This window comes from Macrotis lagotis, chromosome 1 (assembly GCF_037893015.1).
Source record: "Macrotis lagotis isolate mMagLag1 chromosome 1, bilby.v1.9.chrom.fasta, whole genome shotgun sequence".
Classification (NCBI taxonomy): domain Eukaryota; kingdom Metazoa; phylum Chordata; class Mammalia; order Peramelemorphia; family Peramelidae; genus Macrotis; species Macrotis lagotis.
Window position 1 is genome coordinate 132,781,445 of NC_133658.1, and position 144,179 is coordinate 132,925,623.

The window sequence follows — 144,179 nt, forward strand, 5'->3', positions numbered from 1 at the left end:
AAATTTTTTCTTTTCAGTGCAGAATATGTACCAAGTGAAATTATGCTTTACATCATGTGAATACTGTTTGCATTGTGTGCAGTCAGCTGCTTTAAATAGTAAAGATGTACACAATAAGATTATAATGTGAATACTCCTGTATATATTTGTATAATGTTTAAACTCATGAAAAATGTGAAGCATATGTAAAATTTTCATGCTGTACAGCAAAAAATAAAATGTAAATATGAAGTAATTTAGTTTTTGTGTTTTTTTCTGATCTAATCAGCATAACTTCAAAATCACTGTTATTTAGGTACAGAGAAATTTTGAGTTTCAAGGAATTCAATGAGTTGAGAAGGATCTAGTCTAACAACAATTACCTCCTCCCCAACTTCTTCAACAAGAAGTCAAAAAATCTCTAAATACATTTGCTAAAAGACTTCTAATGATGAGACTTACATTCAACTAGATAGGTAATTCTTTAATTCTGAAGCTCTACCTTTAGTGATGAAGATTGCCCATCCTTGCTTTTAACTTTCATATTTTCTACAACAGGTTTCCATAGGAGGTTGACCTCCTCATGATCCTCATGGAGGATACTAACAAAACACTTGATTGTTACCAGACTGTTTTCCCATATTACAATTCCTTGATGGCATCCTTTTCTTTAGAACCCTTCATTTAGTCTAATTGCAATCACTATTTCCTTCTGTTTGATACTCCTCTTTAATTTTTCAGAGACAAAGATGTGTCATGCCTTGCTGCTATATAGCAGCACCAGTAAAATGTTAATATTGAAAAGATGTTTTTATTGGAAACTTTGGGACAGTAAAAGAACTTTACAAGTGCTTTAAAACAATTCAACCTCTTATTTCCAACTCTGGATCTAGCTCAGTGTATCTTTACTCTCTATTCTAGATCTGTACTCTTAGACAAGCTTTATAGGGCTGTACATTCAAATGTATGTTGAAATTTACAATGGATTTATTCATCTGCTTGGTCTTTCCAGTGTGGATGATTGGCCCTTACTTCTTTGAGGCTTCCAGGGTGTTCTGTATAATATCTTAGTCTTTTACAATAAGTACAACATCATCTGAAAACAGGAAAATATGGAGGACCTTACCATCCCAAGTAATTTTTCTTGGACTTGGATTCTGCTGGATCTCAACTGTGGTTAGTACCCATGGAGAGGCATACATTGATGTGCTTCTGTATTTTTTACTTAAGTATTTATTATCAGAGTTGTTAAGCAATTATTTCTATTGTTACTTTTGAAGTCCTCTAATTTCCATTGCTTCCAGTTTCATTCTTGTGGACCAGCCAAACAAAGCTAATCCTTTCACATGATAAGTCCCTCAGGTTCTTCTTAGTCTTTTTCAACTTAATTCCACTTTACTGAGTTGATCTATTTAATGTCATGATTTTCAGTCCTTTTGCTATCCTGGACTCTACCATCTGGACATGGTTATTCTGCTCATACCCTTTTAAAATATTACAGCCAGACCTGAATGCTGCCTTATATAGATTTTCTAATCCAAACAGAACCACACTAATGTAACCTAAATTTAGATTATGTATTTTGACAGTCATTTCAAACTTCATAATCCTAAAGTCTATACTATAAAACCTTTAAGGCTTTTTACATTGTTAACTAGCTAAATTTCTTTAAATGAATCAAAATTTCCAGAGAACTCATAGTGGTTTAACCAGAGTGTATTTTGGCTATAAATAACAATCTAGGACCTTTTTGGTTGGGTGTTTTTTTTTTCAGAAGGTGATCAGTGATCAGTAGATTGTCTTCACTTTACCTTTCACTTTACAGCTTCTAATAGATAACTTTTTTTGTTGTTTTTGAGTTCTTGAAATAGGGTATGTATGCTTTATCAGGGAATCTAATTGTTTTTTTTTTAAGCTTTGCAAGGCAATGGGGTTAAGTGGCTTCCCCAAGGCCACACGGCTAGGTAATTATTAAATGTCTGAGGCCGGATTTGAACTCAGGTACTCCTGACTCCAGGGCCAGTGCTCTATCCACTGCACCACCTAGCCGCCTTGAATCTAATTGTTTTTAAAGTATCTCACAACCTGCTTTCCAAGTAACTTGTCTTTGATTAAAAAAAAATCTTATATTTTGTTCAATTTTTTCCCCCAATCTTTTTGTTTAGATATTTCTCTGCCTCTGCTTGCTTTTTGTTTTGCTTTTTCTTACTTTCCTTGTAGACTGGGATTTTGGGGCATCTCTGAATCAACAAATATTTATATTGGTTGATGTCTTCAGTTTTTCTCCTTAATTTTCATTCCTGAACCTGGCACTCTTTATTCTAGGACCAGGCTCTGCTCCCTCCCCCCATCCCACATGCTTTTTGGTGGGGTGGTATGCCTTTCAGTCTTGACTTGGGTCATTTGAGTCCCTTTGTTGATTTCCAGTTATCAGAATTAGATCCCTCTGGTTACTTGAACCTTTGTGCCAATCACTAGATCTCTGGATGCTATTAGAACAAAATAACAGGTGTCAGAGCCCAGTGGTTCTGTGGTCTGTACATTGCTACATCAACCCTGGTCTCTACCTCAACAGTTTTCAGGGTCTATGCTGTTCATTTCTGACCACAGGAGCTTTATGAGAGAAACCCATTGTTCTTGCTTGAGATTCTTATCACTAATCTAGGGAAGGAGGCCTCTGGCTAGTTTGCCTGTGCTGTGTTGGCTCTGGCTTTGCTGCAGGCCCTCTTTTCTCTTTTGCCTATGTGCTTCTAGCAGACTTCTTATGTGGTTCTGAGGTAGATAACCTAAGTTTTTCTCTGTGTTTTATCATTTAGTCTGTTATTTTTATATTTTTTGCAGGAGGAGGTATGTGAAATCTGGGCTTTTTGTTCTCCATTCAGGCAGTCATCTTGACTTGAAGTTCACTTTTCTCATATGCCATTATTTTTTACCAGTAGCAGGTCAGCAGCCAAATCTACCAGTTATTTTAGTACCATGGAATACAATTTGCCCAAACCTGGATACTTCTACATATGCTGGTTCCATCTCTACCTCCACCTGCCTATAACAAAGCCTCTTATCCCACTACATCATCTGCCCCCAGTTGCTTATTTCTTAAGACTTCTTTATTGCTGTCACTTGGTCTCACCATTATTTTTCTAATAATATAAATATTTTAAAAGACTCATAAAATATATTTAAGTATGAAGTTAGCCACAATTTTAGTAGGTAAATTTCATGAGTTTCTGTGGCCACCTTTTTGGTGTTAAATTTATTCAGTTAGGTTGGTCTTTGGATAAGTCCTTTGTTGGGCAGTGCAAAGTAGTTTAAAGAGCCCTGAACTTGGAGTCAGAAATAAAGTGAGTTTGAATTATTCCTTCAGTAACCAGGTAACTATGAACAATTCACATAAATTCTCTTAAATTTCATCTTCCTTATGTGTAAATTGGATAAATTAGGTAAATACTAACTTTACGTAACTCTTGGCTCTTCATGAGGAAAAATCTTTGCAAACAGATAAGAGCTATATAAATATACATTGCTATTTCTATAGGACTTTACAGTTTGGGTAAGGCTTGCCCTAAACTAATGGCTATTGATGAAGAAGATTAAAAGAGCTCAGAAGTTTAAAATTTTTTGTTCTTCCCTTTCCCTTGCTCCTATATTCAATCACTTTGTACATCCTGGAATCATTATCTGTTAGGGAAGGGACCTTGGAAATCATTTAGTTCATTTCATGTTTGCAGATGAGGAAGTTGATCAGAGATCTGAGATCAGATCTGAGCTGTGCTTTTCTGACTCCCCAGTTCAGTGTTCTTTCCTATATACTTTCTTCATGGTCATCCTACTTCATGCTCATGTTCCTGTTATTCGTGTTATGCTCAGGTTATTGGCAGTAACTTCCTTATTATTCTCCCTTGTCTCCAATCAGATTGTTTTCTTAAGGCATGAGTTGCATCATATCCTCTCAAAAGAATATTAATGGATTTTTTTATTGGTCCCTACAAGAAAAAGTTAAAATTTCTGGCCTTTATCAACTTTATTTTCAACTATTCAGTTGTCTAAATCTTCCAAGATGAAATTACTGTAATCTCTTAGAACATATTTTTTTGCTTTTCTGTTTGTGCTTATACCCAACCCTCTTACATGCAGAATGCCCTGTCTAACTTAAATTTATACTCATCCTTCAAAGCCTAATTCATAGACATAACTATTTTTCAAGAGTTGGAAGAGACATATAAAAAAATCCCATGAGAAACCACATTAAATGACTTTATCATCCCAGAATTGCATAAGAAATCCATCCAGAAAGACATGGGTTTCTCTAGTCTAACCCTTAAGATAAACAATCCCCATATCATGATGTGCTAAATAAATGGTTAACTGGCCTCTGTTTAAAATCTCTAATAAGGGAAGACCCTTAATTCTCAAAGGCTACCCTTGCCACTTGTAGAAAACTAATATTTGAAATATTTTTCCTTCTATCAGTAAATTTGCCCCTTTGACATATATCTACCCATTGCTCCAGGTTCTGACCTCTAAGTGTCAGATATAGTAAGTACTTCTTGTTTTAATATAATGGTCTTTCAGATACTCAGACAACTGTTGTCTCCTGAGTCTCTCTTCAGATTAACCATCTCTGAACATGTTAAGACTATCAGTTGTCTTTTTTTAACTGTGTTGCCCCAAATTGAGAGTCCAGATGTGGTCTGCCTAGTCACTTGATACCTTCTTATTCTTGGACTCGTACATCTACTAAATGTAGCTTGAGATAGCAGTTTTGGTGATACATGTTTACTCATACTTTGCTTTGAAAGTCCACTAAAAACTGATTCTTTAAACACATCTTGTACTCATGAAGTTGAATTTTTTGAACCTGAAAGTAGAACTTCACATTTATGCCTTAAAAGTAGAAATTATTTTGTTTTTGCATTTATGTCTCCAGTGTCTGGCACATAATTTACACTTATGCAATATGATCACCTGATACTTCACTAAACTCTTGAATTTTATCTTCCTGGATTTACCAGTGGCCTAATAAGGAAGCATTTGGTAGAATAGAAAAAGCACTGTTATTAGCATCAGAAAATCTAGGCTCAATTTTTTTTTTCTGTGTGGTTCTTTCGGTTTACATTATTGTATGTAACCATTGTGCAGTGCAAATTGCTTTCTTATTATTTCACTATGCACCACATGTTTATGTGTATCTTTCCATATTTTCTAAGTTCATTATTTTTTTAGCATCATAGTATTCCATTACATTTATGTGCTACAATTTAAACCTTTCCTCATGGACAATTATTTTGTTTCCAATTCTTTATTATCACAAAAAAATGCTGTGTGGGGAACTTTATTTACATCAATGACTTACTTGAGGAGTATATGAGAAGGTATAAACATTTTAATTGCATAGTTCTAAATTGCTTTCCAAAATGATTGGACCAATTCACAACTTCCCTCCAAAACTTATTGGTTGGTTGGTTCTTGTCTTTTCATTATCAAAGAAGACCAAAGTGACATCACTAAATTTGAGACAAACTGCAGTATGTCCTACTGTGGCTGATAAGACCAATACTGTACCAGAATACTCAGAACACTCTACCATGGGTTGAGCACAAATAGTCCAGGTGAACACCTGGGAGTAGGTACTCGAAACTTATGAATGTCACATTTCCTTTGAGCTGCTTCAATTCTGCCGCCTTCATGGAGTGCAGCACCTTCACTGATGAGGGCACAATATGTTGGGTAGTCCTGTACCAGGGTTCCCCATGCTGTACAGTCATTTCTAAAGATCTTCAATGAGATCTTCAGGGTGTCCCAGTATCACTTCTTCAGACACCCTTGTGAGTGCTTGCCCTGTGTGAATTCTCCATAAAATAGTTTTTTTGGCAAGCATATGTCTGACATTTTAACGTGTCCAGCCTATCATAGTTGCACTCTCTGTAGTAATGTTGAAATGCTTCACAGTTTAGCTCAAGAAAGGACCTTAGTGTCTGGTTTCTTCTCCTGTCAGGTGATCTTCAGAATCTTCCTAAGACAATTTAAAAAGAATCAATTGTTTCTTGATGTGCTGGTAGATTGAGATCACTACAATGACTCTGTAGACCTTCAGTTTGGTAGACTAATACCTCTTCTCTCCCACATTTTCTTTTGGAGCCTCCCAAATACTGAGCTAGCTCTGGCAGTTCATGTGCTGATCTCATTGTCAATATCTACTTCCTTGGAAAGGACACTGCCAAGGTAAGTGAACTTCTCCATCGTACTCAACTTGTCCATTTGCTGTTATCATTGGTTCCATATATGGATGGTGTGGTGCTGGCTGATGGAGCTACCTGTGTTTTCTTGTTTTAATACAATGGTCTTTCAGATACTCAGACAACTGTTGTAGCACAAACATCAGAGAGTTGATCCATGTTTTGTTGCATCTCAGTTTGAGAGGCTGCCTTGAGTGCACAATCATCTGCAAGCAGAAGATCATACATCAGCAGTCCCTCTACTCTGGTCTTTGTGTTCTTTTCAAGTTGAAGAATTTGCCATCAGTGCAGTATCTGACCTTGATACCATGTTCATTCTCAGTGAAGGCCTTTGATAACATGGCTGAAAACATGCTAAAAAGCATGGGAACAAGGACACATCCTTGTTTCAATCCATTGGTAACTGGGAAATCTTGAGAACATTGTCCACTATCCAGAACCCCGGCATGTATGCCATCATGGGGATTGATGCACAATACTGGTGAACTTCTCCTGGCCACCAAATTTTGACATAATTTTCCATAAGCCCTCATGACAGTATCAAAGGCCTTCATCAGATCTACAAATGTCTGTTTCTGTCATTTTTTCGGGAGTTGCTGGGCAGCAAACACCATATCAACCATTTCTTGACCCTTTTTGAAGCCACACTGGCTCTCAGGGAGGTAAAGGATCAGCCTATTGAGAGGGACTCTGGCAAGAGTCCTTACCACCTTACTATTTTACCACCTTTCCACCAATGACTAAAAGGGAAATGCCCCTGTGATTGTCACAGGACAATCTATTCCCTTTATAGAGATGGATGATGGAGGTATCCTTGTATTCTTGGGGATAACCTCTGCATATTATATAACGTGGAAGATTTCAGTCAGTTTTTGGATGAGTAATGGACACCCCCCCATACACACACTTTCCAGCTGGAATAAAACAGCACCAGGTGCATTATCACTTGAAAAAAGCCTACTGGCATTCAAAATCATTGGTTGGAATTTCAGCTAGGCATTGATTGACTTCAACTTGAGGTACATGGTCAATGCATTGGTTGATGATGATCGTTTGCAAAGTGTGCCAGTCATAAAACCTTAAGAATTGGAAGAAATCAGTCATCTAGCCTAAACTCTGTGAAGAAAATCTCCTTTAGGACATCCTAAAAAAATAGCTGTCGACCATTCCCCACATGATAAATGATAAAAGAAATGAACAGTTTTCAGATGAGGTAATCAAAGCTATCTGTAGTCTTATAAGAAAAATGTTCTAGTTCACAACTGATTGGAGAAATACAAATTGAAACAATTCTGAGGCAGTACCCATTGGATTGACTAATAGGACAGAAAAAGAAAATTACAAATGTGGAGGGGATGTGGGAAAAGTGAGATATTAATGCACTGTTCGTGGAGTTGTGACCTGATTCAACCATTCTGTAGACTAGTTTGGAAGTATGTCCAAAGGGCTGTGATGCCATGCATACCCTTTTATCTACCAATACCATTACTAGGTCTGTATCCCAAGAGATTAAAAGAAAAAAAAGAAGGAAATGGATCTATATGAACAAGAATATATTTTTCTTTTCTTGTGGCAGGGAGTTTGAAATTGAAAGGATGCTTATCAATTGGGGAAATGGCTGAACAAATTGCCATATGTAATTATGATGGAATACTGTTTGGCCATGGAAAATGATGGTCAGTATTCTTTAGAAAAATCTGGAAAGACTTATATGAACAGATGCAAAGTGAAATGTCCTGTGAATAAAATAATAGCCATATAGTAGAATGATCAACTGAACATGACTTGAATATTCTCAGCAATACAATGATCTAAAACAACTGAACAACTTAATGAAAAACACTATCCATCCCTAGAGGAAGAACTGATGGTGTTTGAATAAAGACTGAAACATACTTTTTAACTTTATTTTTATTGTTTTTTTAAAATCTGTTTTCTTTCACAACATGATTATTATATAAATGTTTTGTTTGACTACATGTATATGGGGATGCTGGGAAGGAGGTAAGGAAAGAATTTGGAATTCAAGCTTTAAAAATGTACGTTAAAAATTGTTTTCACATGTAACTAGGAAAAAATAATGTTCTGAATTTTAAAAAAGGAAAAATAAAAGCTGTCCAACGTCAGGTCTTTCTGAAAGGATGGCCTACAATTAACCATTGCATTTTTAGACATTTGTGAAGTTCTATTGTAAATAATTATTTATGGAATGCTCTTAGGGAGACAGTTATGTGGGATAGCAGTGGACAGAACACTGGCCTTGGAGTCAAGGAGATAGGGTTCAAATCCAACTTCAAGAACTTAGTAGCTTTTGTGACCATGGGGAACTCATTTAAACTTTTGTTTACCTTTGTTAACTGCTATCATGAATTCAAAATTGAAAGGAACCTTAGAAATCCTTTGTTCCAACTGTAATTTTACAGATGAGGATCAAAGAGGTTAAGAAGCTTGTACAAGGTCACACAGTAAGTAGAATGAAAACCTTTTCTCTAATGTTTCATCATGGTTTGGAGGTGCCTGGGTTCTTGATAACTGCTTTAATTCAAGTGACCCCTGTGACAGAGGATTTACCAAGCTAAGAAAGTCTCCAAGCCTGTGATGCTATTCCTGTGCATGGTGCTCAAAGACTAGGCCAGCCAAGTTCAGAACCTTGTCACCAGGTAGGCTGCAAAATGTCCAAGAAGTTTCAATATGAAGTCTTCAACTTGGAAGTTTTCATAAAAAGATCAAAAAGCCTCTTTACCTTATTTATTTTTTGTACACTCTATCTCCCTCAACTAAGTAATAAGCTGCAGAAACTGTTGTATCAGAGAATACAGATACATAAATTAATGCTTAAGTAATGAGTTTTCGGTAAATACTGATGACTCACAAATTCTTTGCAAGGCTCAAGTAGTGTAGAAAGGCTTTATAAGTGTGAAAGGAAATTCATACCAAATTTTATTTCGTTAGAAGAAAAGAAATTGAATTTTCTTTGTCATATCTTTTTATTTTCATTCAATATAAAATTCAAATGATTAAACTAGCAATCTATGAACCATGAAAAATATGACTAGCTTCTAATTTTTGTAAAAATGGAATCTTCAGAACATTGAAAAGGATGTGCCTGAGATTCCATTACTTTAGTATTCATGATAAATGTCAGTTACAACCCACTTCTTGTCTTCTCATAGTGTGCAAATCTTGTTCACATCCTTAGCCCAAAGCTTTAAGTAGGGAACTCTACCCAACAAGCTAGAGGATTTCTCCTACATAAGACAAATATCTCAAAAGTACCAATGTTTCACTCACAATTCTCATGACTGTCTGTTGTGATCTCATATCCCTGTAATGAAGATGTGAGCTAATTTTTTAAAATGTTATTTTATGGGGCGGCTAGGTGTCACAGTGGATAGAGCACCAGCCTTGGAGTCAGGAGTGCCTGGGTTCAAATCCGACCTCAGACACTAATAATTACCTAGCCATGTGGCCTTGGGCAAGCCACTTAGCCCTATTCCCTTGAAAAATCTAAAGAAAAAATGTTATTTTATTTTTTCCTAATGACATGTAAAGTTTTCAGCATTCATTTTTGCGTTAGCTTTTGAATTCCACATTTTCCTACCTCCTTTCCTTCCCTTCTCCCCTTCCTTCAACAAGTAATCTGTTATAGATTGTTCATGTTTGACCATATTGACCTATTTCCATATTAGTTATGTTAATAAGAATTAAAGGGGGGAAATCATGAGAAAGAAAAAAAACATAAAACAAGTTTTAAAAAGTGAAATTACGATGCTTTGCTCTGCATTCAGACTCCAGAGTTTTATCTCTAGATGTGGATAGCATTTTCCATGAAAGGACTTTGGAATTGCTCTTGATCTTTAAACCGCTGAGAGAAGCCAAAGTCCATTATAGTTGATCCTCACACAATGTTACTGTTTAGTGTGCACACAGTTTTAACCTGGTTCTGAGAATCAGTTCATGCAAATCTTTGGAGGCTTTTCTGAAGTCAGCAGGCTCATGATTTCTTACAGAACAATAGTATCCCCCATTACATTCCCCAATTAATGGGTATGCCTCAATTTCCAATTTTTTTGCCACTACTAAAAGAGCTGCTATAAATATTTTGCACATATGGGTCTTTTCCCCTTTTTTATGATCTCTTTGGGATACAGACTTAGTATTGCTTGATCAAAGGGTTTGCAGTTTTATTGCCCTTTGGGCATAGTTCCAAATTGCTTTCCAGAATGGTTGGGTCAGTTCACAACTCCATCAGGGTGAGCCATAGTTTTTATTTGTTTATGGAGTGTAATTTGTAAAGTTTGGGTAGAGGAAGGTATACTTCAGAGGCAGATATCATTGGTGTGGGTATTGGGTACAGCTGAACTTAATTCAGGAAACAGTTGTAAGCAAAATTTAGATAAAATAGCCCTCTCCTCCTGGGAACTTAAAAGTTGCCTTGGGAAGTAAAATATACACAAAATAATAATATATGAAAGCATAAGATTGCAAGCAGTGTTATGTGAATTCTAAGAAGAATCTGTGTGTGTGTTTGTGTGTTGTGTGTGTGCATAAATTACTTTTTGGGAAAAAAGATTTGTTAAACCTTAAATAATATACTAAAATTCAAAATGGACTGGGAAGTGGGGTTTGGTAGTGAAAGATATTCTAGACATAGCAAATAGCCTTTTAAGAAAGGCTGGCAAATAGTTTGGGAAAAAAGAAAGGAACAAAATGACAGTTTGTTGCTAACTAGTCAATTCTACCTTGGCAATATATTTTGTATCAGTCTTGTTCTTTCCACTTACTTGATCACTAGCTCGGTTCAGGTCATCATCACCTTTCTAAAATATTGCAAGAGTCCAGACTTTCCAATTCATATTCCCCTTAGCTGTCAAATTCATAGTCCTAAAGCATGGGTCTGACCATGTCACAGAACTGCTCTTCACTAATTTTTTTCCTGTTCTTTATCTTTATTTCTTCACTTTTCTTTGCTTTTAAAGCCTTTCACAATATAATTGCAATAAGCTGATCTTTCCAGGTTTATCATGCATTAATTACTCTCCTTCATGCATTTTACATTACAGCATAGTCTGCTAGCTGATCCTCATATACCTTCCTCCCCTTTCCCTCTCAGAGGCCTTCAAAATCCTGTTGAAGTGTCAGCTCCTATAGGAAGCCTATTCTGATTTCCTCTCAATGGCTAATGCACTCCATTCCAGAAATAACTTTGAATAAATTTTCTTTATACCATCCACAGTACACCTTGAATTATTTAGTTCATAGGATCATAAATCTGGAGCTTGAAGGAATCTTGGAGGTTGTTATATTTAAACTTTCATTTTGTTGCATTTATTAAGGGTTAGGTGGGATTGAAGTATGATAGGATCATGGATCTAATTAGATCCAGAGAAGGAATTTTGAATTTAGGCACACTGAACTTAGATGACTTCCCTGGAGTTGGCTGTGGCTGAGTCTGAGGCTGAATTTCAATTTAGGTCTCCTGGACTCTAAGGTCAGAGTTCTTCCGGCTTACACTGTGTTATTAAGATCCCAGACTTTTTCATTTTTTTGTTTGCTTTTTTATTCCCTAGTTCCTGGCACCCAGTAGGTGCCAATGGTTGAATCTTGGAGAAGGGAGAAAGAAAATAAAAGATTAATTGGAGAAGAGGTGTAGGGTGGAAAGATAAAGGAGTGGGCTTGGAAGAGAGGGAGAGATGGAAGACGTTCAGAAGGAGGCTTGGAAGAAAGGGAGAGGTGAATGTAAGGGGCGGGGGAGGGGGGGGCGGGACTGAAAGCCTTCAGAGCCAGAGGAGAGAAAGGGCAGGGAATGGGAAGGTTTGTAAGGAAGGGAGAGAGAGGCTGGAAACGTGCTGGAGGGAAAAAGCGAGAAGTGCGAGGCTTGCAACACAAGGGAGCTTTGCTAAGCAGGAGGCTTAGAAAAGGATGAGGGAGACTTCCTAGAGACAGAGAAAGAAGCGGGAGGTTGGGGAGAAAGAGACAGGCAGGAGTCGTGTGGGAAGGAGGAAGGGTAGAGGTGGGAGGCGTGCAGCAGGGAGGAAAGGGAGAAGGGAGTGGGCTTGGAAAAGGGGGTGAGACAGGGAGTCTGCGGGAGGGAGGAGGAGAGAAGCGGGAGGTGCCGGGAAGGAGAGCCGTGTAGGAGGGGAGCCAGGGAGAGGCGGGCAGGAGGGAGGGAGCAGGGAGAGGAGAAGGGAGGGAGCAGGGAGAGGAGAAGGGAGGGTGCAGGGAGAGGAGGAGGGAGGGTGCAGGGAGAGGAGGGTTGGGAGCAGGGGAGAGGAGGGAGGGTGCAAGGAGGAGGGTTGGGAGCAGGGAGAGGAGGGAGGGTGCAAGGAGGAGGGTTGGGAGCAGGGAGAGGAAGGAGGGTGCAGGGAGGAGGGTTGGGAGCAGGGGGGAGAGGAGGGTGCAGGGAGAGGCGGCAGAAAGGAGGGAGCAGGGAGAAGCGGGAGGTGTGCAGGAGGGAAGGAGGCCTGGGCCAACATCCCAGACGGCCGAGGGGCTTGTGGGTAGCAGCCGCCGGGCTCGGGAAAGGCCGGGTCGCCGCGTGAGGGGCGCGGGCACCGGGCGGCGGCTGGCGGGCACCGGGCGGGGGCCGGTGGCATGAGCGGGGCGCGCGCGAGGTCTCGGGGAGGAGCCCCCGAGGCCGGGCCCAAGACCCGGCCCCGAGCAGGGCCCGCGCGCCCGGATCCCCGCGGCTCTGCCGGGGCCCGGGGCGAAGAGAGCGAGAGCGTCCTGGTGAGTGGGGAGGGGGCCTGGGAGGGGAGGAGGCGGGAGACGAGGCTTTGTCCCCTCTGCCCGTCCTCTAGTCCAACCCTTCATTTTACAGATGAGGAAACTGAGGTCCAGGCGGGGGGAACTGCCTTGTTCGGCTCTCCCGAGCAGTCCGGGCTGGATCCAGTATTTGCACCCAGGGCCTTGGGCTTCGAAATCCACGAACCGTCTGGGATTTCGGGGAGGGACAGAGGGCTTCCCTCGCTCTAGGAACCTTCCTTGAACAGCATAGTCGGGAAAATTGATTGATTGGGTAAAGAGCAGCGAACCCGGAATGATCGGGTCATTCCTTCTTCCCGAGCCTCAGTTTCCTCCTCTATAAAACCGTAGGGTCCTAAGGCCTGGCCTCTAAATCTGTTTAAGCCCCAAGAAGACCCTCTCCTGCCCTGGGCGGTGGATTCCAGCCGTGATTTTATCCGACACAGAGTCGGTCTGTCAATCACTGATATTGCATTTCGGAGCCCTCGGCCCGCCCGGCCCGATGCAGTGACTTGGTTTCGAACAGCCCCGGCCAGGCTTCCGCGCTTCCTTTTGCGGGCGCTGCCCCAGCGGGGGCCTTGACTGTCCTGACCCACTCCCGCTGTGCGGAGCAGGGCTTCGAGGGGAAGAAAGTGAAATTATTTGAAAGGTGAAGGTGACACTACTAATGCGGATTTCCATTGCTTCAGTCAAAGTTGGGGCTTTCCAGGATGCTGGGAGGGTGTGGTTACGGGCATTATCTCTCTACCATTTTTTAAAAACAAATAAGCAGTTCATCTAGAATAACAAATTATTTTTTCAAAGAAGTTGTTAAGGAAAAATTCCTCTTAATCATTCATACTTAGGTTTGCAATATTTTAACAAATCTCTTATCTAGACTCCATACCATATATAGTTTAAACGGGTCATTATCTCATTTAAAGGGAAAGTTCAGGATCTGTGCTGCTGAATAGAGAATAAGAGAAGTTGGTTTTAAATCTGCATCTACCTCCCTGAGTTTCTGTTTTATCATAAGTAAATTATTTTTGCAAACGTTAGTGCATTATAAGTGCTGGCTATTATTATTGTTGATATGTAAAATAAGGACTAAATTATCTCTAAAGTTCCTAAAAGGCTAAATCCTATGCTTAAGACAAATTGGAGGGAGGAATTTTTATCAGTCAATAGACATTTCATTTCCTAAGTGCCTATTTTGGGCTAAGTGCTAGGGATACAAAAAGACAGTTCCTTTTCTCAAGGAACCCACAGTCTAATGGTGGAAACAACAAATAAACAGCTATCTACAAATAAATATATTAAGATAAATTGGAAGTAATGAAGTAGAAATAAGAAAGGCACTATAATTAAGAGGGATTAAGAGGCTTCCAGTACTAGGTGAGCTTTTTACTGGGACTTGAAGGTGGTCAGGAGGTGGAAATGCAGAGGGAGGGCATCCTAGGTTTGAGGGACAACCATTCATTCATTCAATAAAAATTCAGGCCAGGTACTGAAAATGCTCATTGAAAGGTGGAGTATCTTTTTTTTTTTAATAAAGATTTTATTTATTTATTTATTTTGAGTTCTACATTTTTTCCTCTGATCCTACTTCCCTCCCCCATCCCCCCCCCCCAAAGCAATTTGCCAGTCTTTACATTGTTTCCATGGTATACATTGATCCAAAATGAATGTGTTGAGAGAGAAATCACATCCTTAAGGAAGAAACAAAGTATAAGAGATAGCAAGATCAGACAATATGATATCAGATTCCCCCCCCCCCCAAATTAAAGGTAATAGTCCTTGGTCTTTGTTCTATCTCCACAGTTGAAAGGTGGAGTATCTTGTTTAAGGAACACCAGTGGCACTGAATCAAAAAAATACACTGGGGGGGAGGAGAGGGTTATAAATTATAATATGCCTATAAGGTATATGGATGGGGGTGGGTTATTAAGGACTTTGAACAGCAAACAGAATTTCCATTTTGATCCTGGAGGTAATAGAAAGTCACTGAAAATTTTTTTTGTTTTTTTTTTGCTTTTTGATGTTTTTTTTTGGGGGGGTAGTGATCTTCAACTTAGAAAGATCACTTTGACAGTTTAGTGGAAGAATGGTCTCTAGTGGGGAAAGACTTGCAGAAGGGAGACATCCAGCAAGCTTATTACAAGTAGTCCAAGTGAGGCTAGGGTTCACTGGGGAATAGGGAACTAAATGGCTTTATGAAGGAGCTTGCGGGTTCGGGAGAGGAAGTAAATTGTGAAATTCAAAGATATTTCTTTTCAGTTTTGCCCAGAACAAAGGTAGCATTAGAATGTATCTACAAATTATCTAACCTATTCCTTTTGGGATGTATACTGATAATACCTAATGCCTAATACAGTATGAATTAATCCTTCCAGTTCAGAATAGCCTCTCCAGTTCGATCTAATGTCACTTTAATTAATTACATCCACTCCCCAGTATGGGGCAGGTATAAATAGAAAAGTAAAAAATAGAAGGTAACCCCTTTGAAGGCAAGGACTGTTATTTTTTATCTTTATATTCTTAGCTCCTAGCTCAGAGCAGGTACATATTAAATGTTCACTTAATGAATTAATTAATGATTGAATGAAATGAGCCTGCTAGGTAGATTTTATTTTTATTTTTGTAATTTGATATTTTATTTTCCCCCATTAATGTAAAAAACAATTTTTGACACTCATTAAAAACAAATTGTGTTCCAAAGTCTCTTTCTCCTTCTTCTCCCCCATTGACAAGGCAAGCAGTTATAGGTTATACATGTGCAGTCATTTAAAACATATTTCTTTTAAAAATTATTTATTTATTTTGAATTTTACAGTTTTTCTCCCTAATCTTGCTTCCCACCCTCATGCTCCACAGAAGGCAGTCTGTTAGTCTTTATATTGTTTCCATAGTATACATTGATCTAAGTTGAATGTTATGAGAGAGAAATCATATCCTTAAGGAAAAAAATAAAATATGAGAGAGCAAAATTAAAAAATTAAAAAAATTAAAAATTAAATAAAAAATTAAAGGTAATGATCTTTGGTCTTTGTTCAAACTCCACAATTCTTTCTCTGGATACAGATGGTATCCTCCATTGCAGATACCCCAAAATTGTGCCTGATTGTTTCACTGATGGAATGAGCAAGTCCATTAAAGTTGCTCATCACCCCCATGTTGCTGTCAAAACATATTTCTAAGTTAGTCATGTTGTGAAAGAAAAGAGACCAAAAAACTCAAGAAAAATAAAAACGTAAAGAAAAAGTATATTTTGATCTGTATTCAGAGTCCATAAATTCTTTCTCTGGAGATGAATAGCATATTTTACCATAAAACCTTCAGAATTGTCTTTGGATCATTGTATTGCTGAGAAAAGTTAAGTCATTCACAGGTGATCATCATATAATATTGCTGTTACTATATACAATGTTCTCTTGATGTTGCTCATTTCACTTTGCAGCAGTTCATGTAAGTTATTCTAAGGTTTTTTTTTGAGAGCATCTTGCTCATCATAGCACATAATATTCCATCACAATCATATGCATTGTTTAGCCATTCCCCTATTATTGGACATCTCCTCAATTTCCAATTCTTTACCACTATTAAGAGTTGTTATAAATACTTTTGTACATATAAGTCCTTTCCCTTTTTATTAATGTCTCTTTGAGATAGATTGTAGTTATATTGCTTGGTCAAAGGGTATGCATTCATGGTTTTATAGTCCCTTAGGCATGGTTCCAGATTGCTCTCCAGAATGGTTGGTTCAATCGGTATACCACTTGACAAGGTAGAATTTAGAAAAAGGGAGACTGGAGGCAGAGACTAGCAAAGAGGTTTTTAAGTAATCTATGAGAAAAGTGATTAGTGTATTGGCTATTTCAAGAGGTGGTAAGCTCCCTCTCTTTAGGAGATCTTCAGGCAGACTATGGAGAACCAAATTTTTTTGTGTATATTATTTTGAGAACTCCTTTTGTTTGTTACTTGGACTAGATGGCTGCTGAAGTCTCTTCTATCTCTAAAATCTTGATTCTATGATCTTTAAAGTGTCAGCTGACAGTTGTGAATGCTTAAACTTCTGTGAATAATCTTGGAATAATCATGAAAAAGGAAGAGGTGACATAGGAGTTCAGATTCACAAACATTTTCATTTTGGAAACTGGAAGACAGGAGGACCAAACTATAGGCTGCTGCTGAACTTGACCTTGATCTTGACAAAATTCTAGAATGAATCAATTTAAGTGATGGTTTATGAACTTTGAAAAGGAAAGCACTGAGGACTAAGAGATAGCTTGGTTTCACTGAGAACAGATCAGTCTGCTACCTACATTTCCTTCCTGACAGGATACCTAAGCTAGTAGATTAGGGGAGTTTGAAAATAATTTATCTCGGTTTTAGCAAAATAACTGTCTCGTGTTGTTCTTGTAGACAAGGTAGAGAAATAAAGGATAGTTTATAGGTTATGTAGATAGATGGATTTAGAATTGGTTGAAGTAATGGACTAAAAAGTAGTTACCAATGTACTATCTACCAATCATGGAGGGAAGTCTCTAATGATGTTCCCTAGGGTATCTTTGACCCCTAACTGAGCAGTATTTGATCTGTGATTTGGATGAAGCCATGGAATTATACTTGCCAAATTTGTGGATGCTATGAAGTTAAGAGAATAATAACTTACATATTAAATGACATAGTCAAGCTTCAAATAGATCTTGGTATACCAAAAAAGATGAAATGAGTAGAAATTTAAATTCTATACTTGAGTTAAAAATAGCAGTTCGCTCCTTCAATTGGCGGAATAACATTTAAAAAACTGAGGATTTTAGGGTATTGGAAGCTTACTATAAACCAGTAACATCATGACAAACAAAAATGTGAATGCTAGTTAGCCTAGGCAATATTAAGAAGTCACAGTGGCCAAAGGAAAGGACATGGTACTTCTGATAAATTTACTCTAAGGTATTGTGTTCAGTGCTGAGAGCCATGTTTTAAGTAAACCAGTGACAAGTTGATCTGTGTCCAGAGGAGTAGTAGAGACCAATGATTGACTGAAGTTATTGGAGATATTGATACTAAAGAATGGGAAACTTAGGAAGAACATGATAGCCAATGTCATTTATATTAAGGATTATCTTGTGGAAGGATGTATCTAGGAGCAGGGGATAGATAGTAATTGTAAGTAAGAACTTTTTGGCTCAATATAAGGGTAAACTTCCTTTAATTATAATTAAAGATGACCTGATTTGGAATGACCTTGGAATAGTTGGCTTGAATTTTTCAAATGGAAAATAATCAATCTGAAGGATCTCCCCCCCCCAACTGTGATTCTTGTATTTACCTTTTACCTTCATTTTAGCTGTCACTAACAGTCAAAAAATTGGAAAATTAGGATCTCAAGACATGGAAGATACCCCAGGGTTCATCTGTTACAATCTCTACTCGACCAAATAGTATTTACTTTGGATGGAATTTGTTTTTGTTTATGAGTCCATGTACTCTTCCCCTCCCCTCCTCCTTCCCCACCTCCCTATCCCCAGTAGACTTTAGGGTAAGGGCTGTTTTCTTGTTCTTTTTCTTTTTCTTTTTTTTTTTTTTTTTAGTGAGTTAGCACTCCCTCTGTGAGGGAGACTCTACTACTTCCAGGCACATTTTACCTAAACTCACCCTGGGTCTTTCTATAACTTAGAAAACATATTTATATGAATTTCATAGTGATGCCAAGTACATGTGTCAATATATTAAGTTCCTGGTAGGTCAAAATTGCTATGTAAAGATATCCTTTAAGTGAAAAGAGATTCAAGATTTGAGAAAGAAACTTAAACCCTGGAGATATAGACTTAGAAGTTATTTACATGTTAAATCCAACAGTACATACCAAAGTAATGAAATGGTTCTGTAAAAGAAAATTTTCAAGGACCAGAAAAGGACTTATTTTCTGCAGGATTAGTACAGGAAAAGCATCGACACAGTCTAAGTATCATTAAATTAGGTCTTGTATATACAGGATGAAAAACTATAGACCAAAGACCCCAAACCTAGGAAATATTTGCAGTCAGGAAAGTGAAGGCTTGGAAGGCACCATGCTAGGTAACAAATAATGAAGTCTAATTACTGATTTCCTGTCCATAAGCAGTTTACAGTTTGGCTGGGGAGGTGGAACATGTACATGTAAAAATATAATTAATCTTGCCATTCAATCATGTCCGACTCTTCACCTCTGCATTGATGATAGCCCATTGGACCCTTCTCTCATCACTCTCCCAAAGTCTGTCCAAATTCATGTTTCTTGGTTTTCATGCCATTATCCATATACCTCATCTTCTGTCTTACCAAGGGATAAATAAGTGTCTAATAAATAGTAAAGCAAAAATGTGTTATGTTATAGAACTTCAAAGAAATAGAATTATTTCCAACTGGTATTATAAGGGAAGAAGAATGTGAGTTTATTCTCTTCTTCCTCTCAAAACTACACCATCAGACACAAACCTTTTAGCCTCTTTCAGGATCAGGGACAGTTCTCAGTCGTGTCATTTCTCCTAATTTTCTGACAAGCTCAAGCCAACTCCCTGGTTTTTTCTTTCCATCCAAAGATAAATGGAGACGAATAATGTTGTTTTCTAGAAAGACTCCATTTTTTTCATTTTTTCCTTTTTCATTATGAATTTAACAAATATTAACAAACATGAACATATCAATATAAAATTATTTCAAATTTATCTTATATATAGTTTTACATCATTGTTTGCATATTGCCTCTTCTCATAGACTGAATTTTTCAAGGTTTTTTGGCCTCATTTTGCATCCCTAGTGTCTGGTACATGGTACACTCAAAATGTTTATTGACTGATTGAACAAAAAAAGAGGGAATCATCTATAAAAGGAGGGAAAAGGGGAGGGAGTAAGCTTTATGTAGTACCTTCTATATGTTACTGTGCTTAGCACTTTTACAAATATCTCATTCTGTTAGTAGTTTGTTTTTACTTAAAGTATATATTAATAAAATTTAAATCATCAGTAATGAATAAATAAATCTTAAATCATAATAAGTAAAAATAAATCAGCAGCTTATTGTCTGTGACCCATTCTAAATTTCTCTTTCCTCATTTCTGTTTGTTTTTTAAAATGTTTCATTGATGCCCTTTTTCATTTTATGAACCTTATTACTCCCCCCAGCTAAAACAGAAATCCTCTTTTTTAAAAATAAATTTTGTTAAACAAAACAAATCATCATAGTGGTCGTGTCTCAGTATGCATCTCTAGACCATGACATCTTTGCCAAGAAGTAGGAAACATTTCTGACAGTCCACTGGTTTTAAGGAGGTAAGGGGAAAGCCCAACCAATATCTGCTTCCTTTGTTCTGACTTAGGAGGAAAAGGAAGAAGTAGTTTAGCATTTTTACCATTTCAAATCTACAAGAAAGGTGTGAACACAACAAACTAAAAATTAAAAACATGCATATAGGTATATATGTGTCTGGAAAATAAAATAAGCCTCCACAAGATTATTCTTCAGAAAATAAAACAAGAAGACCATCTCACTGAACATTTGATCCTAGAAAGAGACTAAGGAAGGGATGGAATTAAAACATTTCAGAGAAAGAGGTGCTACAAATTCGTGACACTGAAATTAAAGAATAAGTAAGGGAGAGAAATTCATTAATATCTGAGATGGAAAGGGTTAAAAAAGAGAGACAAGTGAATAACAATAAACACGAACTCAAGAACTTGGTATTGGATTATATGACCAGAGGCAAGGAGAGAATGGAAAGAAATGGGAATGAGATTGATGTAAGCAAAACAATTATGGAGACTTAATTGTAAAAAAAAAAATATAAAGTTTAGTGGAAGAGAACACATATTTAACAATTACATATCAAATATCAATTGATTAAAATTTCAAATAAAAGAAATGAGAATTATTAAGAAAACAAAAGCAAAAGAATATGAATAGTTTCCAGAAGAAGCATTATAAACTATCAACATCTTATGAAAAAAATCCTTCTAATCACTAATAAAAATAGAAATTAAAAATTAGAATGACTTTAAGGCCTCATTTCACAACAAACAAATTGGCAAAGATAACGAGCAATGTCACCAGTCAATGTAGGAGATAAGAAGGCACACTAACATCCTATTAATAGAACTGTAAATTGGTCTTATTAATCTGAAAAATTTAGAATTATATGAGAAAAATCAATCATTACCAGGAAAGTCAAAGATCCTATATATGTCAAAAAAATAATAATATGATTCTTTGAGGTAGTAAAGAACTGAAGTGGGTACCCACTAATTGGAAAACAATTATTAATAAAATGACAGAAATAGACAATTCCTTTATATATATATATATATATATATATATATATATATATATATATATATAAAATAAAATCCAAGTTAACTACAAAGAATCTATGAAGGTAAATGCTATCTACATTCAGAGAAAGAACTAATAAATAGAAGCATGTATAAACAGTTTTCCATACACACTCCATTTAAATACATATTTGTGTCTAATGGTAGCCATTTCTAATGTGGGAGGGAGGGAGAAAAAAGAAAGTTACATGATAATTATATATTTAAAGGGAATGGCAAGCTATAGAAACTAGTTCTGTAGTTTCATGTGCAATCATCATTTTATGAAAATGCTTATTTTATTTAAGTAGAATAAAATTTAAAAATTGACTAAAATGAGGAATTCAGAGAAAAATGAAAAGGCATATGAATTCCTACAGAATGAAGTAGATAAAAAGAGGAAATATACACTATAATTACAATAATATAAGTGAAAAGAACAATAAAAGGAAACCAGAGTATGAGTAATTGTACCAAGTCTGGACAAAGAAAACAGAATGAAATATACCTCTCTCTCTTATCTTGGAATGTTGAATATCCTGTCAGCTCTTATCACTGGTAGCAATTGTTTTGGTTTTGATTTTTAAATTAACAAACATATAATTGCTTTTCTTTGCTATAAGGGAAAATTTGATGTTATATATATGTGGAAATGTATGTCTATGATCCTTCCAAAGTCATATAATACCACATGCTTTCAGAGGAGAGTAGAAGGAATTGGATTTAATGCTGAAAACATATATTGGTTGAAGTGACAAAACCTTGCCAGGACCAGTTTGTCACCTTAGAGGATAAAAAAAACCCACTGAAATACTTTTTACTTATCTTTTATAATTTATCAACTAGATGCAATCTGACATATTCCTTTTTTTTAAGCTGCCAGAAATAAAAAATAACTTAGAAGAACACATTCCGAGGAAAAGTAAGTGAAATATTGCATTTTTATATTGTATAATTTAATTTTTATGTAGTTAAATATATATTCAGGTTTTTTCTATGCATATTCAGTTTTTAAAAATATGAATAAATCTCTTGGAGGAAGCTAGAGATATGGTAAAGAATGCTATTTCTATGACAACAGATATGTTTCTGGCAAAGCTCCTAAGGCTATTGCCATGTTATAGGCTAAGTAATTTGCTTAGCATTATTTAGAAAGTCGATTATTTCAGTATAGAGAATTTCATGATATCTGGAGAGAGATACAATTTGTTTATTGAGAGTGCTTTGCAAAAACTTAGCGGATCATGTTTCATTCTTTTTCTGTCTTAATCCCAATTACTAACAAATTACATTTACTTTGTTTGATACCTTGCTATCAATTGCTTTTATTCTCCACATCATCTGCAGCACCACTGCGGGAAATGATCAGGCATACTGAAGCTAGGAGATATGTTATTTTATTCTTTATGAGAGAGAAAAATACCTATGCTAGTGTCTTGCTTTAAATTTTGTTTGGGTCAGGGTCAACTATATCAATATATAGTTGGCAAGATGGGGAACTATAGATTTGGAAAATTTTAGGGGGTATTGGACTTCATTGATATGTTGATTAGTTTTACTGAAGTGCTTTTTAAAATACTTTTGTTCCATGTTACAAGAGGTGTGGTTCCCTACAAATGAGAAAGGTGAGGATATAACTGAAAATGAAAATGATATGAGAATAAAAAAAAGATCAATTAACATTTTAAAAGTATAGCCTTCAGATGCAACAATAGTTGTTTAGTTGCAGTGAATAGAGTTTATTTTTGTGCAAAGAAGCCTTTAAATTATACATGTTAAAAGAATTAAAGAATCACAATCATTGTGTATTAGGTACCTAATATCCAAGATATTTTTGTAGTCTTGCTTCATAAAAAGAGAGAAAAGAACATCATGAGTGTATGTCAGACAAATAAATACTTTAAAAAACATGAGAGATGAGAAGCAGGGTAGTATAATATAAAGAACAGTATGCTGGGTAATCAGGAGACCTATATCCAAATTCTGCTTCTCCACTTACTAACTCACTAACTATGAATGGACCATTTAAATTTCCACAGCTTTGGTTTCATTATTTGTAAAGTGGGCATATTAGTACCTATATTAATAATTTCCATGCTGACAACCTACCTTACACAGTTGATGTGAGGAAAGCATTTTGTAAATCTGAAAACTCTATATAGTAACATAATTGGAAGGAAGTAGTGAGGAAAAAACTGGATTTGGAGCCTCAGAGCACCTAGGTTGAAATTCTGGGCCTTCTACTTATTAACTGTGTGAGCTTCAGCAAGTCACTTAACCTTTATAAATCTCAGTTCCTCATCTGTAAATTGAGGAGGTTGAAATAAGTTATGTCAGCTGTATTTCCTTTCTATACTAAATCTATGACCCTTAGAGACCATTTGGTCCAAATGATATCCAAAATAGACTCTTCTCTACATCATACCTCATTTCCCTTTACTTAAAGACCTCTAGTGAAGGATTATCCCTAGTTCCCAAGGCAGCATATTCCACTTTTGGAAGTGTTTCCTTACAATACATTATATTATGTAACATTACATTATATTATATCAAGCTGAAATGTGCTTCTTAGTAGTTACCATTCGTTACCCCTAGTTTTGTTTTGGGACTAAGTAAAAATAGAAGTGATAATGATTGTGATGATACTGTTACTGTATTAAAGGCTAATTAAGGCTGGAATATTAAAGTACAGGGCAAATCTGATGTCAGAAATCACTGGAATTTTAATCATGATATAAGGATTTTGGTGCAGTAGGTTTATCAATAGAAGAGGATGATGGATCTTTTCAGTTATAGCAATTCAAAAAATGTGTGGGTGGTAATAGTAAGGATCTTTGCTGTTGCCTGTGATCATTCTATTAAAACCTAGTTTTTGAGTTGGAAGAGACCTTAGAGATCTACTCCCATCCTTTCCTAAAATATGAATTCCTGAAAAGTAGTCATCCACCCTCCAGTTACTCATAATCTCAAGTAATGGAGTATTTGCTATTTCCCAAGGTCTATTCCACTATTCCACTTTGGGGCCATTCAAATAGAAAGTCTTCTTTTTATTTAAACTAAAGACTGCCTTCCTATAACAGATTCTTAATCTCTTCTCTGGAACAAGGCAGAATAAGTCTTAATTCTTCTTTTACAGCCAGTGAGGCAGCTCACTAGATAAAATACTGAACTTAGATTCAAGAAGATGACTTCAAATTCTGTATCAGACATTTATTCATTATATGACCCTGGGCAAGTCTCCCAGATTCTTTCAGACTCAGTTTCCTCCTTTGTAAAATAAGGGAGCCGAATTCAGTAGCATCTAATGACCCTTGTAAGATCCAAATCTGTGATCCTATAATCTGTTTGGAAAACAAAAGCATGCTCCCAATTCTTCTCTAGTTCCCTTCCATTAGTACCATTTTTGTTTGTTTGTTTTTTGCAAGACAGTGGGTTTAAGGGACTACCTAAAGCTAGGTAAGTATTAAGTGATTGAGGCTGGATTTGAACTCAGGTTCTCCTGACTTCAGGGTTGGTGCTCTTTCTATTGCACCACCTAGCTGCCCCTCAATTAGTACTGTTATATAATACTGAGTCACCTAAAAACTCTGGACACCTTATCAGTACCTCCTGAAGTTTGCCTTTCAAAAATCTGATGACCAGAACTTAACATAAAATCTTGGAAGAGTTCTGAAAAGGCTGAAGTTTAAAGGGTCTTGCTTTTTCTAGATACTGTAGATACTTCTTCTAGATACTGTACTTCTGTTAATTTAGCTTAATAATCACAACTTTTTGACCTATTTTTCATACTATTGTCAGGTTCATATTAAGCATCAGGTGTTTTTCATATGACTTATTACCTACCTACATTTCTCCCAAACTATAATGTTGCAGTTGCTTTTTTGTAACCCTATGTACAATTTAATTTAATAAATTATATTTTATCTTATGTAAATTTGAGTTAGAAGAAGAGAATTAAATTTCATGCTATTAGATTTTCCTTATTGTTAAAACTTGTAGAGAACTTTTTGGATCTCATTTCTGTTAAATAAAATATTAACTGTCCCTCCTAGCTTCTCATCCTTTACAAATCTGACAAATGTGACTGCCTTCATTCTGTACAGCTTAGTTAGATATGTTTAGTAGAAAAGGGATAAAAATGGAGACTTAAAGTACAGCCTTAGGGACCTTCTATATGTATTTAGTAGTAAGGAAGATATTTTGATACTTTGAAAAATCCATGATGTCACGGATATCAATATCTTTTTTCAGTGATAACCTTATCACCCATTACTATTACCACCCACACATTTTTTGAGTTGTTCTAACTGAAAAGATCCATCATCCTCTTGCTCCACACTTAATCAAGCTAGACAAATAATTCATTTTCTAGATCTAAAGTCTTTCCAATCTGGAAAACAGTGCTGATATAAATTCTGAGAATTCCAAATTACTTCCATATCACATTGAAAAATCAGGCTAGGACTTCTGTGAAAGTATAAAGAAGAAAGATTGAATTTTGACTCTTGCTTATAATTGTGTAATGTGGGCAGGTCCTTTAATTTGTGCTTCATTTTTGAAGTGAATGGGGTAAGATTAGATGACTGCTAACATCTCTTCCAGCTTTAAACCTCATAATCTTTATAAAAATTTTGATGGTCAAGTAATGTGCTTGAATATTATTTAAATTGTACTAATGCACTGTTTTTACTGCTTTCACAGAAGTGTCAAAATCTCGTTATAATGCATCTCTGTGTTATTACACTCGAAAATTTATGGACCTTCTCAAATCTGCACCTGGTGGTGTTCTTCATTTAAAAGAGGTTGCTGCAGTTTTAGGAGTAGGAAAACGAAGAGTATATGACATTACCAATGTGTTACATGGAATCGAACTCATTCAGAAAAGGTCTAAGAACTGTATTCAGTGGATGTGAGTTGACTTTAAATTTATTATGGATTCTTAGTTGTACAGGTATATGACTTATTCAAAAAACCTGGATTGTGTAATTTAAAAGTATAAAACATAAATTAGGTGTTAGTATGAACTTCAGTATTCTGTTATATAGTGTTCTATTGAGTAGGAAAACCTAAACTAAGTATTAGGAGCCATTGTCAATGAATAGTTATAATCAAACATGGTGTCTTACATGTAGGAGACCTTAAATAAAACTTTATTAAATTAGTTTTAAAGAAAGCTCAATGAAAAATATGATTTGATGATTTGATTTGCAGAAATTCAGTTTTTTATGAGTATAAAACAAGGTATGTGTGTATGGATGACTAATCCATTAAAAGTTTTGATGTTGTTATATTTAAGGTATTGTACTTTTGTGAAGATCTTTACCTTCAAAGAGATTACAATTGATTTATGGACAAAAGACATAAACACAAATAGGAATCCGATAGAATGAAAAAGAGAGATCATTATGTGCTAGAGTAATCTAGGAGGACTTTGTGAAGGAGGAAGAATTTGATTTGAGACTTAAAGAATTATTAGATCAAGATGGTTTTCCTGTATTTGAATTGATTTGTAAGGACGGGAAGGAATTAAATGAGACTCTAAATCACATGATTCTACTTAAGAGCCTAGGGTTGTGAGTGGGACTTATATGTGGATTCCCTTATTACTCTAAAATTCTGTGATTTGGAGAAAGAATCAGCAAGATAAAGAGAGAACTCCTCAGGAAAGCCTCAAGAGGTAATAGAGGACAAGACAGCTCATTTTTCTTTACAGAAACAGGACAATATTGTGCAGTGAATAGTGGGGAAAATAATAATGACAAGATAGAGTCCTTATAAAAACTTGCAATGAGAATTTTTAAAAGCAGACATTGTATAAATGATAATTATAAGAGTAATGAATTTTGAGCCTGAGTACCTGGGCTCCAATATGTCCTCTCTGACTTAAGACTTCTATGACCTTGGGAAAAATCATTTAATATCTCTGGGGTTTTAGTTTCCTTAATTGTAAAGTGAGGAAAATTGACGAGGTAAACTCTAAGGTTCTTTCAAATTTGTGATCACATATTATTTGTTACAACTTCACTGGGGGTCAGTTTTCTCAGTTGTAAAATGATCAAAAATCATAGAACCATAGATCACTTTGGGGATCTCATTTAGATCTAAGTACCATGATCTCATGAACACAAAGATGTATCATGAATAAGTATATCAAAGATCAGTCATTTCATTAATATGGGAGATCAAAGCAGATCAAAGCCTATGCTAACTTAGAAGAGTAATCTTTTTTTTGTGGGTTTTTTTTTTTGCAAGGCAATGGGGCTAAGTGGCTTATCCAAGGCCACACAGCTAGGTAATTATAAAGTGTCTGAGGCAGGATTTGAACTCAGGTACTCCTGACTCCAAGGCCAGTACTCTATCCACTGTGCTACCTAGCCACCCCAGTAGAAGAAAAATCTTAAGAGTTTTTGAGAAATCTTGGAGTTACCTTTGACTTAAAGAGATTAAGCAACTTGTCAATGGTCACATAGAATAACTAGTAAAGGTCAGAGGCACTGTGAATCCACATTTTCCTAATGCTAATTACTTCAATCTTTATATAAAATGCTACACTGTATATTTTTATAAATTGAATATTGACTATTGAATATCAGTTCAATTTCAATTCATTTAGCAATTTTAGGAAATATATAAGTTCAACATGTACTGTTTGCTTTTATTTGTATTTTTTTTGGTTATTAAAAAGAAAACTCCAGGAATTTTGATTCTTAGTGATGTGGAAAATAGTGCTTGATTTAGATTCAGAGGACCTGAGTTCAAACTTGACTTTTTTCAATGACTATCTATGTGATTCAAGGTAAATAAATTTCCTTCTCTGGACTTCAGTTTCTGTTTTTGAAGAATGGCTAAATGACTAAATGACCTCTAAGTCTCTTTTAGCTATGAATCTATGATTCTATGATTCTAAATTAAAATTCAGCATATTAATGTGGTTTACTGTAGATCTGACTTGAGTGGTTGGAGAACAGGTTTGAAAGACAAAAAGGCAGAATGGAAATGCAGGCAGCCAGGGATAAAGAAGTAACAAATAAGGTTTTTTTTAGAAGTTTTGTCAAGAGAATAGTAGAAGTCCTGGCTCTATTACTAGGTGTGATTATAGATAAATTACATAATCTTTTAGGATCCCTTGTCTATAAAATGAGAGAATGATTAATCATCCTGTGGCATATTTGATAAAAAATAATAAAAAAAACCCTCTGTGGTTCCTTATTGCCAGGTCTTTATCTTGGCATTAAATGCCCCTAACAGTCAATCTGCATGCTTCCCATATTTAATAGCACTTAAAAGCACTTTTCTCACAACTCTGTGAGATAAGTGCTCCAAGACTTGTTATACCTCTCTTAGAGATGAAGATATTGAACCTCAGAGTTAAAATGGCTTGCAAATTTTGAACTCAGATGTTATGATTCCTAAGCCATTCCACTGAATCATAGTCTTTCATTTTATCCTGATCTTCTTGACATATTCTGTACTCCTAACAAATTGTACCTCAACTGAGGTTTCTATTCTGAGGTCTATGCATTTGTTAAAAAATATTTTGATACATGTATGTCGACACAATTTAGTTTCCTAGTAATTCTATGTATTTTATCTTATATTGTTAAAAACATTATTCTGAGAAGTTGTACATAGGCTCTAGCAGACTGCCAGAGAGGTCTATGATGCAAAAAATGTTAAGAACCCTGTACTAGATCCAAATCAAATGTTTTATCTTTCATGAAGTATTTCTTAAACCCAATCAAAAATATTTATTTATCAAAAATTTTATAGCATTTTGTACCTCTCTTATGAACTTGTTATGTTTTATTATAATTTTGGGGCACCTTTTTTTGTTTACATCCTTGGGGTCAGGGATTGTACTGCTTGTATCCTTGCACCTATTTTATCTCGATCTTTCCAACATGTCCCATAGTGTAGATATTAAAAATAATTTAATTCACAGAACCTCAGAATTGGAAGTGACTTTAGAAGCCATCTTCTCTACTGATAACTACAATATACTCAACAAATTGCCATCTAGTCTTTAGGTGAAGACTCTTAGTAAAAGGGGAAACCTCTATAAGTTTAGTCTACATGTTGGCATTTGGAACTCCTAGTGGAACTGATTTCAAATTTTCCCATAGAGAAATGGGATGTTATAGTATTATCATTATCATAATTTATGCATATTCTGAATCAAATATACTTCTGTGGTTCGTGGTTCAATACTGTAAACATTTATCTTTGTTGTTTTCCTCAGATTCTAGCAGTGATATATCCACTTAGAACTTACAAAATATTTGCATGGTGGCCAGATAATTTCTCTCTAAAACCCTTTCCATTTCTCAGAAATAAAATCCTAAGGATTATCACCATCATTATGTAATGAACATGGTTGGAAGGAGGAGCCAATATATCTAAATGGCCATCTCAGTATGATTAGCAAATTTAGGATGTGATATCCTTATGTATGTCCTCTGCCAAATTTTAGTTCTGAAAGTTTAATCCTCTAATATAAAAATTTCAACTCAGTTTATTGAGAGATATTTTTCTGAAAAGATATAATGCATTTTATTTGGTAAATCAGTGGAAAAATTCACTATGAACCAAATTTGTTTTGGCAGACAAATGATAGATGCCTATATTTTGTATATGAAACTTTAAAATACTCAGTTGCTTTGATATTGACTGCTATGTCATTTTTTACACACACACAAACATACAAATACATACATACACATACACACCTATACTATTCTGGATGAAAAGCAAAAACAGAAAAGTCATGGTGAAAATGTTCATTTCTTTTATTGTAAATGTTGTATAATAACCTAGATTAAAAGTTTTACTCTTTCATACTCTGTATGTTATTGTGTTCTGTTTTTCATATTCAACTTATTTAAAGAGGATCTGACCTCAGCACTATTGATGGAAAGTTAGCACAGCAAAAGAAGCTAAGGGATGAACTTTCTAATTTATCAGCAATGGAAGACACTTTGGATGAACTAAATAAAATCTGTGCTCAGCAATTATTTGAATTAGTAGATGACAAAGAAAATGCCAAATATCCTTTACTATTAAATTTTATACTTGCTTCTAAATCCATTTATTTTGGGTATTAAGGTCAACATTTGGAGTTATTTTTGTTCAATAATAATAGTTTCATTATTTTGACAGTGAAATAAGTAAAACTTCATATTGATCTCAGTGAGTCAAAAGGTTTTACTTTTTTGTACTTTTTTAGAGCTTTTCCCAACCTTAGCATCTCACTCACATAGTTGTGTAACTTTAGAATTAAAAATTAATGCAAATGGATACAACATATTTTAGTTCAATATTAAAGGGCAATTTAAAAATTTCCCAAAATGAAACTTATTATTGAAATCTCTTACTGCTGAAGATATTTAAGAAAAAGTTAAATCAGGTTCTCTGGAATGTTGTTGAGGGAATAGAGAAGGAGATTAAAATCCATAGGTACCCTCAAAGATCTTCTCCACTAAGATTTCTTTGATTTGATTTTAGGTGTCTTATTTTATTTAAGTGATATATTTAAAATTAATGCATCTAATTGCTGATATTACCAAATCATTTAAAAATTCTGCCAAGAAAGAAAATTGAGTTTACTCTGGCCTGACCAGTTCTTGATGGAGCTATGCCAGGTCTTTGTTATCACTACTTTCCTTTCTAGATCTTCATTGAACATGTATTTAATGTTCTGTTCTAGAATTTTTCCAGTCATCAAAGTCAAGTTCACTAGCCTATAGTTTACAAGCTCTATTCTCTTTCCTTTATCGAAAATCAGGACAGCAATTACCATTCTCCAGTTTTGTGGTGCCACTCTTCTTTTCCACATTTTTTCAGTTTACCTGAGAGTGAGTGACTAATGAAATCTTTCAGAATCTCAGGATGTTATTCATCTGGACCAGATAACTTGACTTCATTAAGGGTAACTTGGTGTTACAGTTACCAAAGGCAGTAACTCTATGGAGTCATTGTTGCTGTCGTTTCTATTGTAAAGATCCTTTCCCTTCCCAGACAACAAACAAAGTAATAATTGAACAGTTCTCTCTTCTTTGTGTGTCAGTTATCACTGACAACATCCTTTCCAAGCAATGATCCTATCCCTTTTTTAATTCTTCTTTTTCTCTTTATATAGATAAAAAATAAACCAAAACCAAATCAAAATCCTTATTGTCCTAAGCTTCCTTTGATAGCCTCAGTTCTCTGACTGAGATTTTTACTTCCATACTTTAACTTTTCCATACTATGTGTTCTCATATTCATTTTTTTTCTATCAGCTGATATTTTTTTCCTCTTGTACATTTCTTTTTAAAAATACAATTTGAGGGGCAGCTAAGTGGCGTAGTGGATAAAGCACCAGCCCTGGAGTCAGGAGTACCTGGGTTCAAATCCGGTCTCAGACACTTAATAATTACTTAGCTATGTTGCCTTGGGCAAGCCACTTAACCCCAATTTGCCTTGCAAAAATTAAAAAAAAATACAATTTGGTTGATTATAGAACTTGTGCATTCACATTGTTCCCTTCAAACAAATTCATTTTTTCTTTATTGAACATTTTCTCTCTCCTTGGCAGTCTTTTTGGCATGGAATCTCTGAACCCTTTAGAACATGCTTTCCCCAAATTTAGAGTGCATATCAAGTCCATGCATAGATTTTCTTTCTTTCTCTATCATAATCTCTAGGATTAGTGGTAACTTCTCCTTTAGTTTCTCATCATTTCCACCCCAGCAATCAGTTTTTCCTTGTTAGTGAGAATCTGATCTAGAATAGTTTTTCTTTGTTGATTACTCTAACTTTTGAGGAATGAAATGATCATTAAAACAGGTCAGGAAGTTATAAACTGCTCCACTTTTGATTGTGAGAGAGTTCCAATACATATTTGAACAATCAATGTTGCCCCATCCATCCCTGCTGTGTTAAATCCCTCTGCCAGGCTTGTGATTTGCCGCTCATCCATTTCCTCCTCCTGTCCAGATAATCTGTAGTATGCTCCAATGACAAAATCATTTTTTTACTCTTCCATTTGACTTTAATCTAAATACTCTCTAATCATCTGGGAGAGGCTAGGTTTAGTCTAAACTCCTACACTATCCAGAATCCCATTCACAAATGATCATCCAATCCATTCCCCAAAATATGCAAGCAAGAGTTGACTATTTGGTAAGGAAGCTTTTTATAATTTTGAGCAGCTATAATTGTAAAGGAAAATTTCTTCTTATGTAGTAAGGATACAATAGTCATTGGTTCTAATTTTCCTCTGGGAACTATGTGAAATCTATTCCTTTTTTGAAATGACAACTCTTGAAATATTTGAAAATTACTATCATGTCCCTACCCATTGGCTTCTCTTTTTTTGGCCAAATATCACCAATTTCTTTCTGTTCATCTCAAAACCAGATTCAGAGTTTCCCTGCTATCCTTGGTCCACTCTTTGTTGCTCCAATTCTTAATTTAGCTCTTCTTCTGGAGTATTCCCCTGATTTTGTTTTGCAGTTTGGGACTCTGAAGTCAAGTGTTACTTTACATTCTAGGAGTAACCCTGTAGATCTGTCCTAACATTAAACCTCACAAGTGCTCACTTGTTTACTTCTTTTAAAACTCAGTAGATAACAGATAACTTGCAGCAATAGCATTTACTGAGAATGTATAGAAATAATATCTACAGAACATCCTCCTAAAACATTCCCCTCATAACCCTGGGGTGTATTCCAGAAATATGCAGCATCCATGGCAAGAGTGTACTCAACCCTTAGGGTATGAAATGATCATTAAGGCAAATGAGAAAGCTAATGGCTCTTTTCCAATTGTGGCAGAGCTTTGTTGTGGTCTGAGGCATGTGTGTGTGTAGAATACACATGCAGCAAAAATAACCCAGCTCTGGTACTTCAGGGCTTGAAGTCCTTTGTCTCTTTGTAGTTTCCTTGTTCAGCTCCCTCTTGTACAGCATCTTTGCTGGGGGGGGGGGGCAGGGAAGGTAAGTCACTAAGCTGAGTTCTTAGTCTGCCCTTCTTCACAGTCTATTTCTTATCCAGAATCCACACTTTGTGAATATTCTTCCTTCCTTAAGAAATTTCTCTCTGGATTTATGTCTTTCTGGAGTGTGTCTCTGTTTTTCACTAGATGCCCTTTCACAGTTACACGGTCAATGGGGTTGAAAAGGGAGAGATCTCCAACATGGGCAGCTCTTGGGTCGAAATCTTTTCCACTATCAAACCATGAAAATCATACAGAGCTTAAATATGTAAATTCTCAAAGGTGTGGGCTATTTATTTTCTCAACTAATCATATTGTTTCCTTTTTGACTCATGCAAAGAAATATTAGATATTTCATAAAGGATTCACATTTTTTTTTAGAACTAAAGACTTTATTAACACCTCATGTTTATATTCTGGACTTTCTATTGCTACATCAGCCAAGGAATGTTTGTGAGTAGCTCCCTCCCCTATATTTATGTATAGCACTTGAATTGAGAATAATATTCCAGGTTGGTGTAACCATCACAGAGTACTTCTCATGCTTGAATGATTATGCAATATTTAATATTACTTGCTTTTTTTGACAGTTATCCTCCTGACTTGTATTTAATTTGAAGTCAACTCAAGCCCATAACTCTAGTATTTCACATGAATCACTGGTATACTACATTTCCCCAATTTGGGACTTTTTCAAATTAATTTTTGAACCTAAGTGTAGTTATTTTATATTTACTTTTATTAAATTTGCCTCTGAACAGTACAGCCTTTTGAATAACTCTTTGAGTTTTTTGTCATTCAGTCTGTTCCCAACTTTGTATTATTTGCCATTTGGGAAGAATGCTATCAGTGTTTTTACCCAGTCAGTACTAAAAATGTTGAAAAGAGGGGGTTGAGGATAAGCACATTAAACTTTAAAGACATTCATCTATGAATTTATGTAATGTTATAATCATCCAATCCACATATATTCATCTTTTTCATAAGTATATCATAATTTTTCTCAAATATGACATTTTTCCTGATTAACCAGTTCAGTAACCCTCAATTAAAAACAAAGAAAATGAAGTTACTTTGGCTCAAAATGTTAGAGAACTTTTACCAGTTTTCTCAGTGATCACGCCCTAATTCATGCCAGAATTTTGCCATGGCTGGATTCACATCAATTAATATTTGTGTTAATAAACATTTATTAAGTGCCTACTGGGTACCAAGATGATGCTAAATACTGGATATCAGAATCACTGGTCAATAAGCATCAAAATCTAGTTTTTCCCTTTGAAAATATGAAGGGCATTTTCCTACTTGTAGATCACAGGAGTTAAAGCTTCAAGGAATCCAAGAGATAGATCATCTTTTCTGATGCTAGCAAGTCCGAGGTAATCAATAGTTGATTCCACATCCAGTGCTATTTTAATCAGTGTTAGCTCCTCATATTCTCTGTAATTCCTCAAAACTTCCTGGAAGTTGTGTTCTTTCAGTACCCTGGGATTAAATTTATGTAGACCTCAAGCTTTGAACTTATTTATTGCTTTGTTTTTAAAATGCTTATTGAAACATGTAATCATCAAAAAAGACAACCTGATCAATCAACAAGATAAGTCACAGATTCTTATTACACAAATTGGCTGCATAGACAGTGGAAAGTCATTCAACCTCTCAGCTCTTTAAACAACTGTAAGCCTACAAGTTCTAAAAGAGTTGCTATTCTGATTTGTTAGAATGATTTTTCCATTGAGAGTTCATGACAATTAAATCACAAACCTAGACTAGAAAATCAAACAAACCCCAACCTATTAATTACTTATTAGAGTAGAACCAAACAAATTGACTTGAAATTAACAAAAATATTGTCCCTTTGGATTTAAAAAAAATAATAATTTAAATTCTTTAGACAAACTATCCCCTCCCCACTTCTCACATCCTTTCCCTTCCTCACTTGAACAACAAGATTAAGAAAACCCTTATAACAAATATTCCTAATCTAGGAGTTTCTGGGTTTTTTGTTTGTTGTTGTTGTTGCTGTTGTTGTTTTACTTTGGTGAAGAAGCAGGGTGGGGGATAGGGAAGTACATGTTTGTTAATTGAGGAAAATTTGAATAAATATATGTATAATTCAAGTGAAACAAATTCTCTCCTTAGCCATGCCCACATACATGTCTCATTCTGTGTTTTGAGTCTATTGCCTTAAGGCAATAGTGTGCTTCATCTTCAACCCATTGGAATCCTGCTTTGTCATTGCAGTGATAAAAGTTGTAAAGTCTTTTTAAAAAATGCAACTTTAGTCAATATATATACAATTCTGCTGGAGCTAATTTTACTTTGCAATACTTCATATGGATCTTACCATATTCCTTACCATATTTATCTTCTTATGGTATTATATCTCCTTACAGTAATATGCCATAATTTACTTTCCAGTCATTGCATTTCAATTTATTTATAGTTCCTTGATTTTACAAATAAACAAACTAAATGAACAGACATTCAATAAACATTTATTTAGTGTTTGTCATGTGTCAGATTCTAGGCCAGGTGTTGACTATTCAGAGACAAAAAGAAAACAGTTTTTGTGGGGGGGGGTGAAGGAGAGGGGGGGAGGTAGGGTTTAACATTTTTTTCTATTACAGAAAATCATGAACATATGCTCTATACAAACACTGATTCTATTCAAAGTTAAATCTATGCTTGGTTACCATTCTTAGTGACTTCTGAAGTGTATTCCATCCCTTGAGGTCCTAATTCTCTGATTTGGAATTAGAAAGGATGAGGTAAAAAACAAACAAACAAACAAAAAAAAAATCACAGCACAGAAAGAATCAGTAGCACTTGAAACTGATTAACCTTTATTTAAAAAAAATCAAATTAAGGGAAGAATCAATATCCCAAGGCAGTCCATTGGAAATGTGGATATCTTTAATCACAATTCAAAGAATTTTACCATTACGTATAGCCAAAAATCTTCCTACTGGCAATTTTTATCCTTTGGTCCTAATTCTGCATTCTAGGACCAAAGAGGAGAAAAAGTCTTATTCCCTTTCTATAGACAATTCTTAATGTAATTGAAATTAACTCTCATATTCCCCCCAAGTCTCCATTTTTCAGCATCAACATCTTCATTTTCTTCATTGGTCTCCAGTGTTCTTACCATCCTGGTTTTGTCCCACTGAATTTTTTTTTTTTTTGTTGGCATCCAGCTCCGTATTCATTTTCTCTTGTGGTTATTTTCTTGTATATGAATGTGTGTGTTGGCATTTCTTCTATTCAATATTTTTTTGTTTGTTTTTTGAGTTAATGTTTCCCTGTAAATCCTCAACTCATCATCTTTCATTCTTTATATTCTTTTAGACTGACAACTGCTCCCAGTCCCTTGCCAACTTAAGTTTCTGTTGCCATTTAATCACGTTCTATTATTTCATTCCTTTTATTCCTAAGACATTCTTCTTGATTGAGAAAATATAAAAAATAAGTAGTTCTACTTTCTCCTGCCATCTCTATTGTAAACATCTTATCCTTTTGCCCCATGCAGCATGAAATCACTTGTGGAGTTTAAAGTATAAGATATTTTGATAGCCTGATTTTTCTTCTATCTCAATATTTGGTGCACTTTTCCTTTCCCTTTACTTACTTTAACATTTTTAGTTAAGCAATAACAAAATAAGATTAAATAAAATTAATGACATAGAGCATGTGTAGCTGGAGTAATTAAAAATGCACCTATCTGTAATACTGTTCCCATTCAGAGAATAACGGCTTAATTGAGTAATTTCCTAGTCTAGGCTATTTAGTTTGTGTAAATGAAAAAGTGCTTTGTACCATGAAGCATATTTCTTCTGAATTTATAGAGTCCTTGACTAAGAATGTATGCTAGCTTATGTGACCTGTGAAGATATCCATAACCTTCAGGACTTCAATGAGCAGATTGTTATTGCAGTCAAAGCTCCAGAAGAAACTAAATTGAACGTACCACCTCCCAAAGAAGTAGGTATTCATTTATATTTGTTTATAATTTTAATGTTAAAAATACCAGCCTGTAAGAGAATTCTCAGCACATTCTCCAGTCTAAATGGGTTCCAGGCATGATTGTTATTTTTTACTTAATGAATAAGTGTACAGGAAAGTTTAATTGAATGTCCACTTATGCCTACCAACTAAGTCAATTAAACTCATTTTTTAAAGTATCATTGATGCAGTTTGGGGCCCATACAGTGAGCAAGAATTTGAATAGAGAAAGAATTTCATGAAGACACATGACTCAGAATGATAAGGGACAGATACATTTTATTCCATAGGAACAAGGTTATTGCATGTGAGTTTTATCCCTAGCAGATAAGCAACTAGCAGGGGAAAAAGCTAGAACTTATTTAGGGGTAGAGGGGATAGCCTAGGTACTGTGAAAGGTGTAGGGGTTGGTAAATGTGTAGTGTAATGGATTGTGTCAGGATATTCAGGGATAACAAAAAAGGGTAGCAAACTAACAGTTATCATGTTGAAATTCTGCCTCTGTTGGGTCCTTTCTAGTTGGCAGAATAGGTACATAGATGGCTGTTGTCAATTCAAGGTTTGGTAGAGGGAAGAAGTTTTTCAGAGAGGAAAGAAAGATTTTCCCATGTAGGTGACATCATTTTTCTATAATTTGCTTTCTATGAAGTCCACATAGCTCATAATACAGGCACAGAATTTAACTTTTGCTTTCTGCCTTACATCTCTTCGACATAAAAAACAAAACAAAACTGAACCTAGGGGAGATGAATCATCATGAGTTCATTTTTTCAGACTTGCTCTGAGGATTGATTATCATGCTGTTTTCTTATTTCTTCAGAAAGTAATTCATTTCATAGGGTTATAATGACATGACATAGCCAGTTTGTAAATTGTGAAAAGAGCCTTTTCTCTGGTTGTAAAGTTTTCAAACTTGAGTGAAAAAAGGGTATTCTTCTCTGACTCTTTATTGTGAGGTGGATCCTAAATTATCAAAGGTTACACACAGACTCTGACAGGTCTTATCAAGCTTTCAACTATAGGCTCAGGGATGGACTGTACACCTTTCATATGAAAATCAGCCCTAGTAATTACTAGAAGATTGGCCACAGAGTGATCAATTCTTTGGTCACAGCAATTCACGGAGATTGTCTATTGAGTCATAAGGGGGTTGTGATCTGTGTAAGCAGAGAAAGTATAATAGATCAATGAAATCATGGATTTTTAAAGTAAGTTAGAGAGGTAACCTGTCCATATGAATGATCCAAAATGCCTTAATCACCTGAACAATATACTATTTTATTGTATTTTTTTGTGAGATGTGTGAATTTATTTGTGTAATGAACTTTCTCTACCAGTGCAGATCAGCATCTTTTCACAATTTTAAATTTTAGAGAATTTCCTAGGGCACAGAGAGATTAGAGTTTTGCCTTTGTTTATACAGCCAATATATGTCAGAAGTGGAACTTTAACCCTGATCTTCCCAAGACTTCCCATACTATCCCTTTTAACATTTTATAATGTCATAAAAATCTATTTTCGATTTTTTAGTGCTTTTTTCCAAAGCATTTTCCTCCTTAAGAAAAGCATTTTATTCATATCTACCTTTAGGTGATGTCATAATCATTTAATTTTAATTAATTTTATTTTGTTTTGAGACTGGGTTTCCCTATTTCACTTAGGGTGGAAATAAAATGGCCACTTGGTCCTATTGCAAACTAGCATTGAAACTCTGACTTGCTCCTTTTGGAACTGGGCTACTCTCAGGGTCTCCATATTAGTCCCAGACTTAGATAAGACACCCAATTATCTCTAGCTCTGTTTCACCTAAAATTCCCAAGTCCAAGTAATCATCAGCCTCAGGCTCCCTAAATAACAAGAATTAACAAGAGTTTGCCAACATGCTTGGCCATATTTTAATATCACTTTACATTTTTAAGTAGTGCTTTTTAGCTTTCAAAGTAACTGCTATCAAATCAATTAACACATTAATTATCATAAAACATTTATTTAGGACTTTAATGCTTAGAAAGCATTTCCGGGGTGGCTAGGTGGTGCAGTGGATAAAGCACCGACCCTGGAGTCAGGAGTACCTGGGTTCAAATCCGGTCTCAGACACTTAATCATTACCTAGCTGTGTGGCCTTGGGCAAGCCACTTAACCCCATTTGCCTTGCAAAAAAAAAAACCCTAAAAAAAAAAAGAAGAAAGTACTTTCCTCAAAAATAAAGGAGATAAATGGTGGCAGCCCTTGTCATCTCCATTTTAATAATAACATCTGATATTTGCATAGTGCTTTCCTATTTTCAAAAAAAGGATACTATCATATTGTCTCACATCATAATCATCAAATTTAATAATTTTATAAATTTGTATGGTTTGATAAGTACTTCACAACTGCATAAGATAGGACTGTTGTTTTCAATCTCCATTTTAATATCTTACTTTTATAAGATCTATCAGAACATTTTTCAGTGCTGATGATAAAATATATTTATTATTTATGATGTATCCATGTTTGTAAAGTATATTTATCAGACCAACTGATCACCTGAGAATTATTCAGAGCAAGTAAAGTTTTTACATAGTTATACTGGCTCCAACTCCTTACCTTTCTGCCTCATATAACCTAACATACTAGTATAGCTGTATTATTTGATATAAAATAGCTGGTTATTTTTCAACTTATGTTGTTTTTTTTTTTCATAAAATTGAGTGTCTGATACAATGGGAAGAATGAAAATAAAAACACTGGTAAAAATAGTTGTAAATATTTCCCACAAAGATTGTCATAGTTAATGAAATAAATACAATTAACAGAACTCTCATCAATCTTTAATTTTATATCTCTTTATAGGACTCTATAACAGTACATATAAAAAGCACAAAAGGACCCATTGATGTGTTTTTATGTGAAATGAAGCAAGACAGTACAACTGACAACTTGTATGAAGACATGGAACATTAATTTTCTGAAAACAATGGTACAATACATATTGATAAAGGTAAATAGAAGAAGAATTGAAAGAATAAGTAACTTTGAATACCAATTAGGTTCAAAATACCCTGAGGATGTTGACTTTATAACTTTACAAATCAAGAAGGAATGCGAATTTACACACACACACACACACACACACACACACACACACACACACACACACAATTTATTTTAACCAATTCTAAAGGCAAACAGAATCAAGCAGCATTACATTCTGAAAATATGAAGAACTCTTTTTTAAAAGTTATTTTTTTGTTTTTTACAATTACATGCAAAGATAGTTTTCAACTTTAATCTTTTTGTAAAGCTTTTAAGTTCTGCATTTTTTCTACCTTCCTCCCTTCCTTCCCTCTATGACAATGAGTAATTCTATTTGTTATACATATATAACCATGTTTAACATATTTCCATATTAGAGAGTCATGAATTCTTATAATTCTGGCACTAAAAATGGTGTATCCTAATCCACCTAAAGGCACAGGGAGTTCAAGATAATTGGTTGAGATTAGGGAACTGGATGCTTCTAAGAGGAGCTACACTCTGTCATGGTAATTTTTAAAAAATGATATTTGTAAGCCAAGTTTGGCCCATTGTCTGTTCCTTGTTCATTTGGACTTCTTTCTTATCTTCAGAAAACAGACTAGTTTTGTAGTAGAGCAGAACTATGTTCTTGAGGATAATTTGAACTCATTTTGGTTCTCTCCCTTTAATAACAGTTAATAGTGACTTGAGACAGAAGTACATAGTGTTCTTCATGTGATTACCCAATTGAACCGAGAGGGGAATCCTTCTCCCATGAGTTCTTGGATGTTTTCTATCTTTCTGTTATCTTTTTTGAGCATGCCAGAAACTTGAGACCTAATTGATAGTGGATTTTTCCAACTCAAGACATAGTAATATCTGCTGTGGTGATAAGAGTTTCTGCAAAGTGCATGACCAAGGTAGATACATTTATGTTCACTTGTTCTAAAAGAATAGTTCATCTGTTTGTCAGCTTTAATTCCTTTGTGGAGAAGGGCAAATTTTTAATTCCTTAGGCATTGTGACTGTGGCATTTAGCCTTCTAGCCAAGAAGAGTAGCATCAGCGTTTGGAGTTGTTGAACATGTAACCCCAAATTCAAAAATTCCCAAGATCAAGAGTTTAGAGATTGGATCACTTTAAGAAAAAAGATGTTTTTTGGTTTTGCCTGATTCTGATATATCATGTTTTTTGGAGAAAGAAGAGTATTATTTGCATAATTCTGAGTCTCCTATTTGGAGTTATTCAGATATTACAGATCCACAAGAAGGGGATTGCTTGTTTAATATCCCCCCAAATGAAACCCTATGGATTATTACTATCTCCAGGACTATTATTACACATTAACTCCATCACAAATGGGAACCCTTTACAATTGGGAGCTCCTTTCGACATAAATTTAATAACCACCAGCAAACAAACATTCAAAATGACAATTGAGAATGGCATCTGGGGCAGTTAGGAGGCTCAGTGGATAGAGCATGGAATCTCGAATCAGGCTGAGTTCAAACCCAGCCTCAGATATACACTACTTACCTAGCTATATGACCTTAGGCAAGTCACTTAGCACCATTGCTTTGCAAAAACTGAGAGAGAGAGAGAGAGAGAGAGAGAGAGAGAGAGAGAGAGAGAGAATGGCATCTAGCATCTGACATCTAGAGATAGCCTTAGAGTCAAGAAAACTTGCTTCCCAGGTTTGTGTCTGACAAGTACTGACTATGTGATTATGGGCTAGTCACTTAACCTTTTAGTGCCCCCCCAAGCACCCTCAGAGATAAGAGTTCTTAATCTCTGGTGTGTCATAGACTCCTTTGGCAACCTGATAGTCTATAGACCTCTTCTCAGTTAAAAAGCCATAGCCTTACAAAGAAAAGCAATTGTGTTTGACATACAGTTTTCAAGTTTTTATTTTTTTTAAATATTTATTTAACTATTTTAAACAATCAAGCAAGTTCATGAAACTCAGTTTATGAGCCCTTGCTAAAAACTTTTATGTTGCATGGGTATAGGAAGTTTCTTTGCTGAAATTATAGATGCTGACCTTTCCTCAAATACATTTTTCAATTCTGGAATCATAATCAAATCAATACAACCATTGCTACTGAAAAGCTGTGTCAGTCCCAGTAACTTCACTTCTTGTAACTTTCTAAACTAAAATACCATGCTCTTGCTGCCACTCCCCTATATGTTTTGTCTCCTTTTAGAATATAATTTCCTGGAATACAGGAACTATCTTCGCTTTATATTTGTAGCTACAGAAGTCAGCTTGGCACATGGTAAATGCTTAATAATTTTTTCATTCAACAAAATTTCTTTGTATTATATGTAATTTCTTAGGCATAATAATATTTCATTACTTTAATATGCTAATTTAATATTCTTTGGTCATTATACATATGGATGGTTCTAATTTGTTGTTATTAAAATAAAACTTCTAGGAAAGTCTTGACATAGAAGAAAGTACTCATAAGAATGGGGTCCAGTTCCTTCCTCTTACATTTACTAAAATCGGGTAACTTATGGTAAATCACTTAAATTCCTTGGGTCTCAGTTTCTTCATCTATAAAAATGGGATAAGTGATGCCTGGTATATAACTCTCACAGGGTTGTAAGGTTTAAATCTGGCAGTACAACTTAAGCACTTTGTAAACTTTACAGTAAAAAAAATGACAGCTATTATTATTAGTAACTCTTTTTAATGTGGGATTGTTTTTTTTATTTCAACAATATCTTCAGTATATAGTTGAAACATTAGGAAATCTTGGACATACAAACATGTGCCTATGAACATTTATAACTACCAAATCATTTTTCCACATCAGTGTTATAGAATGCTTTTTTTTTTCTACAGCTCTGATGGCATTGAATTTTTAACTCTCCATTTCAATATAATAAATGCAAAAGTGATTTCTCAAAGATGTTTTAATTTTTATTTCTTCAATTAGAGATTATACAATTTTTCAAATGATTATTGATAATTTACATTTTTGCATTTGAGAATTGCTTTATTCATATCTTTTATTCACTGGGGAGTTGATCTTACCTATGTAAGTTTATCATTTCCATATAACTTTTGGACATCAGAAATAATGATTGTCAAGATAGTTTTCCTAATCTCTTTCCTTTTTGTTCTGGATGCATCATAATTTCCTATCTCTTCCATGATGTCTTTCCTGATCCTCTGCTGGTAGTGCCTTTCCTAAAATTATGTTTTATTTATATTGTGTATATTTTGTATTTGCTTATGTGTATGTTATTTCCCTTATAGAATAAAGGATTGATTTAGTGTTCTAAAGTTATCTATTTTTAGATAAACAAATACATTTATTTTGTTCCCTATGATTTTTTAACCGCATAGATTTTAAGAACTTTTTGATATTACTGTTTTTGAAGAGTAGTAAAATTTTCCATAGTCTGATAGTGCTAGGCCTGGAGTCAGGAAAACTGGAGTTCAAAACTGACCTCAGACACTTATAGTTGTATGACTCTGTAGCAGTCCCTTAACTTCATCTATAAAATGAGCTAGAGAAGGAAATGGCAAGAAGACCCAAAATATGGTCACAAAGTATCAGGCACACCTGAACAACAACATTTATATAGTTCATCATTGATTGCATCCAATTTTAAAATTTAAAGAGCAGCACTAAAGGTATTTTGCTATCTTGTCCTCAAAATTTAGCTTTTTTGTAAAGGACCTCCAATTATTTTACTTTTTTCAAAGGTGAAATTGTTTACCCTCCTTCTTTCTCATCACTTTCTGCTTCTTCTTTTAGAAAAATTATCTATTTTGAGATTCAATTATTTGTTCATTGTTTTTCAGAAGGAAGTTTTGTGCAACATTTGAGTGAAGAAGGAAAACACTTGAACAATCTTGAACAGGTAAACTCCAGGAACATTTGAATGGATTCACTTGGCAAGTTTGTTTGAACACAAGAAATTGTTAAATTCATGATTCCATTTTCAAATTTGGAAAAATAATTTGCCCATGGTGGATTCCTATGCCTAACTGATAAGGTCAAGTTATGTCTTAAGTAGATCACTTGTATGCTATATCATCAGACTATTGATTTTTTTCTTATGAAAAATAGCCCAGTTTGTATATACCAGTGAAAATTCAGTGTAACAGTGAAACAGTTTAGCAATTTAGCATCATCTTTCCTACCAAAATAAATTAATATAAACAGTATCTTTCAGAAAACAGATTTGTAATGACCTTTAAAGCATAAGCATAAATCTGAAATTTAAGGAATTGTTTTTGTGAACTTCCTTTGCTATGAAGTAATGTGTAAAAGACCTTAGTTGAAATGATACATTACAAAATTGATTTGTTTGTAGTCAGCTGTTAAATAAAGGTATGTACAGCAATAGCAGGTACCTCTGTATGTATTTATATAATGTTGAAATAAAAAAATGTGAAATATTCATAAAATTTTCATCTTGTACAGCAAAAAATAAAATGTAAATATGAAAAATGATTTCTGTGTTGCATTTAATTTCCAAAGCATTTCAAATTTTATTTATTTATTTATTTTGTTTTTGCTGGGAAATAAGTTAAGTGACTTGCCCAAGGTCACCCAGCTAAGCAATTATTAAGTGTCTGAGGTCAAATTTGAATTCGGGTCCTCCAGAATCCAGGAAGTGCTTTATCCATTACATCACCTAGCTGCCCCTCATTTAAAATTTATTAATACTATATTCAACATATTTTAATGTTTGAGTGAAAAATCGTTTAGTAAACATTTAGTATAAGTTAAGCACTGGGCTTAAAGTACAAACATGAAGAAGTCTTTGCACTAGAGAGGCTTGTATTTCCAGTAAGACAACACATAGAGGGAAGCAGTGACCAAGGAGGGGTAATTTGACTGTAAAAGTTATTGGGATCATGATTCTAGAACTGGAAAGGGAAAGGAGGGTGGGTGGTATGGTAGTGGACAATATACATGTAGCAAAGTAGCTGAGGAGAAGATGTCAAGGAGTTTAGTGACACATGGAAGGAGCCCTCTTACATATCATTCAAGCAAGAAGCATCTATTAAGTGCTTTCTGTGTACCAGGAACTATTCTAGGTACTGAAGATACAAATACAAAGGATGATCTCTGGGACAGGAGGACCCCAGGGTGAGAGTTCCTTCTGGCCATGGTCTTACTTCAGGTGACAAGGTGAGTAGGTCCTCTTAGAATAGAGAAAACCCTTATTAATCAAGTTGGGGGGGCACCAAGGCAGCTATTTTCTTTACCCTAAATCCTGGGCATTGATTTGATGGACTACTGCAAAAACTGTGTATGATGTAGAAATGATGAAAATGGTTAACATTTTAGCTGCCCTTAGGGGTTTACATCAAGTTTTTCTAACAGCTATTTGCTATATAGTATTATTATCTTCATTTTACAGATGAGGAAAATGAAACTCTTAAAAACCAAATGACTTTTGACTGGTCCTACAGCTAATGTCAGGATTGGCTTGGGTTTCCTAAAGATTCTAAAGGTTTGTTCTACTTTGCCATATTGTGACTAATCCCCTATTAGTCCTAAACTGATTGATTTGTATCCAGTTTATTACACTGTTTGGTTCCATGGCAACATCTTGTGATATTTTTGATTTATGTCCCTTGGGATCATTGGTGCTATTGTAGAATGTTTTTTCCTATAGTTATAGTAAAAATATTAAACCTGAAATGTTACTAAGATTTGAAAGAAAAATTATTTCTATCAATTTGTGATGTTTTTCAAATATGAACTTTTGCAAAGGTCAAAAGGAAAAAAATTATATGTATGTATATATATATATATATTGTATACAGTGAAAATAAGGTAGAACATGTAATCCTGATTTTATTCTTGGCTTCTAACTTTAAAATTTAAATTAATGAGATCCAATTGCAATTTGACAGCACACTGTGCTAGGAGGTGGGAGAAACACAATGCCAAATAGGATACAAAAGCCTTCCTTTGATTAAACTTGACAGTTTGGAAGTGACTGAAGGTTCTTGAAGGTCATACCAGTGAAATATTTACAACTCCAGTAGGTTCGGTCAGTTCAGTTTAATGAATGTTAAGTATGATGAACTGTATTGTAAAAAACCCACCAAAGAAAAATGAAACAATTCTGCTGTTGAGATATTTACATTTTAATGTGGATTATATAACATTCTATATAAGTAGACTATAATATAATATAATTTGAGGATGGAGAGAACACATAGACACATACACACAAATGGAAGAAGTCAAGGAAGACTACTTGAGAGAGCTGTGATGAAAACTGAGTTTTGGAACAAGTTAAAGACTGAGAGGCAAATTGAAGAGTAAGTATGTTCCAAGTGTAACCCTCCCTCTGGGGTTCCTTCCATTCACACTGAGGAATCAAGTTCCCCATAGGGCTTGTGGCTAGCTATATCTCCCTCCTCAAGTCTCTTCAGAATTCAAAACTCATCCAAAAAGAGGATTGTGCTCAGTTAAAAACTAAAAGAAAAAGAGATCCAAAACAAGTTTTAAAAGAGTTCCAAAACAAGAATGAGACTCTTGGATTGGGTACTTAGAATTGATTACCTCGAGCCAAGAAAACTTTATCTTTATGGATTTGTAGTTCTTAAGGTATCTCACAATAAAGCAAACTGTTAGTTTAGGTCTATTTAGAAGCAAATCAATGTTTGTTAGTGAGGCACCAGCATTTTAAGGATGTAAAATCCATACTTGTCACATCAACTCCAATATCAATATGTGTAAAGGATTAAGCATTTAATTGTGCAAAACTCAACTTAAAAGGAATGGATATAACTATGGTAAAACTGATTATATAATTATAATAACATTTTTAAAATGAGTTTTTTCCTCCTAGATATTAAAACTAGATAAGCTAATAACAGAGGGATAGCTGCCCCCTTTGCCTGCAGTTCTCTCTCTCTCTCTCTCTCTCTCTCTCTCTCTCTCTCTCTCTCTCTCTCTCTCTCTCTCCTCATCTCTGCTTAGAATGTTCTCCAGTCACAACTAAAATCCGACCTTCTATAAGAAATCTATCCCACCCCCTTTTTATTCTAGTGACTTCTTTCTGTGGTTTATTGAGAATTTGCAAGCCCCTTATAAAATTTCTCTCTCTCTCTCTCTCTCTCTCTCTCTCTCTCTCTCTCTCTCTCTCTTTTTTAGTTTTTGCAAGGCAATGGGGTTAAGTAGCTTGCCCAAGGCCACACAGCTAGGTAATTATTATGTGTCTGAGGCTGGATTTGAACTCAGGTACTACTGACTCCAGGGCCCGTACTCTATCCACTGCGCCACCTAGCCACCCCCTCTCATACTATTCTTAAGAGAAGATGGAGAAATGTAAATTAGACAATAATGCAAATAGAAATATTCAGGAGTAGTTGAACAGATGGACTCAAAAATAATAGTCTTTAATAACTTTAATGTCTGCTTGCTTGGAGGTCTCTAGTGGAGTGCCCAGGGATCTGTACTTGCCTTAATATTGTTTAACATTGATATCAGTGACTTGGAAAAAGCAGTAGACATTATGCTCTTCAAAGCTGGGCAGGATAGTATGACAGAACCAGAAACCAAAAAGATCTTGACTGGCTTAACATCAAGGTTAATCTGAGAAGAAATCCAATAGGGATAAATGTAGAGACTTCTATTTTAAACTCTAAAAACAACTTCACAAGTACAGTATAAGGGAGATATAGTCAAATAGCACTTTTTCTGAAAAAATCTAAGGATTTTAGTGAACTGCCAAAGCCTAATAATGAATCAACTAAAATGTAGTAACTGAAAAAAAGGTAATGTTATCTTGGGCTACATTGAAAGAGGCATAGCTTCTGGAATGGGGAGATGAAAGTCTTAATGTATTCCACTGTTTTTAGACTATATCTGGAATTTTTTATTGAGGTGGGGCATCATAGTTTAGTAAGGACAGGATAAATTGAAAAAATCTGAACACATGCAAACAAAGTGGTCCTTAAGTTCATGGGTGTGAATATCAGTTAAATGAACTTGGGATGTTAGCTAGGAGGAGGGCCTGAAGAATTGAAGACAGAAGGAAATGATAGTGTCTTGACATGAAAGTTGTCTTTTCATGAAAGATAATCATGTAGAAAAGGCATTAGACTTGAGTTGAGTTTGTTTTTTTTTTTTTTTGGTCTCTTTGACATACCAAAGATCCTTTGACTTTGAGTAGTCCTATGATCAGACTTATGCCTTAAAAAGATTATTTTGTCATTTGGACTGAGAACTGATCGATAATTCAGAGGAGAGACTTGTAAGAAGTAGACTAACAAGAAGCTTTGACAACTGTCAAAGAGATCATAAGGATGATGTCTCTGAGAAAAGAGAGAGTAGAAAGAGATGTTACAGAAATATATGGCAACTATATTTTTTAAGGTGGTAAAGTAGACCATCTGAGAATTTTGGTACTTCAGGGGAGAACATGTCTACAGGGACATGTGGTCAGTTGGGAAAATGACAAGGATGGCTATACAGCAATAAGCATCCAGTTTACATAAAATAACATGAATTTATTAGGACCCTAGTCAGCATAATTGTATCATTTGCTCTGAAACATTTAGTAGTTGAAGAGCTGGAGCAGATAGTCAGACATCACAGGGCTGAAGACTGTCAGAACATGAATATCACTGAGAAAGTAATAAGGAAGGGATTAATTCAGAGATGGAGAATATCTAATAGCTAAACTAGTTAATTTGGGCATTCAGTAAAGCTTGTGAAGGGAGGAAAGTGAGGCCATAATTGAGTAATTGGCTGGAAGGAATAGGCTGAAATGGGGTGGTGAAGGAAGATATGTAACATGAGGAAGAGGATGGGGAGGGGAAGAGATAGAGTATCCCTCATGTAGCCATGAATTAGAGTTGGGAGCATAAATCCTTGGGAGATGGAAGAGTACAGGGTGGGAGGTAAAGAATTTGAAACCTCATTTTTATAAAGTTTTTTTGGGAAAACAGACTATCTTTTAAATGTGCCAACTTAGGCTACTTCTTTAACATATCCAGATCATTTTAGCTTTGCCAAGAAAACTTTCAAGTTAACATGTCCATGTCATCTCAATATTAGCAGCACCATTTGGTGATCTGCTGATCTTTAATGTGGAAGTCCAGAATTTGTCTGGGATTTACATATTATAGGACCAAAAGGTCAGTTTAGATGGCTTCTCTTCATTCAGCACATATTACTAGGATGTGGAGAAGAAAGCCAATATCTGTCAGCAAAAGACAGAATAGAAGGAATTTGAAGGGAAAGAAAGTTAGGATGAAGAGGAGTTGGTGATTGAACAACGGTTTCAGAAAAAGGAGAGAGGAAAGGTGAGGATCAGAGTGTAGAGGAAAGGGATTTTTTACTTTGATGGCTGGAGACAAAAATCACAGAGATTTGAAGAGCTGTAGGGGGAAATTTGTTAGCTATAGGGCAAAATACCTATGAGTCAAATGGATATTTGCTTGATGGTAATGGCAATCCGAGAAGGTGGTATAGAGAAAAAAAATCAGAAATTATGGCAACTAGAGAAGTCAAATCAAGTAAGCTTTGAATAGAGGGAGCCCAATGAAAAACTTTGCTATTAAAAGACCGGTCTAGAGATGCAAATCAATTGCTGAGGATGAAAGTCTTTAGCTGAGGTAACCATTAAACAGAAAAGATAAAGTCCCAGCCTTCTTAGAGTTAACATTCAATAAAGGGCTGGTGGAGTGAGGTTAGACATATACTTTAGTAAATATAATATAAAATGAAAGAGGACCATGATCAAAGTTGGGAAGACCTTAGTTTCTGTGCTACCTTTGACATACTTTTTTCTATGGGGAAGTTGATTGATTTTGCCTATTTTTGACTTCTCTTTCTTTTTTTCATTTTGTTATAATGAGTGGCTGGCTCTTTGAGATGGGAGGAGGTGGAATAGAATGGGGAATTTTATGTGAGATAAAAAGAAATTATCAATAAAAAATGTTTAAAAACTAGATTGAAGTAAAAAAACAGAACATCTCTGTCTCCCTTCTGCATTCTTTTAAGACTAGTGAGCATCATCACCGTTTCTTCCTTTTTACTCCATTTACAGCAGACTGGCGTTCACAACCCCTTACTTTCTCTGGGACCTTGTTCCCAAACCTGCCTCCTTATATATTTCTTCAGTCTCTGTCTCTCTCTGTCTCTGCCTGTTTCTCAGTTTCTTTTTTTTTGTTCCTGTCTTTCTACCCTTGTCTCAGCGCAGATTCCTTCCAATCTCCCTAAAGAAGCATTTCCTTGCTCCTCCTGGTCCCCTCTTTCTCCTCTTCTTTGTCAATCCCATCATGCGCCGTTTCCGAGGTCGTAGAGCGAGACCCCTCGCAGCTGCGCACAGCTGACTGACGGCGGGGGAGGGGAGGGCGGAGGGATGAGCCTGCGCACTGTGGGAGTCCTCGGCAGAGGGCGCTCCCCGGGGGTCGGCCGACCTAGCGTAACTCTCGCGAGATCCGAGACTTCCTGCGAAGGGACCGGAAGGAGCTCTTTCGGTGCATGGCCACCTCCTGATTTACCTGCATCCGCACGCTGAGGAGCTGCCCCGCTTGGCACCATGCAGTCAGACGACGTAAGTCTCCCCGGCCTTCACTCAGGCGACGTAGGAGGAGATGCGACCCCGTTCCCTTTCCCGTGCCGGGCAGAGGGTGACCCCGGCGGCTGTCCCCAAACCAAGCCACTGGGTGAAGCCGCCCCGAGGCCCGCTCTGCCCTTAGGAGGAGGCCCGGAGTCCACGCGCGCGGACCGTGGCTTGCAATGTGTTCCAGCCCCGACCCCGACCCCGACCCCTGACCCGTGACCTCCGACCTGCTACCCGTCGGTCAGGGTAGAAGCTCTTACTAGGGTATAGTAAAGCTGTTCGCTCTCTCAGAGAAAGAAGTAGGGGGAAAACAGGAAAACAGAAGGACCCAGATGCATCTGTGACATCATTCTGGCGCTTCTCCCCCAGGCTGGAGGCCTGCCCCGGCTGTCCTGTCAAGTGTTACCTTAGTTCCTTCCCCTCCCCCTTTCCCAACTCGTGAAACAAGGTGAGGAAACCCCCCCGAAGTCGTAGCCTGGATCGATGTACACACTTTGACACTTGGAATCGATTTTTTTCTTTTTAAAAAAATACATTTATTTTCTCAACTACGCGCAAAGATAGTTTTCAACATTCATTGTATTGTAAGGTTTTGAGTTGTGCCTCCTTCCTCTCCCCATTCTTTCCCTCTTAATCTAGGTTATACATCTATAACTTGTGTTAAACTTATTTTAGAACTTATTTTTTGTTGGAATGAGCCCTCAAGTGATGAACTTAAATGATGTTGGTATCTTTTTGTGTTTTATTTTGATTCCTGTATTCAGGAGATAACGGGTAGATATCCTTGGCTTTCGTTACCATCATTCTAGGCTTGGAGGCTCCTAATTGGACATATTTTATATCCTTAACACTAGCAGGGAACTCTATGTATTTCAAATCGAGGTCCAGAGAGACTAATTGACTTGATCAAGGGTGCTTAGAATATGAGGTAGCTGGGAGTCAGACTCAGGTCCTTGTATTGTCCACCTAGTAAAGACCTTGAGACTGACAAGTTTATTTTCGCTTTTATATCCTAAGCTCCAAGCCAGACTACATAAAAGATGCTTCACAAATGTTTGGTGACTCAGTTTATTCTTAACATTACTCTTTACTTGATTTGATTATCTCATTTCTTCCTCACAACAATGCTGCAAGGTAGGTGCTGTTATTGTCCCCATTTTACAGATGAGGAAACTAAAGCAGAGAGGTTAAATGACTTAACTGGTGTTAGAGACTAGTTTGGAACTCAGGTTGAACTCTGGTGCCACCTAGATCCCATGTAAACTCTTCCCCAAGGCCACTGCATACTTAATACTGCTGCTTTATGCATGAATTTAGCCAGGCTGCTTTTTTTTGCTTAAGAATGTTCAATTCTTCCCTTTTGCCTAACATGGTTTTATTTGCCAGATAACTAGGTGGCACAATGGACTTGAAATCTGGCTTTAGATGCTTACTAGCAGTGGCACCTTGAGCAATCATTTAATCTTTTTCTTCTTCAATTTTCTGTCTGTAAAATTTGAATAACAATAATAGTACCTTTCTCCCTTTAGACTGCTTAAGGGAGAGCTGCTTAAAGTTTCACATTTAGCAAGTGACACAGCTAAGTATTGATCTGACTCCAAAACCAGCATTCCTTGCATCCTCTGATGCTTCACAATCCCAGCCCTTAGGCAGCATGTATTTTTATGTACCTACAAGATATAGACAGAAAGGATATAGACTGAAAGGGGAAGGTATTAGCAGCTAGAAGGAGTGGGTCTCCTGGGAAAGGTCTCCTACATGGGCTTTGATCTGAGTCTTGAAGGAAGTTAGGAAAACTACAAGGCAGAGATGTGGGCATAATATTCTAGGAATAAGGGATATCTTGTGTAGTTGTAGAATAGGCAGATGAAATTTAAGGCATTGTCATTAGGTCATTGTAGCCTTATTATTGAGTATGGCTATATATATATATATATATATATATATATATATATATATATATATATGGAGCGGTGGGGAATAAGGCATAAGAACATTGGAAAGGTAGAGAGGTATAAAACTCTGTAATTGCCTGATAGAATTGTACTAGATAATCTTCCTTCTTCATCTGATATGTGATTCTAAATCCTACCTATCTTTTAAAGACTCATTTGAAATGCCACCTGTTCCATGTAGGTTCCCTAATTCTGCCCCCCCATTAGTAAATATCCTTCCTCTTTTCTCATTCCCTCCCTTAGGACCTTGAATATCATTTGATTTGGACTCTACATATTTGAAGCACTGTCTTGTGAACAGAGTGCCTTCACAGAGTGCCTGTGAAAACTCCAGTTCATACTCTGTGGTCCTGGGCATTTGTGTTCTATGCTTTGGGGGCAGTGCTCCAGCATTTACTCTTTTGACTGATGTATGCTGGGTTTTTATAAGGGAGTATTCTCATCTAAGCTATGTTTGCAAAAATCACAAGATTTTCCCCATATTTACATATACCCTTATGAAAAATAAATCTCTCAGATCATGGTTGACTTGTGATGATGATTTTGGGGATTGGGAAATCAGATTGATACTTTTTCTGTCTTCAAAAGTTAGACCATTTACCAAACTTTTTCCTTTTATCTTAGTACCATAGCAGTTAGAGCTGCAAGGATCCATAGAACTTGACCCTCTCATTTTACAGATTGACATCTAGATGGGGAAAATAACTTGCCTGAGGTCACTTAGGTAGTTTACTGAGACATCCATATTCAGCTCCTCTGACTCTTAGGGTTATTTCTACCCACTACTTCATATTGTCTCTCATCATTTCTAAATGTTTCTTCAAACCTGTTTTCTTCTGTAAGGTAGGGTTTGTGTGTTTATGTCAGTCAGAACTACTAAAGGCTATTTTTCCTTTTGTCTTTGTAGGTTATCTGGGATGTGCTTGGAAATAAGCAGTTCTGTTCTTATAAATTAAAGTGAGAATCTAATTTTCTAATTTTGGTGTTGGGGAGTGGGAGGCTTCCTAGTAGAATACTAGCAGTTCATATTACTGTCGCTTTTTGCTTCTTCCCCTTAGAACCAAGACCCAAAACTTTTGTCGAAATGAATACAACCTGACGGGATTATGTAACCGTTCTTCCTGCCCATTAGCAAATAGTCAGTATGCTACCATCAAAGAAGAAAAAGGTAAAAAACTCAGTTTTTTATTCTTTATAGGATTTATGAATCTCTTCTGGGTATCATTGTTCATAATAATAATGGCAGATACTCTTCTATTTCTCAGGTCAGTGCTATTTGTATATGAAGGTGATAGAACGAGCAGCTTTCCCTAGGCGCTTATGGGAGCGGGTAAGATTTAGAGATGAAAAAAGAAGAGAAGTCATTTGCTTGTCCTGCCCCATTGTTGTTTTAGTCATATATCCATTATGAAATACAACAGCCGAAACCTTATTGTTATCTATTTGAAAGATCTTTTGAGAACTTTTCTCATAGAAAGTATAATTGGCAATTTAAAAAATAAGACCTTTCCATTTTCTATGCCTACCTTAAGTTGGTTTTTTTGTTTGTTTGGTTTTTTTTTTTTTTTTTTTTTTGGTTTGACAGGTCCGACTCAGTAAAAATTATGAGAAAGCTCTGGAGCAAATAGATGAAAATCTTATTTATTGGCCTCGATTCATTCGGCACAAATGTAAACAGCGGTTCACCAAGATCACCCAGTACCTGATTCGAATCCGTAAACTTACTTTAAAGCGACAGTAAGTGCTATAATTTCCCTCCCCTCCCCCCTTTATTCTTTTTGATTCTTGATTCACTGTACTTTCACTACACTGTAGTCCTTTGAAGACTTTGGGTTTGACACTAAGTAGTCTTTTTGGACAAGTTAAGGAAAAGAGAACAAAGGAAAGACAAAGAATATTTTGTAAAGTTGAAAAGAGTAGCTTAAAGTGGAAAAGTGGTTAGAGTGCTGGGCCAGAAGTCAGGAAGACTCAAGGCTACCAAATTCTTGTGAAAAATTATGGATCTATTACTGCACCCCTCCCCCATCCCCCAAAAAGAAAAGAAAAGTGATCCAGAGAATATTAGTAACTATTTATATGCCTTTCTCAACTCTGTTGTTGTTCAGTCATATCTGTTTTTTCATAATCCTATTTGGGGTTTTCTTGGCAAAAATATTGGAGTGGTTTACCATTTCTTTCTCCAGATAAGGAAACAGGCAAACAGGATTAAGTGACTTACCCAGGGTCACACATGTAGGAAATGTATGGCCAGATTTTAGCTCAAGATGTCCCTGGCCACACTCCATTTCTGGTATTCATAAACTTTTCTTTCTTCCTTTTTCAAAGCTAGAAAAATGATTCATTATGACTTTTTTCTTGGATTTCCCCATCACCATATCTGGTGCATTTTTCAATATTTTCTTTCCCCTGTTAAAACCCTCAGAATACAACAGTCAATTTCTCAGATCTTCTATTTTCCTAATTTAACTCCTTCAAAGCTCTTTGAAGACATTCTAGTTCTTAAAAATCTCTTGTTTCATCTCACTTCTCCCCCCTTCCCCCCACCTTCCAATTGCTTGTTTTACCATTTTTATGTCTTGACTCTTGGATTTGCGTTTCAAAGTTCCTCCACAGCTCTAGTCTTTTCATCTGAAATGCTTCAAAGTCCTTTATTTTATTAAAGGTTCATTTCCTCCCCTTGTAGAATTATACTCAATTTTGTAGGCTAAATTATTCTTAGCTATAAGCTTTTTGAAAATTGTTCCTAGGCTCTTGTTTATAGTCAGAACTGCCAGGTTTTGTGTGATCCCAACTTTCCATTTCTCTTCTTAGAGTTTTTATGTTATCCTGGACACAAGATTTTAGTAGATTCTACAGGTCTTTGGCTTCTAGTTTCCTACTCTTAAACTATGTTTTCCAATGTATTTTTCTTTTCCCTGTCCTATATTCAACTTTGCATTAAAGTCACTAACATTAAAATATATGCTGACACTCAAATCTATGATTTTGTTCTATTGCAACCTATCTATGACTTAGTAGATCCATTGTAGGGAGTTACCTGAGACACATAAAATATAAATGGTTTAGCCAGGTTCACATATCAAGTATATGTTAGAGTTGGCATTTGTACCCAAAGTTTTCTGAGACTTCAAGCTCAGCCCTCTACCATGCTGCCTTATGAATTAAAACTTTTGATGATTTAATTTGAAGGGTGTGGCACCTCTGTGGCAAGGCTTCAAAATTTTTTTCGTATCATGGACCCCTTCTCAGAATAATGTTTTTAAATGTCTACAATAGAATACATAGGCTTACAAAGAAAATCAACAGTATTGCAAAACAATTATAAGACTTTAAGAAGCAAGTTCATGGACCCAGGTTAAGAACATGTTCTATGGCATATTGGAGAAAAAGCTGCAGTTATCTAATGATTATCATAATGCATATTATATATATTCCATGTACTATAAGAGGATTGGCATGTCCAGTAAAAAGATATTTCATTGTCTCTGGGTATACAGTATCGTGAAACCAACTCCCAACTCCTTTATTTTTCTTTTCAAAGAGCACCTTTGATCTATCATTTTGTTTAATTACAATTTTCTTTTGTCTTTAGATTTCATATATAGAAATAAAGGTTAGGTTGATTGAGATGATTCAGACTCTCTGGGATTGTCCACTTATCACTACTCCCAGCACCAGGGTTGACTTTATAGAACCCTTGCTCAAAACTGCAAGCCCTTAAGGCACGATGGAACCTGCCAGAGTTTGTGCTTGATGATAATAGTCTTAAAATCCCCAAACCACCTCCAGGCCACATTGAGTCACCTGAATGAGATTCTGTGGAAATTGTAGACTTGTCTGTTGGGCCAGATCCTAGAAAGTCATCTCTTGTCTCCTTCATTTTGTAAGAGAGTAGAAAAATTTATTATTCCCTAATTAATTTGGATTTCTCTCTTAATAGGAGGAAACTTGTTCCCTTGAGCAAAAAGGTGGAAAGGCGTGAAAAAAGACGAGAGGTAAGATTATCTTGGAGCAAAGGGAAGGGACTTCTGAGAATGGTTTGATTAGATTTGCCTCTGAGCTGCCCAAAGTTCAGATTTCAGTTGGAAAAAGAAGTATTGCTTTATCCCACATTGTTGATGTAATACCAAGTTTATTATCCCATGATTTTTATCTCAAATGAAGTGTTGGAATTTTTTGGGTTATATGGAGTAAACCAGAAAAAAAAGCACATTAATAGTTTGTTCTGGGATTGTTTGTTCTTTTGGAGATTACTTAGCATTTTTATAAGAAACAGTTAAAGGTTATCATTGTGATACATTCCTGACTACTTGCTCTCTCCCAGGTTCTAGTTTCATATGTCCAGCTTAGTGTCCTACCAGCTTGTTAAGCTCATCATGTCTGAAACTGATCTCACTCTTCTTGTTTCATTCCCCAGACTATTTCTTCTTAACTTCCTTATTTCTGTTAATCCAGAGATAGAGTCAGTAGACCTGAAGTTGGGAGGTTCAAGTCCCAAATTCCCTCAACCCTGTCCCATTCTTACTAGCTTTGCGATCCTGGACAAGTCCTTCACCTCTGCCTGCTGATCAGTTCTATTTGTAAAATGGAAGCAATAACAGCACCTGCCCCCCCCCCCCCCCCCGGGTTCTTATGGGACTCAAATAGGGTAATATTCTTAAGTGTCGTTTCAAACTTTAAAACAGAATTTAGAGGTTGGCTATTATTATCAGTGTCATCAACTTTTTGTCTTTCTAAATTTCATGCATCTCAGTAATTCATCAGTAATAAAATCAAATTTTATCACATTTTTCTGACCTTTCTACTACCATTCTAATTCTGGCTCTTCTGTTAGGGATTGTTAAGAACTTTGCCAAGCCTGTTATTTGACTTCCAGTATCTAACCAGTTCATTCTAGGTATTTTGAGGCTCATAAGTAAGTCAATTGTTTTGTAGATTTTTTAAAGTGTAACAGAAACATCTCCTTATTAATAATATAGTTGCTTTACAGGGTGGTGTAGCTTTAATTTTCTGGCCTCATTGCCTAGGTATATGTCTTCTGTGTTAACTATGCCAAACTGGTCACCTCAGTGTTCCTTAAATAGCCCTTCTCATTATTCTCCTTCAAATATAATTTGTTATAGTTAAACTGAATGATTTCTCACCATTTCTTAAACAATCCTCTTTGCTTCTTTTCATGCTTTTTTTCCCCATTGACTTTCTTGCCCCAATCCCCCTTCTTTTATCTATCCAAATCCTAATCTATTTTCTTTCTTTGAATTCTAAAGTAAGCAGTTAGCATGTTGTACTTCTTCCTTGTGTAGGGTTCCTTTTTTTAAAATTTTTGTTTCTTCTGTATTAGAATGGTACTTAAGGGCAAGTATCCTGTCTTATTGCTATTGGTATCCTTATTAGTGCTTTAAATATACTTAGCACACCATAAAATTTGAGCTGAACATAAGCTTGATATCTTCTTTCAGGATGGCCAGTGATTGGTAAAGATGGGCTGACCAGAGGGTGAAAGTAGGGTAATTTAGGGAGAAGAAATTCAGCACTGGTATTTGGCCTGTGAATTTGGTCTTTTTATCCTTTCTGCTATGCTTTAAATCATGTCTCCAGTGATGTCTTTATTTTACACAAGTAAAGTTTGTTTTTGACAAACTACAACTCTCTACATATTCATGTGTTAAAAATATGTTTTCTAATTAGTCTTTTAGAAAATGAAATTAGAAGGACCTTGCTTTAGGGTGATGAATTTGTGAAAACAGATCATTATGTAAAGGCTTCTAATTCATCGTATTCTTTAGCACCATTACATTTTTTAGAACACTAATGTTAATGGTGACTGTTCCTAGTCTTTGCAAAGTTGAGGGCCCTGAATTCCTCCGACCTAGAGATTCCTTGCTTAAACATGTGCAGAGCTCTTTGCATGTGAAATGGTTTTGTCCACATTTATCTTTTTTCACATTTTTTTAATTTTAAAATTAATTTTAAATTTATGTACAAAATAAGAAACGGGAAAAAAATTGCCATGTTCACAGCAGAACGTGAGAGTATTCAATATAAATCAATAAATTTCCATTTCAAGAAAAGTTTTATAATAAATATTAGACATTAATACATTCAAAGCTGTCTTAAATTTCTTTGCTTCTTTGTAGTTTTCATTCTCTCCTGTGCACTTTTTTACTTTATTCCTCTTTGCCCCTGCAAGAAGGTTATAAATTAGTATGGATAGTTATGTGTATATGTGTATGGGTATGTGCATGTGTATATGTATGTGTACATATACAGATATCTATAAACATATACACATGTATATGAGTATATATTTATATACTCATACACATACGTAAAATCGGACCCTGCTTATTTTCCCTTGTCACCTGTTTCTCTAAGGGTGGGTAACATCTTTCCATGTTTTCCTAAATCAACCAGTTCCTCATTTCACAGACCCAGAGCAATATTCCATTCTAATCACATTCTGAGAGATTGTTGATGAAAATCTTTCCCCAGTTTTCTACATTCCTTTTATTCTTGGTTGCATAGGTTTTATTTATACAAGAAAATCTTAATTTAAAATAATCATTATCGATTTTATACTTCAATAGTGCTCTCATAATGTGATTTAAGGTATGATAGTTCCAAATCTGCTTCCTTTATACCTTTTTTCCCTGGTTTCTTTGAAGTTCCTGACCTTTTGTTCTTCTAAATGAACTTTGCTGTTGTGTTTTTCTAACTCAGATTTCTTTTAGTAATTTAACATATATAGTTAGGTAAGATTGTCATTTTAAAAAGTATATTTGCTTATTTATCAAATAAGCAATTTGTATAATATTTAAATTAATATTTTCTTATTGAGATCTAACTTTATTTGTATAAAAATATACATTTGTCTTAAAAATTATAATAAAAATATTTGTTAGGTGTTAACTTTGTAAAAAAGATTGAAATAATTTTGAAGGAGAATTTAGGAAAACAGGTTCCATGTATATGTTCTCACTGAAACTTTTTAGCTCTGTAGATTTAAGGATGCTAATTTTTTCTTTATATTGATGCAGTACTTTATTTTTCCCCTTTTAGGAAAAAGCATTAATAGCTGCTCAGCTGGATAATGCGATAGAAAAGGAATTATTGGAGAGACTAAAACAAGATACGGTAAGATATTGGATAGCAGAATGCATAGTTGGAATTTTTTTTTAGACTATTTTCCTAGCTAGGGAAAATTGGGACTCTTAATTTTTTTTGGTGAGGCATTCACAGGCAGAGAAGAAGATAGAAGAGAATCCACTGGCTTTTTCCTTATTTTCTGTAGAAGGAATTTTATGGGTTTAATATAAAAATTTGGATTCAGGGTTGACTTAAATTGAAATCTTATTTTCTTGATAACTAGTTATATAACTGTTGACAGATTCCTTGAATTATTTGAACCTTAGTTTCCTCATTTGTAAATTGTAGATGACAATGTTTTAAATTCCTCACAGCATTATTGTGAGAAAAGTAAAAACCTTTTTAAGCCATAAAACACTATAAATGGGCATTATTTTTTATTTGGTTTGATATTCATTATTGCTAATTTTATTTCTGAAAACTATTCTGTCACCCATATTTGTCATGGCTTCCATTCTATCCTGTTCCCCCCCCCAGGAAAAATCTTTTTTTTTTTTTTTTTTGTTTTTGCAAGGCCATGGGGTTAAGTGGCTTGCCCAAGACCACACAGCTAGGTAATTATTAAATGTCTGAGGCTGGATTTGAACTCGGGTACTCCTGACTCCAGGGCTGGTGCTCTATCCACTGTGCCATCTAGCCGCCCCTCCCCTGAAAATATTTTAAACCAGATTGTGCATTTCCCCATACATCATACTCAACTTCATAGAAATAATTAACCACAAGCCACCTCAATAGTTGCTCCTTAATTATCATGTACCTTGTACTTCTAGACTACTAGGAGAGGAAGAAATGGTTAGGTAATGCGTTGGTTGGAAAGAGGGATTGCAAGTACTATTGTTTGTTGTGATTAAAGCCAGATCTATGTGTTGTGTTTCTCAGTATGGTGACATCTACAACTTCCCCATTCATGCCTTTGACAAAGCTTTGGAACATCAGGAGGTTGAAAGTGACAACTCAGATACTGAAGAGAAAGATGATGATGAGGAAGAAGAAGAAGAAGAAGACGATGATGTAAATGTTATTGTCATTTTTCATACATTTACATGATTCCTCTAGAATTAATTTTTTTATTTAAGGCAATGGGGCTAATGACTTACCCAAGGTCACACAGCTTGCGTTTGATGCTGGAGTTGAACTCAAGTCCTCCTGACTCCAGGGCTGGTGCTTTTCCCACTGTGCCACCTAGCTTCCCCTAGAACTAATTTCTTATAAACAACCAGAATAACTTCTTTAATTCTTTTGCTAGAAATATTGATTTGATTTTGATTGCTTTTCTGCCACCACTGCTAATTACAGGCAGTGTCTTGCCTGTAACTAAACAGTTGCTGATGGATGCTTACATGATTTTTTTTCAGTTTATTACTGAAAGTGTTATCAAGGAACCAAATGAATTTCCTAAACTATACCTAAATTTGTGGAAGATATAGTTACCTAGCACAGGCTTCAAGATACTTTTAACCCTTATTCCTACTAGTCAAGTCACTTTAGGACAGCCAATTGAGCAAGTAGGTGTTTCTGACTACCTGGCAGGTTTCTTAGAAAATGTTTGTTATGAACAATATTTGATTTAAGTTGACTACATAGTAATTTGGGAGCCTTTTCCTACTTTATTTCTAATTCTAAAAATCTTTGTTAGGGAAATGGGAAAACATTAGTAAAACAGATAGGTTTAAACTGTTTTTACCTTTTGCTCTTCCCTCTGATCCTTTAAAACAATACCAAAAATACTAGTCAGTAATAGAAGCTAGTCAGATCCTGCTGAACTGTGGGAGGATTTTTGAATAAATCATTTTGAAATGTTTTAAAGATGTTGGCCATCTAAAACCCTGATCCTTCTGATCACGTTTTGAATTTAATGAGGATGATTTCTTTCAGGACTTGAACAAAAGGGAATTTGTGGAAGATGATGAGGTAGAAGAGAGTGACATCAGTGATTTTGAGGTAAGTTGTATTAAGTACAAAAGAGCATGTCATGGTAGTTTGGAGAGATGTTACTTTCAGAGTTAACAGGAACATTAAAAATAGACAATTTCTAAATTTTTAGAGCATAAGCCAAGAAAGTGTGGCTCTCACTGGAGGTAGTGGACGGGGACAGAAGGGACGTTGTAATCATCAGTCCATGTGTTGCAGTGATAACCTTTATTTTTACTTCTTACTAGGATATGGATAGATTAGAAGCTACCAGTGAAGAAGATCAGGAGAAATCATCCAGTGAAGAAGAAAAAGCTGCTACTGCCAAACACAAAGGCAAAGCCCCATTGAAAGGCCCTGTGAAGAGGAAACGAGCCTATGTGGAAATAGAGTATGAGCAGGAAACAGAAAGATCAGCCAGACCCCAGACTGCCTGATTGTCTTCAGTTGTAATAAGACAGAAATGAGGATTCTCATTTTTTTCAATCTTTTTAAGATACTCCAATTTGTGTTTAAAGGCTTTGTTTTTAAACACATTCATCCAGATACTCATATTTTTCTTCTTTTTGAAGGGATGAAGACCATAAATTTCATCAGAATTTTTATGAGAGAAAGTAATAGTTGGGCTGGAGAAGGCTCACAGGTTGAGATGAAGCTTGTGGATAGAAACATTCCTGCAACCTTAGAATGGCATATTATCATTTTCCACTTGACTTCACTCTTGTTAAGTTGTGCGATTCATTTGGTGTTCTCTTAACAAAGATACTGGAGTGGTTTGCCATTTCCTTTTCCAGCTCATTTTACAGATGAGTCAACTATGGCAAACGGGGTTAAGAGACTTGCTCAGGGTCACACACCTAGTAAATGCCTAAAGTCCTATTTGAACTCAAGTCTTCCTAACTCCAATTTGGCATTCTGTCCATTGTGCCACCCAGCTGCCCTTGATGTCACTCTTTTTGCTTAAGTGAGACACTATTTTTACTCTTCTTTGTCCCTACTCCTATGGAGTTAAGGGGAAAAAAGAAACAGGCCACCCTAATTCCAGTACATGTTATACTGAGTGGAAAATCTTTTAGGAATCCTTTCCTCTAGGTTAATGGAGAATAAGGAAAAGTAACATTTTATCTTAAAAATAAATATATTTTTCTTATTTTTTTAAAAAATACAATGGGTCCAACTACATTCCAGCTTTAGTTGTTCTTCCTGAAAGTTGCTGTACTTTTCTGATACAATCCAGTACCTTGTCATCTTCACAACTTTGGACAACTTTGGCTAGCAGACTCTGAAACAGAAAAAAAGAAGTCATGATTCAATGCTTTGGTCTACCCTGGTTTATTGATTCTCTTCTATAACATCTCATCCAGAGTAGGTCACAACAACTAAATGACATTCTACTCCAGGTTTTCTTGGAGCAGTCATAATAGGTTCTGATTTGCTGTGGAAGCAATACCTTGGGAATTTATTGGTGGCTTGGGAACAGAAGAAGCAGTTGTGTAAATCACTTTGAAATTAGGCAGCTAATATATAAAGATCTTAAATACATAAACGATGACAAACACTACCAGCAGCTCTCTGAGATTTGTGTAGGTTTATTAAAGTTTAAAACAAAAAAGTACACATAGATATTGAGTGAAACTGTTGAGAAGCTGCCCTGGAACCAACCAATGGACTTGTATTCCAATGGGAGCAGATCAGTAGGATGTATAGTATTACACTAATTTCAATCCTCAACTCTCTTGGCATAATGAAATTAAAACCTACTTATATTTATTTGCCCTTGGTGGTACAGATTTCTTCCTTTAAAAGAAAAATTACTGAAAATGGTATTGTTACTGTTCAAAATATTGCTACCATTCTGACCCAGGAAAAATTTACTGTTGGGAAGTCTGATCCTGACTCCTAATTTCTGGTCCAAGAAAAGAAAGTAGTCTCTAAGTCCTACTTTACAGTAACTTTCACCTTCTAGCACTGGCATATTTATGAAAACTTGAAAGGGACACTTTTTTTTAAAGAATCAAGGTGGTGCCTTTATTTACACTGAACCTCAGTGAACATGAGATAGGTAAGATTCTCTCTAACCCTGGACATACTGCTGTGCTAAGAGTTATTCAAAGATCTTAGACTCAGAAAAAAAAGTCAAGCTATAGTTAGGCACCTTAGAAATTGTCCAATCTGAGCTCATTTTCTAGATAAGTTTCCAGAGCTGACCTAAGTCTATAAAATGAGAATTCAAAAAGGAATTTCCTTTCTAACATCAGAAAGTAGACATTCAGCTTCAAATGACAGGAGGAACCAACCCTTTGATTTTATAAGATGAAGGAACTGAGGTGCCAAGAGGTTAAGGGAAATGGACCTTGAGGCCACATGCAGCTTTTCTTTCAAAAAGTTTGCCAGGGGCGGCTAGGTGGTGCAGTGGGTAGAGCACTGGCTCCTGGAGTCAGGAGCACCTGAGTTCAAATCTGGCCCCAGATGCATAATAATTACCTAGCTGTGTGGCCTCGGGCCTTTCTAGTTCTAAAGTTTGACTACTAAAAAAGCAAACAAAGGTGTTTCCATTTTCTTACATTAATCACATGAATTTTGGTTCTATGTTGTTGTCATGTGCCCCTATCTTTTACCATTATTCAAAACAGATTCGAATTTAGGGCAGGGGCAGGAAGAAGAGCAACTATGATAAGAGCAGGAACAATAGGACTGCTTTTTCACATTCACTAGAGCAGTAGAAATCGAAGGGCCAAAGCCAGACTAAATAATATAATCTGTGATTTGTAGAGACACATACATGTTCCTGAATAGTCTCTTTATAGGTGATGATCAGTCTTATGCTTCACCATAGATGTGATTTTTAGAACTTGAATGAGGCAAACTGGAGGCTGGGTTTTACTTACTGTCACTTGCCCAGAAGAGCAGTGGTCCAAGAGAATGAGACAATCCGTGGCCTCCTGTAGTAGGGCTGTCTTCACAGGCTCTGGGGTAAGGGTCTGGTCCCTCACCAAATCACATACCATTTTTAGGAGGGCCTTCAGGAAGACTTCTAGTCTGCAAGGAATCCTGAGTCCCAGGATAAAAGAGCAGTTGTAGCCAGACTTGTCAGTCATAGAATACTAAGACTGAAAGACTATATAATGCTTAGGCTCTTATGTGCTAAATGCTTTACAGTGATCTCATTTGAACTTTGCAATGGCTTTGCAAGGTAGATGTTAATATTCCTATTTTATAGATAAGGAAACAGGCAAATGAATTCAGTGACCTGCTCAGGGTCATTCAGCTAGTTAGTATAGGTTAAATTTGAACTTGGGTCTTCCTAACTCCAGGCCCAGCACCTCATTCATTGGGCCACCTAATTTCATATTAACTATTTTCCATGCTTCATTTTAGGGTTTGTTTTTTTTTTGGCAAGGCAATGGGGTTAAGTGGCTTGCCCAAGGCCACACAGCTAGGTAATTAATGTGTCTGAGGCCAGATTTGAACTCGGGTACTCCTGACTCCAGGGCCAATTACACTGCGCCACCTAGCTGCCCCTCCATGCTTCATTTTAAAGAGGAAATGGTGGGCCTTAACTGAGCTAAATGATTTATCTATTCTTTTCATTGCCCTATGCATGATATGTATTGCCTAAAACCAGGCCAAAGACTTGATTGCCTGAGAGAAGTAAGGGCAGCCTCTTCTGTTAGACCTGGCAGGCCCCTGGCTATCCAGGACAGATTTAAAGCAGAAAAGTGTCTTAAAGACAATCTCTTCCAGGGGTTCTGAACTTTATTTGTTTAATGTATGTTAGACCCTTTTGGCAAACTGGTGATGCCTACTGAATATCCTGTGCACAGGCTGGTTAATCTGTCGTCTTGTTTTGTTTTGTTTTTGAGAGGCAATGACTTACCCAAGGTCACACAGCTAGGTATTTAAGTGCCTGAGGCCAGACTCCAGGGCCAGCTGTCCCTTGGCTTATCTTTCTTAAACAATTAGTGTTATTTCCTTTTCTAAACTTTTATTTTTCACAAAAACCTACAGTGATTTAGCAGACTAGATTGCTGGACTAGGATTAAGTCCTAGGTTCAAATCCTGTCTTTTTTAGTAGTGTGAGCTTTGGCGCAAAGCACTAGACCACAAAGAACCTATCTTCATTTTTTTTCTGAGAGGGAGTCTGAAGGCAAAATTACCAAGATAAACAGGCTTACAGGTCTGGTTCTAATGGAGGTTGGCTGTGTGGTCTAGTTTAGGGACTTCTGTTCAACTGGACCTAGGTTAGGAATATTAGGAATATGATATGGTGGGTAGAGAACTGAACTTGAAGTCAGGAAGACCTGGGTTCTAATCCCACTTTACAGGACTGTGTGACTTAATGCAAGTCATTTGTCCTTACCATGCTTGTTCTACAAAAAGGAAGTTGGATTCAGTGACCAGTTAGGTCTCTGGCTCTAGACTCTTACTCTGGGTATGATTGGGAGTTTCAAGAGAAAGTCCTAGAGTGAGTACCTTTCTTTTTCAAGCACTTAAAAGGATTGTGAATTCTTAAATGGCATATACTGAATTTTTAAAATCATAGATACTTCTGGGTGCAGTTCTAAAGAGATGCAAATTGGGCTTTTTCCTGGAGAAGAGAATAAAAATAGGAGGAAAAGGCCCTCTTTCTGGTTCTCATACCTTGGCCAGCAATGCTGGATGGTGAGTTTAAGAGTTTCCAATATTTTTAGCCTGGCTTCCTCCTCAGGTCCATCATAGACTTCCAGGTACCCTATAATCACTGGCTCCAGTCTTTTCAAGTGTCGAACTGTCAGGATCCCCAGCCTAAAAATGAGAACTAATGTTGTGAATAATAATAGTGGTAATTAACATTTATCATAACTAAAGCCAGTGAAAGCAGGCAGATAGGGAGCCCAGGAGCCTACCTCTCCACAAAAGCAGGCAGGTTCCTGGCATAGGTTCTTCGAAGAAGGAGGCGGTATTCTGGTTCCATGTGGGTCAGTATTAACTGCAGCACGTCATCACAGGGGCCAGTGGGTCTGGGTTCAGGGGCCTTCCACTGGAGCGGTCTCTCCAGGACAGGAAACAGGTCCAGCAGACACTCTAGCACTGCCTGAAATGTGAGAAGGAAAGATGTCCTATCCTAGAGTCTTCTTCATCTATTTTTGATTTGTGGCACTCCTGGGATATTACAGGAGGGCTCAAGGAATGGTGTCCTTGAGGGCCTGTGCTATGGGACTCAGAAAAGTTCCACATTAAGACCTAGTTGGATAAAACCTCTTGAAGGGATTCAAGATGGTTCTGATTTGTAAAAAAAAAACTCTATAGTAGAGCAACTATTCTAATAAATCCAGACCTAATCTCTTCCCTACCCTTTCATTTTTCATTCCTTTAATGATGATTCCTTTTGAGAAGAATTTGAATATGACTCCTTGCATTTATATATTTTCACTAGTTAATTGGCATTTTCATTGGATTTTCAGAATCAAAATGGGAATAACTTTTTGTTATTTATAACCTGAAATTCATATAAACAGATTCCAAAATGTAAAACATTTGTCAGTTATTTCTACTTCTCACTCACACTATTATTTGTCCACACTTGAAAAACCCAAATCTGTTTTGTGCCTAAAAGCAGTTCAGTTACCTGGATAAGGTCCGGCTCTGGTGTGTACAGATGATTGAAAAGGGCATGGTAGAGGACTTGGGCTCGGTTAAATTGGCGCAAGTCAGCAGCTGGCTGCAAAGAGAGTCAGAACCAAATTAGGGGGTCTGAGAAGGGGCCAGACAGCCTTTCAAGCACCTGTTCCATACCCCAGCAACAATGTCAATTGTCAATCAAGGCCTGATTATTCAATCTAAAATTATACTTTTGATTCTATTTTGTAGACCCATAAAGTGAAGGGACCTTAGAGATCATCTACTTCTCACTCTAATTATACAGAAAAGACAAATCCAAGGTCCAAAGAAATGCCTTGCCTAAAGTCACAAAGTTGGTTTGAACCCAGGTCTGCTGACTTCCAGGCTGTTTGGCCACACCACACTGCCCCCATCCTTTCAGGTTAATGTACCACTTGGGATATAAATAAATATAAATATATATATATAAATATAAAAATAAATATAAATTCATTTGTTTAAATTTCATTTCATAGCAAAAACATATAGGGAGCTATAAGGGGCCTAAATGGTTATCCAGTTCACACTACTCATTTTATAGCTGGGGAAACTGAGGCACAAAGAGGTTAACTGACTTACCCAAGGTCACACAGCCAGTGCCTATGGCAGGTTTCAAACCCAGGTCTTCCTGAGTCCATTGGCCCATCTGCTGAGGTCTGCTGCTTTCAATATGAAGCTTTGGTAGGGTAAGTCACTAAACTTCTGTGTAACTTATTTTCTTCAACTACAAAATAAGAAGAATGAGCCAGATAATCTCTAGGGTCTCTTTTGGTTCTAAAATTACTCAGGAGAAATAACAGAAAAGAGATCATCATGACTACTGGAAATACTATTGTCATATAAGAAACAATGAGAAATCTTATATGAATTGATGTAAAAGCAAGTGGGTAGAACCAGGAGATCATGTGAACAGTAATGGTAAAATTATATGATGATCAACTGTGGAAGACTTAGCTACCCTAAGCTAATGATCCATAACAATTCTAAAGGACCTATCAAAAAAAAAAATGCTATTTACTTCCAGGGAGAGAACAGAGGAACTCTGGGCATATTTTTTTTTTCACTTTTTCATGTTTCTTGGTTTTGTGTATATGTGTTTTCTTTTGCAACATGGCTAATTTGGAAATATATTTTGCATGACTTCACCTGCATAACTGCATATTTCCTATTGCTTACATTCTCAAGGGATGAGGAAGAGATGGGATGGCAGAAATCAAAATTTTAAAAAATTAATGATAAAAACTTTTTAAAATATATTAATTGGTAAAATTTAACAAAATAAAAAGATTTTTTTTAAGATATCACTATGTCTAGAAAAGACGGATTAGCCCATGTAGTGAGAATGAAACAAGAGATACACACTGATTCCCTCAAGATGCATGTTAAAAAGAAAGGAATACTTTCATTGTATTGAGGATTTTTCAGGACAACTTGCATTAGCAATGCCCAAGATGATATTTTCATTCCGCACTAGTGACAGTAGGGCTATTCTGATAACACAAAATCCATTAAAGTATCCCCATGACCAAGCCTAGGAAGAATGGAAAATTGTCTAGGGATCATGTACGACCCCTGATAATTGCTTACCACATTGAGCACAATGTGATGGAGGCAGTGGACACCCAGGATTTTGTTTTCAGTCTGGTAGTCATCTGAGATGAGCAGGGAGGGAGGAAGGATCCTTTCCAGATGCTGACTCAGCCAGGGTCTAGTGATCTGATGCAGAGTCCATGAAAATATGTGCTTGGTGGCAGGGTTATTCTTCCAGGATTCCCTAAAAGGAAGAAGCAAAAATCCATTTGGGGGTAAGGATCATGAAAGGGTTCCAGGTAAAACATTATTTCTGTTGTTGAATAAAAGGGGAATCCAGGTAGAGCATGCATCTTCCTCCTACTTCTAACAGGCCTTTCTTAAATGAGTACCTGGTTGTGAATGAAACAGCATCATTCTACTTCCTATGGCAAGTTATCCATGGCATTGGGTGTGGAGACTAACTGGTCCATTACTGGTACAGTGTCCTGGATGCTGCACATGTTTGTACATATAGTATATATGGAGCTAGGGAAATCTCAACTCAATTTCCCCTAGTAGTGAATAGAATAGAATAATTAACTCTTATTTTTACATTTTTTCTTCCCCAAACTAACAGCTAGTTTTGTTATAAACATTAGGATCACAGATCAAAGGCTAGAAGAGAGTTTAGAGGTTACCTAGTTCAACCCATTTTACAGATGAGAAAACTGAGATTAAAATGACTTGTTTAAAATTCATAGGGCTAGTGTACATAACACAACCAAATTTGTACTGAAGTCAAGTAACATTTTTTCCAACCTTCTTTCTATTTTATCACCCTGCCTCAGTTTAGGAAAAATAAAGAGTAGTAAGAAGTCTTTTTATGATTTCACTTTGAATATCTGAATTTACTTCACTTTCACTCTAGTTCTTTTTCCCCTCTTAAATACACACACACACACACACACAAACACACATTTCTTTGAACATATTGTAGAATAAATCTATTTTTTTGGACATGAATTAGAAATAACTTTAATCAATAACTCTAAAATGTAAATTTTTCAAACTTTGAAAAATGGTTTTGAAAAAAATATATATATATTTAAGAGAAACAATGCTTTATTTTCAAAGGACTACAAAACAGATTTGTACCATAAAGACAGTTTGTTCTAGTGTGCATAAAACATTAAATGAACATAAACTAGGGGCATCTGGGGTGGTCAGAACTTGGTGACTCTGCCTCATTCTCAAAAGTCAAGAGACCTATAAGTACAGAAAACAGTACATAAGATCATCCTCCCTTTTTTATTTTAGTTTAAATGTGACTATAATATTCAAATTTTTTGTAATAAAAAATGTAAAAAAATGAAAAATTGTAATAAAAAACTAATGTCTTATTATTTAGCATAAATTACAATTTTTCACAGTAATATGGGTGTTGATGGTGTGAGGAAATTATTGCAATGATAATGTGTATATTGTGTCAGAACAAAATTAAAAATACTTTTTGATCAAATGTCCATTCTATGAAGATGAATAAATAGCAACACAATTAAATAACAATGCAAAAATGAAAATATGAGCTCTACCCTAAAGGGATGTATGATTTTGAGCCACAAGGGATACAAATTGCACATTTGATGAGTTCAGAGTAGGAAAATAAACCTGACCAGACTTCTAGACAGTGCTTTATACCTCCTAGAAGGAAGAAATTTATTACCTTCCAAAACAATTCATTCTAATTAGGGGAAAAAAAATCTTGATTATTACAAAACCTTCCTTGCCCCATGAGGCAGTGAAAGCCTAATGGTTAGAGAGCAGTACCTGGACGCAGGGAGACCAAGTCTAGTCTTGAACACATATTGGCTGTGACCCTGGGAAAGTCATTTCAATTCCCAAGCCAACTGCCAAGGACTAAAACGTTGCAGAAAAGGTGTCCTCATTCCAGAGATAGAGCTTCCTCATTCTTGAGCCACCTGCATCATGAAATCTCTTTGAAGCTTCTACCCACTACTTCCAATTCTATTCTGTAGTCCCAGTAAGTCCAAAGCTAACCTTTCCTTCATGTGGCAGCCTGGAAAAATAATCAGGAACCCTGGCCTCTTGCCTTATTCCTACCCTGAAAATAGCTGGGAAAATTGATTAAAACGAACAGATAATATTACATACTTCCCCACTTTTAAGGAAGAGATGGGAAACTATGGATGCTTAAAGTTGTATATGCTGATAGGGTAGTTTTTAAAAACTTTTTTTTTTTTAGTGAGAGATTTTAGTGGGCAAAGAGGGAGAAGGATAATTCTTTCACAAGTTACTGTTAGAGGAATCAGCGAGGTATCCTGAAAAGAGCACTGATTTGGTTTGACTGGCAAACCAAGGCTTGAATCCTGGCTCTCTTCTACACACTAGCTTTATGGCATGCTCCATAAAAGATCATGCTTTTCACCCAACTACCTCTGTAAGGTTGTTGTAAAGATAGCACTTCATGAACTTTAACAAAAATAACTTGTATTTATGACTCTCTAAAGATTTTGAAAGCACTTTACAAATATCTCATTTTATTGTCCTTAATGCATATTTAAAGAGGAGCTAATGTTTGTACACTTATCATGTAAGAGTCTTTGCTTTTGATATTGTTCAGTCATGTGACTCCACTGCCCACCCTCACAATAGCATTCCAGGCCCTTCTGTCCTTTACTCTCCCAGAAAAATCCTTCCAAGCTCACTATCTATCCATCTTTCCTTTCTGCCTTTAATCTTTTCCAACATCAGGGACTTTCCAATGAATTCCTCAAATGAGCCAAAACACTTAAGCTTCAGCTTCAATGTTTGAAGTGAGTCTAGTGATTTAGCACATCTACCTGCAGCCAAATCCGATTTGCTTGTCTATCCTGACATCACCTCCCTGATGCTGGGGTCTTCTTCCTTGATAAGGAAAGACAAGCATCGTCATGACCTGCCAATAAATAGTCTGAATTCATTTTTTTAATGAGGGCCTGCTTTCGTTTCCTTGCTGTCTAAGGGACTCTTAAAAGTCTTCTCCAGGACCACAATTTGAAAGCATCAATTCCGGGGTGCTCAGCTTCCCCTATCATCCAAGTCTCCCAGCCATCACCAGACAAGACCACGCTCTGCTTTTCAGCATGCTATCCAGTTTCCCCATAGCTTTCCTTCCAAGGATCAAGTCTTTTTTTTTGTTTGTTTTGCTTGGTCTTTTTAGGTTTCTGCCAGGCAAAGGAGTTAAGTGGCTTGCCCAAGGCCACGCAGCTGGGTCATTATTAAGCGTCTGATTTGAAGTCGGGTCCTCCTGGCTCCAGGGCCGGTGCTCTCACCCAGCCGCCCCGCAAGGCTCAGGTAGCGTACTTGCCCGGCTACAGCGGCCACGGACCGCGCGGTCCGAGCCCAGGAATAGAAACCCGGACCCTGGCCCAGGATTCGAGCTCGTCTCCGCGGCCCCGTTTCCTTCTCCGGCTTATTTCACAGAAAAGGGCACCGCAGCGGAGGGAAGTGGCCTGTCCAGGGTCCCCGGCCGGCGGCCTCGGCTGGGGCCGGCCTGGGCCCGGCTCTCGCCCGCTCGGTCTCCCGGCCGCCCCGGGGCCCCGTCCCCCACTCGCCGCTCACTCACTTGCTCAGCTCCGGCTGCAGCAGCCCCAGCACGGCGGCGAAGCTGCCTCGGAGGAACGCCGCCTCGGACGCGCAGCCGGCCAGCCGCAGCAGCGAGGCCAGCGCCCGCCGGGCCGCCTCCCGGGCCGCGGGGCCGGTCCAGGGCCGCTCCGGGCCGTGCGTGGCCGCGAAGACGTAGATGTGCGGGGCGGCGGGGCGCAGCGCGGGCGGCAGCCCGGCCGGGCCCGCACACACGCCGGCCGCCTCCACGCCCTCCAGCAGCCGCAGGAACGCGGCCCCGACGCGGGCCGCCGCGCCGCCCGCCTCCCGCCCCGGGCCCGGGGCCGCCCGGGCGCACAGGGCTCGGGCCGCCTGGGCCAGCGCCTGGGGCAGGCCCGCGTCCTCGCGCAGGAGCGCCGGCCAATCGGCGGCCGCGAGCAGGGCCTCCAGCTCCGCCGCGGGGTCCCGGCCCGGCGCGTGCTCGCAAGCGCGCCGCAGGCGGTCCGAGAAGGCCGGCTCCGGGGCGCGCCCGCGGGGGTCCTCCCGCGCCATGCTGCGGGGCGCCCCGGGCCGCGGCGAAGAGCGGGAGCTCGGCAGGCGCCGCCCCCACCGCGGGGGCACAGGCGCTCCCGGAGCCCCGGCTGGAAGGGCTGGCGTCGTAAAGCGCGCGGTCGGCTTCTTCCAGGACGGTCGCAAAAGCTCGGCCACGCCTCCTCCCCGCGAAGGGAGGACGGAAGCCGGGAGGAAGGCGAGGGGCGTGCGCGCTAAGAGAATATATTTGCATATATAATTAAGCCCCCTATCTTCGCGGGGTCTTGCTCTCTTATCTCCTTCAGATGAAAACAAAAGATGAATAAGAGTTTCTTTGGCAGGAAATACGTCTATTACAAGCTTTAGAAATCCACAATTCTGAGTAGCTGTTGGGGAGCTATGAGTTCGCCCTCAGTGAAAAGTCCATGGAGGACTTAGAGGTCTGTTGCGGAAGCTTTCCTTTTTCGATCCTTCTGGTTCATTTATATGATGAATGGGTCTTCTCGCGCCTGCGTGAGATGTGCCGCCCCCACCTTACTTGTTACGCACAGGCACATTACCCATCTGATTTGAACCAGGAATTTTGCTTTATATGTTGTTGCATGTTTTTGTTGAATTTAAAAAGGAAGCATTGTATCTGCTATTTGCTGTTGTCCGTTGGGGGCAGCCTGGGGGTTGTTACGGATGTCCCGCTTTTGAATTACTTAGAGCTTCTTTTAAATTTTTCGTTTATATGGATAAATATACGTCAAATGTTTTGCTATTTCAAAAAAGGTAAATTTCAAATGTTAATTTCAATATAATAAGTCCGTCATGTGTAACTATACAACGCATCTTAAAGAAAAACCTTTCCTAAATGAAATTGGATGGAAAAAGTGCTATTGTTTATGCAACGTATCTTGATAATTTTTCCTAAATGAAATTTAAAGGAAGAAGTGATTTTGTTTTTATATGCTTTTGCAAATCTCTGGGATAATAGGTTGCCTTGTTTTGATTGAAAAAATCGGTCTCATGCAGATCTATGTACATTGGAAAATAGGGAAATAATGTCTTAGTAATTATTATGAAGATACTTTGGATTCCCAGATTCCTCGAAAAGATCTCAACAGTCATTGTGCATTGGATCACAGTTTGGGAATCGTCAATTAAAATACCTTCAAACATTCTTACAGATGAAGAAACAGACCCAGAGAAAGAGCTTTGACCAAATTTGCAGAATTCAGTTTTGAAAGAAATTGAGAATGAAGGACTCGGGGAAACGAGAAGAGCTAGTTTGCTCGGCCAGACCAGACAGGTATTTGGAAATACAACTTTCCCCCATGCACATTTCTGGAGTTTGGGTTCACAAAGAAGGGAAATCATGACCCTTAAGAAATTTACGGGGTGATAATTTGTAATTAACTTTTACAGAGAACATTTATACAAGTTCATGGAAAGGCCCTAGCAGCTGAAGAAGCAGGAAGGGAGGGAAGACTGGGGCTCAGATTAAGGATCCCCCTACCCAGGGATGAAAGGAGAGATCTGGATTATATATATAGCCTTCTGAAGTCCAACTAGCCACGTCTTTCCCGTGGGTCACGTTTTCTTCGCCTCCCACTCATTAGATGTGGGAGGGAATTTACAACCACGACCGACAGATGGCAGCAGAGACGCCAAGAAAGACTAAGACTGTTTCCTTGCAAAGCAGAACCAGAAGTGTGTGGGAATGGGCCAACCACAGGCATTTTCAGTCTTGGGATAGTGCTCAATAACCTCAAACCCTTTGAGCAACTCAATGAAAAATCCACGCTATATAATATTCCCCTCCTTGAACTTTGTAGGACTTAATATATCATCAATCTTATCTTTTGACTTGTTTTGTCTTTTTTTTTGTTTTTTGTTTTAGATTTTCTAAGGCAATGGGGTTAAGTGGCTTGCCCAAGGCCACACGGCTAGGTAATTATTAAATGTCTGAGGTCCGATTTGAACTCAGGTACTACTGACTTCAAAGCCAGTACTCTATCCACTGCACCACCTAGCCGCCCCATTTTATCTTCTTTTCTTAAAAATCTTGATAATGTGTATTTATTGATACCTATCAGTTGTGTATTTATTGTGTATTTATTTATTGACAGCCTACCAGTTGCAAGACACTGCCTGCCAGTATGAGATTTAAGTGTGAAAAGATCCAAGTTCAAATTTGATTTCTTCTGTGAACTTGATATGTGACTCTGGAAAGCTCTTCTCAGTTTCCTCCTGTGTAAAATGCAGGATAGAGGTTGGGGTGGAAAAGGTGTTGGAAATGATCAATAATCAATCAATAAACATTTATTAAATGCTTATTGTGCACTAGATACTTTACAAATATCTCACTTGATCCTCACAACACTCCTGTGAGATCCTCTTTTTATCCCCATTTTACAGTTGAGGAAACTGAGGCAGGCAGAGGCTAAGTGATTTGTACAAAGAGACACAATTGGTCTATGTTCTGAGGCTAGATCTGAACTCTGCTTCCTGACTCCAGACCCATTGTTCTATCTCCTGTACTACTGAGCTGGGCTGGGAGGAGAGAACACTGAATCATATAATTCAGGGTTCAAGGGCTCAAGATGAGTAGTCTTGCTCATTGCTGTGTGGGAAGAGCTGACTGGTTAGTTAATGTACAAAAATTGTAATGTCTTTCTGCCTCTCTTTTCCTTCCTGACTGTTCTCTTGGAATCATATAAAACTGCAGTGGAGAGTGGTGGGGAAGAAGGGGAAAGGACCTTCTCTACCTTCATATTATATGTGACACTTTGTCAATGAACTCACTTGGGACTTTAGCCCCGCCTTCTGTTGTACCCTTTAGTGTTAGTTCTTCACTGATCTTGGTGATGGAACATTTGCTTTTACCTTGCCATATTCAGGATTGTAGTCAACCTTGTGAGTGTAAAAGGTTTGGGAGATGCTGGGTTGATGATGACTGGAAGCAGGGTAGGCTTCTATGTCAGAGAAGATGACTGTTGGCATGTGGATTGGCCAAAGCTTGGCCTATTTTAACAACAGATATATAAAATGTCTAATTAGTTCTTAAAACAACTTCATGTTCTGATTGCATTTGCATCCTAACAATTGTAATTATTGTAGTAGTTATAAATTGAGGTAGTTACAAGTTACTGAATTCTGTTTTCATTCTTCAAGTTAATGGAACTCTTTTATGTTTAGTATTCCTTTGTGTAGAGGAATAAATTACTTCTCCTGCATGCATATGGTAGGTTAAGTACCTCTTTTGCTTCCTCCCTTTTGCTGACACTTCTCTCCTCCTGTACTTGTAAGACATAATGTAATTTACTACAATTAAAATTGTTCTTAGGGTAATTGTGCTAGGAAATTCAACAAGCCAATGAGGATAAGAAAAGGCACCCCACTTCTCCCTAGAGTCAGGCTCTACAGGACTAAATCTGGTTCAAATTGCATTTTTTTTTGCAAATGGGGATGAATGCCCAGCTCCTCTGAGCCCAGCTAAGTGGTCCCTCTTAAGGCTAGATGTGGAAGAGAGGGGACATATTCTGTTTTTGAGGGATAATTTCAATCAATTCCAAGTACCTTTTTTAGAATCCTTGCATATGTTTTTGTTTTGTGCATATGTGTGTGGGGGAGGGGACATATAAATTTGATTTCTTTCCTTTTAAACTAGGCTTGCTTGTCCTAATGTGTTGTGTGTGTCTGAAATCCCATTAGCCTTGCCCTGTGCTTTGGCAAGAATCCATCTGGGAAATTTTAGCTGCCCTATGGTGCAGAGACACACAAGAAATTTTGATTGGACCCCCCCAGTGGGATCACATTGATGTTTAGGAACCCTGAGAAATTTCTGTGCTGTGTGTGAAAGGAACACCTGGAAATTTTGTCCAGGCTTCTGACTGGATCACCTTATGGTTGAAAGGAATTATGGGAGAATTTCCAGCTCTTGAGGGTTCACCTCCAGAGCAGTTCCTTTTAAGGATAGATAAGTAACTTGTATTGTCCTCTGTCACTGACAAAGGCGATTGTCTGATCCCCATTACTAACCCAAGAAGGCTGTATGTCACTGGGCAGCAGCCTAAGTATAGAGTCTGCTGTTTTGAGAATGAATAGAAAGTGGTGGTAGATTGTCATCCCCAAAACCACTTGTATACTAATTGTTGAATGTGTTGGAGCTACTTGCTCCCTCTGGCTGGCCCCTAACCTTACTTAGGTACTGATCGTCCTTTCCCTAAGACTTTCTAGTGTTCTTCTTGGGCTCTACCCCTTGTAGAAGAAAGAGTAGGGGAGGAGAATAGTTTTCGTTTCTAGCCTCCCAAAGGATGATCCTGAGAAGAAGAAGTTCAAGATATTAAAATCTTAGTTGTCTGGAACTGGCCTGGATCCCCCTGCTTTGGGGAAGCTATAAAAATATGAATCAATAAAATCTCTTTTGTTGTATTTTTCCAGTAAAGGTCCTGGCAATAATAAAATTAATTTCTTTTTCACTCTGGTACCTTTATCACCTGTTGTTTCTGCCTTAACTGACTTGAATAATGTAACACACATAGGTCTATAATGCAAGAATTAACAATGGCTTTATCTTCATATTACCTTTAAAGATGAACAGTAATATAAATAAACTTAGAAGAAACAGAGAGACAGAGATGCATTTTCAGAATAAACATAGTCTATCTTGGGGAGGAGAGAGAGAAAATGAAATTTTGTCTTGGATCCACCCTTTGAGTATGTTCCGGAAAAATCAGAATCTGTTCAGACTTGCCTCTTGGTCTAAAGGAATGTAGCATTTGGGTTGATATGGGGGTGGGGTGGGGGTTAGGTTAAGTGGAAGGGGATGTTAACAAGCGGTCAGAGTTGCTTCAACTCTCTTAATCTCCAGCATCTAGCACACTGCCTTATGTGTAGTAGGTTGTCAGTAAGTGTTTGTTGACTTGTGTTGACAAGCCACTTGACTAGTCTTAGGAGACAATGGTTCTGTGGTTGGGTTCTCAGTCAGAGTCCTGTAGACCACAGATGTACTTTGACCTACCTGCACCAAGCCTTAATTCTTTCCTTTTTATTTTGTTCTCCTCTGTTTATGTTTTCTTCTCTCCTTTGATTATTTTATTTTCTTCTTCAGTGGTTCATATAGTTATTTGCCAAATAGCAACCTCGATATATATTTTTATGGGAAATATTTTGATTAATTTCCTTGACCTCTTGGATTCTCTTTCTTTTTTTTTATTTTAAACAAGAAGTTTATTTAAACAATACTATCTAAGATCGATTTCTCTATAGTAATTTATTCCTACTGAGAGACAGAGATTGTCCTACATACACAATTTCCAGGTGTTCCTTTCACACACAGCCACATACAAAAATGTCATAAAATTGTCCTTGGTTTTACAATGATAAAAGAAAAACATTAAAAAATTATCCAGTCAAACAAGGTATGCAAAGATTTTTTTTGTGAGTTTTTGTTGTTGTTAATAACTTACTAGAATATAAAGTTAAAAACTGAATGAGCATGCCACTAATGGAAAAAAGGGATATTTTCACAGAACCTATTTGTTTGTCTTCCTTCCCATCTCTATTTGATATTGATTAAAACATACCATTGGCCATTTAGTTAAATTAAAAAAATACACATTAAGCCTGTGCATTATAACACTCTTTACTTTATGTACAATAAATGAATGGGGGAAGAGAGAAATAACTATGCCACAGTAGTCAGAATGTAGATGAACCAAATCTTTGCTAAGTGTGACTGTAATTGTTTTCCTTGGGAGCACAGTTCTGGAGTAGAGTTGCAGGTTCTCTTTTTTAGTTAATGCCTCCTATCTGCTGCTGCTGCTGCTGCTGCTGCTGGAATGCATCAATTTTAACTTCAGCCTCCATTTCCAACTGTGCAGGTGTGTCTGTTTCATTGATTGGTTGTCCATCAAATCAGAATCTGATCTGCCTCATTGACAAACCCTGTCATTCACAACAGGCTTTGATTAGCTTACTAAACTGTGTGAACCACTTAATCTTAAATCACAACACCCAATATCTTGCCCTGCCATCTTCAAATTAATGTGGTCACTGCTTTCAGTCTGACTCCTTCCTTCAGCTTTCCATTGGTCAGAATGAGTCCAGGGACTTAAAAGAGACACAAGAATGATCTGTTCCAAGGAAACAGGGGGAGAAGCAGGAACAGGAGCAGGGGCAGGGGCAGGGGCAGGGGCAGGGGCAAGGGCAAGGGCAGCAGCAGGGCAAGGGCAAGAGCAGGAGCAAAGTAAAGGTGGGGATGGTGAGGAGGAGGAAGAAAAGGAGGAAGAGAAAGGAGGAGGAGGATATGGAATCATTTTCACACTACAGAATCACATAATCTCAGAGATTCAACCATTAATCTGTTTAGAAATCCCTTCTATAGCATTCCCAGCAACTAGTCATCTGCATTCAGATACTTGGTGATGGGGAATTTATTACATTCCAAAGCTAGCTCATTCTTCTTTTGGGTAGTTCTTTGGGATGAGGTGATACATCTCCAAGGCCCCTTCTACTTCTAAATTCTATGATCCTAATTGTTTTCCTTTATATTTGCTTCTCTGCCGATTTGACCCAGTAATCCTTGTCCTCACATCTGGGGTCAAGCAGAACAGATGTCATGCAATGGAAAAGATTGCCATGTTTGGGGTCAAGGGGACCTGGTTGAATTCTCTTCTCTGCAAATTTCAGACAGTGTGACCTTGGACAAATGCTGTAACTTCTTTGAGGCTAGGTTTTCTTATGTGGAAAATGAGATGTTTGAATTAAATTACCTCTTTAATTTCATCTTGCTTTAATTTTATGATTCTAAATCTAATCCCTCTGATCACATCTCAAACACTGGAAGAGAGTTCTTTCTGGTCCTTACTAGCCCATCTTTTCTCCAGACTATATATGACCCTAATTGCTTTCTCTGATGCAATCTCTCCTTTTTCTAGGCAGACTCTCTTAACTCAAATGATACAATTGCCACTGGTGAATAACCAAGAGACCATAATGCACTACACACACACACACACACACACACACACTCCTATATACATATACACGTATTCATATGGATATATTCACCAGTTAGATGAAACAGTGACTAGAGTGCCAGATCTGAAGTCATTAAGACTCATATTTGTGAGTTCAAATCTGACTTCAGATACTTATTAGTTGGGTGACCCTAGACAAGACACTTAATCTTGTCTACCTCAGTTTCCTCAACCATAAAATGTTTTGGAAAAGGAAATGACAAGCAATTCCAATACCTTTGCCAAGAAAACCCTAAATGGGGGTCTTGAAAAATGACTAAAACAGCTAAACAAATCCATAGATACATTCACACACATATATATGCAAATATTATATATATATATATATATATACATAAATATATATATTCTTGAGGGGACAAGATTTATTCTTTTTGTCCTGCTTTGGTGTATACGATGCCTGGTCACACCAACTATCCAACATTATAAAAAGGGTTTGAGTAAATGAGAGTAAAATCCCTCTTGATAACTTAGACCTAGAATAAGATGGTAGAATTTTAGAGTGAACCTTAGAGATCATCTCTTTAATCTATCACTCTCATTTTACAGATAAGGAAATGCCCATAGATGTTAACTTGACCAATATCACAAGCAGTCCTGGGTGCTTCTTTTTTTAACCATATTGTCACTGCCTCCTTTGGCTTGGGAGCAAATCATACTGTCTTTCTCAACTTTATATCTTTTGCTAATATCCTGTTCTTGGCATACCCTTTTCTATCCTAAATCCTAGAGCCATAATTAGCATTTTTCGCATTTGGAATAAGCTTCATAAAGCTTGACTAGAACAAGTAGCATGAAGAGTGTCCTCAAACAACTTTTGAAGACAAATTCTGTTGCAGAGTCTGGGAAAAGGGCTATTGTGGAGAGATCTTTGGAGGTCAGGTCTGGGACTACTTTGTCTGGGACTGGGGAGAGGGATGATGGTGGAAAAGATCCAAAAGGAAGGATGCATAAGCCATTTTGTAACTTCCTTTTTGAATTATTCTTGCTAACTAGATATAAACTCAGTTAAAAAAAAGTTTTAAAAGTACTTCTGAGGGGAATATGTGCCATCAGCATCCTCTAAATGGCACTGCTCTCTTACCTGATCCTGCCCCTCTTTCATGACAAATCTCATGTCTCAGCTCTTCTCCTGAAGCCCTTACAGTTCAAATGTTCTTCCTTTCTTTCTCTGAACTCTTATAACAGTCTCCTTGTTAACTTAACCACAAACTGCCTTAGGCTGTCACTTAACTTTCATCTGCATGGCACAATTCTAGTTTGTCCCTCCAAAGAGAGCAGAAGCTCTTTAAAGGCAGAGATGCTGTGCTATAAGTTATTCTTGTGGATCTGTACAGGGATGAGCCTGTAGGAGAAATTCAGTAAATATTGCTTTTCTTGAATTTGATAACTTCCTGTTTTACTTCCCATGACCTTTACATAAATATTACTCCTCCACCTCCAGGCTGCTCAGTCAGTTAAAGGATCGACTATACCCTCCACCTAGAAAGCTATTTATATGAGTGATATACATGACTCCATAGGTCACAGATACTTAGAGTCATGGGGGGACATTAAGGGGATAATGGGGGATAATGGAGTCCAACACCTTTGCCAAACAGGGGAAATAGAATTGGAGAGAAGTGAGGGAAAATGTCTAGAATCCCACAGATAATGAGTTATGAATGATGGAGCCAGGACCAGAATGTAGGCTTCCTAGGATCCAGGTCAGGGTTCTCCCTACTATATCACATTGCTTCATTTACAGATTTCAGAAAAGGTTAAATGCACCAAAGAGAAAGTTAGCACAAAGATTCTTTGTTCTACCTATGGTCTGCCAGACTCCCTTTTCATAGTGGCTCCATCAGTTGACCATCCTACACATATTTCTACAGGCACATAAGACCAGAGAACATCTGCAGAATCTATCTTTCCTGGTGTTTGACTCTAGGCTTATTATTAATATCACCAGTGCCAATAGCAATGGATCTAGCCTAGCAAGCATGGTGCCAGATACATTGTTGTTGTTCTTCCCTCATTTCAGTTATGTCCAATTTTTTGTGCCCCCTATTTTGGGGTTTTCTTGGCAAAGATACTGAAGTTGCCATTTCCTTCTCTAACTCATTTTATAGATAAGGAAATTAAGGTAAATGGGATTAAGTGACTTGCCCAAGGTCATTCGGTTGATCAGTGAATGAGGTCAGATTTGAACTAACAACTGACTTCAGGTCCAAACACTTGATCCATTGTTCCACCTAGTTGCCCAAGTCTGGAATATAGTAGGCACTTAATAAATAAATGCCTATTAATTGTTGTTTTGGATGATCTTAGGTTAAAAAAGCTGGGTCTGAGACTCAGATCCTTTACTTACATCTCATATAACTATAGACAAGTTGCTTTACTTGTCTAAAAGTTTCCTCATCTGTAAAATTGGTATATAAATATTTGCACTATCTACTTTATAAGGAGTTGTAAAAAATATTTTGTAAACTAGCTGTTTTTAATCTCTTCTTGTGGCATGGCACCTTTTGCAGTCTGGTGAAGCTTATGGACCCTTTCTAGAAAATGTTTTTAAATGCATAAAATAAAATACATAGGTTTACAAGCCAAATCAGTTATATTTAAGTAAAGTTACCAATTTGTTTGTAAGTTCATAGTCTGCAGGTTAAGAACTTTTGTAAACTGCACAGTACAATTGAAATATGAACTCATAAAACTGTTGAATTCAGTCCAACTCAATTCAATACCCATTAAGCCTATCATGTTCACATAATAAAGATAAGACTCAAAAACAAAGTGAAACAGGTCTTGAATGGTATCTATGGCTCTGTTTTGAATAATTTGAATAATTTCAGCCTCAAGTACAAATATACTCGGTTGTTTTTTAAAATTTCATGTCACGGTTTCTTCTTTAAGGACATGATTTCTCTCTCATCACACTCAATTTGGATCAATGTACATGGCAACAATGTAAAGACTGGCAAATTGCTTTCTGTAGGGGTGGGGGAGGGAAGTAAGATTTGGGGAAAAAATTATAAAACTCAAAATAAATAAAATCTTTAATTTAAAAAACACTATCTGCCAAGAAAAAAAAATTTCATGTCACCCTGTAACCCACCCTGAGGTGATGTTGAATTGGAACCCTTTCCCACAGATTTAAGTTCTTCTGGGTTCTGACCTGACTTCTAAAATAGGGGGTCAGGTTTTTCCTTATATTATTCCCTATACTCTTATGCTCCATGTTCCTTCTATGAAGGTGTTAAAAAAAATGAGAGAGAGATATTTAGAGGGTCACTTCACTGTATAAAGTAGTAGATATCAATCAATCAATGAAAATTTATTAATCACTTACTATGTGTCATTTGTATTGGACATTTATTTATTTCCTTCACCACAAAAGAAATGCTTAATATAAAAAGATCAATAAATCCATCTTCATGAAACAGTGACTGGACAGGTGGAATTTCTGAACAAATATTTCACATCCATTTCAGATCTGTATTATCTCAAGGTCCAGGTCTTCTGGCTAGTCAGGGCATGGATCATTCCCCTAGTGGAAGTCATTTCCCCTGGGAAGAGTGTAGTTCAGAGAAATCACTCCCTTTAGATAATCAGGTTCTGATTCAAAGATTATGGACTTCCTGACGAAATAACAAAGGTTAGAAACATTTATCTCAGGATTGTTGTTAAGAGAAGAAACACAAAGCACAAGAAGTAGCTGAGGATTCGAGATCCTAGCTCATGCTCATCTAGGCAAGCTTTGCTGCCATTTGCATGTGTTTTAATTGCTGCTGCTTTGGAAAAGGAGAGAGATAAACTTACTTCTTCTTCCCCTCTCTCTTTTATAAATCCAGAGAAGAGATGATGTTGGATTTGTTTCCTACCAAAGAAGCTTTCCAGAAAGAGAGTAGAAACAATCTGTGCTTATGATAAAATGTAAAATTCCCTGTTTTATTTTTAGAAAGCCCTTCATATCTTGGTCTCCACCTATCTTTCCATTTTTCTTATGCCTCACTCCCCACAAAACACTCTGCCGTAAGATGAAACTGACCTCCTGGCTCCTTCTATTATAAGAGATTCCATCTTCAGACACCAGGCATTTTCACTGAATGTCCCCAAGTCCTTCCTAGGTTTGCCTCTTAGATTCCCTGGTTTCCTTCAGATCTAAGAGAAAAACCCTACCTTCCGTAAGAAATCTTTACTGAATCCCCTTAATTCTCATACTCTCCCTCTGTTGATTATCATATGCATATATGTATATGTTTATTTACACATAAATATACACATATATGTATTTGTGTGACTGTGTATATACATCTATGTGTACACATAGATGTAAACTTGTTGACCCACAAAATGAATGGTATTCCTGCTTCAACCACACATTCTCTGGGAATTGTTTGCACCTTTTCTCATCCTGTGGGGACATAGAGATCAACCAAGGATCTCTGGTTAATATGTCCATCAGGATGGGGCTAGAATGAAATAGGTCCCTCTTCTTAGGAGTCAAGCTTTGAATGTCCAGCTCCATGACCCAATCCAATCCTTCCTCCATATGTAGTTATGGAATCTTAGACTCCACACTTAAAGGAAATCTTGTAGACCACCTTAACACCTTGCAAATGGATGATTCCCTCCAACATCTCTGTTACAGACCTAAGGACAATAGCACCCATTCCTCTAGCACAGGGGTAGGAAATGTCTGACCCACATGACTGTATAAGACCTGTGAAATCACTTGGTCTGGAGCTTCTGTAACAAACACAAGCAGAACTCAAAATTCAATAAATTTAGGAGCTTTTTAGGGGTGAATTAATTAAATGTTCAACCAAATATATCAGGCTAATTTTTAAGTTGATGATCTTGTATGGCTCATGAATGATTTTATAAATATCCAAATGGCCCTTGGTTCCTCACCCCTACATCTAGCCTTTATTGAAATTCATTCTCCTTGAGCCTCATAAGTAAACCTTTAGGGGCACCTAGGTGGCACAGTGGATAGAGCACCAGCCCTGGGGTCAGGATGACCTGAGTTCAAATCCGGCCTCAGACACTTAATAATTACCTAGCTGTGTGGCTTTGGTCAAGCCACTTAACCCCATTGCATTGCAAAAACTTAAAAAAACAAAACAAAACAAGTAAACCTTTAAGTTAGAGTTGGTACTAAAGGTATGTCATTACCATTTTGCAGATGAGTCTCAGAAAAGTTAAGTGAATTATCTGAGATTGAAGAGACAAAGTTCTAACTTTCCTGTTGACTCTAAGTCTGGCCCACTTTCTTTTTTCTAAAAAACAAAGAAACAAACCAAAAAAAAAACCCAAGTATCTGGTGCAATGGATAGAAAGTTCCTGGAGTTAGAAAGACCGGAGTTCAAATCAATCATCCCTCAGACACTCACTGTGTGATCCTAAGCAAATCACTTGACATTTTTTGCCTCAGTTCCCTCCTCCTGTAAAATATGGATAATGATAACCTCTACTTCTCAGCATTGTTGTGAAGGTAAAATGAGATATTTGTAAAGCACTTAATTAATGTGCCTGGTGGCTCTTAAAAAATGCTTATTTCCTTCCCTCTATTTCTCTTGGTTTCTCTTTTCTCATATTTAAAATGAACCAGTTGGTCTTTGAGTCCCCATCCAGTCTAAATCTATGACCCTATGATTTCTGAACTTCTCTGACAAGAGGAGGGAGTCATGCTTTCTTGTCAATCCTCTGAAGTTCAGAGTTCAGAGTGGCAATGTCTTTCAGCATTTTCCTTTACATTATTGTGTCCATTGTCCAATACACTTCCCACTCCTCCGTGTTGCCTCCAGATGGCCTGGTTTAATTAGCCTTCTGATTCAATAGCTTAGTTCACTGTTGGTTTAGAAACGAATTACATAGGCATCATTTCCTTCACTAGATTCCTCCCCTGCCCATTATGGAATCAGGGTACTCTTGAGCAGGCCATCACACTTTCCTAAAATAGCTTGCTCTTTCACAGCTCGCACTCGCTACTTACTGACTTCTGTGTTCTATGGTGTGCAGTGCTTTTAATGACCCCAGGCTTCTCCCTGAAACAAAGACCCATCTTTTTCACATCAATATTCTTCCAGTGATGCAGTATGACTATGAGTCATGAAATTCCACATTCTCTCAAGAATTAGAGTCTTAGGTCACCCACAGGGTAATGGAGAGGCACATGAAGAGTGGGAGAATATGCTGAAATGCATAGCCATGTTGAGGGGTTTCTGAGGGACCCAATAGTCTGGGGAGAATGGATGGGAGGATAGGGATAAGGTTCACCATGATGAAGAGGGGTGAGAGAATGCCCACATTAAGGAAATCACACAAATCAAAGGAATAAAAGCATAGTTTAAAAATGGATTTTTCCACTTGCCCCACCCTACCTCTGATCTTTTAAAAAATAATTTTAATAATGATTATTGCTGATTCTAAAAGTGATTCCATTATTAACTGTATGATCCCTACTTACTCCCAACCATCAAGCTGGGTTTCTTTATTCTAGAGGTTTCCATGATACCAGTGCATCTCACTTTGAAAGAACCTCTATTGAAGAGGAAAATACTAACTACAATAATAGCAAAAACCACATATTTATATGGCAATTATTAAGTGCTGAACAAATGTTTTTAATTGATTTTCAAAAGTACCCCTTAGAGCAATCATTAACAGTACCCCATTCCCTTTATTGTCCCCAATACTTTGTCTTAACCATCTGTTTCCAGTCTCTGGTGAGCCCTGGTATGAGTAGAAAATAGGATAATGCTAAAGAAAGGCCCACATATGTAATGCTCCAAAAAAGAGAAAACTAAGGTCTTAGAGGATGAAGGAAGTTGACTGGAACCAGAGAAGATACAGAGACTGGCTCTAGATCTATTGCTATTTCAACCTTTTTTTTTCTTCTTTCAGCTGTGGCTCCTCTAATCTCATATGCAATCAGTTATCATGTCCTAGCAATTCTATGTCCAAAACATTTCTTATTTTGTATCATTCTCTCATTCCATTGACTCCTTATTGTCACCCATTTGAACTTGTGGTGGCATCTCCTTAGGGGTTATGATCTCTTTCTCTCTCTGTCATCATTCACTTTTTTTTAGGTTTTTTTTTTTTGCAAGGCAAATGGGGTTAAGTGGCTTGCCCAAGGCCACCCAGCTAGGTAATTATTAAGTGTCTTAGGATTTGAACCCAGGTACCCCTGACTCCAGGGCTGGTGCTTTATCCACGACACCACCTAGCTGCCTTCATCATTCACTTTTTTAGACTATCCTTTCTACTGTTATCAGGATCTCTTATAGGTCATTCTCCCATAATCTCTCTTTATGTCATAATCTCATTGAATTTAAAGTTGAAAAAGAACTTAGAGATCATCTATTCTAAATATCATTTTCTGGTGATACGTAAGGCAGATAGGTGGAGCAGTGGATAGAGAACAGTTCCTGCAGTCAGGAAGACCTGCACTCAAAATCCAACCTCAGATACTTGATATTCATTAGTTGTGTACCCTGGGTTAAGTCACTTAACCACCCCCTCCCAATCTATCTAGGTGTCTGAACATTAATGATACCAACAGCCCTAAAATTGTTTTTACATGTAGTTGGGGAAAAATAAAATACTCCTTAAAACTTTAAAAAAGGAAAGATTTTGATTGGGTTCAGAGCCAGAAGTACTGTTGACAAAGTTGAAACTGAGTTCTCATAAAAAAGAATCAATATGACTCTTCACTTGGCTCTTTTTGCTATTATCTCTACCCTAGAAACTTTTGACCAAGGGAGAATTGTGAGCCTCCAGTTTGGGACAGGGATAGGAGTTATGGGTCCCTTATCTTTCTACCAGAGTTTTATGTCTTCCGATATTCATAGTGATTGTTGCTTGTTGTGTTTATTCTACTCTGATGATAGGTGAATGAATATTCAGAGATGTCACGGATGGGTTACTTACCTTGCAAGATTAGAAAAATTGGAAAAGACATGAGGTTCCCCCAGTAATAGGAGTTGACAACAGAGAATACCAAAGCTGGTATTGTTGAATAGGTATCATCCTCCACTCCTTATTTTCTCTTATCTCTCATAGTCACTCAGTTGCTAAGTCCTGTTTTTTCCAATTTTGTAACATTTAATGTGTATATATCCTTCTCTTCTCTGACACTGCCACCACACAGGTATGGGTCCTTATCCTCTCATAGCTGTACTGTTACAACATCATTTGATTGGTCTCCCTGTTTCAAATCTTTCGACACTCCATTCTATCACACATTCAACTATTAAATTGATCTTCCTAAAAGTTAGGCCTAATCATGTCATTACTGTTCCTTATCCCTGTACAGTAAACTCTAATTGCTTTATATTGCCTCTAGGATCAAATAGAAAATCCTCTCCTTGGTTTTCAAAGTTGGCCCCTTCCACTTTTCCACTCTTATTTTGTACACCTTCGCCTCATGTGCCATTACACTCTTAAGTCAATGACCTTGGCTTCCAGGCATTTCCAACTCCAGGGCTTTTCACTGGAAGCCCACATCCTGTAACTCGCCCTTCTCATCTTCTTGCAGGACAGAGTATAAATTCACTGTTGGGCTGGCTCAAGACAATTGCTCCTCAGAACTGGTTCCTTAGTAAGTCAAGTCAAGTCAAGTTAATCGATAATGGTGGGAAAAGCACACTAAATAAGGAATTGTGAATAATAAAATGGGAAGACCTCATCTTCTTAAAGTTAAACTGAGAACTCTTGGCAGGGGCAAGTAGTCAGCTGATTGCCTTCTGTGAACCAAATTGCTAGTATGAGTAGAAACTGAAAGAGTAAGCTGCAAGGGGTGCCACACATATAAAGAAAAAGTCAGGCTCTTCTACCTGGCAGTCAGGTTCTCTTTAGACTGACTTTACTCTACCTTTTTAGATGTATTTCATACTTTTTTTTTTAATAAGATGTATTCCATCCCATTTCTCTTCCATATCCCTCCCCAACAAATACAGGTACAATACTTTCCCACATATATGTCTTTGTTCCCACAATTCCCTAAACTTGGAATTCCTTTTCCATTTCTCTTCATCTATTGAATTCCTATTCATACTTTAAAGGTGAACTCTCATGAAACTTCCTACGGGAAGTCTTCTCTAATCTTGTGGGTTATTGCAACTCACTCATTTGCTGTGTGCAGGCATGTCTTGGAGATGTTTAGGTTTAGTTCCAGGCCTCTGCCATAAAATGAATTTCTCAATGAATCAAATTGTATGAATTTTTTGGTTTTCCAGTGTGTATAAGAGTTATGTTTATACTATACTTTAAGTGGGCAATAAAAAACAAAATGCATACCTTAATTAAAAAATACTTTATTGCTAAAGAAGATGCTAACCATTATCAGAGTCTTCAATGAGTTGTAATCTTTTGTTGGTGGAGGATCTTGCCTGGATATTGATGGTTGCTGACTCAACAGAGTAGTGGTTGCTGAAGGTTGCTGAAGGTTGGGGTAGCTGTGGCAATTAAAATAAGAAAACAATGAAGTTTGCTGCATTGATTGACTCTTCCTTTCATTCAGTGGAAGCCATTGCACGGTTATTAAATGACCTAAGTTCAATATTGTCCTGTCTTAGGGGAATAGAGAGGTCAGAGGAGAGGGAAGGAAATGGATCAGTTAGAACACATACATTTTTGTAAATTAAGTTTACCATCCTATATGGGCACAACACCAAAGATCACTGATCTTTTCCCTTCTCTTTCTCATCTTCCTCCTCCAGATTTGGAGATTGGGCACCATTTGCTCTAAGGAATGAATATCCAATTTTTTAGCTCTTCTGGGCCACATCATCCAACATGAGTTTATCAAGGACCACATATAGAATTTAATATTTCTTTATGACTACAATGTAACACATATTAACAATGAGTATAATAATAAAATGTAATAATGGGCTGCTTGCTATCTGTTTCCTGGCTTGACTGCACCTAGGAAGGTTGTGCTTTGCACTGTCTTCACCTATCCCCAACTGAATTTACCTCTGGCAAAAAAATCCTAGTTACATTTTTTTTAGGTTTTTGCAAGGTAAATGGGGTTAAATGGCTTGCCCAAGGCCACACAGCTAGGTAATTATTAAATGTCTGAGGCTGTATTTGAACTCAGGTACTCCTGACTCTAGGGCTGGTGCTCTATCCACTGCACTACCTAGCCTCCCCCAGTTACATTTTTGATAGTAAATGGTTTGCTTTGATGACAATAATCAAGTTGAGAACCTTGAGTTCCATTATGGATGATATTCAGTTTCATCATGAGAAAGAATTCTTGTTTCCAAACATTGAATAAAAATTAAATAATAATTCCAGCTTGTTGAATATAAGATATTGAACAAAGTCCAACACTAGAATCTTCTGGTAAATGTGGTTAATGTGCTCTAAGTGCGGCTTGTCTGACACTCTACATATACCAACTTGCCCTGATTTCTTCATCCCTTGTAGTTTACTTTCCTTATTTTTTTTGTCTCCTTGACATGTGAAATGCACTTTAGAAAGTTAATAGCTAATCATACAAGGGATGGCATGGAGGAAAAGAAAGATTACCATTAAATTTTAAAAAAGGAAGTAATCAAAATATTACCATTTCTCATTTTTGCTTGTTGAAATCCCATATGAAATTACCTAGAAAATAAGGACTGCTATTATTCTCATTATATGTAAGAAAACTAAGGTCGAAAGTGGGTAAACTACTTGTCCAGGGTCACATAGCTAGCTAGTAAGTGTCTGAGGTCAGATTTGAACTTATCTTCTTCTGTGACTCCTCTCTGACTTGGTTAAGCTACATTTGGGGGATTGTGATCAGTACTTCTTTTTAGAAATAATAATAATAAACAACAACAATAATAATAATAACAATAATAGGATTGATGAAGGATGTCCAAGAAAGAGCAATCAGAACATTCATGTCTGGTTGCAAAAATATACAATTATCAAAACTGTTTGGTACCAGCTAAGAAATGAAGTGGTAGATTAGTGGAATAGGTTAGGTTCATAAGACACAGTAGTAAATAACTGTAGTGATCTATTGTTTGATAAACCCAAAGACTCCAACTTCTGGAATAAGAAATCACTATTTGACAAAAACATCTGGGAAAACTGGAAAATAGGATGGTAGGAACTAGACCTAGATCAACATCTCATACTCTAGACCAAGATAAGGACAAGATGGGCACATGATTTAAACATAGAGATTAATACCAAAAGCCAATCAGAAGAGCAAGGAATTTTTACCTGTCAGCTCTGTGGAAAGGAGAAGAATTTATGACCAAACAAGAAATAGAGAATGTTATGAAATGCAAAATGGATAATTTTGATTACTAAGATTGAAAAGCTTTTGCACAAACAAAATCAATGCAATCAAGATTAGAATGAAACAGAAAGCTGGGAAACAATTTTTACATCCATTGTTTTTGATTTCTAAATTTCTAAAATATATAGAGAAATGAGACAAATTTTAAAGAATACAAGTCATTATTCAATTGATAAATGGTCAAAGGGTATGAACAGTTTTCAGATGATAAAATTAAAACTATAATCATATGAAAAATTCTCTAAATCACTATTAAATAGAGAAAGGTAAATTGAAACAACTCTGAGGTACCACCTCACACATATTAGATTGGATAATATGACAGAAAAGGGAAATGATAAATATTAGAGAGGATATGGGATATGCATTCTTGGTGGAGTTGTGAACTGATCCAGCCATTCTAGAGAGTAATTTGGAACTATGCCCAAAGAGTTATAAATCTGTGCATACCCTTTGATTCAACAGTATCCCTACTTGGGCTATATCCCAAAGAGATTATTAAAAAAGGGGAAAAGACCCACATACACACAAAACAATTTATAGCAGCTCTTTGTGTGGAAACAAGAATTGGAAATTGAGAGGATACCTATTAATTGGGGAATGGCTTAATTGGGGAAATGGTTGAACAAGCATTGGATATGAATGTAATGGAATATTATTGTTTTATAAGAAACAATGAGCAGGCAGATTTCAGAAAAAACTGGAAAGACTTACATGAACTGATATTAAGTGAAGTGAGCAGAACCAGGAGAACATTTGCACACACTAACAGCAACTTTATGATCAACTATGATAAACTTAGTTCTTCTCAACAATACAGTAATCAAAGACCATTCTAAATTGGAAAATGCCATCCCCATATCCAGAGAAACAACTCTAGAATATGAATGCAATTCAGAGAATATTATTTTCACTTTAAAAATTTTGTTTCTTGTTTTTTCTTTCTCATGTTTTCTTCCCTTTTGTTCTGATTCTTCTTTCTCAGCCTAATATGGAAATATGTGTAACATGACTGAGAATGTATAACCTATATCAGATTATTTGCTATCATAGGGAAGGGGGAGGGAAGGCTAGAAGGGAAGAAACTATAAAAATTATTGTTGATGATCCAACCATTCTGGAGAGAAATTTGAAATTATGCACAAAGAGCAATAAAACTGTGCAGATCCTTTGTTCCAGAAATACCACTACTAGGTCTGTATCCCAAAGAGATCACAAAAAGTGTAAAACAACCACATGTGGTATATATAAAATATACCACATGTGCAAAATATTTATAGCAACTCTTTTATTAGTGACAAAGAATTGGAAATTGAGGGGATCACCATCAATGTGGGAATGACTGAATAAAATGTGGTGTATAAATGTGATGGAACATTATTGTTCTGTAAGAAATCATGGGGGATGGGATTTTAGAATAGCCTGGAAAGACTTAGATAAACTGATGCTGAGTGAAGTGAGCAGAAACAGAAGAACATACATACTAACAGCAACATTAGTTGATGATCAACCATGATGGACTTGTTTATTTCAGCAGCACAATAATCAGACTATTCTAAAAGACTTGGGATGGGGGTGGCTAGGTGGCGCAGCGGATGGAGCACTGGCCCTGCAGTCAGCAGTACCTGAGTTCAAATACAGCCTCAAACACTTAATAATTACTTTGCTGTGTGACCTTGGACAAGTCACTTAACTCCACTGCCTTGCAAAAACCTAAAACAAAAAAAGACTTGGGATGAAAAATACTCCATATTGTGGAGTTTAAATGCAGACCAAAGCTTTCTATCTTCAATTTTTGAAAATGGTCTTAGGTATTTTTTTCTTTTCAATTTTTTTTCTGTTTTAATATGATTCTTCATAACATGATTAATATGGATCTATGTTTAGGGTTATATGTGTATAGTCTATATTATATTTCTTTTCTGTTCAAGGAGAGAAGGGGTGGAAGGAAGAGAGGGAGAAAAATGTAAAACTCAAAACCTAATAAAAAAAATGATTGCTGAAAACTATTGCTGCATGTAGTTGGAAAAAACAAAGAAATAAAATATTATTTCCTGCAAAAAAAGAAAGAAGAAAAAAAGATTGCTGAAAACTATTTTTACATATAATTGGAAAAATAAATAAAAAAAAGAAAAAATAGGTATTTTCAGTGTTATCAGCCTTGGTGGGAAAGAGTGATAACAAGGAGCAGGACATGATAGCAATTTCAAATATTTGGAGAACTCCCTCGAAGAAGAGAGAATCTAGATTGTTTCTATTTGTCCTCAAAGAACATCACAGTCTGCCATAACTGGAAGATGCAAAAAGGAGATTTGGTTTGATGCAAGGCAAGAATTTCTGAACAATTGAAGTTATTTCAAAGTGATATAGACTGAAGGTAACAATTTTCTCTTTCTTTGAGATTCTTAAGCAAACATAAGATGACCACTTGTGGGGATAATATTGAAGAATTTCTTGTTCAGCTATTGGATAAGATGTCCTTCCAGTCCTAAGATTCTGTAATTCAATCACAGCAGGTTCTCAAGAAGTATTTTGTTCTATGAAGTTGAATTAACAGGGATCATGCATTCAAGATGCTTATTTTTGCTCATCAAAACTGATAGTCGTTTCTTCCAGTAAATGTAATAATGATGATGATGATGATGATAATTGCTAGCCATTCATGTAGAATTTTTAAGTTTGCATCACATCTCTGATAGAGTAGCTGGTGGTGTAGTGGATAGAATGCTGGACCCAGAGTCAGGAAGATCTGAGTTAAAATTTGACTCTCAGCAAGTCATTTAACCTCTATTTGTCTCAGTTTCTTTATCTGTAAAATGAGAATGATAATAGTATCTATTTCCCAAGGATATTGTGAGGATCAAACATAATAATATTTGTAAAAATAGTTTAGCAAAGTGACTGACACATAACAGGTGCTATTTAAATAATAGATATCATTATTATTATTATTACCTCATTTGATACTTATAACAATCTTTTCACTCAATCATCTAGCTCTTTTTAAGCACCTACTTTCTATTCAAAGAACAACACTGGCTGCCACAAGTAGAAGATGTGAAAAAGGGTAGATTTAGATCGATGCAAGGCAAATATTTCTGAACAACTGAAGCTATCCCAAAGTGACTTGCAGGGGATAACCAAAAACAATCCCTGTACTCAACAAGTTCAATATTCAGTATGGGTGACATTTTTGTACAAGATATATATGATAAATTGGCACATGGTAGGTCCTTAATAAAAGTTAGGAAAGGCTTCTTGTAGAAGTGGGATTTTAACTGAAACTGAAGGAAGCCAATAGGCAGAGATGAGGGTAGAGATCTAGACAGGAGATGGAGTGACTTGTTCAAAGAACAGCAAGGAGGCCAGTGTCACTGGATCAGAGTATGTGGGTGGGGGAGGGGAAGGTGGGGAATAAGAAGACTGAAAAGGTGATTAGAGAGAGGGATAGGTTATTTAAGGTTTTGAAAGCCAAGCAGAGAATTTTATTTGATTTTGGAAGAGATGGGAAGCCAATGGAATTTATTAAATATGTGAGTGATATGGCTGAACCTGCCCTTTTTAGTCAAACGTTTTCTGTTATCCTCTTCCTATAAATACTTTCTCATATATAAACCTTTCTAGATTTAATGTATTCAAAAGCTTTCTCTTTTGTGGGGGGGACTTTGCAACACTTGTCCAAGGCCACATAGCTAGGTAATTTTTAAGTGTCTGAGGTTGGATTTGAACTCAGGTCCTCCAGGGCCAGTGCCACCTAGCTGCCCCTTCAAAAGGTTTTTCAACCATTTGGAAATAAGATGTAGAAAATCAAAGGTGTCTGTTAGGAGCCAGGGTCTCTAAGCTGTTTGACACAGTCGCAGCAAGAAGACTCAAGGCAATCACACTGCCTAATGGAACATTTCCTTCTTCAATATGTATAGGGATTTCATGCATACCAATATTTATAGGTCTATATTGATTGCAATATTTACTCACCCTAATAGTGGAATGACTATAAAGGAAGGATTTCAGAGAAATTCCTTGAATAAAACAGATTGTAAACTCTGTCTAAATTTAACAGGACTGCCTCTCCCTGAGGCATACAAAAAGCTTCAACATTATGAAATCTCTGGAAAACTCAACACTGGGAATTCCAAGGAGATGTCAGAATATATACAGGGAAAACAGATACAAGATGGGTCAGATAGAATTTCATGGAAATTAATAGTTTTGCCCCCCTTATCATACACAGGAATATATGAAAAAGATGGTGAGAAAATAGTTAGTACAGGTGACCAATATGTGAACTCCAACAGCCTCAGTTTCATGGGAAAGAATAAAAAAGTCCCAGAAACTGTGGTTTCTACCAACAAGGCCTGAAAGAAAAATTGGTTATTGTAAGAGTTAATGGATGGGTAGACAAGCATAAAGACCCTCACTATAGATTGTTAAGGAAGTGTATCTAAAAACATTACTTACACAAAAATATAAAAAACTTTCCATTAAAGAATTGCTTAATTAATAACTTTGAATTAATTAACAAATATACAATGTAGTAATAAATAAGGTAACAGATAGGTTGAGGTCATCATGGTCTGAGTAGGGATAAGAAATCAATTAACTATATGATTATTAATTAAAATTATAATCACATAATTAAAACTTGTAACCACATGAATTATATAATTGATGATGAAAATCGTACACTTTTGTAACCAAGGAAATATTAGCTTGCTTTCTTGAAGCATACATGATTCTGAGACTATAAAAATAAATCCAAGCAGCTGACAGTCAGTCAACCTGCTCCTGCCTTTACCCCCTTGTTGACTCAACTCATTTTGCCGACTCTATCCCTCCTGTTAGGTTCCAAGGACCCCACGGAGGCTGTACCCCCGCAGGTGTCCTATAGGAAGATCAGTTGGGCAGTTTAAATGGAGAATACATTGGATTGGGGAAAAATTTGAGTCAGGGAGATCAACCAGAAGGTTATTGCAATAGTTAAAGTGCGGAATCTGCACCAGGTATTGACAGTGTCGGGGGGGGGGGGGTATACCCTGTGAGATAATTGCTATTATTATTCCTATTTTACAGATGAAGTAACTGATTCTGAGAGAGGTTAAAAGTCACATAGCTGGTAAATGTCTAAGGAAAAATTTGAACTTAGATCCTCCTGACTTCAAGTCCACTGCTATCCACTGGACAATCTAATTGTCCCTAACATCTCTGGTTTTTCCTCATGTGAGAAGGAATCTTTTTTGGACAGTGTTAATGCTTTCAAGACTTTTAGACTATTTCTTTCCATTCTAGACTTCACAATATTTTCATTTTCCACTTTTAGAACAATAAGTATGAGATGGACCTCAAAATATCATTAGGTCTGTTTCCAGGAACACACCCAATACAGATACCTTTTCTTCCTATTTTTAAAGATTTCAGTACAACTTGTCTTTTTGTCTATACTTTTGTATCATTTTTATGTGTGCAAAATTCTTCCATTTATCAATACCAGTGTTTTCCTTTTTTTGTAATTCATGATGAATTGCAAATTCATATTCTTCTCTGTAAAATTAAAGAATAAATACTCAGATGAATCACATAATCATGCTGGAAGACATTAAATCATCCCTTTGGATGTAGTTAAAATTACCCATTTTTGAATGTGGAAGGAAAAAAGTCATCTTTTCTTACCCTCCTTATAAGAAAAAAAAAACAGGTGTTGATCAGGAGTACCTAGACCCTGCATTTCCAACCTCAGCTGTAGATCATATCTTTTACTTTGTTCATGAGACTATCTTATGGGAAAGAATTAGAAGGCTGGCTGAGATCCAAGTTTATAGCAAATGTTAAGTCCTAGCTCTTTTTCACAGGAGGAAATTAAGTTGGATGGACATGACTAGTTTTTCACAGAGTCATGTTGGTTGTTATTCAGTGTGGTTATATATTAAATGATTGTTTAAACGAATTGTTTTGTGAGTGATTTCTTTCTACTTGTCCATATTAAATACTTGAGATGATTTGTGCTGAGATGAGGCATAAAAACACCTTATAAAGGATGCATTGAAAGGAAAAAGATATAAACTGGTCACATTGTGAGAATTGAAGACAAGATGCATGGTATCCTTGACTTTTTTTAAATTGAGGGGAAAATCATAAGAATGTTGGAAAATCATAGACAAGAGCTATTCTGGAAAACTATTTGGAACTATAGTAGAAAATTACCTAAACTTTTTATATACTTTGATTCAGTGATCCTACAACCCAAGGAGTTCAGAGTTAGAGGAAAATATCATATATATATATATATATATATATATATATATATACACACACACATGCATATATATGCATATGTATATACAAAAAATATGCAAAGCAAAAACAAAAAGACCTAGAAAATGAATGCCTATTAGTTGGAAAATGGCTGAACAAATCATGATATCGGATTGAAATAGAATCTTATTGTGCCACAGGAAATAGCAAATATGAAGAATTCAGAGAAATTTGGCAAGGCTTGCATGAACCGATGCACATCAAAATAGCAAGAATTAAGAGAATATATACAATGTCCACAATGTAAAGGGAAATAGTATTAAAAATAGAACATATCTTGACATGCTACTAACCATTCTTGATACTAAAAACATGACCATGAAACATATTTCCTTTGGCTAGAAAGGTGGCAAATTATTATTATTATTATTTATGTTATTTTAATTTTTTTGGTTTTTGTAAGACAATGGGGTTAAGTGGCTTGCCGAAGACCACACAGCTAAGTAATTATTAAGTGTCTGAGGCTGGATTTGAACTCAGGTACTCCTGACTCCAGGGCCGGTACTCTATCCACTGTATCACCTAGCTGCCCCCATATTATTATTTTTTAAAGATTTTATTTATGTTGAGCTTTACAATTCCCCCCCCTAATCTTACTTCTCTCCCCCCATCCTTCCCCCTCAGAAGTGTTTACATTGCCAGTGCCAGTGTTTACATTGTTTCCATGATATATCTTGATCCAAATTGAATGTGATGAGAGAGAAATCATATCCTTAAGGAAGAAACATAAAGTAAAAGAGATAGCAGGATCAGACAATAAGATATCAATTTTTTTCTAAATTAAAGGTAATAGTCTTTGGTCTTTGTTCAAACTCCACAGTCTTTTCTCTGGATACAGATAGTATTCTCCATTGCAGAGAGCCCCAAATTGTCCCGATGGTTACACTGATGGAATAAGCGAGTCCATCAAGGTTGATCATCAACCCCGTTTTTCTGGTTCTGCTCATCTCACTGAGCATTAGTTCATACAAATCCCTCCAGGCTTCCCTGAATTCCCATCCCTCCTGGTTTCTAATAGAATAGTGTTCCATGATATACATATACCACAGTTTGCTAAGTCATTCCCCAATTGAAGGACATTTACTTGATTTCTAATTTTTTGCCACCACAAACAGGGCTGCTATGAATATTTTGTACAAGTTATGTTTTTACCCTTTTTCCATCATCTCTTCAGTGTATAGACCCAGTAGTGGTATTGCTGGATCAAAGGGTATGCACATGTTTGCTGTCCTTTGGGCATAGTTTCAGACTGCTCTCCAGAAAGGTTGGATGAGTTCACAGCTCCAACAATGTATTAGTGTGAGGTGGCAAATTATTTGTATTAATTGAGGTATAATTGAGGCATTTGTATAAATTGAGGGTGGTTAGGTGGTGAAGTGGATAGATCACCGGCCCTGAAGTCAGGAGTACCTGAGTTCAAATCTGACCTCAGACACTTAATAATTACCTAGTTGTGTGGCCTTGGGCAAGCCACTTAACCCCATTGCCTTGGAAAAGAAAAAAAAAGCCTAATAATATTTTGTCATACACAGTCTGTATGTTAGTTTCTTGTGCTTAATCAATGGTCTAAAAAAAGAAGCATGAAAAAACAAAAGATTTTAAAAAGAAGCATAAACAAACAAACAAATAAATAAATAAATGAATATTTTTAAAAAATATATGGCAGAATAAGAAGTTATTGGGTGAGTTATTGGATAGGATTGGATTTTTGATCAATGGAGGTTAGTCCTAAAACCAGAGATTCATCAAAGTATTAGGTTAAACTAGCTTATCTGTTATTTCCACATTGTCCTGTTTGTTAAAGGTCTTTTGTTGGGGCCAAAAGGGACTTTCTAACCACTATCCTCTCCAACACAGACCAGAATTGATACCTCCACACCAATTCCCCTTTAGGGCTCTTCCTCCATCCTCTTCCTCTCTCCATTCCTCCCTCCCCTTACCCCACTACATATTGGGGTAGGGCACTGACACTTTTTTTATTTTGCTAGGCAATGGGGTTAAGTGGCTTGCCCAAGGCCACACAGCTAGGTAATTATTAAGTGTCTGAGACCATATTTGAACTCAGGTACTCCTGACTCCAGGGCTGGTGCTCTATCCACTGCACCACCTAGCTGCCCGGCACTGACACTAGCAAAGCAAGAATAGAAAGGGCAGGAAAGGCAAAGGAAAAAGCTCAGGATTGTAACTTGGAAACTTCCCATGATCTTTGGGTCATGGAAGGAAAAGTAAAGTCATCATGGGCTTGTGAGGCTCTATTTTCAGGATATAGGGAATCCTTATTCCAAACTTTTACTTATTCTGGGTACTTCACTCCAGATATAAAGGTAACTCAGGTGTTGTATGCATAGGAATAGGGTCTCACCTTTGAGAGCAGCAAGGAAATGTCAATCAGCCAAGAAACTAGAAGTTTCACACCTAGAATTTTCCAGACTAGAAGATCCAGAGAAGGGAGATTCCAGAGAAAACACAGGAGGCATTAGAATTATAAGGCACAGAAAGCTTGTTAGAGAAAAACAAGGCTTGAAGTATCACTTTTTTTCCCTCTGTACATTAACATTCATTATTTTGGCTTCCATTTCTTCTTCTGAATAACCAATAATATTTCCTATTATTTTTAATTCATATCTATTCATCCTTTGATGCTACTGTATATATCACCCAAATAGAAACAGAAGAGGACTCAAGTGAGGACAGAAGAAGGAAGGGAGTGATGGGCTCAGATCAGAACTAACTGGGAGATGAGTGGGACCCAGGAAATAAGAAGAAAATCCAGTGACAATCAGGAAGGGAAAGGGGTGATTGGGATGTGATTCAGGGGGGAGGCAGGGATTTTCATTGAAACTGATCCTGGGTCTTAAGCTCAAGTTGTCTTCACAATGTTACTTTGATTGTCTACCTTGTTCTCCTATATGTACTTACTTCCTTGGGGTTAGCTAATGCAAGCCTTCCCAAGATTCTCTGAAATGATCCCTTTTGTTCCCTTTCAGTTTCATCCTGTAGTCCTCTATGTACTCAATGCTTCAGCTAAACTGAACTATTTTTCTATTCTCTCTCTCTCTCTTTCACCTTCCAGTCCATTCCCTGTCTTTAGATCTCTCTCCATGTGCTCATGTTTTCTCCTGGTTCCTTGTTGAATCCCTACCCCCTCCTCTAAAGCATCCATCTTCCAGATCCATTTTCCCCTTGAACTTCATGTAACTCTTTCCCCTTGATCCTCTCTAATGCACTTGTGAACAAGCAGCCTGAAACAAAGGGTAGACTGCTGGTCTGGGTATTAGAAAGACCTGCCTTCAAGCTCTGCTTTCTGACATGCCCCAGCTGTGTGACCCGAGACAAATCACTTAGCTTCTCAGCCCCAGATCAGCAGCAGATAGGCATGAGGTGGAGGGAAGTTTCTATACTGAGGAAGTGAGGGGGATTTCTACATTCAGAGTTCCCAGCACAGAGGAAATCACAGTTCTGAACCAGATAGCAGTGTGCTGGTAAAGGTTTAGCAACCAGTTCTCCTAAAAAAATATACCCATAGCACAGTTTTAAGTTTAAGCTGCATTTTAACAGCTTTTCTATCACTTTCTTCTGCCTATACATTTCACAAAACATTTAATTAAGCTTTGATTTGTAGCATTTGCTGATTTCAAAAATATAAATGCTCCTGTTGGAAATTTAACAATAAGTTCTGCTGAGTCTACTTGAGCTGAATCCAGTTTAATCCTGGTACTAATGGACAAAAAAGAGGCACATATTATCTAACAGTTCAATTGTCTGTGTATATCTTCCTTTTCCACTATAAGGTTGATGAGGGCAGCAAAATGAATCTTTTTTTTTTAAATCTCCCTCAACTCAGAGAATAGGTATTTACAAAATGTGAATTTAGGGGTTTGACAGAAGGTGTTCTTGATCAGTTGACTGAACTTACTAACCCCAGTAGTGTGACCTTTAGTATTTTTAATTTTATCTTCCAATGAATGCTGTGGAAATACACCTTAGGCCTCCTGGAGGCGGTCTTCAGTAAATACAATAAAAATTGGTGGTCTCCAGGGGAGTCCTTTTGGCTGACTTATAAAAGAAAGTCTTCAATGGCAGACTTAGTCCTTTATCCCTTTTTCTTTTTTCCCCTCCTTTCCTAGGAGAGTTTGAAGCGTGTCTCTGAGTCTTGGTTAACTTCCTGTTCCTCAAGGAGACCCAAATGACTCCTTAGGACAGAGGCACAAGAAAACTTGGCATGTGCCATCATCCCTCTTTTCTCCCCTCCCCCCAAATGCAAGAGTGTAACTAGGTGATGGAGTGAATAGAGCAAGTTTGACTTAAGAGTTAGAATGTGTCCTGCTTCAGACACTTACTAGCTGTGTAACCCCGGGCAAGTCACTTAACCTTTACCATCTCCATTTCTTCCTTCATCTCTAAAATGGAGATAATTGTTGGGAGGATAAAAATGAGATAACATAATATGCTTTGCAACCTTTGCTAAATAAATGTTAACTATTATTATTTCAAAGCCTTTGTTCCAGTCTTGGGAGACTATGGCATAGGCAACTGGAGAGGGGGAACAATGGAGTCTGAGTGGGGAAGAGTTCCAGATCCATCCATCCATCCATCCATCCATCCATTCTCTCTCTCTCTCTCCTCCAGGTCTTATCACTTCTCTTTTTCTTACCAAGGATAGTTAAACATTCAACTGGAATCAGGTAAGGTTTTGCATATGAGATGACATCTGTATTGAGCTTAAAGAAAGGTGTTAGGGCTTCCAAGAGGCAGAGTTGAGCAAGAAATGCATTCTAGACTTGAGAGGAGGACAGCTTATTGAAAGGTATGGGTACTGGATCTGTAATACTGTTTGTGAAATAGCAAATGGGCCATTTTTGCTATCCTGATGAATTTTTCTGTGGCTCTTTCAACCTCAGAGGTTATACTTATAGCCAGTCCAAACCTGATAGTTTGATGAATGAGACTTTTATTGAGAAAAAGGCATTTTTGGGCAGTGTCAGCTTCTTGTAGAGAAATTACAAATGAGACACCCTAAGTGGACATTTTTATGCCAGGATTTAGAGAAGCAAAAATTTCTTAAATTTGCCCACTGAAAATTATGAATTTGGATTATTTGAATAATGTGGGTCTGATGGGATGGGGGATAACCCCCAGTTAAGCAATGTCAAGTTTGTTTCCTTTCAGAGGAGTACAGAGCTGATTTGGTTGTTGGCCCTTTGTTCTGGAAGAGGACCAAAATGACATCACTATGTCAGAGATGAGTAACAGTGTGTCTGACTGTGGCTGATCTGACCAATACAAGCTCAAAATACTCATCCACAGGAAAGGCACAAATTGTCCATGTGAACATTTAGGATGGATCCTCTAAATTTGTCCATCTTGTGTTTCTTTTGAACCATTACAATTCTGCTATGCTTATAGAGCACAGTACCCTTTCTGATAAGGGTACATCATGCTGGGTAGTCCTGTCTTCCATGTTGCTATGCCAAGATTGAGTATGTCCCTACAGTGGAAATTGGAATATGAGACATAAGCCTCCTCACAAACTTCTAAATTATTTTCCCTTCTGAAGAATGTAAACCATAGGATAGTATTCAGGCTGAAAGACAATATTTTGAGCTGGAAGAGAGGTGATCTAATCCAATGACCTTATTTTGAAAATAAGGAAACTGAGGCCCATATAGGGTTGTATAGGGTTAAAAAAAGATATGAACCTATGTCCTCTGATTCCAAAACCAGTCATTTTCCCATAGTACCAATCTTGCTTCTGGACTTTTGGATCCCAGGGAAAATTGGACTTATTAACAAAGAAAAATTATTTCTGGGCTATTCTGAGTGCTTTATTTTTGCATTTTCTATAAGGTGGAGGAAATTTTATCCTGTCTCTATTGTTACTTTGAGCGCTTACACAGCATCAAGAAATCTTCCCCACAACTCTAGTGACCTAGTCATGAGTTATATTCTGATATCTCCCAGATAAATCATTTTAGGGCCATCTTGAGTGGAAGTGATTTGGGACTTACCCCCAAAATGGATTCAGTGTCTGTCCAGGTCCTGAGGGACTGGGACTCCTTAAAAAAGTGGAATGAATTGATCAAAACAGTAAAGTGACTTTCCCAAAACTGCAGTAAGTGATCAAGAGAAAACTCACATTCAATTTTTCTGCATTCCAAATCCAACATTCTTCTCCATGGCAATATGGATGAATTTTTCATGTCTATAAGTTCTTATTAGATAGGTTGGTGATAAGTCTCATTTTAGTGTGCACAGATAACCCTAGAACTTATAGCAGAATTTCTTTTATGAAGATAGTTATAAGGTGAAGGGGGAGTCTTTGTCTTTCCTTGATTATCATCAGAAAAGCTAAAATTGTGGCTTCTCCCAATGGGTTCTGACCACATCTACAGCAACAACAGAATTAGACAATCTGCTTTATTTATTTGTTTTTTTTTGCATACACCCTTCTTCCCACCCCCCACCCACTATGGGGAGAAATGGGACTCCCCAGGTGTCCCATGTACAAAGTCTGAGACTGTGAGGAGACTAATGTATAAAAATACTATTTACAAAAGAGCAAAGGGCATCTGGTCCCGCTAAGGTTTCCAGACTCCTCCATTCTCAGCACTGACCTCTGTCCCTCCTCCCCTTCCCCTTTCAGGAAACCAACTTTCATCCATTCCCCAGAAATCACCCTGGTTGTAGGGAAATACATCTTCTATTGGGAGATGCATCAAACCCTTTAGGATCTAGGAGGGTGGAAAGAGGAGCTCTAGGACTAAGTAAGGAAAGTGGAAAAAGGTCAGGTTAAGAAACTGGTGGCACCACAGATCCCAGCTCTGGGCAGGATGCTTGCTTCCACACTTTGTCAGCTCAGCCAGCCAGCTGCTGTTTCTGAAGGTCCAATGTAAACATTAACTTTTTTAAAAAAAATTATGGAGGTGATCTATCAGCCCTCCACCATCTCTGCCATAGGCAGAACTCCTCTGTTTTCCATGATTCCTCCCATCCCTCCCTCCCCCCAGCCTGGGTCTTACTCCTTCTATCCTTCTTTCTTCCAAGTCACCTGCTTGAAGGTAGGTGGGGAAAGAAGGAGGAAGAATTACCAATTGGGACGGGGCCTGCTTCATCCCTTCCTCCCCATATGCACCTCAGAATCTAAGAAGAAGTTCCTGCCTAGATGGGGTGAGTGACTTGCCTAGTCCTGGTCATCCTAAAGAGCAATAGGCCTTGATTTCCCTGATGGCCCTTGGTCCTTGTTTGCTCAGATCCATACCCTTCATTGGATCAGGAGATGCTTAATTACTCTACAGCACAGGCAAAGCACAAGCTATGGCAACACAAGCCAGCGACCTTGACCTGTGATACCAAGGTAGAGGAGCAGGGAAGGAGATGTCAGGGTGCTGGAGAGAGGAGGGAGAAGGAGGAGGAGACTCTGGACTTAGCCTCTTCTTAAGGAAGGACAAGGACCAGCCTGCCCATTCTCTTTTCAGCTAAAGGGAGAGCCCCTGAGGGACACCTGCCACTCTGAAGGCATGCAATTTAAGAGTAGACCAGGCAGGCACTTTGCATTTAGGTGTCCGAATCCTAGGGAAAAGGTGGTCAGACCAGTTCATCCAGGAGGGTGCCAATGCTCTGAGTGGCCTCTGGGGGTCCAGCGATGGGTTTATTGCACATTGGACAGACACAACGGACTTCTAGCCACTTCACCAGACACCTGCAGGGAGAACACACATGAGAGGGATTTCCATCTTCAACCCACTATTCCTCTCTCTCTCCTGCTACCACCCTCTTCACTACCCGGTCCAGTCACCTAATACTGCCCTGCAAAAGCCCAGCAAAATAATATAATTATGTATGGTTATTTAATAATATTTCTGTTGTCCTTTAAGATTTATAAAGCATTTCCCCACAAGGGACCTCTGATACTAGTAGTTCCTGAATGGTTATACTTTTTTACACAGAATGCAAGTATTTATTGAATTTGCTGAAGGTCTAGGATTTGAACACATATCTCCTGACTTCTGACACATTCATAGTGTTATGACATGAACACTTGGTCCTCCTGGTCCCTCCCCACCATTAGAACTGCCTGGCATGGCAATGTTCCCAGACTAGGCAGGCCTGCTGGAGGCAGGGCCAAAAGCACTGTAGGAGAAACAGGTTTCCTCGTTGTCTTCCATCCTCCATCTCAGTGGGGAAGAAATAGGGGCTGCTTGGGAAGCATCTTGTCTCTCCTGGCTGAATAGGTACCCCTCCCCCCATACACCCAGAGGTCCCATGATAATGACTCACTTCCTGTGGAAAGCGTGTTGACAAGGTAGCACGCCAAGCTCATCTTTCCCCTTGAAGTCTTCTAGGCAGACCGCACAAGTCTGCTGTGGACAGAAGGGAAATAAGAGATTGTGAGCTGTAAGATTCCACTCAGACCAAACTTAGATTGTTTTATTCCTCTCTTCACCACCTGAACCCTATTCCCTGATAGGAAACTATTGAACTTACCCTGGAGGGATGGGGTCCAAGGGCCAGGTGTATAGCCTAAGGAGACATCTGTCTTATTCTTTAGAAGAGTACACCCTCACCTTTTGAGGTTTAAGACTTCTGTGAACTTAGAATCATAGGCTACACAACCTAAAGAGCTTTTGGGGACCATTTAACCTAACCCTCTCATTTTATAGGTGAGGAACCTGAGACCAAGGGATCAGATTTACTCACTGTTAGTACAAAATAGAATACACTGGGAAGAGAATGGGGTGAGGGGAAAGCCCTGCCTGTTCAACCATCTGTCTAGTTACACCTCCTACTCCCCGAAGAACTCTGTGTGTTTATTGTTTACAGACACACAGATCATTCATCTTTCCTCTACCATCGCCCACCTTCCAAGGGAAAAAAATGGTCAAAAGAAATTGTTTCAGCAAAATGTGAATTTCTTCAGAGTGACCTAAAGTGGGTAAATAGACTGATTTGAAAACAGTAAACTGGAGACCATATGCCTATGGTTTTCCTAGTGAAATAGAATAGGAAAGAGAAAGAAATGGGTTAGCCATGGGGATAATATCTAAACCAAGGTACTAGATGAGGAGATTTAGTCTAAGGAAAAGGTGGAGGAGAAAACAAAAATTGCATTTTGGGTTTGATCTACAGTCATAGACTTCAACCTGGAAGGGGGCTTAGAAGTCATTTAACCTAACTTCCTCATTCTAAAGATGAGAAAACTGAGTCCCAGAGAATTGAAATAACATGTCCAAAGTCACATATATAGCTAAAGTGGTAAGCTGGGATTTAAACCCTGTTCCTCCAGATCTTTTCACTATGTCAAGATCAGTATTCTGAAAAAAGAAAAGCCTCTAAGGAGGTGCTATAGCTAAGGCTGACTTAAACCTTAAAGATGAGGTGTATAGTCCAACTTCTTTTTGTAGCTACTACTGACTCTGTTATGCATAAATTTGCCTAAAAAAACAAACCATTTTAGAATTTATTTCTATTTTTTCATATTTCATCATGTAATGAGTTTTGTAAATTTACCTATTGTTCTAAACTAGTCAGACTGTTTTATCTAAACTGTGTCATTCTCAGCACATTACACTATATTTAAAGTATAAAATAGAATATAAACTCCTTGAAGACAAGTGTTTTCATGTCACACTTTGTCTTTGGCCATGCACATGGCAGTTACTTGTTTGTTATTTTTTGTTGTTACTTGTTTGCTGAGTTGAACAAATATTTGGTGAATAAATAAATAAATGAGAGAATGTCTCCATTCAAGTCCTACACAGATGCTTCCATGATGGTCTGGAAATGACTCAATTTTTTAAGGCCAAGTGGAACACAAATTGCTATCAGATTTTACCAAGTTAGAAAGGGGAGCTTGATGATAAAACATTCTAGTTAAATGTAGGAATACTGATCACCAGAAAAAAGTTTCTCCCCATCAGAATAATTAATAAAGCTAGGCATGTTTAGACATTTTTCAGTCCCCTCTGATTCTTTATGACTCCATTTGGAGTTTTCTTGGCAAAGATACTGGGGTAGTTTGCCATGTCCTTCTCCAGATTATTTTACAGTTGAAGATACTGAGTCACACAAGATTTAAGTGACTTGCCCAGGGTCACACAGCTAGTAGGGTCTGAGGTCACATTTGAACTCAGGAAGATAAATTTTCCCGACTCCAGTCCCAGCACTCTGTGCACTATGGCGCCACCTAGCTATCTAAAACTAGGCTAATAGAATAGTCCTAGATCACAAACAAAACTTTTGAAGTATTGGAAGAAATATGAAGAATTTTTTTTGTCTGTCTTCAGGAAAAAAAAGGTGAGAGAAAATCCCCTGTCTCTGTGGGCATAGATTGAGGTAAAAAGGGAATACATTGTTCTAGTTCCATCTGAATTAGTATTGTCCTCCCCTTCCTTGATACACTCACCCCATATAAATGTAACTTCTTGGCATCACCTTTCAGTACCACCTAAAAGAAAAAAAGAAAGGGATTGTTTTAGGTTTGACTTTTAAAACTCTTCATAACCTGGTCCCTTTTCCTGTCTCCTTACATTTTTCTCCTCCCTAAGAACTCTATCCAATAATAATGTGATGTTCTCCTTGCTGTTCTTTGAAGATGCTCCATCTTCCAAAACTGGTCTTTTGACCAGCTATTTCCCATGGCATGGAATGCTCTCCCTCTTCATTTTGACCTTCTGACATCCTTGACTCATTCTGACCATTCTGACCATCTTGGCTCAAATCCTACTTACTACAAAAGCCCTTTCCAATCCTGAACCCCCAGTATCTTCCAGTGTACTTCCCTGGATACAGTGTTAGTACCTTCCCTCTGAGATGATCTTACCTGTATATTATATGTGCTATTTGTACACAGCTGTTTGATGTTGTCTTCCTGTTAAAACATGAGCTCTTTGAGGGTAGGGATTGTGTTTGCCTTTCTTTGTAATCCACAGTATTTAAACACATAGTAGGATGCTTAATAAAGGCTTTATGATGTCCCAGGATCCCATGGAGATATAAATGAGGAAAGTGGTCATGCTCCCAGACAATAGAATCCTATTGTTTCTTCCTCTCATCAATAGAGGCAATGATTTTAGTTTATTTTTTAAATTTTAAAAAAAAATTATTTAAGGCAATGAGGCTAAGTGACTTGCCTAAGGTCACACAGCTAGGCAATCATTAAGTGTCTGAGGTCAGATTTGAATTCAGGTCCTCCTGACTCCAAGGCCCAGGTTCTATCCACCAAATTGCCCAAGGCAATGGCTTTATGAGTCAAGGCTATCATGTCTGGGGCAGACAGGAATAGTTGAAGGGGAATTTCACCTCCAGGGTACACTGTTTGTACTCAAGAACAAGTATAAACATGACATATTATGGAGATTTTGAGTTTTAGATCTATAGGATTCTGGATCTAAATCTGAAAGAGACATCAGAGGCTATCTCATCTAAGACTCATTGTACAGATGAGGAAACTGAGGCCTAGGGAGGTTAAGTAATCACATGAAAGGTGGAATTGGAATCCCAGGCTTTACCACTAGAGCCCTTTTATATTTACTTTGGGAACCAGTCTCCCAAGCAAAAGAGACATAAGATTAAAGGTTTTTTTTTTTGGGGGGGGTGCATGCTGTGGAGAAGGCCATATTACCTCTTTATATCCGTACCGCTCACTCTGTGCTTGGTGCCTGAGTTTGCTGGGGGAAGAAAGAAACAGGGGAGGGAGAGAGTTACTAGGTTATCTAGTGGTTCATTATCTGGTGATTACCAGGGAAGCAGAGCCAGTTTTCCACTCCTACAACTGCTTGGACTATTGAAGAGGCCCAGGGCAGGGATAAAGGAGGGGGGAATCAACAAGGCAGAAGAGAGGAAAATGGCAGATGGTATGGCCACTGTGCCATGGCCGAAGTTGGGAGGAATGGGAATTGAGAGCAGCCAGCCAGCAGCCCCAGTGGTTCCACCAGGTAGTTGCAGAATTTGGGGAAAGTCTTAGGTGCTTGCATCCCATTGGAATGCCAACCCACAATCTGAGGATTGACTCTTCCAGGATGCATCCTTCATTTGTCTTTTGCTCAGTGGAAGTTTGGGCTCAAGACAGCCCCTCTTGCCTTAACTCTCTGTTGCCATTAAGGAAGAGCAGCATAAATCCTACCTCTAAGCATGTGGGGGACGGAGATTACTTGCTGGCTGGAATGGAAGGAAGCAGGCTCCACTCTGGGAAGCGTTCAGCTAGGGGCTGGGGAGGGGGAAGGACAGGATGAACAAGGGCAACAGGGTACCAAACTGAGAATGTAGTGCCAATAGCTTTGGGCAGGTGGCCCTCTCAGCTGTCGGATGAGCAAGGAATCTAAAAATACCCTCTGGTTTCAATGGGGCCATTTAAAAATACAGTTAGCAGGCTCCTCTCCTCCCACAGAAACAATAAGGCCGGCCCCCACCCCCCATAATTGTCCCCTTCCTGCCACTTCCTGCCTTGATGTCCCCCTCATCCTGCTTGAGGAGCAGAGGCAGGCAGGCCCTTGGGGAAGCCAGAAGAATGAGCCAGGAAAAGAAAGGGAAGAAGGGGAACTAGGGAACTGTTTCTAGTTGTGTTGATGAGCTCATCGGTTTGAGGGTAGGCGGTCATGGTCCCATTTTGGCTGAGAAGGAAGCTAAGAAGGTTGGAAAGGAAGTGGCTTCTACACTTGGGTCTCTTTCTATATATAGACATAGAAACACATAAAGTACCCCCCCCCTCTCTCTCTCTCTCTCTCTCTCTCTCTCTCTCTCTCTCACACACACACACACACACACATATACACATAAGTCACCATTCTCTCCCACACATAAAAAGAAACACACAAAATACCACATTAATTCACAGACTTAGATGCAATCTCTCTATCTCTGTTTCTCCCACACTCTCTCCCTCCCTGATTCTTTTTCTTCTCCCCCTCTTCATCCCTTCTCTCTACACCTCTCTCTGCTTTTTCTGTCTGTCTCTCTCACCCAAAGACCCCAGAATCCCCCAACACCAGTGATACCTGGTCTGTCGGGGAATAGAAATGAACATTTGGGAAGGCTGCTGCTCCAGGGACAGGTGGTACTAAGGACTAAGAAGGTTTTGGAGTCCTGTGGCTATTCAGCTGTTCTTTTACCTTTAGCCAAAGCAGTAAATGGTGAAGACAAATACCAGTGACACCTGGCTTCCCCAGGCTCCCCTCTGTGTCTTGCTAATGCCAACCCTCAGTCACAAGCCTGCCTGGGGCAAGGCTGGGTACTCCTTAGCCCTTCAAATTTATCTTCTATCCAAGCCAACTGTTTCATTGAATCATGACAGAGAGAAAGAGAGAGAGAGAGAGAGAGAGAGAGAGAGAGAGAGACAGACAGACAGACAGACAGACAGACAGACAGACAGACAGACTGGAGAGGAGATGGGAAAGGGAAAGAAGAGGATTATAAGATTGGAGGATGAAAAACAGCCCTCCATCAAAGAGCCAAAGCTAGAAGGACCTTGGAGGACTTAGTTCAACCTCCTCATTTTACAGTTGAGGAAACTAAGACCAAAGAAAAACAAGTAACTTGTCCTTAATTACCACAGATGATAAGTAATCAGAGAAAGCATTTGAATGTGGGGGTCCACTTACTCTCCTACATCACACTATCACCCTCTCTTAACAATCTTTTACTTCAAACCTGGAAGCTTAACTCCCGAGTTTTCCCATTTAAGTTAGTGACAGAGCTAGACCTATAATATGGGTCCCTGGACTCCCTAGTCCAAGCTTCTTTCCAGGATGTTGCACTGGTCACTTCATTCTCTAGTCTATCCATGTAGCTCAGAGTGGGGGTTGGGGTGTGAAGCAGAAGCATCAACAGAGTTGGTTTTCAGAGTCCACTAGGCCCCATGATGAATAAATCATCCATGGTATTTCTCTAGTCTCTCTGTCTCTGTCTCTGTCTCTGTCTCTGTCTCTGTCTCTCTCTCTCCCCCTCCCTCCCTCGGGACTTCCATGAGATATTTCCTCCTCAGAATGCTCCTAGATAGGAGGTAGGCAGTATTTTTCTCCCTTTTTTTACAGAGACAAGAGAGACAAACTGTGGGATGGGTCAGAAAAAGAGCTACTTGTAAAGAAGTAAAATAGATGATGTTCTTCCTTTTTCCTTCTTCAGTCTCACCCTCCCAAATGACTAGGATCAAATAAATAGTACGTGAGGAAAGAGGAAACTACTGTCTTGATATGGATTGTTGTTCTGGTTCTGGTACTTAATTGTCTGTGACCCAGGGCAAGTCAATTTTCCTCTATGAACCTTTTTCATCCTCTCTACTTTGAGAGGGGCTGGACAAAATAATTTCCAAAGTTCCTTCTATTTCTATGATTTCATGATCTTATCTGCAGAAACCTTAAACTAGAAAATTCCAGGCTTAGGGACATGTATCTGAAAAGTTCCAAGTTAAAAGAATAGCAAAGAAGTACTGTCAGAAAAAAAAGAGAAAAAAAGAAGTAATGTCAGATCTGTGGACAATAGTACAAACCAAAAGGATACTTCCTCTTGTTCAGGACAGTTAAGTCAGTGACTTATGTGCAGTTCTCAGCAGCCTCTTCCATCTAAAGTATCCAAAAGCCTATTTAGGAGGGAACTAAGCAATCACCTAAGACAAAATCATTAACAGAAATGAAGAAATAGGCCTAGAGAAATTAAATGATTTTTCAAAGTGTCAGATAACTAGTGAGGAACAGAACTGGAATTCAAATCCAGGCCCTATACTACTAAATCCGCTAGTCTGCCACCACATCTAGCTTACCCTAGGTCCTGAGTTTCTTTTTCAAAGTTCTCAGATCACTGTCCTCTTATCTTCCCCATGACTTCTCTGGAGTATCTGAATAAAAACTAGCTTAGACTTGAGCAGGCAGCATATTTTAACCTGATGTTCCTTCCCAATGCAGGTCATCCCTGGAGAAGATTCTCTGAGAAACCAACTGTGGTCCCTTCCTCCAATCCTACAGTTCAACAAAAAGGGATTCCTGGGACTCAATGGGTCCTGACCACTTCATCTGCTCTTCTAGCTCCAGAGCAATCGGTTTTTTCAGTTTTTCCTCTCTCAAAAATAAGGGCTTAGAAGGAACAATAAGCAAGACACTTCCCAGACATCTTCCCACTAAAATTAGCCCCTGGACCAATGGTGAAAAGGAAGGGATTTCCCAGGAGTATGAGGATATACTGTTGGTATGATGCCCATCTGCTTCCTGTCACCCTCTGAGGGAATGGGGGAAGGAGAAGAGTATTTCTTAAAGTGTCACTATCACAATAAACCAGTCTGGTATCCCCAAGTCAGAAGTAGATCAGCTGTCGTGTGAACCCCCAAATCACCTAGAGTAATGTGACAGGGCCAGCTAAGTAGAGCAAGAGAGATTGAAGGAGACACAAATGACAGGATGGACTAAGCTTCAGCATCAAGGGAATACAAATAGCCTGAGTCCCTGAATCTTCAAGAGGGGCCTCTCCAAGTCCTTCAATGAACCTGCCTTCTATTTTTCTTTCCACTCACCTGATAAAGTAGCAGCAGAAGATGAGGCTGAGTACAAAAACAAAGATGCCTGTGCCAAAGATGACCATGTAGATATTGAGGGGAAGGTCCTGGAAACTGATGGGAGGCATTGTGCACGACCTGTTGTTGTAGATCAGTCCCAGGCCGCAGGCACATCCTGCAAAGAGAGGATGACATAATATTTTAGTTGAAACTTAGCACCTCAACTCCAACAAATGGGACCACAGACTTCTTAGGGTTCAAGGTCCCCTTAGCAGAAAGAGGAAGTGAGGAGAAGCTCCAGTCAGGATCAGAGGAGATAAGAAATATTGTAAAGCATTGGCAAACATATACATATTAGTTATTACTTTTATTAGATAGTTCTCTTGGCTAGCTGGTCCAACCATAGGCAGGTTAGAAAAAGATTCTGAAACTACCTGACTCAATGGATCTGGGGTAGCTAAGTATGCATGGATACAATGCTTATCCTGGAGTCAGGAGGACCTGAGTTCAAATTTGATCTCAGATAGTTACTAGCTAGCCATGTGATTCTAAGTAAGTCATTTAATTTTCTTTGCCTCACTTTACTCAACTGTAAAATGAGAAGGAAATGGCAAACCATTCCAGTATCTTTGCCAAGAAAATCCCAAATAAGATCATAAGAGTGAGACACGACTAAAAATGAAGAAGCAACAGATTCAATGGATGGTTTGGACTGGCTTTTAACTTTGTTAGAAGTAGGTGTTAAAGTAGAATATGATATATGGAATCAAAAAGGATTTGAGTTGGAAGGGATCTATCCAATCCATCTAGACTAGGGCTTTTAACATGGGATTTATAGATAGGTCTGCATAGAGAGCTCAAGGAGTTCATGAATTTGGATGGGATCAAAATAAATCTTTATTTTCACTAAATTCTAACAGCAATTTACCATTTTTTTCCAATTGTGAATATAGGTAACAAATACTACTTTGAGAAGGGGTCTCAAAGATTCACCAAACTGTCAAAGGGTTCATGACACCAAAATGTTAAGATCTAGTACGATCTAGAACTCTACAATAAGCTCTACAATAACCCAAAGCAGGCATTGAGCCTTTGCCCAAAGACCTCCAGGGAAGGGGGACCTGCAACCTCCCAAGGAAGCCCACTTCTGCTTTTGGATAACCCTGGTATCAGTCAGATAATAAGCATTTCCTACAAGTCTACTGTATATCATATATGAGGTAAGTTATGGGGATAAAGAAAGATAAAAGACAGTCCCTTGTCTCTCTAGGAACTCACAATTTATTGGAGAAAAAAGGAAACAAGAAATTATTAAGAGCCAACCATGTGCCAATTGCTTTACAAATCTTATGTCATTTGATTTTCAAAACAATCCTGGGAGATAACTGCTATTATCATTTTATACACATAAAGAAACTGAGGCAAGCAGAGGCTAAATGACTTTCCAAGAGTCACACACCTTTCCAAGTGTGAGAAGTTGTATTTGAACTCAGATGATCCCAACTGTGGGCCCAGAATTCTATTCACTGAGCCAACCTAGCCTCCTCTAGGTGGGGAGACATCAGACAACTGTGTATAAACAAGATATATACAGGATAAATTATAAATAATCACAAAGGGAAGGCACTAGCATTAAGGGAGATCAGGAAAGGCTTATTGTAGAAAGTAGGGGTTTAAGTAAGGCTTTAGCTGGGACATGAAGGAAGCCAGGAAGCCTTACATTGTTTATATTGTCTTGGGCAGAAGATGTAGGTCCAAGGCTTTAATCTGAAACAAGCCATATGAGGAAGGCTGAGCTTTTAAACTAGACATATAGGCATGGACAAATAAAAAATCTTAACTATTTTGCTATGGACAAGTTAGATCACCTCTCTGGGTGATCAGATTCATCCACAAAATGGAAATAATACTCAAATTATGCACCTCACCAGATTGTTATGAGGAAATACAATTCTACATTGAAAAGTGCTCCACTCATTGATCATTTAAGCACATTTATCCTTAACAAATCAGAATTAAAGAATTTCCAGGGACCCCTAAAGAGAACTCTCCTTCAGAATATTCCAGTGCTTCTGGGAAGGATCATATGGAAACACTTTCAGCTAGGTAAGGATTAAAATGAAAACCAAGGCTGGTTAGGTATCCCATTCCAGATCATAAATTAATTCAGGATTAGCTATCAAGCACCAAGATAATATGTATGATTAAAGTGAAGTCATAGCTCCTTGGCCCTTGATATTGACTTGTATTTACTTCTTTCCACACCCCCCCTTAAAATCTGGCCTTTTCTCACTCTCCCTAATAGATGGGATAGATGTCTTATACAGGGAGATAAGAGGAAGAGGAAAGGTAGCCCTTAGAAGTGAGGAAAGGTGGGAAAGCTGCAAATTTCCCTCTAGGGAGGTAATTCAATTTAAATCAATAAGCATTTATTAAATGTCTGGTATGCAAAGGCATCCTCTAATTTGAGCAGCTAGTGGGGCAGTAGATAGTGCTAGGCCTAGACTCTTCCTGAATTCAGATCTAGTCTCTGACACTTTCTAGCTTTGTGATGCTAAGCAAGTTAGTGAACCCTGTTTGCCTCAGTTTCCTTGTGTGCAAAATGCACTGGAGAAGGAAATATCAAAGCACTCAAGTGTCATTGCTAAGAAAACCCCAAATGGGGTCATGAAGAGTCAAACTCACCTGAAATGACCCAACAACAACAGTGGCATTGTAGTTGGAGTGAGAAAGACTTGGGTTAAAATTCTGCTTCAGATACTTACTAGCTCTGTGACCCAAGACAAGTCACTTAGTTTCTCTGTGCTTCAGTTTCTTCATCTATAACATGAGAGAGAGAGAGAGAGACAGACAGACAGACAGACAGAGACACTGTGTGTGTGTGTGTGTGTGTGTGTATGTATGTATACTCGCTATTCTCTAAGGTTCCTTTCCAGCTCTAAATTTCATATCCTATGTGACAGACTGTAATTTAATTATTTTTGAGGAGATTGGGTTCATCCACACATACATACACACACACAAAGTTCAAATCTATGATTTCAATGTACAAAATGTCTAATCTGGAAACCCTCTTGACCACAGATAAGAAACTGGTCTGCAATTTATTCTTCTAGAATTCACTGGGCATTGAAGTGATTTTCCCATGGTCACATATCAGACACAGAACTTGAATCCAATTCTTTGTAATTCCAACAATAACTCCATGTCCACTAATTCATGCAACCTAGTCAGGCACTGGGATAAGACAACAGAAATAAAATGACACCTCTCCTTAAGGAGCAAATATTTACCTATAATGGCACTTCAGAAAAGCCAGTGTATATATATTAAACAAAAAATAATCAGATCAAAAGTTTTGGGGTTTTGGTTTTTTTTTAAATTCTGGTTTATTTAACCAGATTGCCTGGTTCCCAAATGCTTCTTGGTCAAATGATTGAGGGATATTCCAGTATAAGAATGACCAGCTAGCACCTGCTTGATGAGGAAGAGTTACTGATTTTATTTCATCTCTTTGCATCTTTAATTGACAGAGGGAGGGGAAGCTTTCATTAGAAACTTTAGTACAGTAGATACTTCTTACTATAACATTGCTCAGGATTCTTACAGAAAGGAGGCCAACTTATCACCAAAAATATGAGATCCTTTTGGTAATAACTACACCCTATTAATTGGTGTCTGAGACTGACCCAAATTCTTTTCTCTTCCAGTAGAAGCAGAAGAGGTTAGTCAACTGGAGAAAAGAGAAACCTTATAATTCTAGAGACAGAAGGGATCCTAGAAACCATATAATTCAATTCTCCCATTTTATAGATGAAGAAATTGAGGCCCAAGGGAGGTCAAATTGCTTGCCCAAGGACACACAAATAATAAGAACCTTCATTTCACTGTCAAGGATTAAGACTTTGGGACTCTGGATGCATGTACCTTTAAATAGATAGCAAAGATAGATTCAAAAAAAATGGAATAGAAAGAAAGCAGAATTGATATATCATGAGGGGAAAAGACCACTGAGAACTTAAGCCACTTTTTGTAGCCCCTTATCATTTCCTTCTCCTACTTTGTGAACTGAATCATAAAACCTCCAAGAATTTTCCCACTTGTTGGTGAAGATCTTGTTTTCTTCTCCATGTATACCTCTCTTGGAGAATGGACAGTGATTTGTCATTGCTTTCTAATGGAGTAGAATCTATAGACTCATTGGCCCAGAGTGACTCAGTTCACCTTTATAGTTTGGAGGTGAGTTGGTGAATTAAGAAGAGCTTGGTGGTCAGCTGTTTCTCTCCATTCAGGAGTCTCTAGAAAACCTCTTGGGATTCCACATCTGAAAGGTTCACTTTTCTCTTTAAATTTTGTCAAGGCATTCCCTAAGTTTCAGTCTTTGACCCCTAGCATATTCACACAGATATTGTCTTAACCTATTTATTCACCAATAAATTCCTTTAGGGCAGGCAGGATCTATATTTTCTTCCCCTCCCCACTCCTAGGTTTTAGACACTAGAGGGAAGGGCCAGTGCCCCCCCCCCATCTCAATATCTTCTCCTCAGCATTCAGTAGGTGCTTAAAGTTTTATGAATTGAACTGCAAGGAACCTATAATCTAGGAACACAGAATTAGAGCAACACTCTTTCTACCAGAATCCAAAGAACAGGAAGTAGAGGGCTAAGCTATTTTGTGCAAGACAAGATCAATTGCCTCATTCCGACATATAGGGAGCTGGCTCCCTTGGTCATTTTAAGAACTGAGAAGTTCAAGAAGTGATCCCTTGGGAGTCCAAACCCTCAGAGAAATCAGTCTTAAGAATTCAAGAAATGAAACCAAAAGATGGGAATTACAACAGATTTGATTTCTTTCCCAGCAGATTTGCTTTTATTGAATTCCCAACTATCTCTGACTTGGAGGGGGCTTTCCTAGTAAGATCCTAGAGATCTTTGAGTGCCTCATCTCCCTTGAGGCACAGCAAGAGGGGATGATGTCATAAAGAAGGTGAGCCAAGAAGAGAAGCTAGTAAGGCTGATCTTTAGTCTAGGTTTCTGGGCAGGGACTAGCCCTGCTCTATCCTTTCATCATAGTTTGCTTAATTTTCAGAAAAGTAGTTTGGGGATGGAGGAGAAAGGAGACTGGAGAAATGACACTGACACCATTCCCTCATCTCAGCCTTAAAACACAATCTTCATGAAATCATTAATCCAGGATCTGGCAAGGACCTAAGAAAATATTCTCTTCATTAGCCACCAGCCAGCAATACTGAGAAAAAATGAAAATCTTTTGATTTTTAACCATGGTCTTCTAAGTAATCCGGTAGATGGGGCAGTGAATATGGATAGAGAATTGGACTTAGAAAGCAAAAGGCTTTTGTAAAGTTCAAATCCAGCTTCAGACAGTGTGATTGTGGACAAGTCATTAAATTTCAGCTAGCCACAGTTTCTTCATCTGTAAAATGAGAATAGCATCCACCACAGTATATGGAAGATCAAGTTATTTTAAAAGTTCTGCAAACTTTAAGGAGCTATATAAATGCTTTTTCTACTTTTATTCCAGTCGTTTATACTGTTCTGCTAAGAAAGCTGCTGTTTTCTTATTAAAAAGACAATTGTAGTTCTCACACTACTTTCTAAGTTAAAACAAAACTTCAGCTGTAAGGAACTAACTCTCACAGGTTTGAAATGAATGATCTCAGGGGGAGCAAAGAAGCCAGGAAAAAATTCCTTTGGCCCTGGGTCCTAAGCCGGGGGCTGCATCCAGAAGGCACCCCTGAACCGATCAAGGAGCTACTTGAGGCCAACTCTTGAAATGCCATACTCGTCGAAGGAGCTCAACCCATCGGAGGTGGGCATCTTCTCTAGGTATTGCAAGCAGGTTATCAAAGGTGCTTCAACAAAGAAAAGAAGACAGCAGCCTATCCTTCGGCAACATATGTATGCTGAACATATTTTAAATTGCCAGCAAAGTTTCTTGCCAAGAACTTGAGCTCCCTCTAGGAAGAATCCTAGCCCATGCTTGGATTTAACTCTCCCGACAACCACAACAAAGGACAGTTGGAGAGCACAAAGGCAGAGGGAAGGGGGCTGGGGAGGGAAGCTGGGAAACAAAGCCGGGGCTCTGCTCGGGTCTTAGACCTTCCACTCCGGCTCATATTTTAGGCTGAGATGGGTTCAAACCCTCTTACAGATCCCGAGGAAGCCAGGGGTCTCCCCCGATCTCCAGAGCTTGTGGGACAGACGGGGTGTTTCTCGCCGGGGAGGGGGGCGGTATTTCTGTCCTTTCCCGTCCCCCCCCCCCCAGAAAACTTGGCCCATATGGCAGGGAGGGGAAGGAAGGAGGAAGAGGGACACCGAGGAGAATTGCGCTTTTAATCTTTAATCCTTCTAACCCCCCATCGGGGTCTCTGCAAATAGGTGACTTGTGGCGCTTTCCCCTTTACCCCGATGCCCACCTCCGCTACTCACCGTTAAGCATCAATGAGGCCCGGGCTGTAGCAGCTGGCTACAGCGGAGAGAAAGCAGGCAACGGGTCGGAGCGGGGAGTAGGGGGAGCCTTTTTTTTTCCCCTCGAGTACTTTCAGGGTTGAGGAGGGGGCACTTAGCGACAGCTGCCTTCCATGAGAACTCGGACGCCCCTCCCTCCAGACTGGAAGGGTTCTGGTAGCAACAAAGAAGAATGAGAGGAGAAAATAGACAAACACAAAAAAGTCCCCAAGAGCTAAACCCAAGAGTTGAAATGCAAGAGCTGGACTCCAGCCCAAGTGGGGGTGGGTGGCAGCGAGGCAGAAGCGGGGGAGGGGGCGTCCAGCTGGCCAGCGCTTCCTCCCGCCAGCCAGCAGAGCAAGGAAAGAGGCCGGGCCCACAACCTCGGTCCCTGGGATCCTGTCCCACTCTCGGGGGGCCCTGAAGCCCAGCACCAGAAACTGAAGAGGGGTTGCTTTCCCCTCCCACTCCTCCTCGCCCCCCCCCCCCCCCGCTCCGGGAAATCTCCGCCCCCCCCTCGTCACACCCCCTTCCAGCCAATGGGCCGCTGCTCTCTTCCTTCTTCCCTCTTCTCCGTTTCTATTAGCTGGGGATCCTTAGTTTCTTAGGGGGAGTAAGAGTTTGCTCGCCCCCACCCCACCCCCTTTCTCATCTACCTTCTCTTGGCATCTGGGAGCCTTGGGAAGCCGGGAGAGGCTGGAAGGAGGAGGGGGGCATGGTCCCGGACTGGGACCTTGAAGAACACAATTAATGCCACATTGTTTTCCACCCGAAGATCTGTTACTGTTTAGCATTGCTGTAGTTCTTTGCGAAGCCTTTGGGATGGGTTCCGAGGCTGCGTCCCACTAGGCTTGCCCAGGCTATGCGTGAGCCGGGATGGCCAGACTGCTCTTAAGCATCTTGACGGGGCCACACCAGATAGAATTGGGGTGCTCATGGGTAGAGAGAGAGCGAAGTGGCAAAGGGATGTGGGGGCGGGGGGGGAGGAGGAAGGAGGCAAAGGAGGAAGGAGGCAAAGTTTTTAAACTTTTATTAGAAAAAGATTTTTCTTTTTCTTAATTTCTCCCTTAACTAGGCTCATTAAACACCACTTATTTTTTCGATTAATGAACGTTTTAAAGCACCTACTGTGAGCAGAGCACTATGCTAAGAGTTGGTGTTAGAAGGTAATGTGGTATAAAGGAAAGCACCAGCTTTGGAATTAGAATTCAGTTCAGATTCCACAAGCATTTATTTTATTTCAAAATTATTTTATTTTTAATATATAGTTTGAAACAAGCATTTCTATAACATAAAAAAGTGATTGCAAATGAAACTGCAAATCTATTCTGTACAACTTACAATATAGAGATCATGTAAATTTTTTACCCCTTTTTTCCTTTCCTCTCCCCTTTCTAGAGATGCCTACCAGCACACACAAATGTGTGTATATAAATAACGTAAATAAATAAATATAAGATCATTCTATACATACTTCTAGTTATCAGTTGTTTCTTTGAATGCAGACAGCTTCTTTCTTTGTATGTCCTTTGTCTTTAATTTGGATATTTATAATAGACCAAAAAACTCAAAACAACTTCCTACCACCAGCCAGCAGAGCAAGGAAAAAGGTCAGGCCCATAATCTCAAATCTTGGGATCCTGTCAGACTCTCAGTTACTCAAAGTCGTCTTAAAACAGCATTGCTATTACTCTATGCAATATTCTCTTGGTTCTGCTCATTTCATTCTTCATTTTCTTATGAGTCTTTCCATGTTTTTTCTAAGATCATCAAGCATTTATTAAAATGTGTAGGGGACTAGGCTCTAGGAATAAAGACAAAAAGGAAACTGCCCTTGAAAAACTTACATTCTTCTGGGGTGGAGGTTAAAACTTGTACATAGATAGGCAGGTACATTACTATATACATACAATAAATACAAATTGATTTCAAGAAAGGATAGAGCTAACAACTTGGGACATCATAAAGGCTTCTAGAACAACCTTGAAGGTACAAGTTAGGAATTCCAAAAAATGTTCCTGAAGAGGGTCTCAGTTTGAAAGAGATTCAGTGATTCAGCTAGGTAAGAAAGAAAAAAAAAAGCAAAGAATCGCTTTTTTTCCCCCTGTCCAAAAAAAAAAATCAGTCTGGGAGAGGGAAAAAAACCTCAGGGTTGTCTAGCCAAAACAGAAATAATTACTATTTACTTTCACTCCAAGTCAGAGGGGCTCAAACTATGACCAAGACAGGTTGGGCTGGGATCTTCCTTTTGGCCAATCAATAAGAGTCAGTGATTTGATTTTAAAAGGCACAGTCCTTAAGAAAGATATCTATCCATAAGCCCCAAGATATTGTTTAAGGTTTAATCATTAAATGGGAATTGCATCAATGAAACTGAGACCTTAGCTTCAAAAGATAAAGGTCTTCCACTGCATCCAGGGTCATCTCCTGTTATCCTGATTTGTATCTTGCCACTGGATCCATAAGGCTCTGGAGGAGAAAGTGAAGCTAATGACTTTGCCTAGCCTTCCTTCACTTAAAGTGGATTCACTTGAATATCATGACATCCTATCATGGTCCTCTTCCAGAATGAAGGACAAACAACAGCTGATGAGGGAGAGTATTCCAGTCAAGGGGTGGGGGTGGGAGGATTGGTAGTGCAAAGGAATTATAAAATGAAGGGGTTGTATGTGATTATCTATGATCCATCATGATCTAATATGGAGAAAAGAATATGATTCCTGGAACAATACTCCAAACAACACTGCCATTATTACTGGAAGGTGTACCAATCTGATGCCCTGTGACTCTATTAGTCATTCCTATAATTCTCCCAAAATGCCTCTTCTTGTTAGACCACTTTCCTATATATATGTATATGTATATATATATACATATATATATATATATATAAATTATCTCTCCCATTTAGATAGTAATCTCATTGAGGGCAGGAATTTTTTGACTTTTATATTTGTATCCCCTATCAATTATTTATTAAATTCCAGTTATATGCCCAGAAGAATCTAAGACAGGAGGATAATTAAAAAAGCAAGAAATAGTTCCTGCCCTCGAAGAGCATACATTCTAATGGAGGAGTCAATATGTAAATAATTAGGTTACATATAAAATGATCTGAAAGGGAAAGGTATTAGGAGCTGGAGGGACTGGGATATGTTTCCTGCAGAAAGTGGGATTTTAGTCGAATCTTGAAGGAAGCCAGACTGTAGGTGAAGGGGCAGAGGGATCCATTCATGAGGAGGAAAGATAGGGAGTCAGGTGTGATATTCAAAGAAGTAGAGAGTATTGGGAGAGGAATAAAATCTAAGAAGCCTGAAAAGATGAGAAAGGGCCAGATTATAAAAAAAAAGCTTTAAAGACTAAATGGGACTTTTATTTTTGATTCCAGAGGTATGGGATGATATGATCAGACTGAAAGTTTTAAAAAAATCACCTTGGTAACTTACAAGGATGTTTGGTGAGGGGCTGATAGGTGAGGCAGAGCTTAGCCTCCCCCCTGATAGTGAGTACATACACCTAGTCAGGTGTATGTACTCAACTCTTGGCATAATGGGCATAATGGATTGCATTTGGGAGAGAACTGATTTAAGGAAGCCTGAGTTCAAATCAAGGCACAGATGTTTACAAATTGTCTGACCTTTAGCAAGTCATAACCTCTGTCTGCCTCACTTTCTTCAGTTGTAAAATGGGAATAATAGCATTCACCTCACAGGATCATTATGTGGATTAAATGAGATAATGCTTGTAAAACTTTTATCACTGAATTTAGCACATAGTTAGAGCTCAATAAATATTTATTTCCTTTCCCTCTCTCCCTTCTTTCCTTCCTTCCTATCTGTTTAACAATTATGTTTAGAATTCCTGCTTCATTCTTCAGCAGCAGCATCATTGCCAACTATTTACTGAGGTCCTTTTCTGACTCTAACATTCTATAACACCAATTACTCATCAAATGACTACTGAGTTCAAGGCACACTGATATGATGAGGCCATTGGAACATAGGATTTAGAGCTAGTAGGGAACCTTCGAGATAATTTCATTCATCCTTCTCTTCTTCAGATGAGAAACCCACTGAGCTTACAGTAGGGAGTGACTTTTTCAAGGTTACAAAGATAGTAAGAAGCAGAACAAAAATTTGAACCTAGGCCTTATTATTACTACAGAGTACCTCTTAGTCTAGTGCTCTTTATGTTAATTCCCACTCTAAAGAATTTCTGTTGGGAAGAAAGAATACCCAACAGGTGCTTATATTAAGAATTTTTAAATAAAAATATTTTTAGAAATGCAAAATTTCTCAAGCTCATATCTAACCATATTATTTCCTGATCAACAAGCTCTAATAGCTTCCTTTGACCTGAGAGAGATCAAGTTCAAACTCCCTTGATTGGCATTTAAAGCTTGTCACAACATGACTCCAGCCTACTTTTCTAGCTTTATTACATAATACTAGTTTTCATAAAGTCTTCAGGCCAGAAAACTGGCCTTTTTGCTATTCCTCACTCACAATCCTCCCTCAGAAATCATCAGGCTTTTGTATTGACCATCCCCTATGCCTGGAATGAACTCCTTCAATCCACACTCTTAAAGTCCCATACTAGGCAATCAACATTAAGTGACTTACTCAGGGTCACACAGCTAATAAATGTCAAGTGTCTGAGACTGGATTTGAACATAGATCCTCCTGACTTTAGGGCCAGTGCTCTAAGCCCCAATAGAATGTAGGCTCTTTAAATCCAGGAATTATTTCATTTTTATTTTTGTTTCCCCAGAGTCCAGCAAACTGTGTTTCACACAATAGACATTTTTTTTTTTTTTTTTTTAGGTTTTTTTCAAGGCAAATGGGTTAAGTGGCTTGCCCAAGGCCACACAGCTAGGTAATTATTAAGTATCTGAGGTCGGATTTGAACTCAGGTACTCCTGACCACCTAGCTGCCCCACAAAAGACATTTAATAAATGTTTGTTAATTGATTTTTGATATATAAGTTCTTACTTGAATTAAAAAAATTAGCTTCTCAAGTACAAAAATGATTAGATAAGTGTTTATCTGAAAAAAGATGCAGATCTGAGTTTTGGACTGCAAACTCAGTATGGGTCAGCAATGTGATGTGACAGCCCCCAAAATTGATTTTATTTTTTTCAAATAATATTTTCTCCCAATTACATGTAAAGATAATTTTTAGCATTCATTTAAAAAAAATTTTGAGTTCCAAATTTTCTCCTTACCTCCCTCACCTTCACCCTCCCTAAGACAGTAAGCAATTTGATTTAGGTTATATATATGTGCAATTGAAGCAGGAAAACCCCTGGCAAAGAGAAAAATATTGTAATTTTTCTTCTGTATTAGAGACAAATATTATAACTTTGACAAATATTATAATCCTTTCCTGTATTGTTATAATACTTTCCTTTTTGTATTGGTCTTGTACTTATAGGTAAATCTATTAGCAAAGGAAGGTACCTAATAAAGTTCCCTACTCAATTAGCCCACCCTATACCAAAGAGGCACTCAGTTAATCTTTAAAACTGTTAATATGTCTCCATTCTACCTTGTACTAGCAAAGACTCAGATTCCTACCTGAAACTGGCTCCTCAGAGTTAGGGTACCATTAAATTCCTTAAGGCCAAAATACAACTCTGAACTGAAACTAACTCCTCCAGATATGCTCAAGGACACTACATTATATTATGTATTAAGCTACCCCTTTGACCCTCTCTGGTACCACCCTGATCCCTCCCTTACCCTTCCTGCATATAACACATGCTCTATCAAGGTGTACGCCTGACCTTAGTCATGTTCAGGTGTTGACCACTCCTTGACCCCACCTCCTGGCTTCTGCTGGACTATCTTAAAAGCTCTGCCCCCATCTCTGCCAGGCTGCTATCCTCAGCCCAGCAGTCAACCTCTGTTAGCTGTTGCTATCTTCTCTTCTTCTTTCCCTCTTTCTTAATTTCAATTCTCTATTTTAAAGAACTCATTTTTTTCTACCTTGCTGTCTCCTTTTTTTTTTTTTTAAATTCATGGGGCAGCTAGGTGGCGCAGTGGATAGAGCATTGGCCCTGGTGTCAGGAGGACCTGAGCTCAAATCCAGCCTCAGATACTTAATAATTACCTAGCTGTGTGGCCTTGGGCAAGCCACTTAACCCCATTGCCTTGCAAAAAACCTGAAAAAACATTCATTATATAAATATTTTATTTGTTTTCCACTTATATACAAGAGTAGTTTCCACCTATCACATTTTGGTAAGGTTTTGAATTTTACACATTTCCACCACTCCCCATTCCACCCACAAAAGGCAGTTTGATAATCTTTACATTGTTTCCATGCTATACATTGATCAAAATTGAACATGTTGAGATAAAAATCATATTCTTGAGGAAAAATTAAATATTAGTGTGAGCAAAATTATGTCCTTGTTGTCTCCTTAAAGAAATCTGAATTTACTTGTAACTTCTTTTGCAGTAACTTGTGAATTAAAATTTATGCTTTCTTACACTATTGGATCAGAGAGCTATATGATTTTTTTCTCTGATGAATGAACTCCCCCAGCAGTCTTTGTGAGCTCCCTCCACCCCTGCAGTGGTGCCCACTTTCTAGGTACCTACCAACACAATCGTGAAACATATTTCCTTATTAGTCATATGTGACAGAAGAAACAGACCAAAAGGAAAAAATACTAAAAAAATTTAAAAAATAATAATAGTTTATGTTTATATCTCTAGCCTCTTTCCCTTTCTTATATTAATTAACCCCTTGACTGCATTGTTCTTTCCTTGCAAATGATTCCAAAAAATCTATAATCACAAGCTCCAATCTCTCTCTTGATTGTATGTGCCTACCTGAATATTCTGCCAGTGTTGCTGGGTCAAGTTGAAGCAGACAAGAACTTACTACTCCCATGTATGCCTCCTTTTAAGGTCCCTGTTTTATTTGTTGGCATCATAATCTTCCTATTCACTCAGGCTTGAAAGCTGCAATCATCTTTGGCTCTTCCTTCTTTCTTTCCTCCCATATTCAATTTGTTACTAAGTTTTGGAAAAAAGTTTTGTCCCTGAAAGCTATCTCAGTTCAAGGATCCCTCAGATCCTTCAGCTTGATTACTTCTTGTCTGGGCAAATGCTTTCATAACCAAGTTACTCCTCTCTCCAATTCATACTTGCACTACTGTAAAAAGAATTTTCCTAATCCTAACTTACAGATTCTCCCATGTCATCCTCTGAGAACACCAGTGACTCCCCATTGCTTACAGGGACAGGGATATAGACTGTACCTGTGATATCACTTGTAAAGGCAGTCTTCATGAGTGTTACAAGACATCCAGGTAGTACAGTGGCTAGAGTCCTGGACTTGGAGTCAGGAAAACCTGAATTCATATGGGACTTAGATACCAGCTCTAAAACCACGGACAAACAACTTAATCTCTGTTTTCCTCAAGTTTTTGTAAAATAGGTGTGATAACAGCACCTATCTCAGAAGATTGTTGTGTGGATCAAATGAAATAACATTTGTAAAGCATAGTGAATTTGTAGTTTTATGTGAAATCATCTTTTTTAATTGTACTATGTTATGGGAATGCTAGTTTTATTATATATATTAAAAATAAAATACATTTTAAAATATTTTATTGCCTTCTTTCCCCCTTCTACTCTATGAGGAAACTCCTTTTACTAGGGCAGGTTGGCACATTCTCTGCAATTTACAGTCTTAGAAAATTGTCTTGAGCTCTGTCAGACACTCTATGTCAGTTAAGTTTAAGGTTAAGTAAATAAGGTTAAGGTTCAGGTTAAGTTAGGTTAAATAAGTAAGGTAAGTAAAGATAAGATACTATGTCAGAGGGGGGACTTGTAATTGTCTTCCAGGCTCTAAGGTTGGCTCTTTCTACCTATATTGCACAGCCACATAACAGAATTGTCTACAGGATAAAATATATCTTCCTTAGAGTGACATTTAAGGCTCTTCATAATATGATTTTAGCTTGCCTTTTATTGTTGTTTTTTTAAACATCATATATGTTTTTTTTAAAACTCTTTCTGTTGTTTTTTTTAAACTCTATCATACTTCCATGCTCTACATTCCAGCTGCAAGCTATTTCCCAATCTCTTCTTGCATTCTCTTACCTCTTGGGGTTGAGTAGTTGTCCCCTATATTTAAAATACACAAGCTCTCTATCTTCATCTCTTTTCTCAGTGACCAAGTTTGGAGACCATAACTTCTAAGATGTCTCTCTTGATCTTTCTTGATGAAAGGGATGAGTCAAAAAAAAAATTTTTTTTAGTTTTTCCAAGGCAATGGGGTTAAGTGGCTTGCCCAAGGCCACACAGCTAGGTAATTATTAAGTATCTGAGGTCACATTTGAACTCAGGTACTCCTGACTCCAAGGCTGGTTCTCTATCCACTGTGCTACCTAGCCGTACCTGGTCAAAATTTTCTTAAAGCACTTTGTATGGATGGACCTTTCCTTTGTCCATTGATCATTCTGCTTTGTTTTGTATTTATTAGACTATTAGACTGTAAATTCCTTGAGGAAAGGAACTATTTTCTCTCACATCTTTCTATCTTCAGTTTAGAGTACCTTGACCATTTTGGGTATTGGATGAGTATTTGTAAGGTTTGTAATGTTACACAAGTTTAGAGGATTTTGAGCTGGGAGGGGACTCAGAGGTCACCAAAAACTCTATTTTTGTAGATGAGAAAATTGAAGCCCAGGATGGGGAAGTAATGTGTCCAATCAATGTCACCCACTGAAGATGGCTAAGATACTAATTGCAAACTAATGTTTTTTTTTCCTCTATTACACATGCTTTACATGTACCATCCCTCTCATTTCTTATTTTTATAATAATATTAATCACATCGTCTAACTTTTATAAAAGTACTTTATGAACTACTTTCCTTGCAATAATTTTGTGAGATGTATAGTTCAAGTATTATTAGCCACATTTCATAAATGAATAAAATGAGACAGAGAAATTCAGTGACCTTAATGTGTTCATAATAATAACTATACTGGTCTTATGGCAGAGTCAGGAGTGGAACTCAGGCCCTTCCTTTCTTTACTGCCTCTGTGCCCAGCAAAGTATCTTACATTTAGTACACACACACATACACACACAGAGACATTATTTGAAACTAATGAAGAATTAAGGTTTGGCTATTCTATATCACAGATAGACACACACACATATATACTTATATATGCATACACATTATACATATATATATATATATATATATATATATATGTATACAGACACACATTTCACTTGTCTCAATTAATAAGAATTAAAGCCACACTATATTTTAGAGTCTGTTTTAGGTACTGGAGAAACAAAGACAACGATGACATAATACTTGATCTCAAGGAGTTTACTTTCCATTTGAGGGAGATAGCATGAAAATCCAGCATTCATGTCTGAGATTATATGATTAGGAACAAGATGGGTAAAAACAAAAGGTAAATTTGAAATAATTTTTGCATTAGGTATTAGGTACTAGAGTGATGAGTAGAGTTCTCATATAGAAGATGGTGCTTGTCATTAACTTTGAAAAAAACTGGGATTCTGAGGTGAGGGAGATGAGCATTTTAGGCAGAGGGGTCTGTATAGAGGCAGAGAAAAGATGTCATCTCCTGTGTGAGGGACAATAAGAAAGCCTGTTGGGATGATCAGTAGAATAATATATAAAAAACCCTGAAAGGGAGGTTGGAACCAGGTTATGACTGACTTTTATGACTATTTTTTTGCAAGGCAAATGGGTTTAAGTGGCTTGTCCAAGGCCACACAGCTAGGTAATTATTAAGTGTCTGAGGCTGTATTTGAACTCAGGTACTCTTGACTCCAGGGCTGGTGCTCTATCCACTGTGCCACCTAGATGTCCCTTTTATAACTATTTTTGAAATGATTTTGACATGACTGATATTGGAAACATAGGTTCATAGTGTTATAGATTTTAAGGAGGAAAAAATTTTAGAGACCTTCTAGTCTAATTTTCTGAAGTCTAAAGAAGTTAAATGACTTGTCTGAGATATAGAGGTGTGTGTGTGTGTGTGTGTGTGTGTGTGTGTGTGTGAGAGAGAGTGTGTGTGAGAGAGAGAGAGAGAGAGAGAGAGAGAGAGAGAGAGACTGGAATGATATTTAATTTTCTTTTCAGTCCCTGGGAGCTAATCAGAGCATAGCAGTGGCTGTCTTTGGTCTCATATACTGCTTCTCTCCCCAGTTTAATATTTTTACTAACCCTTTGGCTGGGTGCCCCTCAATGCAATTGACCTGAGCAGGGATTAGGAACACTGGCTTTGTCAAGGTTGTAGGGAGTCTGGGAATGTGGTATGGATAATTGCCCAACCTTGGTCCTGACCCTGCCTGAGGGGAACGCCAGGTCCTCTGATCTTTCCTTACCTGGATTAGCTCCAGTGTTTCCCAGCAGAGAAGGGAAAATTACCTTTGGTAGAACTGAGCAGGTAGCTGGGCAGCTCATTCCCTATGGCAGCTGGCTCTATCTGTTTAAAGGAATAATAGAGTCTCAGAATTCAAAGGGACCTTGGATATCATCTAGTCCAAATTATACTAGAGTAGGAATCACCTCAATAATATCTTTGATTAATGGCCAAACAGCCTATGTTGCAAAACTCTAGAAATAGAAGCATCCTATTCTGGATTATTCTAATTATTTGCCTTCTCCTGTGTTATACTGGACCCTCTCACCTTCTTTCCCTAGTTATTTTCTTCCTCAGAGACTGGATACTTTCAGCATCACCCCCCCCCTCCCCACCAAGGAAATTGAGGTAGGTAATCACTTCATCAAAAAATTTCCAATGGCTCCATATTTCTATTGAAGGAAAACTTAAATACCTTTGTCTGACATCTGATGGTCTTCAAAATCTGCCCCCATTCAACATTTCAAGACTTTTCAAAAAGTAACTTCCTTTCATATGTGTTAGTCCAATCAGTTTACTCTCTGTCTCATGATGTTCCCTCCCACTTGTGTGCTTTTTAAAAATTCCACTATTTTTGGGAAACTTTCCCTGAACAAACTGTCCTTAATGGCTATTTTCTTCAGACCTCACATGGCACTATTTTACCCTTGCCATGTAATGTTTGTTTTTTTCTAGCTATGTTTAGACCTCATTGCTTTACTAGACCAGAAGTTCTGTGAGGGCAGGAATTAATATCTAAAAGTTGTGTCTTTTTTATTTAGTAGAAACAAACTAAGCTAAGTTAAATAACTATATTAATTAACTATATTAAAAATTATATTTTCTTCAGCATCTAGCATGTAGACCCATGGTAGATACAATAAATGTTGGTTGAATGACTGACTGAAATAGTTCTCATCCCTGTTCTCTAAACTAACTGAATCTCTTGATGCTTCAACTAATCCTAGTTCTAGGAAGATTATTCAAAGAGCCCCAGTGGGGGTCCTGTTTTTCCTCTCTGCTTATTGATTTTGTCTTCAGCACCTCTCAGCTAGCAGAGAAACGCACCCCTTGTTCCAGTCAGTCAATCAATTATTTAACATTTATTGAGCACTTACTGTATGTTGGTCACTGTACAAAGCCCTGATCTATCAAACTAACCCTTACAAGATGGGCTGTTCCTTTGCATTACTTCCTGTCTCCCACCTCTGCATCTTTGTTCATGTAGTTCCCCACATCTTGAGGGTACACCTTATTCAACTTTGTTTCAGTGGAGTCTCTAGCTTCTTTGGGGGTGTAGGAGTGTTCAGGGAAGATTAACACCTCCAGGGTGAAGACTTGTTAAGTCCTTTTTAGAATTGTCCATTGTGCTGTCCAATTCATATTTGTGGCTTCAAGAAGTTGTAGCGTGCACAGTGGTCACACTTTGGGAAGATCCTCAGTTTTCTTCTCTGTAAATTGGAGATAATACTTGTACCTGCTAAATCAGGTGAAAGGTAACCAAGAGGTTTCAAATCATCACTGCATTTGAGAGATGTCTACCCAAAGCATATGAAGACTGCCCTCCTGCCCCCCCCCCCCCCATGGAATGGGTGGATGAGAACAATTTGTTCTAAAGGTCATGAAGGTGACTGAAGCAGGTGCTGTGGAACACTTAGAGCTTGATCAGACATAATGGTTGCCTCTGGACTTCGGTGACTCAGGAAGGGAGAATGAGGTTGATGACTTTGTATACTACTGCCTCACTTAATCACAATTCATAGGCAAATCAAGATTATACCTGTGATGTCATTGGTGGAAGAAGAAAAAGAGAAGAAGAAGAAAGAAGAAGAAGAAGAAGAAGAAGAAGAAGAAGAAAGAAGAGGAAGGAGAAGAAGAAGAGGAAGGAGAAGGAGAAGAGGAAGGGGAGGAGTGGAGGAGACGAAGAAGAAGAAAGAAGGAGGAAGAAGAGGAAGAGGAAAGAGGAAGCATAAGAAGAGAGAAGAGGGAGGAGGAGGAGGAGAAGAAGAAGAAGAAGAAGAAGAAGAGAGGAGGGTTAGGGTTAAAAAAGAGAAAGAGGAAGAAGAAGGAGTAAAACAAAGAGATGGAAAAGAAGAAAAACAAGAAAGAATGATGATGATGACAACAGCAACAACAGCTTCTTTCAAAGCAGAGTTCAGGTACCTACTCCTTCATAAGTTCTTTCCCAAATCTGTCCACTTAACAGCACTCTTTCCTCTTTGAAATGATTTTTGTATTGCTTTTTCATCCACTTTGCATCCCTAGTGTAAAAACAGTCCCTATTTTGTTTTTTTCTGGTATTCAGTGAACAATAGTTAGGTTCTCAAACATTGTAGCAGGCTTAAAGTTTGTTGAACTGAAAGTCCTGTTCATTTTTTCCAGAGAGAAGAAAGAGATCATTGCTATTTCTGGTTGGAATCTAACAGGATTTGTGGAAAAGGTTCACTGAGATTTGCATGATGATATTTTAAGGGTGACACTAAAAAAACTCATTAATAATTCAACTACTGTTTGATGTTTACAAATCCAATCAAATCCAAACCAATTCAACAAATATTTACTTAGTACCTATAGTATGCCTGAAATTCATTAGGAACTATATATATATTATATATATAATATATATATATATAAAACAAGTTTTATAATTATCTATCTTCAGAGGGTGGGGGAGAGAGACATACACACAGACAAAGGACATGACAGAGAGTGTATAATATGCTATAAGAACTGATTAGTGAGTCAGTCTGAAAGACTTGGATTCTAGATCTCTCTCTGACATATAGTTATGTGATCTTGGCAAGTCAGCTTATCTTCTACAATAAAATCACAGTTCTAGTCTCTCTCTCTCTCTCTCTCAACACACACACATCATTATCACCATCATCATCATCATCATCATCATCATCATCATCACCATCATTATCATCTGTCTGCCTGTCTTTGTCTCCTGAAATCCTCTTCTCCTTACCCCCATACTCCCTTTTCCAGAATATTCTTTTTTACTTCCTACCACAAACCAGAGCAGCAACACCCTGGTTATGCCCCTTTGAAGGGGCATGTCTAAATGTGAGACAGATCATGTAGCAAAGAGGTCTTATTCACTGAGTTTCTGTAATCACCATATATTTTCTCATATGCCACCCAAAGATACTGTGGGATGCTCTTGAAGGTCCTTTTCAACTTGCTTCATCTGTCTTACCTCACTTATCAGTGTTACCTTATACTGCTGTCCTTTAAGCACTCTTTGTTTCTAACAAATTCGATTATTTTCCCTCCTCCACCCCATTCTACCCTCTGAGGGTTTTATGCCTCAGCTCACAACATTCTCCCAACGAGGCTGGAATGGACTTCTTCCATCCCCACCCCACTTCAATCTGTTGAAGTACCTTCCTTATTTTCAAGTGCTATTATGTTCCAAAGGCAGCTAGGTGATGCAGTGGATGGAGTACTTGTCCTGGAGTCAGGAGGACCTGAGTTCAAATCTTATCACAGGCATATAATACATACTAGCTACATAACCTTGGGCAAGTCACTTAATCCATACTGCCTCAAATCCAGGGCCAACTCCAGTGGTCTTGATTTATATCTGGCCACTGGACCCAGATAGCTCAGAGTGAGAAAATGAGATTGGTTACTTAACATAGCATGCCCTCACTCAAATCCAAATCACTTGCATACCATGGCATTGCCTCCCTGATGTCATGGTCATATATGAGAAGGAAAAGCAAACATCATCATAACATCATGTCCTTCCACCTTGAAAGTCATCAAGTGGACTCCTCTTTGATTTCTCACAAACTGTCAAGACATCTCCTTTGCATTAATTATACCCTCCCTTATATCTGAGTTTTTTGTGTATCTTTTCCAAGTTAGACTAAATTCTTTCAGGGCAAGTTTCTATGTATCCTTGCTTCCTGTGAGTTTAACACAGAAGCTGCTGCATAGCAAGTAGACTTTTAATATCTGTTGAATTGCAATTGAACCAAGACCAGGGACTGTAATCAAACCTTTTTCCTCCTAACACAATGTCTCTCTATTAACAATATACGTTGTTAATATTTCTTTAATGAATGAATGAGGGCAGTTGATTCAAAGTCTTGGTGCTGGAAACTACTTCAGAGATCAGTTGGTTCAACCTCCTTTTTTTATATTTTTTTTATTTAAGGAAATGGGGCTAAGTGACTTGCCCAAGGTCACACAGCTAGGCAAATTTTTAAGTGTCTGAGGTCAGATTTGAACTCAGGTTCTCCTGACTCTAGGGCAGGTGCTCTATCCACTTCACCACCTAGTTGCCACTTCAACAGAGAGAATTTTACAGAGAGAATTTGAGGCCCAGTGAAGTGATTTGCTGACATTCTGGCACCAGAAGTATGATTTGAATCCAGCTCTTCTAACTCTAGAAAGTATTCAGGGACTTCAAGTGGGATGAGCCTCAGTTTTCTTATCTTAAATTGGGGTGCTATCTTTAGGATGAAATGAAAGTATGAAAATTCATTATAATTTTTGGAAACAGCCAAAGCAAGATTTTTTTTTTTACAATGTATATGTGTTACACTAGTTTCACTTTCGCTTTTTTCTTTTTTAAGGGAGAGGTTGGGAAGATAGGTGGGAGAGGGAATAAAGGGGATACACATTTATATAGTCTCTACCATGTGGCTGATGTGCGTGATGAGGGTTTTTTACAAATATCTCATTTGATCCTCACAACAACCTGGTGAGGTAGATATTATTTTTTAATCTTCATTTTACAGTTGAGGAAACAGAAGCAACCAGAGATAAAGTGATTTGCTCAGGACCACACAGCTTGTAAATATCTAAGGTCAATTCTGAACTCAGGTCTTCCTGAATCAGGCCCAGTAGGCCACAAGTTGTCTGATTAATAATAAATAGTAAGTAATAATTACAAAATATACACCTTAGCTTACATGTTATTTCTTTTGATTCTCACAACATCTCATGTAGGGGCTATTATTTATCCTCATTTTAAAGATGAAGAAACTGAGGTACAGAGAACTTAAATGACTTTCCCAGTATCACCTAGCTAATACCTGTCAGAGGTATGATTTGAACTCAGATCTTTTTGACTTCTAATGCTTATGCATTGAGCTGTTTCTTAATTAAAAATAAATTTTATAAAAGTTTAAAACTTGAATTTTAAAAGTTTAAGTGCCAGCTATTACTCATACTTGCCTGAGTTCCTTTCCCAACATTGAGATTAATAAATGTTTATTGTTGTAGTTCAGTAACATCTGACTCTTCCTGATCCCATTTAGGGTTTTCTTGACAAAGACACAGAAATGGTTTGTCATTTTCTTCTCCACTTCATTTTTACAGATAAATAGACTGAGGAAAACAGGGTGAAGTGACTTGTCCAGGGTCTCACATACAAGAACTTGGGATTTAAACTCAGGAGGATGAATCTTCCAGACTTTCTGCTTCAGCACTCTAACCACCAAATGCTGATTGAATTAAAATGGAGTTAAGGATTACTATTTGCTCTTGGGGTTTGGGAGAGAGGGAGAGTGGCCCAACCCTGACTTGTCTGGACTGAAGGGACTTGCCTGGGCTGAAGAGAAGGTCCAAGCGGACCCACTCTGCCTTGTGGCTGTCGATCTGTTTTGGGTGGGAGGGCTCCGGCCCCCAAGGGAGGCAGAAGAGTGTGACCTCAGAGCAAGGAGGAGGATCCTCTGGGCCGGCTGGCTGAGGACGGAGCTTCCGCGAGGGCCGGGCGTCTGGCTCAGTCCAGAGCCGACCGCAAGCTGGCCGGGCGGAGCCTGGACCGAGGCCGGCTGAGGCTCGGGGACCTGCGGAGCGGGCGCCTCCCCGGCTTTTGTGCCACCTGCAAGTGTTTCTTGCCCTCTGCTGCCTCCATGCGACCACATCTGGAGATGACAGCCCAGGCAGGGTTGTAAGAATGAGTTCGGGGAAGAGTAAAAATAATTTTAAAAAATGCTTAGGGCTTTGTAGCGCTTTAAAATTTGCAAAGCACTTTTCATATGGAATTTCACTTCAGCTTCCTAACAGCCCTGTGAGGTAGTATTATTGTTATTTCTATTTTACAGATGAGAAAACTGAATCTAAGAGAGATTAAAGGTAGCTAGATGGTATAGAGCAGTAAGTCTTTCTTCTACACTTCGTTTTACAGCTGAGGAGACTGGGGAAAACAGGGTTAAGTGACTGAGTTCAAATTCGGCTTCAGAAACTTACTAGCTCTGTGGCCCTGGACCAGTCACTTCACCTCTGGTTGCCTTAATCCATTGGTAAAGGAGATAACACATCCTTGCCAAGAACATCCCATGGACGATATTGTCCCTGGAGGTCATAAAGAGTTGGTACGTGATTAAACAACGAGAAAGAGTAAATGATTTGTCCTGAGTAAGTGTCTGGCAGATTAGCAAGAACTGCAACTGAACCTCCTCAGCAGGACTCTTTACATTAGCTCCAGCTGTGTGAGAGATTCAGCAGGACGCTGCCATGAGATTGGGAAATGGAAAGGGTCTTCAAGGTCGTCCCACCGTATCTTTGGGTAGCACATGAGAAATGTATGGTGATGAAAGAATCTCAGAGTGAACAAGACATCTTTGTTGTATGATCTGTTTTGTTCCTGGACAAGACTCCCCTCCCCAAAGGGGCAGAATAGGATAATGCTGGGCTGGTTTGTGGTAACAGGTGAAGAGAGAATCTTTTGGGGAGAAAGTATGATATGAATATGGGAGAGGGTCGGAAGAAGAGGATTTCTGGGTCCTAGAACCTCTTGGGGACAGGTCTACTAGCCTAGGGTGAGGTCCCTTGCTAGACCAGGATCTAAGGACAGGGGGCACCTCAAGGGTCTGACCTGGGAACAGAGCCTAGTCTGCTCCTAGCCTAAGTGTGATTGTGGATTCATTCATTCATTCATTCATTCATTCATTCATTCAATAAGGCCTGCTAAGGGATAGGAATACAAAGACAAAAGTGAATCAGTCCCTGCCCAGGGAGTCAAGATTCTCTGGGGATGGGAGGGCAAACTACTTTAAACACAGGATTTTGTCTAGGGAGACAGTACCTCAGATCCCAGGGAATTATGAGAGGAAGGAAAAAGGAGGCCACGTATTGCTAGGGCAGAATGAGATTACTGAGGTACCTATATGTCTTTCTGTCACTCAGAGGCAAGTGTTTCTGGAAAAGGGGGAAACTTGTCTCTCCATTTCTGTACTCTAATATCCTATAACCCCTTTACGGGTCCATCTTCCTTTCTCCCTCCTCCCCATAGCCCTTTGGTCTGGAGCAAAAAAGAAATGTGAGACCCAGGTATTGCTGAAAGAAGGGAGTGTTCTGTTCCCAATTTCGCGGATAATCTTGCCTTCTGACTCCTTCTCTCTGATAAATCTGTCAAGGGGTCATCTAACCTTACTTGGGGGTTGATCAATGAGAGCCACACATTTGGAATTCAAAGACCATTCAGTTCAATCCCTTCATTTTCCAGAAACTTGCTCAAGTCGAAATTGTGGGAGGATCAGTACTTGATCCAAGGTTCTCCATCTCCAAATTTAGTGCCCTTTCTATGACAATATAAAAAACACATATCATCTTCCTTTTTACAGCTTTTATTGTGAGGAAGTTTTCCTTTACATTGAGATGAAATTTAATTACTTATAATTTACAATCATCGATCCTGTGGAACCAAAAGCAGAGCAAATCTAACCCTTCCTTTCATATGTGGAGACAGCTAGCTATCATTCCCTTCACTTCTTTAGACTAAATATCCCCAATACCTTCAATAGATCTTTACCTGTTTCGATCTTGAACACTTTAGCTACTTTTGTTGCTTTTCCCCAAATGCTCTCCTGCTTGTCAATATCCTTTCAAAAATGTGACTTTCAGAAGTGAAATCCTCCCACTTTGCTTTAGGCAGTGAAGAGTATGGTGGTGATATTACCTTTCTAGCCCCAGACATTGCACTTCTCAATAGTCTAAGATGCCATTATTTGGGGGGAGATATTTTCTATCATACTATAAAATTGTTTGCAAACTTCAAAGCACTAGGTAAATTTCAGTTATTAATCCAGCTCTTTCATTTTATAGATGAGAGAATTGAGGTTCAGAGGGGGCAAATAATTCATATGATGAATAAGTTGGAACAAATACCCAGTTTGTCTAAGTGTTATCTTAAAGTTTGCCACTCAATTTGTCACTCATTTGTTCCTCACAGTGATTGTTATAGAGATGAGGATCTCCATTATACAGAGAGGTTAGATGACTTGTCCAGGGTCACACAGTTAGTGAGTGTAGAAAGGGCAGTCAAATGAATATTCATTGTTCTTTCTTTTAAGTCTCTTTCCACTATTCAAATTCTATCTCAGTTATCAGAAGGGGTCAGAGAAATATGAAAGGACTAGACTCTTGGGGAGATGGAAAGTTGGGAAAAAACCATTGTTGTTTGCTTTACGATTTTGCTTCAGACTGTTCTGGTCATCACTCCTGGGCACCAAATGGCTACAAATCAGATTTTCCCAGACTTCCTTTCCCCTTTAAAACCATGTGCCATTTACATTTTTTTTTTTTTGCTCTAGAGTGAATATGGTTGACTCAATGTCTCAGCCTAAAGAAGGAGACACATTTGTCATGGATAATGACCATTTAGGATTCTGAGGAGAGAGGTTCAGGACCCTTCCTGCCTTCTGGAGGGATATAAGACTATTTCTTGTTCATCATCTTTATTCTTCATGCTATATTCACTTGTCTAATGACAGTGCATTTTTCTCAAGACCCCCAGTCATGCATGACTGCCATTTTATAGCTGTGAGCAGAATCTTTGAACTCTGTATCAAACCTCTATACAACCACATTGCCTACACACAATCCTGGATATGTTTTCTTCATGTCTCAGCTGATTCCCCACACTTTTTATTGTACCATCTTACCTATCCTCCCTACATCTCTGTGTGGAAGTGGACTAAGGATAGTCCTCCCATTTAAAATAAGACAGAGGAGAGGGGACCTTGGGCAGAGAGGAGAAGGAACATGTCCACTTCCTTTTCAAGCCACAGGCAGATTCTGAATTGGAATCCATGGAATTCTGATTCCTCTGGGTCTCCCTGCTTCTGTTCTCTTGCTTTTTTACCTGCTTTGCCTCTGATGGAGCCAGCCCTTCCATAAGCCCACTCAACACAAACCTCCATCACTATTATTGCCCCATCTAAACCAATGGGGAAAACCAATTGGGGCTCAGTACTAGCACTCTCCCTCTTGAAGGGGAGGATGGTTTATCTGGGCCTCCTGTTTTCTGCTTCCTGGCCCCCAGCTCTCTAGTTGGGAACTGGGGACCCACTCACCAGGCCCCTTCCCAACCACCTCATGCCTCCCGGCTCTGCCGCAACCTGCGGTCCAGGGCAAGGAGCTGTCTCAGAAAACCCCTGTTGGGAATGATGCCTCGATGGTCCTTGACGGTCTTAATGGCTTCCACAAGGGTGAGCTGGTGGTAAAGCATGAGGTAGGCCAGGACCAGGGTGGCTGAGCGGCTCACACCTACTGCACAATGCACCAAGATTTTTCCTGTAAGGACAAATGCATATTGATTGGGAATAAGTACATGAATAGGAAGGAAGTTTATGTAACAAACCCCTCCCCAGCTTTCTGTCCTACCTCCTGGCCTGCTCAGTGCTCTGTGGATAAAATCAGCAGCCGGTTGGAAGTGGATACTCATGTCAAAGGCAGGTGAATCATGGGCCTCCACACCCAAATATCTGATTCCCAGCCCTTCATAGGCCTCAGGGGTTCCTCTCCACTTACTGTGGGAGGCATTAAGCACATGGGTGATGCCCAGGCGACTCAGCTCCCGTCTGTTAGCAGCTATGTCTCTGGAGGGAAATGAAGTTAGAGGGAGGAAGAAAAGAAGGAAGAATAATTACCCTCTTCCCCTCAAAGATTATTATTCTTTCCCTAATTCCAATTCATTACTTGTCTAATTATAGACTATTAGAGCTAAAAAGTGACTTTAAAAATCATCTAATAAACTCTCTTATTTTACAAAAAAGGAAATTCAGGTCCAGAGAAGCCAAGGTGCTGTAGAGGAAAGAATGTTGAATTTGGAGTCAGAGGAGTTGAAATCTCATTCTATAAGTTTTATAGGGCCATAGATTTATTACTATTTGACCTTGATTGAGTCATTTAACTTTTCTTGGCTTCAGTAACTTTGATCTATAATGAAAGGGGAGTGGATTAAATGATCTCTAAGATTTTGCTCTATATATCTTATCCTATGACTTGCTTAAGGCCACATAATTGGTTATTTGTAGGATTGGGACTAGGTTAATACCCTTTCCATTACAGGACACAACTCCCCTCCTTTGACCTCCTTCTCCTTGTCTGTTCCAATCACCTTGAGTGCCAACCCAGATTTCCCCTCTATAGTCCTCAAATTCTAATCTCTGGTCACACCTCTGTCTCCCCTACTCTGAATTCGACTCCATTTGGTTTCCTCTGACTGTTATCTTTTGTCCCCAGGTTCAACACTAGATATATCTCTGTCCTTCTTGAACATTGTAACCAAATTCCCATTTCAAGATAGATCTGTTTTTGCCATACCCTTACATTACTTGCTTGCTCTGACTATCCAATTTATAGATTAGGATTATAGATTTACAGCCTGAAGGGACCTTCAAGTGACAGATCCAGTCACACAGGTATGAGCTTAGAACTGGTGACTATAGCCCAGTTCTGTTCACATGTCTCCTAGGGAGAACACCCCTGCATCTCCTTCCCTCCTCCTCTACATCCATTCCTCTCAGTGCCAAGACATTTTTGTGCTTTAAGCGAGGCGCAAGGTTTGAAAATTGTGTTTTTATTCACTGGAGGGTTTGGGCCTTTGGCATAAATACATAAACTGATAGACTTGACTTTTCAGAAGATAGATAGTTATAACCTTGGAGAGTAGGATTTTCTTGTGTTAAAAAATATGGGCATTTCTTTTTAAAAAGCATCATTCTTAAAGTATGCCTTCTCTATTCTACCTAGCCTTGACTTTGCTACCTACCCTAAGGCCCCAGATTATTGTACCAGCCTTTAGAGCCATAGGAAAGGTCAAGGGAGACATACATCACTTAAACTGAATCCCAGGTAAGTGAGGTATATGCATCAAAGATAATATCATTCCCTTCCCTCTCCCCATGCAGGATCATAAAATCTTAGGATCTGGGACTAGAAACGTCCTTAGAAATCATCTCATCCAACCTCCTTATTTTTACAAATGAGGAAATGAAGGCCCAGAGATGCACAGACAACTTAACCCCTGTCCTCTATGCCCAATTCAAAAATAAGAGTCACACCCCAGCACCACTTTTCTTCCACCCTGAGACAGATACACACATAGTCATATACCCCTCTGGTATAAGCTTTCTAGGTACATACTGGTCTCCAAGGTAGAGGCCTGGCCAGACTTCATCTGCATGGTTACAGGCGGTCTTGCCGGTGAAGAGGAGCCTCTCCAATTCAAAGACACTGAGGAGAGGATGCTGAACAGGGGCTGTGTCCTCCAAGTGCCCCCCAGCCCGGGCAGGTGACCGGGAGCCACCCCGGGAAAATCGGGCCATGAACGTCATAGAAGCCCACAGCCAGTTGCCAGGACACATCCCCAGGAGTGGTGGCAGCACCTTCTCCGTGGGCAGATTAACTGCTGCTGCTGCTGCTGCTGCTGGAGGAGGCTGGGACTGTGAGGCACACCTGAGCAAGGCTGAAGCAGCTTCTCTCTTCCTGCCACCTGTGCTGTGACCTGGAGAGTACCTGCTCAATAAAGAGACAGAAAGTGGTCCTTGTCTTTCCTCCTGGGACCTGTTTTCCCTTCCTTTCCCTTTTCCTTAATCGACAAAGACTTCTCTAGCTCATTTCTTTGGCTCTGTCTGGGAGATGGGGAGAGTCACATGTCCTTGTTTACGGGAGACGGCATTGCCCAGCTGGGCTGCCGGATTCCCGCTCCCCTCCCACCCCAATCACTCACAGACAAACATACACACGCCCACAGGGCCGTGGTGGCAGATGCCCAGTGCTGGGCCTTTTGCCAGTTTGTGAGCAATGGGTTCTGTCTGGCAGACTGCAGTCAGGGAACTTAGGGGAATGTGTGTGTGTTTTTGTGTGTGTGTGTGTGTGTGTGTGTGTGTGTGTGTGTGTGTTTATGTGTGTGTGTTTAGGGTGTGAGAGAGACAGGGAGAGAAACAGAAAGAGACAGACAGACAGACAGACAGAGAGAGAGAGAGAGATTGGGTGGTCAGGGGAGAGGGAGGGCTGGGGATGGAGGGGAGAGTGTTGGACACATCCATGGATGAACAGAAGAAAAAGTACAACAGCTGGGGTTGTATGGTGTCTGCCTGAGGGGATGCGCTACCTTAACCCTTTTTTGCCCTTCGTGGCTATAATGGAGAAGGCCATGTTGGAGCCTTTAGGAGTGATGAAGAATCAGGGGCCTTCTGGATGTGGGTGCTATAGCCAGCTGGGGAATAGCAAAGAGCTCACTAAAGATTTGTAGAATGAATTAATGAGTGGGAGAGGCTGATGATCAGATTGCCTCAGTCTGGCACTATTCATCATTTAGGCAGCCTACCCTCAGCCCCAGTACAGCATAGGGGAAAGCAAATATGAGAATCTGATGGGAACCTTTGGGTCAGGACAGGGTGCAGGGGAGGGAAAATGTGTAATAATAATAATAATAATAATAATAATAATAATAATAATAACTATGGGATTTTATTTATTTTACAATGATGTGAGATTTCAGCTCTGCTATAAGCCTGTATAACCACAGAAAATTCAATATCCCTTTCTGAAAGGAAAGGAAGGGGAAAAGCATTTATTAAGTGTTTATTATCTCATTTGATCTTCATAACTCTTTGAGGTTGGAGCTATTACTATCCTCACTTGACAGTTGAAGAAACTGAGGCAGACAAAGTGACTTGCTGAGGTATATTTGACCAGATATAAATCCAGGTCTTCCTGACTTCAGGCCCAACAATCTAAGCATAGTACCACTTAGCTGCCTCTAGCCTTAGTTTCCTCAACTACAAAATGTAAAATCTGGACCACGTACTTCACAGGACTGTTATGAGGATCAAATAAGATAATGAATATAAAGCACTCTACATAAAACATGGACTAGACCTGTGATTTCATTCATATAGGAAACTCTTGCATGAACAAAAACTCCCTAAAGCAATTCAAGTTGGACCTTTCCCTTCAGTTTAGAGTCTTGGGAAAGTTGCCCAGGATTAAGCGACTGACTCAGGGTCGTGCAGTCAATCTGCTTCAGGCAGGACTCAACCCAAGAATCCAGGACTTCTTGGCTTCCATGCCAGCTCTTTGTCCATCTCTCCATGCTGACTCTCTCTCTAGTCACTCTAACCTACCTTAAATGTTGGCTGTAATTTTAAGACTTTCACAGCTCACAATGTCTCTCTGTGCTAGGACAGTAGGCAATATCTGGGAGAAATGCAAGGTTAAAACGTGGGAGAGCAGGGATCTAAATCCAGGTCTCCTGTCAGATAATCGTCAATAAGAATTTACTACATGCCTATTATATACCAGACATTGGACCAAACATTGGGGGGTACAAAGAGAGACAAAGAAAAGATCTGTTCTGAAGAAGCTCACACCAGGAGAAGGCTAAAAAGGCCTTGGATTGGATTGACTTCTATCTCTGAGATTTCGTGATTTGATCTGTGAGTTGACAGGAGTCACTCATGTTCTTAGGGTACAACATTGGACTTTTTGCTTCTGAGGAAGAGGGATTAAACTGTGGGTTGTAAGGAGGAGTCTGGCACAGTACTGTCAATGAAAGGCTTGACCACTAGACCACTAGACCATGGAAAGGTTAGACCTTTTCATTGGCTATCATCCCCTCCTTACCTGCCTCTGTAAATTCCTAATTTCCTTTACCATTTGACTTTCTTGATCCTCTTCGAATCCTAAAGCACTTATTTCCTAAGCTATCATGTGGTTGGGGGTAGCTAAGTGACTTATTGCATAGAGCACTAACTTGGAGTCAGGAAGATGGGAGTTTGAATCTAGCCCCAGATTCTTGACTTTTACTATTTTTATGAC

The 144,179-nt window shown here is 38.1% G+C and overlaps 6 protein-coding genes and 1 non-coding gene across 15 annotated transcripts in view; 4 read left to right on the forward strand and 3 right to left on the reverse strand.

The window, feature by feature from the left end:
* The window catches only part of E2F6 (E2F transcription factor 6), a 20,844-nt gene extending 20,591 nt beyond the window's left edge, over positions 1-253 (forward strand). Inside the window, exon 6 of one of the 2 annotated variants that reach the window (XM_074208530.1) lies at positions 1-252. This exon is cut by the window's left edge and continues 422 nt beyond it. The gene's annotated coding sequence lies outside the window, so the exon portion shown is untranslated. The other variant, XM_074208521.1, reaches the window with a different exon arrangement.
* A 12,399-nt stretch (positions 254-12,652) lies between these two features.
* On the forward strand, positions 12,653-45,256 carry LOC141503309 (transcription factor E2F6-like). 2 transcript variants are annotated; one of them, XM_074208544.1, is made up of 7 exons: positions 12,653-12,944; positions 22,164-22,209; positions 25,989-26,196; positions 30,172-30,330; positions 37,127-37,241; positions 40,098-40,245; positions 44,085-45,256. In XM_074208544.1, exons 1-6 carry the CDS (start codon positions 12,810-12,812, stop codon positions 40,206-40,208), a joined length of 774 nt encoding a protein of 257 aa, XP_074064645.1. In that variant the 5' UTR covers positions 12,653-12,809; the 3' UTR covers positions 40,209-40,245; positions 44,085-45,256. The 2 variants fall into 2 exon arrangements, with proteins under 2 accessions (XP_074064645.1, XP_074064639.1); XM_074208538.1 differs by having other exon boundaries at positions 44,082-45,254.
* A 5,469-nt stretch (positions 45,257-50,725) lies between these two features.
* On the forward strand, positions 50,726-63,841 carry MAK16 (MAK16 homolog). 2 transcript variants are annotated; one of them, XM_074208566.1, is made up of 10 exons: positions 50,726-50,815; positions 53,687-53,736; positions 53,838-53,947; positions 54,045-54,109; positions 54,365-54,516; positions 56,720-56,774; positions 59,839-59,913; positions 60,805-60,942; positions 61,801-61,866; positions 62,085-63,841. In XM_074208566.1, the coding sequence occupies exons 1-10, from the start codon at positions 50,801-50,803 to the stop codon at positions 62,271-62,273; spliced, it is 915 nt and encodes a 304-aa protein (XP_074064667.1). In that variant the 5' UTR covers positions 50,726-50,800; the 3' UTR covers positions 62,274-63,841. The 2 variants fall into 2 exon arrangements, with proteins under 2 accessions (XP_074064667.1, XP_074064671.1); XM_074208570.1 differs by having other exon boundaries at positions 60,805-60,936.
* On the reverse strand, positions 59,645-73,158 carry TTI2 (TELO2 interacting protein 2). The gene is made up of 7 exons (XM_074208554.1): positions 72,614-73,158; positions 69,064-69,250; positions 67,445-67,537; positions 66,723-66,910; positions 66,478-66,621; positions 64,725-64,887; positions 59,645-63,118 (listed from the first exon to the last, which is right to left on the reverse strand). The coding sequence occupies exons 1-7, from the start codon at positions 73,141-73,143 to the stop codon at positions 63,014-63,016; spliced, it is 1,410 nt and encodes a 469-aa protein (XP_074064655.1). The 5' UTR covers positions 73,144-73,158; the 3' UTR covers positions 59,645-63,013.
* Positions 73,159-73,589: 431 nt separating this feature from the next.
* LOC141510783 (small nucleolar RNA U13) lies at positions 73,590-73,692 on the forward strand. The gene has a single exon (XR_012475183.1). It is a non-coding gene; the product is annotated as a small nucleolar RNA U13 (small nucleolar RNA).
* A 15,798-nt stretch (positions 73,693-89,490) lies between these two features.
* RNF122 (ring finger protein 122) lies at positions 89,491-120,418 on the reverse strand. 6 transcript variants are annotated; one of them, XR_012472823.1, is made up of 9 exons: positions 119,680-120,170; positions 113,249-113,405; positions 109,373-109,418; positions 108,155-108,196; positions 106,030-106,112; positions 103,889-105,451; positions 103,761-103,808; positions 90,715-90,755; positions 89,492-89,596 (listed from the first exon to the last, which is right to left on the reverse strand). XR_012472823.1 is itself a non-coding variant. In XM_074208593.1 (7 exons), the coding sequence occupies exons 2-7, from the start codon at positions 119,687-119,689 to the stop codon at positions 105,337-105,339; spliced, it is 453 nt and encodes a 150-aa protein (XP_074064694.1). In that variant the 5' UTR covers positions 119,690-119,871; positions 120,354-120,418; the 3' UTR covers positions 100,230-105,336. The 6 variants fall into 6 exon arrangements, 4 of the variants coding, with proteins under 4 accessions (XP_074064694.1, XP_074064690.1, XP_074064699.1 ...); XR_012472822.1 differs by having other exon boundaries at positions 89,491-89,596; positions 103,761-105,451; XM_074208593.1 differs by lacking the exons at positions 89,492-89,596; positions 90,715-90,755 and adding an exon at positions 120,354-120,418 and having other exon boundaries at positions 100,230-105,451; positions 119,680-119,871.
* A 17,166-nt stretch (positions 120,419-137,584) lies between these two features.
* Positions 137,585-144,179, reverse strand: part of DUSP26 (dual specificity phosphatase 26) — an 8,233-nt gene continuing 1,638 nt past the window's right edge. Inside the window, exons 2-4 of the mRNA XM_074208611.1 lie at positions 141,501-141,872; positions 139,737-139,951; positions 137,585-139,646 (exon numbers count right to left, since the gene is read on the reverse strand). Coding sequence (XP_074064712.1) covers positions 139,447-139,646; positions 139,737-139,951; positions 141,501-141,721 — 636 coding nt within the window. The 5' untranslated portion in view covers positions 141,722-141,872 and the 3' untranslated portion in view covers positions 137,585-139,446. The remainder of the gene's footprint in view (positions 139,647-139,736; positions 139,952-141,500; positions 141,873-144,179) is intronic.

Coding starts and splice junctions, on each gene's coding strand:
- LOC141503309 (XM_074208544.1), top strand. CDS start 12,810: ATGAGCGGGGCGCGCGCGAGGTCTCGGGGAGGAGCCCCCGAGGCCGGG. Junction 26,197..30,171: donor AAGAACTGTATTCAGTGGAT/GTGAGTTGACTT, acceptor ACTTATTTAAAG/AGGATCTGACCTCAGCACTA. Junction 30,331..37,126: donor GATGACAAAGAAAATGCCAA/ATATCCTTTACT, acceptor CTAAGAATGTAT/GCTAGCTTATGTGACCTGTG.
- TTI2 (XM_074208554.1), bottom strand. CDS start 73,143: ATGGCGCGGGAGGACCCCCGCGGGCGCGCCCCGGAGCCGGCCTTCTCG. Junction 69,251..72,613: donor CTGCAGCCGGAGCTGAGCAA/GTGAGTGAGCGG, acceptor TCTTCCTTTTAG/GGAATCCTGGAAGAATAACC. Junction 66,622..66,722: donor CTGCCTGCTTTTGTGGAGAG/GTAGGCTCCTGG, acceptor TCTCATTTTTAG/GCTGGGGATCCTGACAGTTC.
- MAK16 (XM_074208566.1), top strand. Junction 53,737..53,837: donor TTCTGTTCTTATAAATTAAA/GTGAGAATCTAA, acceptor TCTTCCCCTTAG/AACCAAGACCCAAAACTTTT. Junction 56,775..59,838: donor GGCGTGAAAAAAGACGAGAG/GTAAGATTATCT, acceptor TTCCCCTTTTAG/GAAAAAGCATTAATAGCTGC.
- RNF122 (XM_074208593.1), bottom strand. Junction 109,419..113,248: donor TTCTGCTGCTACTTTATCAG/GTGAGTGGAAAG, acceptor TTCTTCCCCCAG/CAAACTCAGGCACCAAGCAC. Junction 108,197..109,372: donor AGCGGTACGGATATAAAGAG/GTAATATGGCCT, acceptor TTTTTCTTTTAG/GTGGTACTGAAAGGTGATGC.